This window comes from Lampris incognitus, chromosome 4, assembly GCF_029633865.1.
Source record: "Lampris incognitus isolate fLamInc1 chromosome 4, fLamInc1.hap2, whole genome shotgun sequence".
NCBI lineage: Eukaryota > Metazoa > Chordata > Actinopteri > Lampriformes > Lampridae > Lampris > Lampris incognitus.
In genome coordinates, this window is record NC_079214.1 from 67,119,017 (window position 1) to 67,235,969 (window position 116,953).

The 116,953-nt window shown below is 46.7% G+C and overlaps 3 protein-coding genes across 6 annotated transcripts; 2 read left to right on the plus strand and 1 right to left on the minus strand.

Annotated features, from left to right (window-relative positions):
- Positions 1 to 4,434: 4,434 nt before the first annotated feature.
- On the plus strand, positions 4,435 to 19,831 carry arfgap2 (ADP-ribosylation factor GTPase activating protein 2). 2 transcript variants are annotated; one of them, XM_056278272.1, is made up of 17 exons: positions 4,435 to 4,520; positions 5,211 to 5,329; positions 6,564 to 6,636; positions 6,901 to 7,032; positions 8,183 to 8,266; positions 8,478 to 8,589; positions 8,885 to 8,941; positions 9,417 to 9,461; positions 11,337 to 11,389; positions 11,748 to 11,884; positions 12,105 to 12,236; positions 13,105 to 13,230; positions 15,228 to 15,368; positions 15,537 to 15,663; positions 15,993 to 16,083; positions 16,366 to 16,487; positions 17,194 to 19,831. In XM_056278272.1, the coding sequence occupies exons 1-17, from the start codon at positions 4,449 to 4,451 to the stop codon at positions 17,212 to 17,214; spliced, it is 1,644 nt and encodes a 547-aa protein (XP_056134247.1). In that variant the 5' UTR covers positions 4,435 to 4,448; the 3' UTR covers positions 17,215 to 19,831. The 2 variants fall into 2 exon arrangements, with proteins under 2 accessions (XP_056134247.1, XP_056134249.1); XM_056278274.1 differs by lacking the exon at positions 9,417 to 9,461.
- A 1,031-nt stretch (positions 19,832 to 20,862) lies between these two features.
- On the minus strand, positions 20,863 to 37,964 carry pex16 (peroxisomal biogenesis factor 16). Its single transcript, XM_056279042.1, has 11 exons — positions 37,677 to 37,964; positions 34,784 to 34,819; positions 31,903 to 31,979; positions 31,472 to 31,605; positions 31,039 to 31,139; positions 25,776 to 25,853; positions 25,185 to 25,328; positions 24,873 to 24,945; positions 22,941 to 23,060; positions 22,607 to 22,671; positions 20,863 to 21,410 (listed from the first exon to the last, which is right to left on the minus strand). Exons 1-11 carry the CDS (start codon positions 37,801 to 37,803, stop codon positions 21,352 to 21,354), a joined length of 1,014 nt encoding a protein of 337 aa, XP_056135017.1. The 5' UTR covers positions 37,804 to 37,964; the 3' UTR covers positions 20,863 to 21,351.
- A 9,289-nt stretch (positions 37,965 to 47,253) lies between these two features.
- Positions 47,254 to 86,237, plus strand: cars1 (cysteinyl-tRNA synthetase 1). Of its 3 annotated transcripts, XM_056278123.1 has the most exons (23): positions 47,256 to 47,306; positions 49,887 to 50,114; positions 58,030 to 58,121; positions 58,603 to 58,691; positions 59,291 to 59,387; positions 59,897 to 59,995; positions 61,228 to 61,377; positions 62,806 to 62,946; positions 64,441 to 64,529; positions 64,647 to 64,768; positions 65,469 to 65,581; positions 66,644 to 66,772; positions 68,892 to 69,021; positions 70,735 to 70,838; positions 70,953 to 71,050; positions 72,278 to 72,467; positions 74,128 to 74,196; positions 74,599 to 74,680; positions 75,982 to 76,062; positions 78,984 to 79,051; positions 82,203 to 82,262; positions 82,375 to 82,458; positions 83,412 to 86,237. In XM_056278123.1, exons 1-23 carry the CDS (start codon positions 47,285 to 47,287, stop codon positions 83,526 to 83,528), a joined length of 2,454 nt encoding a protein of 817 aa, XP_056134098.1. In that variant the 5' UTR covers positions 47,256 to 47,284; the 3' UTR covers positions 83,529 to 86,237. The 3 variants fall into 3 exon arrangements, with proteins under 3 accessions (XP_056134100.1, XP_056134098.1, XP_056134099.1); XM_056278125.1 differs by lacking the exon at positions 49,887 to 50,114 and having other exon boundaries at positions 47,254 to 47,306; XM_056278124.1 differs by lacking the exons at positions 82,203 to 82,262; positions 82,375 to 82,458.
- The last annotated feature ends 30,716 nt before the right edge of the window (positions 86,238 to 116,953 follow it).

Genomic DNA, 116,953 nt, shown 5'->3' on the forward strand with positions numbered 1-116,953 from the left:
GCCTGTAAATACTGCAGCGCCTCGGTGGTACTCATGGTGCGTCTGTACCCACACATGTTGGACAGCATCACACATCAGGGTTAGACTATTTCTATGCACTGGAGGGCGCTATTGTGTTTCTAGGACAGAGCAACGAACTTCACGGCGGAAATGACGTGACCAACACGTAGCTGAGTTTTAGTTTGTGTTTTAGGCTCCGTATGTGAGCCTGGACCTCTGCGTCACAGTTGTTAGTGTCCAGCTTTGGAAGTCTAGTGCGCAACTTCTGTCCCATAAGGATCTCAGCCGGAGAATAGCCACTTTTGAGAGGTGATGATCTATAAGCTAAGAGGGCCAGGTATGGATCTGTATCACTCTGTGCACACTTCGTCATGAGTCTTTTTATGATCTGGACCCCCTTTTCAGCCTTCCCATCTGCTTGTGGGTACAGCGGACTGGAAGTTGTGTGGCTAAAACCGTAATGTTTTGCAAACTGCTTAAATTCGCGACAAGAAAACTGTGGGCCGTTGTCTGTAACCACCTCTTGAGGAATGTCGCGTCTAGCAAAAATGAACTTTAGATGAACTATGGCACTTTGTGCTGAAGTCGTTGACAGTAGAACTATTTCTGGGTAATTCGAGAGGTAGTCAATGGCTAACAAATATTCCTTTCCAATGCAGGAGAAGAGGTCATGCCCCAACCTTCTCCCATGGTTTTGATGGGATCTCAGACAGAATCATTGGCTCTTTGGTTTGCTTGTAATGAAACTGAAGGCATGTGACACAGTTGCCAACCACTGCGTCTATGTCGTCATTCATGTTTGGCCAATAGATAGCCTCTCGTGCCCTGCGTTTACACTTCTCTGCCCCTAAATGCCCCTCGTGCACCCTGGTCAGCATCTCTTTACGCATTGAGGTAGGAATCACAATCCTATTGCCTTTGAGTATCACACCATCCACCAGTGAGAGCTCAGACCTGAGTGGGTGATACTGCTTGCACGAGCCCCTTTGCCAGCCATGCTCTGTGTTTTCTATTACTTTGGAGAGAATCGGGTCTTTGGAAGTCTCCTCTGCTGGTTCCTGAGCTGTTGATCAGAAGTAGGGAGTGTGTCCTTCACCATGTGAACATGCAGAGCAACATCCACCTCAGTGCTGCTACAGCACACCTGAGACACAACTGGTGTGGCACAAGAAAGCGCATCAGCAATCACCAAACAAGGCCCTGGCACATAGGTAAGGACCGCATCATACCTTTGTAGCTTCATAATCAATCAGTGAATGCAGTTTACTGCTGGTACCGTGTACTGGTTGGCTAAAATAGCCATAAATGATTGAACGCAGAAGAGCCGTTTGACGCGCTTTATCCATCTCCACTAGGCGCTGCCGTAAATCAGTTTATGGTGACCCCTCTGGGGGTCACTGTCGTAATAATGTAAACTAACCTACGACACATCGGTACAACGTCTGTCCTCATAGCCCACTGAACAGCTGCAGAGTAGGGCTGGTGGTCCACCAGCCGTTATCAACCGGTCATGCTGAGCAAAGGGTGCCCGGACCACCAGGCGTTAAAGCTCGACGTCCAGGTGTAGAAGAATCACAACTTTATCTACATTATGTGTTTTTGTAAACGAGGAACTGATGAAAGCGTATCCAAAGGAGGTGAATCAAGTGCATCTGGACTTGGTATATATCCGCGAAGACGTTTCGCCTCTCATCCAAGAGGCTTCCTCAGTTCGTGCCTTTCTGACTAGACCAAGCAAGAAGGAAGAATGCAAGAAAGGCACGAACTGAGGGAGCCTCTTGGATGAGAGGCGAAACGTCCTCACGGATATATAACCAAGTCCAGTTGCACTTAATTCACCTCCTTTGGATAACCATGACGACCTGGATGAATGAGAACTTTCACAGACATGATGAAAGCTTACTGTTGTATAATGGGCTGGTCTGATATTGTAGCGAATTCGGGGGGACAACGCAACCATAGGAACTGCCGCGGCCGGGACGCGAACCCGTATCGCCCGCACCGCAGGAGGCATCGCTAACCGCTAGACTAAAGGGTCAGACCCGCCAGCCAGCGGCCAGCGTGTCTACTTATCCATGCACGTTACACTACCTTCCCTGCCTATTCTTAGGATTATGTCGTGATTTTTGTTGACGCTTGTAGTTGCTGTCATACAAATCAGCACAGTCTCAGATATTTTCGCCTACCGACACATCCCATCCTCGTCTCCAAATTGTTAAGTTGGCGAGTGAATCGCAGGAGACGAACGAACGGTTATTCCGCTTGATTCCGCAACCCCCTAACCTCAATCGCATACGTAGGGCCACCTACTGGTGATGGAATGTAGTGTCTATAAACACAACACTCGGCATTCTCCTCATCACAGTCTTCATATTGTAACGTGCACGGATAAGAAGACACGCTGGCCGCTGGCTCGCGGGCCTGACCCTTTAGTCTAGCGGTTAGCGATGCCTCCTGCGGTGCGGCCGATACGGGTTCGCGTCCCGACCGCGGCAGTTCCTGTGGTTGGGTTGTCCCCCGAATTCGCTACAGTATATAACTTTATCATCCTGTTTCAATGTTGTATTGTGTAAATTGTGTAAGCACAACATCCATTGCACGTTGTCCGTCTTGGGAGAGATCCCTCCTCTGTTGCTCTCCCTGAGGTTTCTTCCTACTTTTTCTCCCTGTTAAAGGTTTTTGTTTTTTTAGGGAGTTGTTCCTTATCCGATGTGAGGGTCTAAGGACGTGATGTTGTGTTGCTGTAAAGCCCCCTGAGGTACATTTGCAATTTGTGATAATGGGCTGTACAAATAAAATGAACTTGTCTTACTACAATTCATTGAAATGTCTGAGGTATAAAAGATGAGTGCCTGCAGCCAGTTTGAGCTGTGCTTACGTCAATCAATAATTTAAGTTTTCAGTCATGTACCTTCAGTCTTAAATCATATGGCCATTTGGATATTGTTGACACGTAACGGTTAAGTGCTTGATTTATGGATTTTAATGTTGTCTTAAATGTAAAAACTGCAGATGGCGTTGTTACTTAACGTAATGGAAAACTCTATATCCTCTCTCTCTCTTTCGCTGTCATTTTTACCACTACTTGTTTAGCAAAATTCTGGTGGACACACACCGAATCACTTTTTAATGTCGCGGGCTTTTCTAAATAAATTGTTTAAACATATATCTGCAGGGTTGTTCATCAGGTGATCTAGCCCAGTGGTTCTCAACCTTTTTGGGGTCCTGGACCCCCTGCGTATTTTTGATCTACCCTGAGGACCCCTCCACCTGATCTTGGGGGAGGGGGGTTGCAATTTGATAGAAACAGTAGAAACTGCATTTTAAATTGCATTATAGCATTTATTCACTCTTTGGGGCAAAAATAAGAGCTTTCAGTTGTAAATTAGATATAGTTAACAAAACAGAGTTCTTATGCAGTAACTTTCAGATATATGTAACAAAACAGAATATGTATTCAGTAACTTTCAGATATATGTAACAAAACAGAATATGTATTCAATAACTTTCAGATAGATGTAACAACAGAATTTTTATGCATTAACTTTTAACAATGCAAACGGGAGCGAGATCTCTTATTAAAATACAATAAATTACACTTGTGAAACAGATGTAATTAGAGAAAAAAGTCCTGTTACCCTTTATAGTTTAGGTAGATAAAGGTCTGTCACATTTGAGTAAAATAATCCTATTTCTGTAAATGTCATAGGATCTTTTTTTTAAAGATATTTTATTTTCACGGACCCCTTGCAATTACACCACAGACCACTAGGGGTCCGCGGACCCCCGGTTGAGAAACACTGATCTAGCCTAATGTAGAACTTGTATCATCTTTCGGTTCAGTTCTTATGGTTTATTTTTTTTACAAACGTGTATGTCAAATCTTTTATTTTGTTATTTTACTAATAGCCCACACGTATTACCCACTTTATAGTTTGTTTTTTTCAATATACTGTAAGATGTCTACAGCTCGGCTTTACGTGTATACCGTCGACCTATAGGTGTCGCTGTGGTTCGTGAGCTATAGTACACCTGGGTAGTCGGGGGAGAAGAAGAGGGAAGCGGGGATGACAGGAAATAAAGAGCTAGCGAGTTACAAACGGAACGAAGTGTCATTATACAACAATACGAACATTACGTGTACCTTATAGTGTAACACTTTCTTTTATAGATCTTCCCGACGGTTTGTTTACAGCCCCTTTTGTGTTAGCATTGAGGTTGTTTTTAATCACACACAAAAAAAATCCTGGCCAATTTTAGAACAACATTTAATGGTACTACGTTGTGCTAACTATTGTGCGTACAGTTATAAATATTTACAAAACAATGTTTAAGATAAAAAAAATGTTTTGCAGTATGGTCAGCGGAAGCATATTTTAGCGTCGTGACGTGAGGGCTTATCGCGACCCGTAGTGACGTCAGCGTATGGCAATCGTCAAAGTGGCAAGATGGCTACCGAACTAAACAAAACTCAAATCCTGGCCATTTTCAAAAGATTAAGATCCATTCCTACGAACAAGGTAACGCTCATGAACACACAACCAGGTGATGCTGCTGTTGCGTTAATGGTGTTTGTCGTCATTAGTGTGTTTTTTCCTCTCCGCGGCGCAGTATAAATAACGCGTTAGCTTAGCGCGTTAGCTTAGCGCAGAAGCCAGCTCGGCCCGTGCAGGGTAAGCTAACAGTAGCTGTCACCAACGGTAGCTAGCCGAAGCTAACAGAAGCTAGCAGTAGCTCCAACATTAAGGCCACGTATGCGGTCCGTGTCCAGCTGAATCTTCCTGGGTGGTTAAGCGTCACTTTAAACGGCGAGGTTGTTGGCCGACACAAGGACGTCGCTTCGGCTACGTTGACCTGATTTGTGAGATATAACTGGTGTAACTGCAACAAGCGTAATTCAGTTCCGCTTTTGGATTTGATGGCACTAATGTCAGCATTAACAGCCACCCGCGGTGTCCTCTCTTGTCAAACTCATTTTGTGATTAAAGCAAACGTTACATTTGTCGTGCGCACACGGTGTAATATTGGGCTGAATCTTCTTTAATTCCATGTTATTGGAGCTCGCTACTATCTGCTCTGTTTTACTTAAACGCCAAGTGGAAGGTGGATCAGTTGTAAACCAGATGCTTAGTGCTCTCACATTTTATGACTTCACTCACCAGCCTCTAATCAGCCCCCGTATGAATGAACTATGTACTCTCTCTGCATAGGCCTGCTTCGACTGTGCAGCCAAAAACCCCAGCTGGGCAAGTATTTCACATGGCGTGTTCCTGTGCATCGATTGTTCAGGAATTCACCGTTCCCTGGGAGTCCACCTGAGCTTCATCCGGTAGGCGAGGGCAAAAATGCCACCTAGCACAAAAATGTTAATAGTTTTGTAGTCACTAAAGGTGAGTTTTAGCAAAAATAATCCTTTAAAAAACCCTTAAAGTTCAGTTAGATGTTTAAGACACTAAAGGTCTCTTTTACTTTGGTGTTAAAAACATACTGACAGGGCGTCCAGGTAGCGTGGCGGTCTATTCCGTTGCCTACCAACACGGGGGTCGCCGGTTCGAGTCTCCGTGTTACCTCCGGTTTGGTCGGGCGACCCTACAGACACAATTGGCCGTGTGTGCGGGTGGGAAGCCGGATGCGGGTATGTGTCCTGGTCGCTGCCCTAGCGCCTCCTTTGGTCGGTCGGGGAGGAGGAGGAACTGGGGGGAATAGCGTGATCCTCCCACGTTCTACGTCCCCCTGGTGAAACTCCTGACTACCAGGTGAAAAGAAGTGGCTGGCGACTCCACATGTATCGGAGGAAGATGTGGTAGTCTGCAGCCCTCTCCAGATCGGCAGAGGGGATAGAGCAGTGACCGGAAAGGCTCGAAAGAGTGGGGTAATTGGCCGAATCCAATTGGGGAGAAAAAAAAGGGGGGGGGGGGACAAAAACATACTGACAGCTGGTAGGGTTTTACATCCTGACATATGGATTACATGGACCTCACATACTGCACAGAGGATCGTTGAGCACCATATGTGCTATTGTTTCTGCAGAGGCAGGCAGTCACCAAGGGATGAAAGCTAGAATCCCGACCATTGTAATTTTCATTTAATTTACTGATACCTATGGAGATGCCATTAACTACAATGGTGTTTGACTAGTCTAAATCCCAGAGAGCCATTCAAAATGAAACATTTGGCAGTGCTGTTGTGTCAGCACCCACCGCTGCTGGTAAAGGTCTTGTACCAGCTTGTTCTGTCACATCTGTTTATTAGACACAACAACTTCACTTCAAACTCAGCGCTACCTGCCATCTTCCTCTTCATTTTTCTGCTATGACGAAGGTGTAAAACACTTTGAACTGTATACTTATTTTCTGGGGCATCCTACCAGACATTAACCATTCAAATGAAGAACTACAAAAGGTTATGATTTGGATGGTTGCTTGTTGTTGACATAAAATATGCCAGAAATAGATTGTCTGGATGTAAATCTTGAATATTGTAGCTTGACTGTATACCTAATTAAATAATTGGTTACAGTTAGACTGGAGAGTACTGACTTTTCCTCTTTCTGCTCCGCTCAGATCTACAGAGTTAGACTCCAACTGGAACTGGTTCCAGCTCAGATGTATGCAAGTTGGAGGCAATGCCAACGCTGTAAGTAATAACAGTAATCAATTTATAAAGCTATTCTACAACTTTTGACATATTGGTAAGGAATCCTCTTAAAAGTTTGCTAAAAAAAAAAAATCCACTATTGTGTTGTTGGACTTCAAGAAGCATCTCTCTGTCTTTCTATCACTCACTCTCTGTCTGTATGTTTCTCTCTGTTTGTCCTCTTTTCTCTGTCTCTCTTCCCTGTGTTTCTATCTTCTCCTCTCTTCTCTGATGCTCTTTCTCTGTTCTCTCCTGTCTGTGAAGACTGCCTTCTTTCGTCAACATGGCTGCTCAACAAATGACACGAATGCCAAGTATAACAGTCGCGCGGCCCAGATGTACCGGGACAAGATTCGACAGCTTGCCAACACTGCCTTGTCCAAATATGGCAATGATGTGAGTAGAATTAGCTTGTTAAAGATAAGCTAACGATTGTAGTATTTTCTTTGTCTGCCATGGTGATAAGGTCCATATAACAGCATCAACTAACTTCATTTCTCGTCATCCCTGTATTTTACCAAATAAACCACAAAGCTAATGAGGATGCAGCTGGTTTCAGATCAGGCTGCTGGTACTATAAACAACTCCTCAGCAAAACTGTCTCTTTTGCTGTCTCTTTTAGGGTGGGCAGGCGATGAGTTATGCTATCGTGCATTTGTTGTGCACTTTTATGTATTTAAATATGTGGGTTGCTGAAGCGTCTTGTGTTGTAGGCTGAAAGGTACAGGCTACCGATTCCTGTATGCGTGACAAACCCCAGATAGGCCCCTCCCCGCGGTTTTGACCGGACTTCACTTGTGGAGTTGGTGTAACCTGGGCAGCACTAAGCTGGCTAAAGCCTAATGGGACCGTGGACTGGCGGTTATAAAAATCCCACACATCTCTGGTTCGTAAGTGCCTAACAAGTGGGCAGTCCGGACTCCCAATCCGACCATCACTTGGGTGCAACCTGTGGCGGATCCCATCGTCTTCACTTTTGTGTTGCCATGGAACTAGATCCTCCCAGGCCAAGCAGTGTGGACGAGTGTCGTGACCTGATCACCACTTGAATCAAGGCTTTAGCGAATGGCTCTGAGAGTTTGTCAAGGACCGTGCAACGATTTAAATATGTATTCGTGTTTTTATTTTATTTTTGTTCATATTTGTTGTGTGAAGCACACTGAGCTTAAATTGTATGAAATGTACAACGTAAATAAAATTTGACTTGACTTTTATGTCCATTTATAGCTCTTAAATTACATATGATGCTCACGAATGCCTGTCTACCATCATACCTCATGAGTGCCAAAAATAGAAGCGACCCGAATTTGATTATTGCTTTAGACTACTCTTTTATATATATATATATATATATATAGATATATATATATCTATATATATATATATAGATATATATAGATAGATAGATAGATAGACTATAGATGTATAGTCACTCTTCTCTATAGATCTCCATGTCTAGCACCACTTAAGTATTGTAGGCCCATTTAAAGGAAGCAATGTTGATGTCTGAAAATGCCACTAGCATCTCCTGCTGTTTTTATTCTAGCTGTGGATTGACTGTTCTAGTGGAGGAACTCCAGCTGCAGCCTCCGAGGAGAAAGAGGCAGACTTCTTTGCAGAACACACACAGGTTTATCACCAGTGCACTTCTATTTAAACAATAGTTGGATATGTAGACTGGGAGAAGTATTTACTCTCTCAGTTCAAGGAATAGCTGGACTTGTGTTAGTTGCATCACCTTTGTCTGTGATATGGACACAAATCCAACGAGAAGCCTTAAATTACTGCAGTAAACGAGCTACAGTTCACCGTTAGGTTTGTTCCTATCTTAATGTTGACAGGCTGACAATGACTGGAGCATGACAGCCTCCACCCAGTCACAACAGAACGGAGCTTCTGTCAACCCACAGCTGATAGAGGTGACTACCAAAGCCCAGGATGCTGCCAACAGCCGTAAGTTGCCGACAGAAAGGCCCCCACAACACGGTACAACATGTTCTCCATATGCTTGTGAGCATGTCACTGATGGGATTGATTTGTGCTGTCCGCCAAGTGAATTTGCCAGGGTCGGCTATAATGACACATGGCAGTTGCTGCACTGTTTATTTCTTGAATACATACGTGTTCAGGTCTGAGAAAGGAATTGGAAAACCGGCAGCAATGCTCAACTGATGTTGGATTTATCCGATTAAACAGTTATGTGGTTTATCGTTTGATTCTCTCTTGTGGTCTGCCGTGTTTTTTCCAGAACCTGAAGAAGGACCAAGTATTGAAGGACTGAGTACGTCCCCTAAAGCCACCCTGGGTGAGTGTCATGAGTCTGCTTTCAGACACATGTACAGTTTTAATCAGTACATTCACACTCGATCTAGTGTATTATTATGAAGTATACACTTTTTACCAGAGTACCGTTCTAATAGACATGATGGTTCTCCTTTGTGCATAAACATGGCTGCTCCTAGCTGTTAAGCTTCACCCAGCTGATCATTAATAGACAGACATGTTCCTGTGTCTACAACCACAAACACCTCGAGACAAAAAACAAATGATTGTTTAACAGAGTATAGCTCTCTCTTTCCCTCCAAACTGCTGGAGACTGTTTACCTCTCTTTCTTGGCACTGTTCTTATTGAATTTTCCATGTTATTCATATCCTTTTAGTTTTTAGTCAGAACAATATAGATTACAAGGTTAAAACATATTGTTAGAATTCTAAACCCACCAAGAACCTTGATGGAAGGAGTCATTCTTCTGAGTGATGGGATTTCTCCTGGCTTGCAGAGGACTCCATGTGTTTGTCTTCGCACAAGTCCTGGATACCCAGCGGTGATTATCAGCTGCTCAGATGTGGTTTGATTGCTGGCTGGTTGTGTCTCTCAGGCATGGGCTGGTGCTTTAACGAGCATTTTCTGACAAAATATCTCTAAACTAACACTTGTGGACGATGCCGTTGCATTTTCAGGCTAGGAAAAGGAAAAGCAACGTCACCACATTGTATCAAAGTATCAGACCAAGAAAAGTCCTATAAGGTAATCCTTGTACTGATCTGTAAAATGGCTGAGCAGGTTCTCAAGCTCTAAAATTCTTTTAGAGCTAAAATTCGAAATTTCTAAATTTAATAACATTAGTTAAATTAATAATATAAAATTAATAATGTTAATAACAATAATATAATTATAATACAATTATAATATAAAATGAAATATTAAATGTTATATATAATATATAAAAATATGTATAAATATAAAATAAATATAAAATATAATTATATTATAAAATATAATAATCGATTAATATTAATTAAAATTATAAATTTAATAATAAAATTATTTAAGAGCTTGTACATATAAAGCATTTAAGACTAAGCAGCAGCTTTGCTTTCGCTCGCTAAGTATGACAGAAAGCAGTGTTGCTGCATGTGCCGGTGTCCTGAAAGTTAACCTTCTTAAAGCAGTTCAATAGTTTATTCAAAGCATCTTAAAGCAGTTCAATAGTTTATTCAAAGCATCTTTTACTTAAATTTTCAGTTTATCTTTATAAATGATGAAGACAGAAGAGACGCTTTATTATTTGTCATGTATATAAACTTAGCACAAAAAGTAAGGAAATGTGTGTTTGGTAGATTATTTCTTTGTTGTAACAATGCTTCTTGGCAGTAAATCTTATATCAGGCAGCTGATTGTCAGCACCTGGGGTACCAGAAGCTCAAAAGAAGTCAATAGCAACAGCAAAATAAGCTGTTTGGCTTTGGCAGAGAAGATTTGGCAAATTTTTCATGGGCGCAACCCACATGCTCATCCCAAAATGCATGATCCTTACAAATGTGGCACCATTTAAAAGGGATATAAACAGGCTTTCCAATGGTATAAGATTTATTGCCAAGAAGCATTGTTACAACAAAGACATAATCTACCAAACACAAATTTCTTTACTTTTTGTGCTTAGTATACATACACCGAAATTTGTTTTCTGCATTTAACCCATCCTATGCTAGCAGCAGTGGGCAGCTGCAGTACCCAGGGACCAACTCTAGTTCTTCTTTCCATTGCCTTGCTCAGGGGCACAGACAGGAGTATTAACCCCAACGTGCATGTCTTTGATGGTGAGAGGAAACCGGAGCACCTGGAGGAAACCCACGCAGACACGGGGAGAACATGCAAACTCCGCACAGAAAGGGCCTGGGATGGCCTGGGGTTCGAACCCAGGACCTTCTTGCTGTGAGGCAACAGTGCTAACCACTGGGCCACCGTGCCGTTGTATCGCATAGCTACAAATTCTTCTGTCTTGATGATGAGGGTAGTTTTCCTGATGAAACAGCCTGAACGGTACTGGTTTCAGAGCCTGATAGTTCTGGTCCGACAGTCACGTTAGAGTTGCCACGCGCTAATCGGCTCTACTGCAAGGGAATGCTGTGATGCATCTGCTTCCGTGTCCTCACCCAGCTGTCCCTTCTGTTTTCTCCTCTAACCCCTGTTTCTACATCAGGACCCTCATCAGTCGCACCTGTTTCCTTTGTCCTCAAGGCTGCGTGTCACAAATTGAATTTGGCTTTTAAATGACTCGCCTGTTTAAACAATGGCTAAACTGAAAAACCTGTGCTGCAGTTTACTTGGTACAAGTGCGTATTGGATGTGACGTTTCCTGTGACCGCAAATGCTCAAGTGTAAGTTACTGGATAATTATTAGTGTTTGTTCTCACAGATGTGAAGCCATCTATCATTGGGAAGAAGAAGCCCATGGCTGCTAAAAAAGGGGTAAATACTCTTTTTTTCATTTCATACTTGCAGGCATGGCTGCTGTAGACTGTTGTAGGCCTGCAGCAGGTTTCTGTCTGAAAGAGAGGGAAAATCAACATGTTGCAGAGATGCTTGGTTTAACTCTGTCACACGAGGATATTGGGAAAATGGTGTGTAGGTCTAGAAATTTGGTGCAAATGAGGAAAAATTCAAAATGGAAATGCACTTGAACCAGTTTTGCAGACAGACCCTCTATCAGAAGATGTCTTCCAGAACTAGTTTCTGTTGGCTTTTGTTTAGGTCAGTAAGATGTTGTTTGTTTTTTATTATCTTTTTTTTTTTTCACTCACCCCTCGCCTGTCCACCTGTCCCTCAGCTTGGCACTAAAAAAGGTCTGGGTGCCCAGAAGGTGAGCAGTAAGAACTTCTCCGAGGTGGAGAAACAGGCCCAGGTGGCTGAGAAGCTGAGGGAAGAACAAGCTGCTGAAGTCAAGAAACAAGCCGAGGAGTCCATGTAAGTCACACCGCCGTCCTGACTAAGTCCATGTCTTCTTCCAGAGAAAGTAGATCCACTGTAAATGGAGATTTTTTAGTGTAGCTGTATGTAAAGTTAAATAGTATTGTGATTAACTAGTCCATATTTTGATGTTCTATAAAGTTAAGCGCTTTAGAAGAAATGTGAAAGTAATACCAGTCAGTTATAAAGATGTGACTGTAATGTTGGGATCTCACAGTGTGGCTTCCATGCGACTGGCCTACAAAGAGCTGGAGATTGACAGGAAGCTGGAGGAGAGGAAGATCCAGAGCATGGAGGGCAAGAAGCGGGAGCAGGCCGAGAGACTGGGCATGGGCTTTGGGAACAGGAGGTGACAGCACAACTACGACATCAATGTGAAAGCCTTGTTCAGGGACTGCAAGGCTGTCTGAGTGAAATAAAAATTTAAATATATAAGTGTAACATTTATGGAACAAAAAGATCCCGTAAAATCAGTTGATTTTTTTTTAGGGTTTTTTCTGTCGAGGTAAACTTTTCTATACCATGTTTTCCAAATGGAAGAGTTCAAACATGCATTTATAAAAAAAAAAAAAACAACAACAAAGACGGCGGCCGGGTAGCATAGCGGTCTATTCCGTTACCTACCAACACGGGGATCGCCGGTTCGAATCCCCGTGTTGCCTCCGGCTTGGTAGGGCGTCCATACAGACACAACTGACTGTCTGCGGGTGGGAAGCCGGATGTGGGTATATGTCCTGGTTGCTGCACTAGCGCCTCCTCTGGTCAGTCGGGGCGCCTGTTTGGGGGGGAGGGGGAACAGCGTGATCCTCCCACGCGCTACATCCCCCCTGGTGAAACTCCTCAGCTCCAGGTGAAAAGAAGGGGCTGATGACTCCACATTCATCAGAGGAGGCATGTGGTAGTCTGCAGCCCTCCCCGGATAAGCAGAGGGGATGGACCAGCGACCGGAATGGCTCGAAAGGGTGGGGTAATTGGCCAAGTACAATTATGGAATAAAAAGGGGGAAATACGGACACAAAGGCAGCATCTACCACAGTGGTACAGTATGCAGGAGAACACAGCTGGATCTCAAGTCATGCGTTTTGCCACAGAGACGGTGAGACTGATAGCTTGAAATGTCATGTTGCACAACATCAGATCAGTGGTCACTTACCTGATCACACCTGTAAGGACAGGTTCAAATTGAATCGTGTGTGTGTGTGTGTTTCCTATCCCAGTGCCGTGTCTCACTCTGTGATGTCAGAGATGCAGTTGATCGAGCAGGAGACTCCAGTAGGGGCTAAATGTTGTCGCTCCAAACTGGACATGTTCGACGAGCCTGGCTTCACGTCTGGACCCCCCAAGTATGAAGCACACTTTATCCCTTCTCTTTTTTGCCACTTCCCAACACTCTCTGGTGTTTGATTTATAATACATTAGTGCACTTAGTGTAAGTACACAGCAGGTAGATCAAAATACATTACAGTCGTTTAGCCAATGCTTTTATCCAAAGCGACTTACAAGAAGTGCATTTAACATAGGAAATCAGGAGAACTACTAGTCATCAGAGGTCATAAGTGCATCTCCTCTCTAAGCAAGCATCTAAGAGCAAAACCAGTGCTAAAGTAAAAGCGCAAGAAAGAGAGTGCAGGTCACACCCTGGCCACTTAACACCCAATTTGCCAAAGAGCTAAAATGAAAGTAGGCCTATTGCCCAGAAACTGGTCACATATGTCTATCAAACCTCTCACAAAACTTAAAACTGCAAACAGCAAGTTACCAAGGAATATATTTATAAGCTAAAAGGATAACTAAGTCAAAACAGCAAGGCAACAAGAAATATTTAAGGACACACTAGGTGAAAAAAAAAAGCTACAGCTAGAAAAAGATCCCACTAGTTCCCACTAGGAACCAGCAGCAGATCTATAGAGAAAAGGACTAATAGTCAAGGAGCTGGAATAAGACTAATAGCAACTCGTTAAGCAAGAAATAGCGACATAAGTAATAATAGTAGAGGAGTCAAGTGACAAATTTGTTGAACAGTGCCATAAATCTATGAGTCATCGGCACTACAGTTTTAGATTGAAATGAAAACCTGCAAACATATTCACCCTTTGCACATGACGTCACGTCCCACTCGCGGGGAATATGAACGCCATGACGGACAGCAGAAGACTTGGACGTATATCTTTATATTTTAACCAAAAATTATGCATTTTTAATTTAATTAACACATTTCATATGAAGAGGGAAGTATTTTTGCTCATAAGAACAATAAAAGTCTGAGATTTATGTGATATTTTTTAAGTGTTACCTTACGTGAATATGAGAAATGGTCAGAGTGGACATGAGAAAATGATTGTAATTTAACAAAAGCAGCTAAAAATATACAAATTGTATATTTAATATTTAATTGTATTTTGCTTCATGCTAACCAGTACACTTGAATCAGTGGCTTCAGACACTGAAAACATTACTGACAATTTTATTATGCCCCCTTGTCCCCTTTGAATGTTGTGGACTCAAACTTAACACTTTCTATGGAATGACCCAAATGCTAGCTAGCTGGCAAGACTGTGTAACCTACTATGAAATGACAAGGAAAGTATGAGCTGCTTTTGGTTACAGTCGATTTGCGTTTTGATGGCATCCTAGGGGAAACAGGTTAAAAACATACACAGCTGGCTAGCTATGTCTTACCTTTGCCATTATGAGGTACATCCTCCTGCTGTGAGCGTAGCACTGCGATTCTGTAACCAAGCTAGCTACAAAGAACTGGTAAGCATCTAGACTTTTGTATGCTTTTAGGTCAGCACCTGTGTATGGGGACACTCCGATGGTAACATAGTAGTACAGTGGTACTCGTGTGGAGTGAACTCAAGCAGACTGGACGATTTTGCTAGATCCGTGAACACATCGGTAGGAAGAAGGTACGGGTCGGTAGCTAACCCTGCTATCGCTAGCTTCTCCACATATCGCTTTGTGCCGTCCTACAAGGTGACTCACTTCACAGGACAACTCCACAACATTACTCTGACTATTGGTAGCCATCACTTAAATTTAAATTATAATAGCTATAGCGTCGCAATATTTTGTTTGTTTTTGTTGTTCGCTTTTGAATTTCCCGGTCTATCACTTCCTGCCATCCGTCATGGCGCAGTCTCCCTCGTCACGTGATAATTGTGACGTGTCTGCAAAGGGTGAATAACTGGAGGAAGCCAGTGTGGACACATCACTGTAGCTGTAAAATTTAACATTAATAAACTGCAAGGGTTCAACGTAACTGTAATTGTCCCTGCCAGACCTCCATCTTGGCCACCCGGAAAAAGTAAGCAGCACTGTGGTCCTGTTGGGTTTGCAGGTACAAAGACAACCCATTCTCTGTGGGAGATACTTTTGGCTCACGGTGGGACATGGATGGAGGAAGCGCCTCCTGGGCCCTGGAGAAGGAGGAGCCCAAAGAGGAAGTCACCATTTCTAGTATACAGCCAATAGGAGAGAGGTATGTCCACACACATGTAGATGCAGCCACACATAAAATCAGATGCACACAGAAAAAAAACACCACAGTGTTGGCCTCCGTGTGTTTGTATAATAGAGGCAGACATACTTTGTCCAGACTGACCAGTACTGACGAGTGGTGTTGATCACTTGTTGTGCTGTGATTCAGGCTTCCCAGCAGAAGGAAGGTGGAGGCTTCAGCGCCGGTGGCAGAATCCAGCGAGGCCAGGCAGAAGTTTGCCAATGCCAAAGCTATCTCCTCAGACATGTTCTTCGGGCGGGAGAGCAACGCTGAGGTGAACATCTACTTCAGTACCAAGCAAAGCTTCTGGTTCAAGCCTCAATTTAAGTGATGAGCACTGTCTACTGATCAAAAAGTCACTGTGATGTCATGCCCCATCATTTAATGTTAGTACTGGGATCAAGTTCCAACTTAACCTCAGTCATCAGTTATGAAACATGATGTCCAACATCTCCTTCTGGTGGCTGGAAATGGTATTACTGATTATAGTAGTAGACGTAAATTGCAGCAGCACAGGTGTGAAGTAGTGAGAGAATTCTAGCTCTAACAGACAAGGCCCATTACTGAGTATTGTTGTGACCAAGTTGCTGCTTCGTCTCTTAGTACGAAGCTAAGACCCGCCTGGAGAGCATGTCGTCCAGCACCTCCATCAGCTCAGCGGACCTCTTTGGGGACGGCAATGATCGCTCAGCTGGTAAGACTGTGTGTGTATGTAAATAGATTCATCTCAAGTTCAGTAGCAGGAACTTATGTGCTTTGTGTCTGTCGGCAGACACAGGAATTCTGTTTTGTACAGAAAAACTTAATTTCCTGCTTTTATTTTACCTTTACTGTCTGACACACGGCAGTGACATTTGTTTGCCTGTAAATATTTGTTCTTTTTGATTCACGTCCTTACGCGTCTTTACCCACGTTCAGCTCCTGTCTGATTTGAAATACTTTTGTTTGACTGACTAACTGATCTCTTCCTCTCCAGGAGCGTCGGGCTTTGAAAGTGTGTTGCCCTCTGGCCCGGACATTGCCCAGTTCAAACAGGGAGTAAAGACTGTAGCGGGCAAGATGGCCGTCCTGGCCAATGGTGTGATGAACACCATCCAGGTAAGAGTGGGGCGGAGCTATGCTCTCATTTTCTGAACCCTCAAAGCTGTTCAGATTTAGATTGAGAAGTAAATCAAGTGACTCGTGTCATGTTATACTTAAGCAATCTCTGATCAAAAATGTGTCTGGGTAGCGTAGCGGTCTATTCCGTTGACTACCAACACGGGGATCGCCGGTTCAAATCCCTGTGTTACCTCCGGCTTGGTCGGGCGTCCCTACAGACACAATTGTCCGTGTCTGCGGGAGGGAAGCCAGATGTGGGTAAGTGTCCTGGTCACTGCACTAGCGCCTCCTCTGGTCGGTCAGGGCACCTGTTCAGGGTGGAGGGGGAACTGGGGGGGAATAGCGAGATCCTCCCATGCGCTACGTCCCCCTGGTGAAACTCCTCACTGTCAGGTGAAAAGAAGCGGCTGGTGACTCCACATGTATCGGAGGAGACATGTGGTAGTCTGCAGCCCTCCCCGGATCAGCAGAGGGGGTGGAGCAGCGACCGGGACAGCTCAGAAGAGTGGGATACTTGGCCAAGTACAACTGGGGAGAAAAAGGGGGGGGGATTGTCTAGCCACAACTTTCAGTTGTAAGAAATGAAAAATAAATGCCCTCAAAGTGAATTAGAAAATTCAAATGGAAGCCAGTTTTAGGTTTTCCACACTGTCAGAAGAACGCAAAGACATCTACTACCAACGCTGTCGTCTGTTTTGTCCAGGATCGCTACGGTTCCTACTGACCACAGCTCTGGGTTGCTTCTGCCTGTGGGAAGACATGCTGACGGATTGTGCAGATCACACCGGTCTCCTGATTGACAGCTGTGTTGGACAGGAAGAGGCAAGACTTGAGACAGGAAGAGGAGAAGACGGCGTGGGGCAGGCTGTCCACCACCACCCCTCTGCCTTTCCACCTTTAGAAACATTTTTACAGGAGGGACAGGATTTTGTTTTTCTCGTTTTGGTTAGCCGATTCTTTTTTTTTTCTTTTTTAATTTTCATAAAGGAAAACGATCAGAGGGTTTAGTCTTTCCTAAACCGAGAACTTTTTGGTCTTAGATTTCAAAATTATTACTGTCAGAGTTAATTTTACACTATTTTATTCCTTACACATGAATCAAAGTATTGTTTTGGTTCATATCATCAAATATTAATGTTTTACTATGTATGGTTTGGAGAAGCAGTATATATTTTTTAATTTGAGTTGTGTTTCCTTGACATGAACCTCGAGCGCCAGGAGACTGACGTGGTTTCTCTGTGTTAAGACTGAAGCACTTCTGGATACAGTATTGTCTCCTGACCTTTGGAGAAGAACGGGGGGAGAACCTCTCGTTCCTCTTGTTCTTCTAGAAGCATGAACCAGTCGACCGGTTTTAACTCCTCGGTTCCGGAAAGGTTGTTAAATCTTTCTTTTGCCTTCCCCTTCGTCCACTCTCATAGATCCATTCGTTGGGTGGAAAAAAAAATGCTGAGGCAGCATCTCAGGTTTTGCATCCGCTTGAGGTGATGAACCCGAGTCCTCGTCGTCACACGGTTTGTCTTTGCAACACTGGCTATGGAACCCTTTTAAGTCTCGCCGTTTGGCAGAAAAAGGCAATAGACAGCCCGTATATTACGGTCCTAACCGGCCTGTTTCCCTGCAGTAGAACACAAAACACGACGCCCCATCTTATCCTGTGACTTACCGAGATAACGTGATATAAAGACAAAAGTATTTTTCCATTTGGCAGATGTGGTTGTGTGGTTTCAGCAGGCGCAGCTCGCACCCTCAACTTTCAGACAAACAGGAACCCGTCGCGTTGCACTGCACCCGAGCTGAACGTTTCTCGTGGTGTCTTCCAGACCGATGTGACATTCAGACCCACCCGTTTGTTCAGAGAAGCGTTAAGTTCACCCGAGTCATCTTCTGGAGGGCAGTGGAGTTAGGATAGACTGCCATCTTCTCCTTTCTGCCGCCATGCCCGTCTGTGCATTCCCCACCCAGGATCACCGGTCCAAAGTAACCCCATAGATTAAAACACAGAAAAGGACGAAACCTTCTGAAATGAACTATTTATTTGTAGGTTATGAAAAGAAACTTAATAGAAATGTTAATAAAGATTGAAATCCTTTGCCGTCATCTCCTCATTGACTTTGAGGCTCCCGTTGTATCTGACAACTGAAATGTGTCCCAAGTTTCATTCAAAACCCGTAATGAGTTCAAACAACACTTGAGAGTCATCTGGTAGAAAAATGTTTTAAAATATAAAAGTCGAGGAGTTGACATGCAGTTCCACAACTTTGACAATACAATTCAATTCTGTGGCGTCAACGTCATACTTAACAACGTGCAATCTTGTCCAGTAGTTTCTGGACGGGGACGGAAACATTTTGGGGAAAGTACTGAAACGGATAAAACCATTTGAGAACTCGCTTGAATGTAAGATCTGTATATTTTACCATCAAGGAGTCTAACGATCATCTTTTCAAATGCTTAACTTTTCAAAAGACTGGAAAAACACAAACGGAAGACTCGGGTTGCATCCATCCATCCGTTATCCAAGCCGCTTGTCCTGCTCTTGTCCTGGGTAAGACGCTAAACTGCACCTGCAGGCTGTAGAGGGGTGGCACCTTACCTCAGCAAGGGCCCTTTGGCGAAGGACGACGTCCCTACTGATAGATCTGGTCCTCCTGCGTGCCTGTATGGTACTTCCCATGGTGCCCAGTCCAGCCAACACGTTGGGATAGGAGAAGGGAACTCTGATTTCAAATCCACCTGCTGCCTTGTGGGTTGATGCCTCTTTAGGCGAAGGCTAGGAGAAGGTAACTCTGAATTCAAATCCCCGGGCACAGTCTACCCAGCTGTCAGTACCCGGTAAGGGTAAACCATGGCGGCTCCGCTCGCTCAACTCGGCAGCGGTTCCAGCAACCGGCAGCTCTTGTTTTGTCAACTCGGCGGCAGCTCTGGCAAGAAGCAACAGGATTCTTCTGCGGCCGTCTCAGCTATGCTGTGCCACCAAACAACCGATCGTCTTGCCAAGGGGCACTACAGAGCACCAAACAGTGTCGTCATCTAGGGTGCAGCCTCACATTTGAATATGGAGATAGTGAATCATTACTGTCTTTGTATTAAATTGTGTTTTACTCGTTTCAGGCGAAGGTGTGTGTATCCTGCTCTCAGGGTCACGGGGATGCTGGAGCCTATCCCAGTAGTCATTGGGCGGCAGGCGGGGAGACACCCTGGACAGGCCGCCAGGCCATCACACACACATTCACCCCTAGGGACAATTTAGTACGGCTGAGTCACCTGACCTACATGTCTTTGGACTGGGAGGAAACCCACACAGACACGGGGACAACATGCAAACTCCACACAGGGGACGACCCCCAAGGTTGGACTACCCAGGGGCTCGAACCCAGGACCTTCTTGCTGTGAGGCGACAAGCACTAACCACTGAGCCGCCATGCTGCCCACCTGTAATAATCAACTTGCCTAAATGTAGGGAATAAAGGTTATATCTCTGCAGACTTCTTAAATGTTTAGCGAACGGGTTGATTTGAAATATTGGATTCAATCAGGGTGGACTCGGGTTACAATTAAAGATAAAGCCAATTCAGAATTGTTTGATGAAAAAGTGCTTTTGTTTCTTGTGTCAAGTTACACCGTACACATGGACAGAGGAAGGAAATCCTACCTTTTATTTCCGTAAAACTCCTCACTGTCAGGTGAAAAGAAGCGGCTGGTGACTCGGAGGAGGCATGTGGTAGTCTGCAGCCCTCCCCGGATCGGCAGAGGGGGCGGAGCAGCGACGGGCGGCTCGAAAGGGTGGGTTAATTGGCCAGGTAAAGTTGAGGAGAAAAGGGGGGAAAAATAAAAATAAAGTAAAATAATGACAAGATAAAAAGTGCAGCCTGTCCAGGGTGTCTCCCTGCCGCCCAGCGACTTCTGGGATAGGCTCCAGCATCCCTGCGACCCTGAGAGCAGGATAAGTGGTTTGGTTAATGGAAGGATGGAGGAATCGATAGTTAGGTTCAGTCAGCGTAATAGTTTTGTTTGTGGCTGTTTTCAAACTTTCCAGCTGCTTTAAGACCCCCCACATTAGAAGCGCGTCAGGATGAGAATGCATACGAGTTCCAGTCTCAACTCAAGGATGAGCGGTCGTTAGTGAGGCTGTGTAGCAGCAGGTTTGATGAACTTTCTCTGCAGTCCTTTTACCACGTCTTGAAACCGGTGAAGTTTTAAAGTTGTTTTTTTGGGGGGGGGGGGCGGGGGGGTTCTTCTAGTTTTCAGTAAAATGGCTTCTCTGATGAAGACGTAAGCCTCCTGTTGGGCTTCCAGTAGCTCTGCTTCCACAGACAAGAGGAGCAGATCGACATCGCCTGCGTTCTCGGGGCACAAGGAAACGCAAGATCAACGCCACAGAGGTTTAAGAAAAATTGTCAAACAGTTTTAATATTACAATTTGTTGACTGAAAAGAAGAATGGACAATAACACAAAGAAGAGATAAATTCTTAAATCACATTCGCCAGAGGGTTAAAAAGGGATTCTCCTCACGTGAGGCTGACGGAGCGTTTTAAGGACCAGACACTCCATGAAGCCCCCTTGACCGGAGTCCAAAGAGGGACAACTTCATTTCAACAGTCAGTCAAGCTAGAGTCATTCTAATGTACCCCTGCAGTTCAGGGAGCGCCCATTAACTGACAGATTAATTACCGACATAGGTCATCAGAGGTCAAAGATGCAAGCTCCATCCACCCATCAGTCAGTCAGTCAGTCAGTCGTAGGGTTGATATTTGCCCAGGATGGATGATGGGGTAGTAGTTTCAATCTGTCACTGCGGTGTGCTATATGGCTGAAATGAAGATCTCTCAGTTCATCTCCAGTGGATCCAGCAGGACTTCAGCCCCAGTTGTAGAAGTAGATCTTCTGCCAGACGGGCAGGTAATCCATCAGAGGCCCTGAGCAGAACAATCACAGGGCTCACTCTGGTCAACCTCAACTGTGCAGCAGGTTTTTACAACTCTAATACTGTCATTTCTATTTTAGTCTACAGACAAAAACACATTTTCTGAACCAAAACACACATTTCCTCTGTACATGCTTCAGCTTTTCAGATTAGAGATCGAACTTACTAAATCACTCAGTGCAAAGATTTTACATAACCTTGATGTTGAAATGAAGTCAGGATACTCTTAAAATCCACAAATTGTAATGACAAATTCAAACGATCATTCAACTGAGGAACAACACTACAGGAAGAGCTGAGGTGCAATGCTACACTGATGCCACACAGTCTGCAAAGTTCTCAGTCACATACACTACTTATGTATAGCACAAGCACAGCATCTTCCATCTGAAATCAACTATTAATAAAGTTTATTGGATAAATCAACTGACAGTTGATATTACATAACAGTCACTGTGCCCTAAAAGCTTTTATCGTATCATAACTCTTATGATTCAGTGATGAGAGTCTTGTTTATGAGCCGCACATTCATTTCATGAGTTTAAATACTTGGGGTCAACTGTCCAAAGTAACAGGGAGTGCAGAAGAGAGGTGAAGAAAAGAGTGCAGGCAGGGTGGAGTGGGTGGAGAAGAGTGTCAGGAGTGATTTGTGACAGAAGGGTACCAGCAAGAGTTAAAGGGAAGGTTTACAAGATGGTTGTGAGACCAGCTATGTTATATGGTTTGGAGACAGTGGCACTGATGAAAAGACAGGAGGTGGAGCTGGAGGTGGCAGAGTTGAAGATGATAAGATTTCCACTGGGAGTGATGAAGAAGGACAGGATTAGGAAGGAGTATATTAGAGGGACAGCTCAAGTTGGGCGGTTTGAAGACAAAGCAAGAGAGGCAAGATTGAGATGGTTTGGACATGTGTGGAGGAGAGATGCTGGGTATATTTGGAGAAGGATGCTGAATATGGAGCTGCCAGGGAAGAGGAAAAGAGGAAAGCCAAAGAGGAGGTTTATGGATGTGGTGAGGGAGGACATGCAGGTGGCTGGTGTGACAGGAAGATGCAGAGGACAGGAAGAGATGGAAACGGATGATCCACTGTGGCGCCCCCTAACGGGAGTAGCCGAAAGTAGTAGTAGTAGTATTCAGTGAGAGTCGAGCCAGTACAAATGGGTTTTGCGGAGGAGGTTCTCTACTCACGTGCCAGCAGCCCGAGGCCAGGGACGTTGTCCGCCAGAAGACGCAGCAGAAGAAGAATCTTCGCTCTGAGAGAGAAACAAAATGAGTTTTAACCGAGAAACAAAGAGATGGATCAGAGTCAAACTCATCAGGTGCTTGATGCACTTTAAGATTTTTCTTTTAATACAAGAGAGTGCTGAGTATCATCATTAATATCATCATTTGACGCTTGTCCTTGGTCTGGACCAGATGACAGGATGCCTACTTTCTGAATATGACAACCATCAACTTTCCTATTTAAGACATTGATTTTTTTTCCCTACTGGTTGATGTTCAGACAGACAGGGGGTCTTACTGGGAGTATCTGTCGTAGAAAGGAGAGCGCAGGAGGTAGTAAAGCAGCAGACAGCCTCTCCTCCTCATCTCTGCTCGCTCCCAGCCGTTGTGGAACTTGGTCTCACTGAGCAAAGCAAAACTAAGGACGACACAAAACGAGAAGGATTCAACACCGCCCAGACCCTGGCACAACGAATTTCCACCAGCCTGATCCAGACTGAGAGGAAAACCCGTCTTTGGACTTTGCACTTTAAATCCTCCATTCTTGTAAACACAGATCGACAATGAGAACTTCAGTGTAAACAGTGGTTGCTAAGGTCTTGCTGTCCTCCAACATGGCGGAGCTGTGAAAACTTCAGGGTCAACAGTGGTTGCTAAGGTCTAGCTGTCCTCCAACATGGTGGAGCTGTGAGAACTTCAGTGTAAACAGTGGTTGCTAAGGTCTAGCTGTCCTCCAACATGGTGGAGCTGTGAAAACTTCAGGGTCAACAGTGGTTGCTAAGGTCTAGCTGTCCTCCAAGATGGCGGAGCTGTGAGAACTTCAGGGTCAACTGTGGTTGCTAAGGTCTTGCTGTCCTTCAACATGGCGGAGCTGTGAGAACTTCAGGGTCAACAGTGGTTGCTAAGGTCTAGCTGTCCTCCAACATGGCGGAGCTGTGAAAACTTCAGTGTCAACAGTGGTTGCTAAGGTCTTGCTGTCCTCCAACATGGCGGAGCTGTGAGAACTTCAGTGTAAACAGTGGTTGCTAAGGTCTTGCTGTCCTCCAACATGGCGGAGCTGTGAGAACTTCAGTGTAAACAGTGGTTGCTAAGGTCTAGCTGTCCTCCAACATGGCGGAGCTGTGAGAACTTCAGTGTCAACAGTGGTTGCTAAGGTCTAGCTGTCCTCCAACATGGCGGAGCTGTGAGAACTTCAGTGTCAACAGTGGTTGCTAAGGTCTAGCTGTCCTCCAACATGGCGGAGCTGTGAAAACTTCAGTGTCAACAGTGGTTGCTAAGGTCTTGCTGTCCTCCAACATGGGCGGAGTTGTGAGAACTTCAGTGTAAACAGTGGTTGCTAAGGTCTTGCTGTCCTCCAACATGGCGGAGTTGTGAGAACTTCAGTGTAAACAGTGGTTGCTAAGGTCTTGCTGTCCTCCAACATGGCGGAGCTGTGAGAACTTCAGTGTAAACAGTGGTTGCTAAGGTCTAGCTGTCCTCCAACATGGCGGAGCTGTGAAAACTTCAGTGTAAACAGTGGTTGCTAAGGTCTAGCTGACCTCCAACATGGCGGAGCTGTGAGAACTTCAGTGTCAACAGTGGTTACTAAGGTCTAGCTGTCCTCCAACATGGCAGGGCTGTGAGAACTTCAGGGTCAACAGTGGTTGCTAAGGTCTAGCTGTCCTCCAACATGGCGGAGCTGTTCGTTGTCAGTGAAAAAGTCACGTGATTGAGAATAACCCATAGCCAACCCAAAACCAATTGACTTTTTTTTTAATCTTTTTAGCTCATTTACACAGTCATACTATGCACCTATTCAACAACAAATGCCAAAACACTAATTTCTTTTACTTATTTTACATCAAAATCTTATCACCTTAACTTCCTCTAACACCAAGTCCGAGCGGGCAGATGGGCAACATTCCAACCAATAATATCGTCAAATATTTTACACCGTCCAATCAAATCACATCCCTCCCTTCGCTTTGTCCCGCCCTGATATCCTGTTTAACTTTGAAATACATCGCATGATGGAAGCAGGAAACGCAGTGAATGCCGTTTCAAGATGTCTTTAAACAACTGTTCAGTCTAGGAGAAAATGCTGCAGTTTGTGTCATTCAGATGTATATGATGTCCTAGAGGGAAATCTGTGGACGGAACGGGTCACCACATGGGATTACAACGCAGTGATGATGCTAGACTGACATGTTGCTGATCTTGATTAGTTAAGTGAGAACAGTCTTTTATTTACCTGGAAACTTCCAGAACTCCAGAGACAATCCACGGCTTCCATGACTGTTTTCCACAGAGCGCAAGGCAGAGAACTGTGTTCATGACAAATTGCTTAAAGAAAAACCAAGGTGAGCAGAAGGCGACAACACAAATCAGAACAGCGTTATGAGCTTTCAGCTCTGCTGCTCGACTTTTAACAGGAGCTTCTCGTAGAAGTCCTGGCCGGGCGGACAAAACAATGCCCGAGAGAGAAAAAGACGAATGAACCTTTAGGAATCGTGGGCGAAGTAACCCGGACAAGTTTGGTGTGATGTGTGCTAACGTAGGATACGGTGTGCCAGCGGTCGTCCAATGTAAATGAACTCTGCTAAGGTCTCTTGGAGGCCCAGCTGTGTGGGTTGCCTGCGGAGCGCCTCCTTCAGGCTGGTCTTCTTCTGCTGGACCGGAGCTCCCCACAGTCTACTCAGGGAGGAGGCTGACAGAGAAGGATGGATGAATGAGATGAGGATGGACAGACAGACAGAGAGAAAGACATCTGTTGAATCCCAGAGTGACAGATAGAAGCCAGAGAGACAATCGACACGCCTGCCCTCGGTTTACAATCCTGAATCTATTCTGCTGATTCTGCAGTTTGTTTATTGATGCAGAGCATTTCTACAAAGGTGGATGGTCCTGATCTAAGCGGCTTTGAGACAACGCAGCAGAATTATGAACAGCACCAAGTTAGATATCCCACAATGCAAAGCGACAGTGCGCCTGTGTCATGTGGCTCGTTCTGATATATTTAACTTATTTAACTGAGCCTTTGGCTTCCGTTTGTGCGGCATGTCCCTTCTCAAATCACTCAACATGGAAACGAGACCAGACTGCTTCTCAGGAGACATCTGTCAGTCTCCATGAGGCCCACGGAGCTTTTTCTTACCGCTTCCCAAAGACCTCAGGACTCGTCCCGACCGCTGGCCCACGAAGCAGGCATCATCCTGGTGATCATGGCAGTCCTCTGCGAGGGAGAGAACAGAGACAATGTTCTCATTAGTTCTGTTTCAAGTACTTTCAACCTTTCATATCTTCTTTTCCAACTGTGAATGTAAGTTTTAAAACCTTACAAATGGTGACTACGACTTTACCCCATACATTTGCTAGGTTGCTTCCACCGGGTCCCAGTAACAAAACAAGTTAGTTGCACTACATGCAAACCAGTGGCAGCTTGCAAACACTTCCCTGACATCTTACTAGTTATGAAAGAGATCTGCCATCTTCTGAACCAGACAGCTGTGGGAAGAACTCCTGCTCTGGTCTTTTGGGAGGACAGTTACATCAGTTTCAGGCTGGATGCTGTTTCAAGGCAGACAGGTCATCACGATGACTGTCAGGTGTCAGGGCACGTACTCACCCAGTCATGGAGAAAGAGGGTGGGACTTAAATTTGCTTAGTGCGGCTTTAAAGGCCTGAAAAACGGCGTCGCTGTGTTGTCACCAGCTGACCGTACTGTATGAATCTATGAGTTCTTTGCCATTCAATCGGACCGATCAGGAACACTGTCATTTCTTTTTATGCACTTGTGCGCATGAACTTAAATGACACATCGTTTCCCCCAGCCCACAGCAGTGCGACACAAAGACAAAAGCACATCCAAAAAACTACAGTCCGTCAATATGGTTGCATTTTCCATAGCGCTTTTCTAGCTGCAACAGCCACCACACAAACACACACACACACACACACACATACACGCAGGTTTGGCCCTGTGGGGCCGGGAGTGCCGTTGAATATGAAATTATCACACCCCGTGTGCCAACAAAAGATGTGACCGGCAGCCATGTTGTTACAAGCTGCACTCTCACATGATGGAACACAACTGCTACACAGGAAACGACACAAACAGCTTCCACCTACATACGTCCGTTCTCACTGTATCACCGATACAACTGAACTCCCACAAAATTAACTTTCGTATTCAGACAGAGGGGAGTTATCCAACAGCCAACAGACTGCATGGGAAAAACCTCAACACCTGCAGCGACTCCTGCAGCGACTCCTGCAGCAACTCCTGCAGCGACTCCTTCAGCAACTCCTGCAGCGACGCCTGCAGCAACTCCTTCAGCAACTCCTTCAGCAACTCCTGCAGCGACTCCTGCAGCAACTCCTGCAGCGACTCCTGCAGTGACTCCTTCAGCAACTCCTGCAGCAACTCCTGCAGCAACTCCTGCAGCGACTCCTTCAGCGACTCCTGCAGCGACTCCTTCAGCGACTCCTGCAGCAACTCCTGCAGCGACTCCTGCAGCAACTCCTGCAGCGACTCCTTCAGCAACTCCTGCAGCGACTCCTGCAGCAACTCCTGCAGCAACTCCTGCAGCAACTCCTGCAGCAACTCCTGCAGCGACTCCTGCAGTGACGCCTGCAGCAACTCCTGCAGCAACACCTGCAGCAACTCCTGCAGCAACTCCTGCAGTGACGCCTGCAGCAACTCCTGCTTCAACGCCTGCAGCAACTCCTGCAGTGACGCCTGCAGCAACTCCTGCAGCAACTCCTGCAGTGACGCCTGCAGCAACTCCTGCAGCAACACCTGCAGCAACTCCTGCAGCAACTCCTGCAGCAACTCCTGCAGTGACGCCTGCAGCAACTCCTGCTTCAACGCCTGCAGCAACTCCTGCAGCAACTCCTGCAGTGACGCCTGCAGCAACTCCTGCAGCAACGCCTGCAGCGACTCCTGCAGCGACGCCTGCAGCAACTCCTGCAGCGACTCCTGCAGCGACGCCTGCAGCAACTCCTGCAGCAACTCCTGCAGCAACTCCTTCAGCAACTCCTGCAGCAACACCTGCAGCAACTCCTGCAGCGACGCCTGCAGCAACTCCTGCAGCAACTGCTGCAGTGACGCCTGCAGCAACTCCTGCAGCGACTCCTGCAGCAACTCCTGCAGCAACTCCTGCAGCAACTCCTGCAGCAACTCCTTCAGCAACTCCTGCAGCAACACCTGCAGCAACTCCTGCAGCGACGCCTGCAGCAACTCCTGCAGCAACTCCTGCAGCAACGCCTGCAGCAACTCCTGAAGCAACTCCTGCAGCAACTCCTGCAAAATCCAAAGCGTGACTGAGTCCTCCGCTCACCGGCTGCTACCCAGACTCCACACCATGAGAATCCTACAGTTCAGCCTTTGCCGTTTGTAAAAGCTGACACGTTAGCGCTACAGTCCTTCTCCACAGCGCCACCAGCTGGTCTGTACATCAGCCATGTTGACGCCACACAAGGACACCGTTACACACATTTACACAAAGGACTTACTAATTCTCAATCAGCGACAGCAATATCGTCCAACTTCGACAAACCATCTATGGCTGTGGGGGAAGAAAACCCATGTATTCTTCAGTTCCAGTTCCCTCAGCAGCTCAGCCCCCCCCCGGCTCCTCCCCCCCTCGGCTCCCCTCCCCCTCGGCTCCCCCCCCGGCTCCCCTCCCCCCGCTCAAAAAGAGGTAAAACAAAGTCCGATTAAATGTACCTTTGTCTTAAAAGTTCAGGCCTCTTAGAGGAGAAATAAAACAAAGTAAAACTCGCAAAAGCAACAACACAACAGAGAGCAGAGACCCAGTCCTGACACATGCACACACACACACACACACACACACCTATCAGTTCATTCCAGGCCACCAAGCCCCATCATCTAAACACAATGATGTGCATCTTCAGAGTTAACAGCAGAGGAGAACAAGAACTACAAGCACACACATACCCATACTAACACACATACCCAAACTAACACACATACCCACGCTAACACACATACCCAAACTAACACACATACCCACACTAACCCACATACCCAAACTAACACACATACCCACGCTAACACACATACCCAAACTAACACACATACCCACACTAACACACATACCCAAACTAACACACATACCCACACTAAACACACATGCCCACACTAACACACATACCCACACTAACACACATACCCACACTAACACACATACCCACACTAACACACATGCCCACACTAACACACATACCCACACTAACACACATACCCACACTAACACACATACCCACACTAACACACATACCCACACAAACACACATACCCACACTAACACACATACCCACACTAACACACATACCCACACTAACACACATATCCACACTAACACACATACCCACACTAACACACATACCCACACTAACACACATAACGACACTAACACACATACCCACACTAACACACATACCCACACTAACACACATACCCACACTAACACACATAACGACACTAACACACATACCCACACTAACACACATACCCACACTAACACACATACCCACACTAACACACATACCCACACTAACACACATACCCACACTAACACACATACCCACACTAACACACATATCCACACTAACACACATAACGACACTAGAACACATACCCACACAAACACACATAACGACACTAACACACATACCCACACTAACACACATAACGACACTAACACACATACCCACACTAACACACCTACCCACACTAACACACATACCCACACTAACACACATACCCACACTAACACACATACCCACACTAACACACATACCCACACTAACACACATACCCACACTAACACACATACCCACACTAACACACATAACGACACTAACACACATACCCACACTAACACACATACCCACACTAAACAAACAAATCCCTGTCCAGGAGAACGAACGCAGGATGACTGTCAGATCTGCCGGTCCACATGGGCTAGCAGTTAGCTTAGCCTGCCCCGCTTCCTCGTCCTGTCAGACCGCCCTCGGTGTTTCCTCCTTGGGCGCAGCTCCAGACAGGGCCGCGGTCCCTGGGCCCACAAGACGCAGCAGACCAGGCTCTCCCAGCCAATCCAGCGCCGGCTCTTCCAGCCACCAAACAAAGACACACTTAAGACACAGACATGGCCAAAGACACTGTACGGCCTGTACTGAGTGAGGCCGCTGCAAATGTGACGTCGCACCGCCATCTTCCCACACCGGAGTTATCTATCAACTTATCACACAATGCAGTCAGCTACTTCTAAGTTCAAGATTCAAGACTTTTATTTGTCACATACACACAAGTACAAGTCCCGAGTCCCGAGTGCAGTGAAATTTAAAAAAAAAAAAAAGAAAAAGGTACGAGCCCCGAAATGAAATGTGCAAACAACAAAGTACAACAGGTACACACGCATTCCAATTTGCAATATACGTACAATTGCAAATTTGCAATACACAATAAGTGAAGCTGGACAGGTGTTTGTGGCAGAACGGGTCGTGGACCAGTGGTCCTCAGTTGGTCTAATTGACTCAGCACAGATAAACTGGTTCAACACCCCAAATGATGAGGCCAGGGGCTAGTCTCTCTATTGAAGAGACTTTCAATGAACGTTTGTTTTTAGTCTTTTTACATGGCAAACAGGCTGTTGTGCCCTCACTTACAATCAGCATCTCGGGGCGCGGGGGGGGGGGGGGGGCAGGTAGTGGCAGCCTATTGCCACAGGGTTGTTGTTCAGTGTAAGTGTATTTTCAGTTCTACATCTGAAGAATGTTTTGTCTAGAATATCAGATTGGACCGGTCCTTTTCGTCCAGCCACACAATAAAATGTTCCTTGCTGAAGTACCTCCATCCCCGAACCACAGTTAAAGTTCAGAGACTGCAGGCGTCCGGGTGGCATGGCGGGCTATTACATTGCCTACCAACAGGGGGCTCGCCGGTTTGAATCCCTGTGTTACCTCCGACTTGGTCGGGCATCTCTACAGACACAATTTGCTGTGTCTGCAGGTAGGAAGCCGGATGTGGGTATGTGTATTGGTTGCTGCACTAGCGCCTCCTCAGGTCGGTCGGGGCGCCTGTTCGGGGAGGGGGAGGAGGAACTGGGGAGAATAGCATGATCCTCCCACGTGCTACATCCCCCTGATGAAACTCCTCCCACTGAGGTGAAAAGAAGTGGCTGGTGACTCCACATGTATGGGAGGAGGCATGTGGTAGTCTGCAGCCCTCCCCGGATCGGCAGAGGGGGTGGAGCAGAGACCGGGAGGGCTTGGAAGAGTGGGGTAATCAGCCAAGTACACTTGGAGAGAAAAGGGGGGGGGGGTCCGCAAAAAAAAAGGTTCAGAGACTGGAATGGTAGGTGTCAAGGCAAAACCAGGTGATAACTGACCTCCATTACCAACCTCTGCATCTCGGTCCAGGGGGATGATGGGAGGTGAAGTCTGGATGCCGGAGTTGTGCCACAGGAGAAGCAGGATACGCAAAACTGCCCTGAGTATGGATGAGAGAATAAACTCATCAAAGGAAAATCAAAACAGAAGGAGAGTCTAAACCTGCTGGTTCTGTGTGAATTCTGTCTGTTCTCATGTTCACATCCACTAAAACGCTTTAATACACAAACAGCTCACCCCTCACCTCTCAAGCTGTGTTCATGGTCATGTGCACATGTGTGTGACAGACAGGGATTTATTCATGTATTGTCTGGGATCGTCTGGTTTTATTAATGATTCAGATCATTAAGTGGCCTTGACTTGCTTCTCTCAAATCATCTCAAATCTCTCAAATCATCAGTAATGACATCATCATTACTGACGGACACGTACTTAGTGATCTGGATGAGTCCGATGACCAGCCAGCGTCCCACCTCGCCCCCCAGTTTATTGGCTCCCATCTCAAGGAACACCTCCACGTACTCCAACACCGACAGCCATGTCAGGAGCCTCTGGTGAGAGAGAGACTGAACCAACCAAACGCACTGTTACTATATCACTATCACTTTACAAGGTAATCAAACACACCTCCACTATCACTGTCTCTGCATGAGGAAATCATATACAACCAGCCGACTGCTGTCAAATTATTCAGTTGAATCTATACTAGGTCGAATCTAAATTCGAGTCCTCTGTTTGTGTGTTTGATCGGCCTCATTCAACATAACTCTCAAGCACCCTCTCTGCTGCAGCGCTCTGAAACTCACTGCTCCTGGCGTCTCTGTGTGTTCTGTACAAACAAGAAAGGGAATACGTTTTCTCACCACAAAGAGGCTGCAGCCGAGGTGTTTGCGCAGAATACCGTCATTGAACAGCACCAGGAGATTGGAGGCAGAGTAAACTGAAGAGAACAAAGCAGCGAAGAGAAAAACTTCCAAAATCAACCAATGAATCAAACAGTAGTGGTTTCATTGAGGACTTGTCCTGTGTACTGGCAATACTTAATTTACAAATACTGTGTGGACAGTATGATAATGAGAATGATCATAATGTGAGACTTAAAGTGCTCTTTTCACTTGCCCCCGGAAACAGCAAAGTCAAGAGTTCAGAGGTTGGAGTGTGACCAACACCCTGACACTGGGAAGGATCTAGTGCAGGGGTGGGCAATTTTATCCAGAAAGGGCCAGTGCGGGTGAAGGTTTTTGTTCCAACCAAGAAGTTACACACCTGATCCCACTAATCAACCAGTAGACTCTTTGCTGAGGAACTGGATTAGGAGACACGGATGTATATTTGCTTGGTTGGAACAAAATACTTCACCCACGCTGGCCCTTTCTGGATCTTAAGTGACACAAGGTGGATCGGTAGAATTTAAGAAATAGAACTTAAGAAAAATAAATTTAAGAACTTAAGAAATTAAGAAATTTAAAAAATGACATGATTACATTACATTACAGTCATTTAGCCGACGCTTTTATCCAAAGCAACTTACAATAAGTGCATCATTTAACGTGGGAAATCAGGAGAACTACTAGTCATCAGAGGTCACAAGTGCATCTAAACAAGCATCTAAGAGCAAAACCAGTGCTAAAGTAAAGGCGCAAGAAAGAGGTTTTTTTTATGAGTGAATACAATAAGTGCTGAGAACAAGTAACAGGGTAGTAGTTCTTGAAGAGGTGAGTTTTCAACCTGCGCCGAAAGATGGGCAGCGACTTCGCTGTCCTGACATCAGTGGGGAGTTCATTCCACCACTGTGGGGCCAGGACAGAACCGAGCCGTGACCGGGTCGATCGGCAGCAAGGGCCTCTGAGCGACAGGGCAACCAGGCGTCCCGAGGCGGCAGAGCGAAGTGGTCGGGCGGGGGTGTAGGGCTTGACCATGGCCTGGAGATAGGAAGGAGGGGCTCCTTTCACTGCCCTGTAAGCTCGCACCAGAGTCTTAAACTGGATGCGAGCAGCTCCTGGGAGCCAGTGTAGGGACATGAGAAGGGGAGTTGTGTGGGAGAACTTAGGGCGGTTGAACACCAGACGAGCTGCAGCTTTCTGAACAAGCTCCAGAGGTCTGATGGCTGACGCTGGGGCGCCAGCAAGGAGGGAGTTGCCGCAGTCCAGCCGGGAGATGACCAGAGCCTAGATGAGCACCTGTGCCATCTCGTCGATGAGGAATGGGCGAATCCTCCTGATGTTATAGAGGAGAAATCTGCAGGAGCGAGCAACCGATGCAACGTTTGCAGCAAACGACAGTTGGTCGTCCAGGATCACACCCAGATTCCTCACAGTTCGAGTTGGCGTCACCACGGTGTTGTCAATGGTGATGGCCAGGTCTCGGTGCAGGCAACCTTTCCCCGAGAGGAACATCAGCTCTGTCTTGTCCAGATTGAGCTTCAGGTGATGTGTTGCTATCCACTCCGAGATGTCAGTCAAGCACGCAGCAATGCGTGTCTCTACTTGTGTATCAGAGGGAGGAAAGGACAAGATCAGCTGGGTGTCATCGGCATAGCAATGGTAAGAGAAGTTATGCAAGCGAGTAAAAGAATCCAGGGATGTCTTGTACAGGCAGAAAAGAAGAGGACCAAGAACCGAACCATGTAGAATGCCTGTAGTCAGTCTGCGAGGCTCCAACACATATCCCCTCCATGTCACCTGGTAGGAGCGACCGGTTAGGTAGGATGCAAACATTGAGAGTGCAGAGCCTGTGACACCCAGCCCCCTGAGGGTAGAGAGGAGGATCTGGTGGTTCACGGTGTCAAACGCAGCTGACAGGACAGAAGAGAGAGCGTTTGCTCTCGCAGAGTGCAGTGATTCTGTCACTGCAAGGAGGGCCGTCTCTGTCGAGTGACCCACCCTGAACCCAGACTGGTTGGGGTCCAGGAGGTTGTTCTGGTGGAGGTACAAAGAAAGATGATGTTACATACTCTTGTACAATAGGTGGCGGTATGCACCTTAAAGTTGTTTGGGATCTGCCAGTAAACGGAGAGAAAAAGAAGAAGAAGAAGAAGAAGAAGAAGAAGAAGGAGGAAGAGGAGGAGGAGGTCCTTTCTGTATAAGATTGCCCACTCCTGATCCAGTGTCTTGCTCAGCGACACTCGAGAAGTGCAGATTCTTACTGATAGCAAGGATTACTCTATCTCACCCTTATACAAGATATGATAAACATATCTCTATCTATCCATCTATGTAGCCAGAGAGAGAGATGGTCATGGGAGAAATGCACATTTATCCTTCTTCCAAACATAAAATAGCTCATAATCTTGGTTAACCTGGCAGTTTCATGAGGTTTAACAGAGATACACAGCAGTACCTTCTGCATAGCACCTATAGTAAAAACAGCTCCAACTAGAAATTAGATGAGCTGGTGAGAACAAGCACAAAGAGAACTAAACTGTAAAGAGAACCAACCCCTGAAGAACCACATACAATCACAGAAAGAAACTGAGAATTCCCTACTTGCAAACCAACCCAGAATAATCCAATCTTTAATCCTCAAACCAGTTCATCAAATGTCACCACCAATAATGTCAAAGGTGGGACTGAGGTTGAGAAACAGAATGGAGCCCTCAGTAACACACACGAGAATACCAACAGGAACACCAAGAAGTCATTTTCATGAACGGATTTTGCTAAAAGGTAGATTAAAGAATATATTACAGCCAGTAAAAATAAAAATAAAGAAAACAGCTCTCGAATCCTGAAATGCCCAACTTACCTAATTCAGATATTTCATGGGAATCTGCAAATCTCCCTGCAAAAGAAGATGAACTACTTTATTGGTAACTATGCTTTAGTTTACACTAACAGAAACAAATATTACAAAATAGAAGGATAAAATTACTGTCAGACGAGTTAAGTTATCTTTATGTTGGGCATTCGCAATATTCGGATTCAAATCTATATAGCTTTTGAACTGTATGAGGTAATGATGTCAAACCAAATCCATATGAGTCAGTCTGACCCAAAAAATCAGATCACAGAGTGTATGCTCAATAATCCAGGTAGGAAAATCAAAGAAGGTTGAATCAATTCATCTGTACGCAACTTTTATTGACAGATATGTTTCATCACTCAGCTAAGTGACATCTGCCAGTTTAAACTGGCTGCAGGTATCCCCACCCTTATAAATAATACAGAACACTACAGTGACATAACGACCGAAACCAATGACCAGTTTCATATGCAAATATAGATGTGACCATTAACTAGCGCTTCAAAGGTCATGTGTACTATTCACAGAGGATTTGGGGATGTTTGCAATCACAGCATTGTAAGATGGCGACAGTTGTTCTCTTAGCCCCCCCCCCCCCCCAGTGTTTTGGGGTTTGAAAGCAACCGAGACGCAGTGTTCAAAAAATACATGTCTCAGCTTTTCCGACACTCCCGCCACATACAGAATCACCACTAGCTTATGCTTAGACAGCTGTTCTCCTCTCTTTGATCGGCTGGTGCACTGTTTGGGCGTCTTCCTGGCTTTGACAAACACCCAGTTAGGATAGCCACACTTAACCAGGGCCTGTTTAATGTGGGATTTCTCCCCTTCCCCGGCTGCTGTGTCGATGGGGACGTTCTCAGCTTGGTGGTACAGCATCCTGATGACTCCTAGTTTGTGCTGCAGTGGATGATGAGAGTCAAACCTTAAGTACTGATCAGTAGGTGTTGGTTTATGGTAAACATCAACAATCAAATGTCCCCCATCACCAATTGCAATTTCACAGTCAAAGAAGGCTAACCTTTCATTTTTCACATCCTCGTAGCCTACTTAGACTGAAATTCCAACTGGTGATGGGGGACATTTGATTGTTGATGTTTACTGTAAACCAACACATACTGATCAGTACTTAAGGTTTGACTCTCATCATCCACTGCAGCACAAACTAGGAGTCATCAGGATGCTGTCCCACCGAGCTGACAACGTCCCCACGACACAGCGGCCGGGGAAGGGGGGAAATCCCACATTAAACACGCCCTGGTTAAGTGTGGTTATCCTAACTGGGCATTTGTCAAAGCCAGGAAGATGCCCAAACAGTGCACCAGCCAATCAAAGAGAGAAGGACAACAGCTGCCTAAGTGTAAACCAGTGGTGATTCTGTATGTGGTGGGAGTGTCAGAAAAGCTTAGCCGTGGATTTTCAAAACACCGTGTCTCGGTTGCTTTCAAAATCCAAAACACACTTCGCCAGAAGTTGGTCCACCTCGAGGATCAGGTCCCCTGGCACAAACAGAGCAATATAGTGTACGCTGTTTAGTACCAGGAGGATTGCCGTGACTTGTACATTGGGGAAACTAAACAGACACCTGTCAAAAGAATAGCACAACACACGAGAGCTAACACATCAGGCCAGTACTCCACAGTCTACACCATCTACAGGCCAGTGGCCACTCTCTCAAGGAGGAGGTTGTGCACATCCTTGATAGGGAGGAACGATGGTTTGAACAGGGAGTCAAAGACGCCATCTGTGTTAAGAGGTAACGACCATCCCTGAACCGAGGGGAGGTGGGGTGGGGGGAGGGGGGTCCTAAGAGTACATCTGTTGTCATCTTTCAATGCTGTGATTGCAAACATCCCCAAATCCTCAGTGAATAGTACACATGGCCTTTGAAGCTCTAGTTGATGCTCACACCCATATATGCATATGAAACTGATCGTTGGTTTCAGTCCTTATGCAAATGTATGGTTTATAAGGGTGGGACACCTGCAGTCAGGTTAGACTGAAGAGGTCACTTAGTTGAGTGATGAAACGTATGTGTCAATAAACGTTGCGTCCAGATGAACTGATTCAACCCTCTTTGATCAGACCACAGGGGATTTTGTTTGTTTGTTGCAGAATTGTTACATCATTTGGTCACGTGTCAATTGCTTAGTTTCATAATCCATTCATACGCGTTCCAATCTAAATCAATCAATACCACATACAGCTCAAAAGTTTAAAAAAAACCTACATAATTCAGTAAGACCCCGGCATCCTATCACAGCTTTATTCTGCGGGATTGTTGCATCAATAGCCTATGACACTGAACTTTATGTGTCAGTCCCACAATAAAACCCCCCGTGACGTGAATGTGGGGTCCAACTGGATCATATGGATTTAGTTTGATGCCATTACCTCATATGTTAAAGTTATACAGATCTGAAAATGGGTGGTTTATAATAGGTTTATGGTAACACGTCTGTTCCACAAAATGAGCCGTGCCCTGTGTTACACCAAAATCTGTGACCTGTCAAAATATGTGACCCTAAATGCGCCATTTCGATTGCCTCCCAGATGCTAATCCTCATTTTAACCAGACCAAACCCACGTGTATACTTAAACCTGTCCAACGAGATGCCTAACTTTAACCATATTACACTTTTTACCTAAAGCTAATTGTATCCGTCATACCCTTCCTGAACGCTGGGTCACATAATCAGAGGGTCGCCGATTTTGGTATAACACCGGATCAGATGGAATCACATGGCTTTTGGTTTAACGTCATTGCCTCGTTAAGGCTTCAAGTTATACAGACTTTAATCAACGAATGTCCCGTATAAAAACGAGCTTGCTGGTCGGCTGCTATCAGAGTTCTTCCGCCACGCCATTCGTTGTGAAACCTGGTGTTTTGGCTGACCGGCGGTAAGGTAAGAGAGGGTCCGGACCGTCCTCTCCAGCTGTGCGGTTGCCGCGGGGTTCTTCACGACGTACTCCCGGTACCGCTCATAAAGACCAGTTGCTTTGCTCAGGATCGACCCCGACATCTCAGCTCTCTTGAGGCAGGAAAGAAGAAAAATCCTCGCCGGGGCACAGGCGCCAAAACAAGCGTCGGTTAAAAGTTGTATTGTGTTCCGATTCACCTGCTGCAAAACCAAAACTTCCGCCCGAAAAGTGCTACATTCAAATGTGTCCCCGGTGCGGCCAAAGTCACGCAGCGCTTTCGTTCCTACTTCCGTTTTGACTGGCTGTTGGCTACCAGCTTGGCGGCGCACTGCCGCCGTTTACCGGAATGGAGTGTGGAGCAGCGTCTTGGCAGGGGGGGGGGGGGCACAAAATTAACCCTGTTTCCTTCAGATGCTTAATGAGGCGACTGTATATCCCCCATGTGGCATCTCCAAATAGGTTCCCTACTGTGATACGTAGTGTAACCGGTTATTTTCTTGCCCGGTGCGGGATTCGATACGGGGTGTATTGCACCACAACGCGACATCACTAACCGCTCGACTAACGGGTCTGACCCGTTAGCCGAGCGGTTAGTGGTGCAGGCGACATCACTAACCGCTCGACTAACGGGTCTGACCCGTTAGCCGAGCGGTTAGTGGTGCAGGCGACATCACTAACCGCTCGGCTAACGGCGTTGTGGTGCAATACACCCCGTATCGAATCCCGCACCGGGCAAGAAAATAACCGGTCACATTGGTGGCAGCGGTGGGAGCCGGAAGTGTGCAGATCCTCAGAAGTCTCTTCGGAGCGCGGGAATAACAAAGCGCGAGGGCGCGCTTCCGGGGGGGGTGACGACTGTAAACTACTAATAAGACACGTTAGCCCCTAGTTTACAGCAGCGTAAACTACTAATAAGACACGTTAGCCCCTAGTTTACAGTAGTGTAAACTACTAATAAGACACGTTAGCCCCTAGTTTACAGTAGTGTAAACTATTTATAAGACACTCTAGTCCCTAGTTTACAGTAGTGTAAACTACTAATAAGACACGTTAGCCCCTAGTTTACATTAGTGTAAACACTACTAATAAGACACGTTAGTCCCTAGTGTACAGTAGTGTAAACTACTAATAAGACACGTTAGTCCCTAGTTTACAGTAGTGTAAACTACTAATAAGACACTCTAGCCCCTAGTTTACAGTAGTGTAAACTACTAATAAGACACGTTAGCCCCTAGTTTACAGTAGTGTAAACTACTAATAAGACACATTAGCCCCTAGCTAACGGGTCTGACCCTTTAGCCGAGCGGTCAGTGATGTCACCTTGTGGTGCAGTACATCCCGTATCGAGTCCCGCACCGGGCAAGAAAATAACCGGTTACATTCATGTACAGATTCTTAAAAAAAAAAGTTCATTACAAAACAAACATGGCAAATATACATTCCATCCAAAAATACATAGAGATATCCAAAGTGCCAAAGGGAACAGTATGTAAACATTTCTATACAGTATATCAGGAAGTGCATAGAGGTTGAATGTTACATGACAAATATACGGTGATGTATTATGAAAATAAGGGTACGAACAATAATAAATTAAATACATGACATACACTAATTGAAAATAATAAAGTCCATCATACAAGGGGGAATTAATAAGGATGTCAGTCTTCTGATTCAGTGGGAAAATGTCTTAACACCTCATAAATCTTCAGAGCTTTTGTATCGGTCATTAGTTTTAAAGATTTCAAGTATAATCTAAATTCATTTAAAAAAAAAACACAACAAATTTGGGGGATGACTTAAAGTATCTATTTTTATGAATAAAGAATTTGGCTAAGCAGAGGATTGCATTACAACAGAGTTCATCGTTTTTGTTTTGCAAAATCCTACCAAATGTTATATTGTCTCTAGAAATCCAAGTTGGAAAGGACAAAATCCTTTGCTTTATCCATTTGTGAAGGTCAAGCCAGAACACAAGTACCACACCACATGAGAAAATACATGGTCCGTAGTTTCTATGTCATTTTCACAAAATGAACATATATTATCGTCAGAACCAAACCGTGATCTAAGTAGTTCTTTGGAGGGATATATGTTATTCATCATTTTGGAGTGGCCTTTAAGAAACAAGTGACACCACTCCTCTTTGAAAATATCTTTGTGCAGCTTAATAGATTGGTTACTTTTTTTAGTGTCGCTGAAATGTTGTAACGTTAGTTTGGCCGTAGCACGGCAAGTATTAATGGGCGGTACAAAAAGACGTTTGCTCTTCTTTTTTTATTGCATTTTCATTCATGTACAGACCAGTCTCCCCAAAAACAAACAGAACATACAAAAATAACAAGACAACAACACGGGGTATCATACAACAATCAGCAAGGCACTAAACAAATACATTTAAGGCTTTACAAATGTCCACAGTTTAATTGCTTCACTATTCTTCAAACCACGTAGTGTGTCAATATTGTAGCGAATTCGGGGGACAACGCAACCACAGGATCTGCCGCGGCCGGGAAGCGAACCTGCATCGCCCGCACCGCAGGAGACATCGCTAACCGCTCGACTAAAGGGTCAGGCCCGCGAGCCAGCGGCCAGATTCGCTACAATATAATAACTCAATTCTATTTTAAATTGTTGTATGTGTGGATTTCTTTTGGACCACTAGCACTTGTGAATATAATATCTTCCATACAACAAAACGAGATTCAAGATAAACAAGGTTTTTATAATCAATGCCATTTTTTTCATCATAAAAAAGAATATCTCGTTTTTCCAATCGAGTAGTTGAACCGGTCAGTCTCTTAAAGAAGTACTCTATGTCTAACCAAAATAACTTCATACACATGCATTTGTCACGTTTGTAGTGTTTACCTTCCCCGATCACGTGTTTCGCAGATCGACGTTCAACCAATGATCTGCCTTCTCCCCATGAACTCTGCGCGCCATGAACTCTGCATGCCTTCTCCCGATTATCTTGATTGTGCCCAGGTGTAGTAAATTGAAAGACTCCTCTAAATGAGAAGACCAAGCAGGACCTCGAGACAGAACGAGAGCGGCCACAGTTGGCTGTTGCAGCCGCCTACCCGGAATCCCGCAGCCACCCGGCGAGGGACGACTAATCCGACGAACGAGAAGGCGCTGCCCGAAGAGGAGACCAGATGCCTCGGACTGACGACATTGGGATGAGTAGCCTACATGGAGTATAGGAATCCTTGCAGTATTGGATTATAGGAACCTTTTGGACTACGGATCTAGAAACACCGTTTGGAATGTTTTGTAGCCTATAGGAAAACCACAAAAGACACTTTTTATGGACGTATTTCAAGGGACAATTCTTTTAAATTGTTTTCTACTTTTTCCTTAAATAAATGGCTATCTCAAGAAATACCTGTTGTTGGTCGTCTGTCCTGAAATTGCACTGGGGCGCAAAAGAACTTGAGCACATCGATTGTGACATTGGGCGTTGCGTCGGCAGGACGCCCAGTGCTTTTCAGGAAGATGAGTAGTCAGGAAGGACAAAACATTGCAGCTCCCCAAACAAATGCAGTGTTAATGCCATGGGTGATGGGAGCACCATGGGTGCCTAAATTTAAAGGGGTAGACAATGCCGCTTCTTGTGCTGAATGGCAAGACCAAATTCAGTTTCTGATTCGCTCACAAATGCTAAATCCAGAACAACAGCTGGATTGTGTGTTGCATGCCTTTAGAAGGTGAAGCGAAAAGGGAGATCCTGATTCTACCTGCTGTTGACAGAGCTAATGTCACTTAAAAAAATTTCTCCAAGAACTGTATGGGCCAAGTACACCAGTAGCTCGGCTGAGGACCCTTTTTTTTTTTTTTTTGGATGCAAACAAGGGGTGACAGGCGAAACATTAACAGACACTGTTCTACTTGAGACTTGGCTACAGGGGTTGGTGGCAGGCCCGGTCAGTCAAGAACTTTACAAACAACTTCGCCATGCCCCTAACATGTCATTTGCTGAGGCCACTTGGGAGGGCCAGGCCTTGGAAGGAAGTGGCCGGACATCTAGGGGAGTGCTGCGGCTGGCTACCAAGCACCTCCCAGGCCTATCAACTTGGAGAAGCGGGAAGTACGAGCGGAACTACTGACCAAAATGCGAGATGAAAACCTTAACCGACACCTTGTCCGTAGAGATTTGTACCCAGTTACAGGCTGTCCAAGTACCCGATAGACTACTAGGAGAGTGTGGTGCTCCAAGGCGGGGTGACACAGCTGCCCTAAACTACCAGAGGGGCTGCCCCATCTGTTACCTTTGTGGGGGAAGTGGTCACATTGCAGCACGTTGTCGTCAAAGTGAGCATGCACCGGCTTTAAAACTATCCTCCCCAGCCACTGTAGGGCAAGTGGCTGGGCTGTGTCCATCGCCCCAACCCCCATCATTATCCTCAACTCTAGATGGAAACTGCCTATCAGTATCAGTCGAAATAGGAGGTGTCAGTATCCCATGTCTATTAGACACAGGATCTCAAGTAACTTTGTTTAGTGAATCTTTCTTTCAGAAGTGGATTCAAAGCCAGACATGATACAACCCAAAAGACATTGACTGGCTGACTTTGAAAGCTGCTAATGGGCTGTCCATCCCATATGTAGGATACACTCTTAGATTTTGAGGTAAGAGGAGTAAAGATCCCACCAAGGGGAGTGGTCCTAGTAAGAGATGATTGTTTGGGGAGTGTTAGGAATGAATGTGATCACTGCCTGTTGGCAAAAACTCTTTGGAGCTACTCCCCTTCAACATGTTAAGTTTCAGACCACCATGAGATCTGAGGCCCGGAAGGAGTGGGAGAAGGCATTTACTCTCTGCAACAAAGTTCAGGAAGCTGCAAGAGGGGAAGAAGTACGCTGTACCATCTGCCTCCGGCCACAATCGCCAGTCCTTATCCCCCTGGAGAGCGAGATGATGGTATGGACTAAGGTACGTGGCCCTGCTGTAAAACAACCATTTTGTGGCTTAGTGGAAGGGATGCAGAATGGCAGGTTGCTCGTGCCTTGGTCCATATTGAAGGGAAGCATTGTCTGGTTAGAGTACAAAATGTTAACCTGTGGAGCTCCCTCAGGGCTGGCCCCTGGCTACCATCTACTCCATCGATCCAAAAGACATTACAAAAGAAAAGGACGTTACCCTCAACCTAAAAAAACCCCACACCATAGAGGTGGGAGCGACCAGTTCGACCCCCGAAGCAGCCAGATCAGCAGACACTGTACCAGCGGAAGTCTTGAAAGGGGAGGATCTGACCCCAGCTCAGGCTGAACAACTCTCGGACCTGCTAGAGATGGGCCAAGGTGTTTGCATGCCATGAGGAAGACTGGCCGTACAGACGCAGTACTCCACAACATTCCCACAGGCACTGCCCCACCTAATGCAGAGGTTTTGCCCGATTCCTCCAGCCCTCTACCAGGAACTGCGCAGCCTTCTGAAACAGATGCTGGACGGAGTGGTGCGTGAGAGCGCCAGTCCGTGGGCTGCGCCTATTGTCCTAGTAAAAGAAGAATGGTACGTGGCGTTTCTGCGTCGACGATCGAAGGCTAAATGCAGTGACCCACGAAGATGCCTATCCCCTCCCCTGGATTGAGGAGTCCTTAACCACTCTAAAAGGGGCTGCCTGGTACTCCACCTTGGACCTTGCTAGTGGCTACTGGCAAGTGGAAGTCGACCGTGAGAAAACGGCTTTCACCACTCCACTTGGGCTGTTTGAGCGGATGCCATTTGGACTCTGTAACGCCACATTCCAGAGACTAATGCAAAGGTGTTGGGGGAACCAGGTAGGAGAATCGCTGCTCATTTACCTTGATGATGTGATTGTCTATTCCCCCGATTTTGAAACTCATCCCTGTGGAGTAAATTTCACTTGAACATTGGGGGGACACATTTAGCGGGGGGTCAGGGGGTCCTCCCCATGGAAATTTTAAGCATCACACATTTAATTTCTTGCATTCTGGTGAATTTGTATGCACCAATTTGCTCTTTTTCTACATCAATTTATTGTGGAAATGTAGATGCATTTGAACTAATACAATACCCTTGGCACAAATTGGTTTGTAGATGTACCTATCATGTTATCTCATGTGCCCGAAATTATCAGTTCAAGTTCATTTAAGCTAGCATAAACGTCTAGGGGCTACTGTTAGCAAGCGCTAGCTAGTTCGTGAGGGGGGTCTGAACTGATAACCCCAAACACAAGTTATAAACTAGATAAGGCTATAATTCATCCGGAAATACGTAAGAAAATCTAACTCAGAAACCCCAAAGGTAAGAAAGGGTGGTGTACTGGGCTAGACAAGCAAGCTGGCTAACTACGTTACTTAGACTTGCTTACACCATCATTCATGCTCCGGTCTCCTGGTTGTCAGCGGCAACTGCAAGACAGCAACGAGGTCGGCAATCCCAGTGGCAAGGTTAAAATGGTATGGTCCAAGCATAGGGGTGTATGAAATCGTTGGGAAAAAAAGTATGAATGACATTTTAAATAGTTCGACTGTCTGTGTTGTTGTTTTACCTTTTTTGGCGAGGGAGTTAACATTATCATTCATGATATATTTTTGGGGGGGGGGGCAAATTCACCTCTAAATATTGAGGGGGACATGTCTCCCCCCCCCATAAATTACGCCCATGCATCTAACCCATTTGGAAGAGGTGTTTGAGCGTCTCTGGAGCCACGGGTTGAAACTACAACCCTTGAAGTGTCACCTGTTCAAAAAACCGGTGTCTTACCTTGGGCAGGTGGTGGGCAGTCAAGGGATCACACCAGACCCTGGTAAGGTCAATGCAGTAACGGTGCGGCTGCCCGTTACCGCAGAACTAGCCGGCATCCTATATTCCGGATCAGAATAAACTAGACGGACAACAATACTGACAAGTGTTTATTAGCGCACACTCACTCCGACAGTCAACATCACTCCACAATGTACGGACAGCATCGCAACGCGATCGTTCCCCCGTCTGCAAGACATAAACGCAAAGGTAATATTACTTGGCGTTGAGAAGTTATGGACTGTTTAGCCACATCACGTGACCTCATCGGTTACTCGCTGTTGACAGTCTTCCGGTTCTGGATGGGGAGAAAACCCGACAAAGTCGGAGCGGACATTTGAACTGTGGAGGGCGTGACGTCATAGTTGAGATGGGGTTAAATGTCTGTCATGAGAGGGGTGTTCGGGGCTATGATAAATATTTATGGTGTTGTGTAATGAATTGAGTAATTGTCTTTTGATAGAGTTGTTTATTGTTAGATGTATTTAATGATATTTAAACAGAGAAAGTATGTTGTTGTAGTTGATTGATTTGAGTAAAGTGCAATGGACTGGACCAGGGAATGAAAGGCCGGGCCAGGTTTGGGGTAGGAGATATTGGTCTGAGGTGAGCAGGGGTCAACTGCGTAAACTCCCGGGGCTGCTGCACTCCAGAGGTGGATACCTGCGCAAAGAGATTACTTACAGTGCCGCTGGGGGTGCGCATGTCCCAGCAGCACTTCTTCACTGTGAGAGGGTGGGTTCCGGTGGCAAGGGGGGCCCAAGACGACCAGCACTCTTCCACAGCTGCAGGAGGCGGCCGGAGCTCCAGTCTGTCAGAGGACCGCCTATCGTGCGCCGCCATGCACGTTGCTTTTCTCTCGGGGTGTGCTCCCCTAGCCTTTGTCGTCCTAGACTTACCCACAAGGCAGTGGGACAGTGGTTGGTCAATGCCAGGGCGTATCCACTTCACATGGGCCTGCACATTAGACCTCTGAGGACCACTGTAGCTGCGAGATCCCCTACAGTTTAGCCAGGGACCGCAAGGTACCCAGTTACCGTGTGTGGCCACGAGGAGGCACTGCAGGAGTCTTGGCGGTAGAGAGGCTATGTACCAGCAGGGGAGACTTACGCACTCGGCTCCTCTTTTCACCCCCGCAAAGAGGGCTAGCCAGCGGCAGGAGCTGAAAGCAGGAGCAGCATGCAGCATGCACTAACTACAAGCACTACTACCCCAGTACTACTGCACTGATGCATCACACACGCCCTGTGCAACACACACACACACACACACACACACACACTCATACATCGATGGCATGTCAACTATTTAAGATATGCAAGATAACGCCTGCTCATTGGGAGCATTGAGGAGTTCAGGGTCTTCCGTCATGTTTGCCAGGAGGAGCCGGGGATCAAACGAATCCTCCATGGGCTCGCTGCTCACGACAGAGCACACGTGTGAGCTCACATCACATGACATTTTATGTTGGTCGTGCAATGCCGTGCCATAGGCACCGCCAGCGAGAACTGCTCTGTCCAACGATTCTTTTCTATTGATGCTTCAGCCATCTATTTACCTGTGTCTGTTTTATTTCCATTCCTCCAGTTGTACTTGCACTAACCTCCATATTATAATTTCATTATAATCTCCATATTGTTACACAGGACAAAATCAAAGATTATTGCCCAAAGACTCCAAAGGGCTTTTACTCCTAATCTTGTCCGTTCTTTATTTTTATTTCCTCCTCTCCTCTTGTCATTTCTTTTCTACTAGTTTGTTATCTATGAGGGGCCTGACTCACAGGTCCCACAGTCGTTTAGAGAGAAGCTTTTTTTCTTTTTCTTTTTTTAATGGAAGGGTTATAATATAATGGTATGATTATTAGATCCAAATCGGTTTTTTTTCACGTGTTAAGGTTTTGCCTCTTTTTTGGTGTGTGTGAATGATATAATTGGTTTTAAGAAAGGGTTGAAATGCATGAAAACTAAACAAGCCTCGACTACCCCCTGCCCCCCCCCCCCAAAGAAACCATATTTTTTATTCCTAATGGACCAGTTTTTGGACTTATTTTGTGGTTGGTCTTATTGTAGCATGCATTTATTTTTCGTGTCTCTTTGTTCTTTTGAAAGCGCTGCTATTAGGAGAAAAAGACAAAAAAAGAAAGAGAAAGAGAAAGTGCTGCTATTGTGTCCTGACATGAACCCAGGATGTTACAGCCTAGTCTAACACGTGTGCTGAGGTTAATTCGGGTTTTTGTTTTAATTATTATTATCATCATCAGTAGTAGTAGTAAATTTGCTAATGCTTTTTGGGAAGATTTGCGTGATTGGTTATGGCCCAAATCTTGTTAATTTCTCTAATCTAACAAAAGCACCTGTTTTTTTTGTTGAATACACCTGTAGGTTATCCAACACGTGACCTGCCAAGCAACACCATCGCCATCCCGGGGAAAGGTCTATACAGGACAGTATAGGTGGATGGAGACCAAAGCGAACGTCCGCATGTTCCCTCGGGAGCGGCGTCATTACTGCGCGTGTGGAGGAGGATGCTGCTCACTTACTTATTCATTTATTTCTAATCGAGTTAAATTCGGGTTTATAAGGCACAATATTCGGTGTACGTTCAAATAAAATTGTTTGACCCCCCCCCCAAAAAAAATTACCCAGCGACTTCCGCCAGTCATAAAGGAGACGCGTGATTGGTTGAAATTTCTGCGAGGGGGCGGCGTTAGTTTCCGGTCCGGTTAGATAGAGCGGCGACTTCCGGGAAGTCGCCAATTCTCAACACGTTGCCGTTGCATCAGTATCCCGTTGAGCGAACCCGCAGCGATGTCCGAGTCCGGAGATCTGGGTGAGTATGTCTCGCTTCTCCGCTAGTCCCCAGTTGTCCGTGACGCTGTCCGCACCCGCTCTCCGCGAGCCGGTAGTCCAGGTGGACCAGCACCGGTGTTTCCGACCCGGTTCGCCAGCCTGACAGAATTGCAGCTCTGAGAGTTAACTGCAAGTGTGAATTCTGCACGTCCCTCTGTGGAAAGTGACATGACACAGAGCAGGTCGGCACGTTATAAGCCCACCGCTATGTATCGCGCGTTATTCCGTGTAAATGGTGCGTAACGTTAAAGCGTTGGGATTTCTGCCTTACGTGGTGTTTTGCTTTTCCGCTCACGTTTTTATTTCGCTATCGGCTCCGATAGCTTTCATTTTTAAAATCCAAGGGTGTCTGTTTTACAGTTTCAGTTTCTGTATGAGTTCCAGTTACCTTTTCATTTTTGGACCGTTTTAGTTTCGAGATGAGCCCAGTGCCCAAGTGGTTTCGATTTGGATCTGTTTCAGTTTCCATATGACTGGGCCGGTTAAGTTTCTATATGACTGGGCCGGTTAGGTTTCCATATGACTGGGCTGGTTAGGTTTCTATATGACTGTCTCTCCCTGCTCTATTGCACCTCTACCCATTGGACTTGAGGTGTTACTTTCAGGTGTGTTTTGAGAAGATGCCGCTGCAGGTTCTCAGGACTCCTCAGTGGACAGCACCGCAGCAGAAACAACAACAACAACTTAGTTTTGTAAAGCGCCCTTCAAGGAAGCCAAGGATGCTTTACGCTAGATGAGACGAGGGATCAGAGACGTTTTCACTAATGGTCACTCTAAACCAGGTTTCCCCAGAAGCATCATTTCCAGCCCAGTTCATCGCCACGATTGATTGCGCCTCAGAGTTAATACAAATGATAAATTTGTAATTTCCACCCTAATTGGCCCTGTGATGGCCTGGCGGCCTGTCCAGGGTGTCTCCCCCCCGCCTGCCGCCCAGTGACTGCTGGGATAGGCTCCAGCATCCCCGCCGCCCTGAGAGCAGGATAAGCGGTTTGGATAATGGATGAATGTTCATATGACCTCTGCTCCATGTTCCTCTGTGAAAGTTAACGACATTGGTAGGACTGCTGGAGACAGCACCTCAGCAGAAACAACAACAACTTAGTTTTGTATAGCGCCCTTCAAGGAAGCCAAGGATGCTTCACACTAGATAAGACGAGGGATCAGAGACGTTTTCACTAATGGTCACTCTAAACCAGGTTTTCCCAGAAGCATCATTTCCAGCCCAGTTCATCGCCACGATTGATTGCGCCTCTGAGAGTTAATACAAATGATAAATTTGTAATTTCCACCCTAATTAGCCCTGTGATGGCCTGGCGGCCTGTCCAGGGTGTCTCCCCCCCGCCTGCCACCCAGTGACTGCTGGGATAGGCTCCAGCATCCCCGCCGCCCTGAGAGCAGGATAAGCGGTCTGGATAAGGGATCATATGGTTCATATGACCTCTGCTACATGTTCCTCTGTGAAAGTTAACGACATTGGTAGGACTGCTGGACATCAGCGATGACAGATCAACATGTCAAGTTATTAGCCCAGTGTTTTTTATTCATTATTCCATGTAAATTGCATGTAACTTTAAGTGTCATTTCAGTTTCTGTAGGACTCTTTTCTGTGTCCGCTGTACTTGATGTGTTGGTTTCATTTTTGGTATTTGTGGTCATGTCTGTTTTGAAAGATGTTGCCACTGCCGTTTCTGCGACTTCCTGCATGGACAGTATCAACATTTGAACTGCTGCCAGAAAATTGAAATGTTGCATTTCTTGTATTCACACACAGGCTTTGATCAGACAACTGAAAATGAGTTATCGGCAGTGACTGATTTGATTGGTTGATCAGTCTGTTTGATTTGATAGGTTGGTTTGTTTTCAAGACAAGGATTTTCATTTATCTTTAATATTTCTTCATTTCCACTTTTGACTCAGCGCCTTATTGCTATACGTTCCCAGATATTAAGCTAGTCCTGTTATGACCATGGCGCTTCATCCAAATTTGGTGTGTATTAACTTCCCCATCTCTGACCACACGGGTAATGAACCTTCACCAACTGGATCTGGTCACCCAGACGTGGTCTTCATCAGGCCCGGTTGATAATACTGACAGAACGAGAACCCTTTGACTCATTGGTATTCACTGGACTGGAGCTGGTACAGTACAGTATAGTAAATGACATATTGGCTGATATTGCGGTTGTTAGTCAACTGTTGCAGTATCTTAACTGCACTAAAAAATAGCAAATATTCTCTCCTTTTTCCACTTCTGGGAGGCACAGTAATTGTAATTAAACCTAGAGTGCACATTAACATTATTAACATTAATAGCACTTCCATGGTGACTCGGCTCACCTTTATGATCCCAGCCACAGCCAGCTGACCATATTCGCTGTACCGCTGTACAGCAGCTGTCTCGCTTCATGACTGACAGGGGGAATGAACGTGTCACACCACTGTTACTATTCAGGCCATGGCTATGAACCACATTGTTTGGTGATTCTTGTGTCCAGGTGAAAGTGTCTGCCATTGTCAGTCGGTAATTCTCTGAATGTCTGACCTCTTGTCTCTGCAGCCTTTGAGTTTGGCTACTTGCTACAGATAGATGAGGAAGCTGCTTTTGCGGAGGCCCTGAACGAATACCTGGCCTCCCGCAGTTACTTGGCGGGGTTTGGCCCCTCCCAGGCGGACCACAAAGCGTTCAGGCTCTTCCGCAGGCCCCCGGCTCCGCGACACGTGCACGCTCTGCGCTGGTACACACACATAGCGGCCCTGCAGCAGAACCACAGCCCTGACAGCAGCAGTGAGTAGACAGTTTTCGGCATGTCGGTGTGAACAAGCAAAGGACAGATTGCGATCCCATTTTCACAAAGGTGTTAATAATATACCCTTATATTTGACAAGGTAACAAACAATCCAGTGGACATTCAAAATCTCATGTACAATGGAGACCTGTTGCTACCCTTTAATTCCATTGATAACTATAATTGCCGCCTTTTGCAGCTGGAGAGGGTCGTAGAGATGTTCCCATACCTTTTTTCTGTCCCGATACCGATTCCGATACCTGGACTTGCGTATCTGCTGATACCGAGTACTGGTCCGATATCAGTGCATTTCAAATATATATATATATATTATATGTATGTATGTATATAATCCAGTTAGTCAAGTAAATTTTCTATGAGACAGTACAAGCCTGTTTCATGCTATAAGCAATCATCAGCTGTCCACTGCTACTATATCGTCCACTGGGATATATATAATATATATCTATTAAGATAGATGTAGGAACACATTTTCAATACATCTTCCTACATCTATGTTAATATTCCACTCATTTGTTGAGAACTTTTATAAAAAAAAAATATATATGTATATATATATATATATATATATATATATTTTTTTTATTATTATTATTTTTGTTTTAACAGCTGTATACTACTAACCCTGTATGAATGTGATGCTTGCTATCATTGTTGTGTGGCCTGGCTCAGGTTAAACCCTTTGTAAAACATGAACAAATACATATACGGAGCATTAATGCCATGGAACCTTCTTTTATTATCTAGTTTGACAGTCATAACTGAAAAATAACTAACTCTAGGAACAAATAACAATTCCTTGAAGTGCAGCCACAGTTTAGTAAAATTAAAAAAAATTACATTTTAAATAGTGCAGTAACAGTAAACCGTAGTGCAATATCAAGCTAAAAAATAAACAAAAAATAAATAAGAACTGCAATTGAAGTGTAAAAAAGAAGAGCAACAGCTACACAGTAAACAAAAAATAAGTTGAAACATGTAGGCTGCACATTGCATTAGCAACTTAGTACTGCTCACAAGTTCAAGAGCAACGGCAGGTTCTTCTTCAAGAAGATGAGCATTTCTGCCCCCGCTCCTTTGTTCCTCCTTGCATCAACAGTGTTGGAGGCTGTGCTGGACACTGTCCACAATGGTACAAGGAGCACAGAGAACTTTTGCAGCAGTGGCAGCCAGAGTGGGAAACTGAACTGGGTTGCTTCCCCAGTACTGGAATGGGCTGTCTGAGCGTGGGATAGTTTTCTCTGTCAAATATGTCTGTATTTGGATCTGCGTGTGTGTGCTACTCACCCCACATTCCTCATCATGCTCCTGCAGCATTTCCTCAAACAGGCCCTTCAAGCTGCTCTCTCCGCTGCTGCTGCTGCTGCTTGGCTGTGCTTCCATACATTACATGACGTTACAGTCATTTAGCCGACGCTTTTATCCAAAGCGACTTACAATAAGTGCATTTAACGTAGGAAATCAGGAGAACTACTAGTCGTCAGAGGTCATAAGTGCATCTAAGCGCAAAACCAGTGCTAAAGTAAAAGTGCAAGAAATAGTTTTTTTTTCTTTTAAATGAGTGAATAAAATAAGTGCTAAGAACAAGTAACAGGGTAGTAGTTATTAAAGAGGTGAGTTTTCAACCTACGTCGAAAGATGGGCAGCGACTCCGCTGTCCTGACATCAGTGGGGAGTTCATTCCACCACTGTGGGACCAGGACAGAAAAGAGCCGTGACCGGGTCGATCAGCAGCAGGGTCCTCTGAGCGACGGGGCAACCAGGCGTCCCGAGGCAGCAGAGCGAAGTGGTCAGGCGGGGGTGTAGGGCTTGACCATGGCCTGGAGATAGGAAGGAGCTGTTCCTTTCACTGCCCTGTAGGCTAGCATACATGGGACCTTATCCGGCACTGGCTCTGCTGCCTCAGTTGTGGTCTTCCTCAATGACGCCTCCATTTTCTCAAACTCTTGCGTCAGTGCATCCTTTGCGTGGTTGATAATGTCTGCACTTGTGAAGTATCGGAATTAACGGTAAAACATAATAAATGTCTAAAAAATAAACAACATCCTCCATAGTTGCTCTTGATGGTGACAGACATAATAAATAAATGCAACAGTAATGCATACGATGCATGTGCATGAAATAGCAATGCAATGTCTAGTTATCTAATACACCATTTCTAAGTTTTGATTATAATATGGACTATTACATTCAATAAGCATACTATTAGACATACCTGTCTTTGAAACGTGGGTCCAAGAGAGTGGCAACTGCATACAATGGCTCATCCTCTGGTTCTGAATCTTTTCTTGACAGCCTCTAGAAGGGTAGTTCTCATCGTTTTTATACCCGTGTCCTCCTGGTTATCCCAAGCAAGCAGCCGTTTTAGCACCATGACCGAGGGGATAACTTCAGCTGCAGAGGAGGTGGAGGAGATAATCTGTCTGGTCAGTTTTTCAAATGGTGCCAGAACAGCGATGGTTTTCTCGAGCAAAGCGCACTGGTTGGCTGTCAGGGTCACTGGCAGGTCGTGGTCAGCTCCATATGATGAAATCGATCGCTTCTTCTCCAGTAGACTCTCGACTATGTAAAACGTGCTGTTCCACCTCATCGCCACGTCTTTGTGCAGATGTTTGCTGGGCATTTGGAAATCTTTCTGGCTATCCTCCAGGTGTGTAGTAGCCAGTGACGAGTGTTTAAAGTGCCCAATTGTCTTTCTAGCATTTGTCAGCTCATCGCTGACACTTCACTGTGATAGTAGTCCTTCATGCATCACCAGCTGGATCGAGTGGGCGAAGCATCCCAAACTTGACACGTCCATCTCAGTCATCACTTTCTTCATGTTACTTGCGTTGTCACGCAAAACAAGGTGAACGTTGGACTTGGGGATGTTCCATTTTACCAGCATTCCTTCAGCTGTTTAGGCAATTGACGTGCCAGCATGTGCCCCACTGAATTCGTTTGCTTGTAGCACCGCACAAATGTTGAAGCCGTGTCCACCCAATGTGCAGTTAAACTGAGCAAAGACATTGGGCATACGTCGGCGCTCCAAATGTCAGTTGTGAAGCTGATCACCTGCACGTCTTTTAGCCTATATGAAATGTGTTCCCTCACTGTCTCTTATAGTTTGGGGAGGGCAGTTTCGGAGATGTATTTGCGACTTAGTAAACTGTACCTTGGCTCCAAATGATCCATTAAACGGCGAAATCCCACATTTTCGACGACTGACAGGGGTTGCTAGTGTTGAAATTGGCAACACTAGTGTCACCCCTCGAAACTTAAAGCCTTGCTGTACACGTTGCCGTTTTACTGGTGGGATTTTGCAGTGTAAAATATTCCCAAATTGCGGACATTTTGCTAGCGTTACACTAAATTACACAAAACCAATTCTTCTTCACTGCTGTAAAACAGTAGCTGCCAGTGGTAACACAGTGCAACTTACTATGTAGGCTACTGTGTTAGAGCAGCAAAGAAGAATTGATTTCTGGGAAAACGGCTGTTTTATCCAGGCGAAACTACTTTAAAGCTAATAAGTTGCATGATATTGGATCAGTGCGTAGACTCGCGTACTCGCTGATACCAGATCCAGCATTTTAGGCAGTATCGGAGGCATTTCCAATACTGGTATCGGAACAACTCTAGTTTTTATCATGACATCATATGGTTAAGTCTTTCACTTCCCATAAAGGCCCTCTCATCACTGTCACTTATTTGTCCAGTCACTGTGGTGTCATCTGCGAATTTAATGATGCTGTTGTCATATTTGTTTACATAGTCATATGTAAACAGACTACAATAGGGGACTGAGACAGGAGCCCTGAGGCACGCCAGTCCTAAAAACTAATGTAGATGAGTATGTTTTACCAATTCTCACAGTCTGGGGCCTGCCTGTCAGGAAATTTAATAGCCAGTTACAGGTAGAGTTGCCCAATTCAAAACCTCTGAGTTTCAACACCAGTTTGGATGGTGTTGGTTTATTAGAAGCAGAGCTGTAGGGGCGTCCGGGTAGTGTAGCGGTCTAATCCGTTACCTACCAACACGGGGATCACCAGTTCGAGTCCCTACAGACACAATTGGCCATGTCTGCAGGTGGGAAGTGGGTATGTGTCCTGGTCGCTGCACTAGCACCTCCTCTGATTGGTTGGGGTGCCTGTTCGGTGGGGAGGGTGAACTGGGGGGAGCGGCGGGATCCTTCCATGCGCCACGTCCCCCTGGTGAAACGCCTCACTGTCAGGTGAAAAGAAGTGGCTGGCGACTCCGCATGTATCGGAGGAGGAATGTGGTAGTCTGCAGCCCTCCCCGGATCGGCAGAGAGGGTGGAGCAGCGACCAGGATGGCTTGGAAGAGTGGGGTAATTGGCCAAGTACAACTGGGGAGAAAAAGGGGGGGGGGAGCCAAAAACTCTTTATGTATACTACGGTTCTGTTGATACCGTGCGTATGATTCTGATAATGCTGTTAAGTATACTGTCCACATCGTCTCTGGGACCATGTCAGCCAAGCTTTGGTTAAAATTGTGATATGGGGGCACCCACCCGGTGGCTCACCTGGTAGAGTGGTACCACATAAGGCCAAGTCCTTACCGTAGTTGCCTGGGTTCGAATCCGGCCCGGGCCCTTTGCTGCATGTCATCCCTTCTCTGTCCCCTGCCTTTCCTCTCTCGCTCAACTATCACTATCAAATTAAGGTGGAAATGCCACACAAAAAAAATAATCTTAAAAAAAAATGCTGATATTTTTCACACCTGTGGCCAAACATACATATAGGCTTTGTTTTTTGTTTTCTTCTGTTTTTGGTTCATTATTTCAACAAAATGTCCGACAGCTCCCGGTCATGCTCTTTAATCTGAGACTTTTTGTCTCGGGACACCAGCACAGGTTATTTAGCTGAGTAGAATCACCAGGAAACAGGCATCACATAGCAACATATCCCCGTGGCGGTTTCAGCACATGTGTGAAGGTGCGGTGACTGGCCTCCAGCTTGTTCATTTGGGCTCTCTGGCTGATTTGCAGTGAGCCGTCAGGTGATTGTTCTGTGGCTTATCTGCAGCAGCCATAGTTCCCATTCAGGACACAGGAAAGCAGCGCTGGTGCAGGGAGGATGGGTGTGTGTCGGAAGCGTGCTGTGTTGACTTCGAAGTCACACTTTCCAATGACTTTCCTTGACTTGAATTCTAACGTGGCGGGGTCAGGAGCGTTTTCTGTAGCCACAAGGGGCGCCGGATCATTGTTGAAAATCTTTCACTGCAAGGCTTTGTCTGTAGCCACAAGGGGCGCCGGATCATTGTTGAAAATCTTTCACTGCAAGGCTTTGTCTGCAGCCAGGCTGAAAATATGAGTCATTAGTGCTGCCACCGCCAGCGTCTGCCTCGTCTTAAGACCTTCTTCTAGTCTTCAACAGGAACCCCACCAGCAGAAAGCGGCGCTGTTGTCCAGTTTAAGCTGCTTCACAGACTCCACTACAGTGAGGCTAAGCTTTCCAAAAAAAAAAAAAGGTCCCGCCTTTTTCGCCCCAATTGCGTCCAGCCAATTACCCCACTCTTCCGAGCCGTCCCGGTCGCTGCTCCACCCCCCTCTGCCGATCCGGGGAGGGCTTTAGACTACCACATGCCTCCTCCCATACATGTGGAGTCGCCAGCTGCTTCTTTTCACCTGACAATGAGGAGTTTCACCCGGGGGCGTAGTGCATGGGAGGATCACGCTATTCCCCCCAGTTCCCCCTCCCCCCTGAACAGGCGCCCCGACCGACCAGAGGAGGCGCTAGTGCCGCGACTGGGCCACATACCCACATCCAGCTTCCCATCCGCAGACACGGCCAATTGTGTCTGCAGGGACGCCCGACCAAGCCGGAGGTAACGTGGGGATTCCATCCCTGTGTTGCTAGGCAACGGAATAGACCGCCATGCTACCCGGACGCCCGAGCTTTCCAAAATTTACCCAGATACTATCGAAGATAAACACAGTAGATGCTCAAGTTCTCCATGTGATCTAACTGGTCACGCCCCAAATTCTTTAGGTTTTGGGAATCTTTTTTCAGTGTCTTCTTCTTCTTCTTCTTCTTCTTTGGGCTTGTTCCCTGTTTCCCAGGGGTCGCCACAGCAGATTCGACAGTTTGCATCGGTACCCTGTGAGGGCACAGCACCGATGGCGGTCTTTTCAATCCGCATAATGATCTGGCAAAATTTGACGTCGGCTGCCCTTCCTGACACAACCGCTAACCCTGTGCAAGGGGGCACAGTTTTTCTTCAGTGTAGTCTCTGAAGTAACACAGACTCAGATCTCCCCGTCTCCTCTCGTAGCCCTTTTTGCAAGACCAACCAGAAGATAACGTCGCAACTAATATTCACGCTAACGTCATTGCCGTTACCTCCCTAATGGCACGCAGAGGCGTTCTCTTGCTATGGAAATCCTCTCTAGCCCCGTCATTTAAATCCTGGATACGCCACGTCATGTCCTTCTTGAAACTGGGGAAAAAAAATTAAGTTCTCCATGAGGGGGCTCCACTCACAGATCCTTTTCCCATTGGCAACCATTAATCCGTTATTTTGATCAACTGCCTGCCAGTGTGATGTCATCGTGGAGGTTGTGGTGGTCCTGTCTGTGATATGTGGGTGCCTTGCTGCCTGTTTGCTGCCCAGCCCCTCTTTAAGGGTACTTAACGGGGTTATATGTGTGCTCTCGGCTGTACGTACCCTAAACTGCAGGTCCCAGACTGTGTGTCCGGGACTCTCAGCAGTGCTGCAACAGTCTTGGTGCAGTTGACGACTGCTTTTATTCATTTTTTTTTCAAATTTAATTTGATTTATTTATTCCCTGCCTTCATGAGTACAACTTATACTAACACTTGTACACATCTCTATTTTAATACTGAATTGTAGTGTTCTATTGTATGTACTTTTATTTACTGTGATTTCTATCTTTATTTATACTGTTACGTTAATTCATTTCCTGTGGAAGAGGCCTGCGGGATGGGGTGTAAGGTGGGGAGGGGTTGAGGGTGTTTTGGGTCGGGAGGAAAACATAAAAGCTGAAAATGCCCTGTGTATGACCTTTCCACCCCCCCCCCTCTAGTTTTGTATAACATACTGCTGCATTTTCTTCAATTAAGTATTGCTAAAAAAAAAGAAGAAAGAAGCAGGGCTAGCAGGAGTCCAAAGCAAATGATCTGCAGGTTACCAAACACTCAGAGCACCGTCGGCTGATATCTCATATAGATAAGATGCACTTTAATGAGAACGGCAGGCGGGTGACATTACCGGTAAACCCGAATCCCTCCCCTGGTTTGTGGAGCATGTGCTTACTTTTGACTGATGCAGCAGGACGCACAATGTACCGTTAGAAAATGACTGACCTGGCCGTCAGGGTAGCATGGCGGTCTATTCCGTTGCCTACCGACACGGGGCTCGCCGGTTCGAATCCCCGTGTTACCTCCGGCTTGGTCAGGCGTCCCTACAGACACAATTGGCCGTGTCTGCGGGTGGGAAGCCGGATGTGGGTATGTGTCCCGGTCTCTGCAGTAGCGCCTCCTCTGGTTGGTCGGGGCGCCTGTTCAGGGGGAAGGGGGAACTGGGGGGAATAGCGTGATCCTCCCACGCGCTACGTCCCCCTGGTGAAACTCCTCACTGTCAGGTGAAAAGAAGCGGCTGGTGACTCCACATGTATGGGAGGAGGCATGTGGTAGTCTGCAGCCCTCCCCGGATCGGCAGAGAGGGTGGAGCAGCGACCGGGACGGCTCGGGAGAGTGGGGTGATTGGCCAGATACAACTGGGGAGAAAAAAAAAGGGGGGGGGTCCCCCCAACTGCTCGGTTACTGTGACTGGAACACTGCAGACAGAACGAAGGCGAACGCCTTCATAACTAAAGACACATACGGTGCTCACACATCCGTCTGAGTTGAACTTTTTGTCTTTTTGCAGTTAAGGGAAAGCGGCTCCAGCCACTGTGGACGGCACCGACCGGGACCAATGTCCCACAGCTGCGTTTGTACAACAGCCTGACCAGGAACAAGGTAGAGGACTTGATGAAGGGGGTGGATATTTTCTGACCCCCTCTGTGTTTCAGTCACTTCACCTCGACGTCCGAATAAATGTATTCTTGTTCTTATACGAAACTTGACAGATGGAGTACATTATGAAAAAACAACAACAGAAACGCACGAAATGGTAAAATGACCAATTAAATAAGGAAAGGACAAAGAACACGGATATGAACATTATACTAGCAGACAAAATGGTCCCTTATCACACCAATAGATACGAACTGTTCTTATCTATCGGCGACCTTTAATACTTGTTCTGCTTGTTGATGTTGGACAGGGAGGCAAGATACATTTTCTTTGGATTAAGTGTCTGCTCATAGAGTTACAGATAACACCAAATTCTTACTGCAAAACCACTGTTGATGGATTCCAGAGACTGACCACTTTCTGGTCAGTGTTGACGGTTTCTGAAGGCTCTGATTAGTTACTGGTCGTTGTTGTCATGTTGCAGGAGCTGTTTGTTCCTCAGAATGGAAATAAGGTCTCGTGGTACTGCTGCGGACCCACCGTGTATGATGCCTCTCACATGGGGCATGCCAGGTAAGAAGCCATATGTATAAAATATATTAAAATCCGGCTTGGTCGGGCGTCTCGACGGACAAAATTGGCCGTGTCTGCGGGTGGGAAGCCGGATGTGGGTGTGTGTCCTGGTCGCTGCACTGGCGCCTCCTCCTCTGGTCGGTCAGGGCACCTGTTCGGGGGAAGGGGGAACTGGGGGGAATAGCGTGATCCTCCTACGCGCTACGTCCCCCTGGCGAAACTCCTCACTGTCAGGTGAAAAGAAGTGGCTGGTGACTCCACATGTATCGGAGGAGGCCTGTGGTAGTTTGCAGCCCTCCCCAGACCGACAGAGGGGGTGGAGCAGAGACCGGGACGGCTCAGAAGAGTGGGGGTAATTGGCCAAGTACAACTGGGGGTAAAATCAAGTTTAAAAAAAGAAGTATATACTAGTTAGTGGTAATTGGATATTAAATATGACAAATCAGCTGGAGAAGAATTTCTAATAAAGACCTAAAGAGTGAACGATACCTCCTAAGATGCTGGGTTGCACGTTTTCAGACCATTGTGGTTTGAACCAGTGATAGCTGATGTGTTTCTGGCTCCTCAAACATCACATGTTGTCCTGTCTTTTTCCCCAGGTCGTACATATCTTTTGACATTCTGCGGAGGATCTTGAAGGACTACTTCAAATACGACATCCACTACTGCATGAATATCACAGACATAGACGACAAAGTGAGTCCCAGTGGTCCAGCGTGTTTCTCACTCAGTTTACCCGAATTACTTTTCCAAGATAAATACAACCTCACATTTTGTTCATTAAGTTTGCACACCAACTCCAAAAAAGTGGTGCGTCATAACTGATTTCAGAACAGTTTTGATTTTCTGCACGTTTTGCACATCTGTCAGTATAAGCTCTGCAGTTACTGGGAGTTGTCGGATCACTGTGATAGATTAAAAAAAAAAAATACAAAAATTTCTGACTCATTGCACAAAGTTCTTAAATCTCACAGATCCGTTGAATTTGAATGAGTAGTGGTGCTGTTGGGTCAGCACCTTCTCCACCGCCAAACCAAAATACATGGTTGAGCCTTAGTTTTACTTGTTGATGTTGTACTATCTGTTGGTAAAACTCTTCTACCAGCTTGACAGCAGCTGACTAGAGGATCAGAAATCTGTGTTGTGTTTATTGTTTTGTGTTATGTTTATTTGTGTATGTTTGTAATGGCACTTCCCTCTGTCAGATCATAAAACGGGCGAGGCAGAACTATCTCCTGGACCAGTACAAGGAGAAGAAGCCGGACGCTCGTCAAATCCTCCAGGATGTCCTGAGTGCCACAGGGGTGAGATACACAAATTCAGAAGGCTTAAACATACACTACCACGCGGCATTAAACTCATCATCACGTGACATGAAATATTTAGTCATTTCATCATTGATCCTGCAAGGGACCGATGAAGAACGCCACGTTTAAAGGTTAGGGGTGTAAGAAAATATCAATATACACGAGTATTGCGATATTATCTTGTTTGATACTGTATCGGTTCTCAAAACCAATATATTGATGTTTAATTGTTTACACGTAAAGGTTCGTGACAAACATTTTGTGTTGTGTGTAACCCCACGACTGCTAGATGGCAGTGTTGTAATCTATCTTCAGCCATTTGACTCTTCCACTTCAATGCAACAGCGTAAACTGAGACAGGAAGTAGCATAAGCACACAGAACACAGGCCTATGAAATCACAATATATCACCTTTCTCACAGTATCGCAATATATCACCATATATTGAGTCATAACCCCTGTATCATGATACGTATCGCACCGCAATATATTGCGACATATCGAATAGTTAGCCCTGTATCGTGATACATATCACATCACGATACATTGAATCGTAACCCCGTATTGTGATACACATCGTGTCACAAATATCGCGATATATCGAAGCGTTACCCCGTATTGTGATGCGTATCATATCGTCGGATTCTCTCCGATACACAGCCCTATTAAAGAGCCAGTGAAATTAAGTGTATTTTCATTCTTCTTATCTCTTTATACATTTAATTTACATGTATTAAACACTTTGTTCTAGAAATTCACAAAAAATATTTCTTTTTTTTGTGAATTTATGAACATCAGTAATGTTCATAATTTTTTCTCTTCTCACGAATGCAATAATTTTGAGTGATGTCGCACTGGAACATGCGGGCGTACGCTAACAAAAATGTCCAATGAATGATTGAATGGGCGTGAGATCGAGAGAAGACCCATGATCTTCTCCCAAATTAATGAAAGCCAATAGCATGTTGATGTCCACCGTCCTCTGTAAGTACCCGGCCTTGATTGGCTGTCAGTCACATCCTACTCCCTCCCCTCACAAAACCCCACCCGACTGTTCTGTTTCATTCGAAGGTACTATGATTTCAAGTTGTGGAGGTTTGCGACGCTCTAAACATCCTTTCATTTTTAAAACGGATCAACCGTGTTGCTCTCATGTTTTCCGGCGTCATAACAACCTGTTTTTCTTTTTGCAAAGAGGGGATTAACAGTCTGCGTGCTTCTGTTTGCAGCCCTTCCGGGTCAAGCTGGCAGAGACCACAGACATGGATAAGAAGCAGATGCTGGAGAGGTTGGACTTGGCAGTTTCTGCAGCTCTGAAGCCCCTGCAGGCCTCTCTGAAGAGCCAGGCAGCAGCAGAGATCGTCCAGGCCCAGGCTCAGGTGAGAACAATGAGGGTTTTCTGGGAAGGTTCATGAAGACTTCAATCATTTCTGTAGGAATGAACAGGGGTGCACGATATATCGGTCAGCTTATCAGATCGATATCGGCCAATAATTGCTTAAAAATGTCTTATGGGTATCGAGGCCGATATCAAAATTATAGCTGATGTGTCGCAGGGATGATGCATTATTTATATGTCGATGGCGATGACAGACATTGATGAAAAGACGGGTCACGCTAATAGCCTACAAGGAAATGTCTGGCGTGTTGACTACTTGCGTTGTGACAACTACCAGTCTGTTTCTGACGGATAAAGTTAACGCTGAACTTGGCATGCATCTTTGAAAACATTCTGGTGATGCTTTGAAGGGGGCAGGTTTCCCCTTTTTGTGTTCAAAAAAAAAGAATCTCAGCTTGATGTGACGATGTGGTAGTCACAGTTTACAGAGTTAAGAGTCGACCTGTTGTAGGAGCAAAGATGTTGGAAAATGTTACGGCAGAGTGAATGTGGTGTGTTGTCTTCATTCAGGTTGAAGTGATTTGTGTTCCTTTCCAGACATTTGGGGACAGTGCAGTGTGTAGTAATAAACGGGACAGGAAGAAGTGAAGCAGTGATTTTCACACGTCTGCATCACAGTTATGGTATAATGACAGTAGATAAACCACACGGGTGGAAACTCAGACACATGGTGGGACTGCAGTGAAACCAAAAATATCGCTGTCGGCCAAAATGGCTGTGGAAACTGTGGAATATCAGCAAAAAAAAATCAATATCCGGGTGGCGTAGCAGTCTGTTCTGTTACCTACCAACACGGGGATTCGAATCCCCGTGTTACCTCCAGCTTGGTCGGGCGTTCCCTACAGACACAATTGGGCGTGTCTGCTGGTGGGAAGCCGGATGTGGGTATGTGTCCTGGTTGCTGCACTAGCGCCTCCTCTGGTCGGTTGGGTCGCCTGTTCAGGAGGGAGGGGGAACAGGGGGGGTAGCGTGATTGTCCCACGCGCTGTGTCCCCCTGGCTGTGGTAGACTGCAGCCCCCCCCCCCCCGATCAGCAGAAGGAGTAGAGCAGCGACCGGGATGGCTCGGAAGAGTGGGGTAATTGGCCAGGTACAATCAGGGAGAGAAAAAAAAGGGGGGGGGGGATGAACCTCCTGTTGAACGTCTTGTATTTGATCTAAAAATCCCAAAAGAGATCGGCAAGCTTTCCTCACTGTTTTTTCCATCCATCCATCCATGATCCAAACTGCTTATCCTGCTGTCAGGGTGGCGGGGAGGCTGGAGCCGATCCCCATACCTTCATACATGATCCTTACTGAGATGTGTTTGAGAATTTCACCTTCACTTTTCCAACCACTTTTGAGTCCAGTGAACAACTGCGTGCTAGTTTGTTGGTTTGGTTTTTGTCATTTGTTTTTCTTCTTCATAGGTTCTGCTGGAGAATGCCAGAGACCTGCTGTCTGACTGGCTGGACAACCAGTTCGGCAGTTCAGTCACAGAAAACTCCATCTTCTACATTTTGCCCAAATACTGGGAGGGCGAATACCACAAAGACATGGAGGCCCTGAACGTAGGTGGCAGCAGAAACAGTCTTTTATTCTTCTTATCCCCTATTCACGTGCCTGTCTCTGGTTTAGTTTACTGTTTCTGTCTAAGATCATATGAATCCTAAAGTCCTAAACCACTCACTAGAGGGTAGGCAGCCTTCCCAGGTCTGTTCACTGTCAATGCATTCAGATCAGAAACACTTTATTTGTCGTTTCATTTCCTGCAGTTGCGCACATGAAATGGAACAAAACGTCATTTCCCTCAGCCCACAGCGGTGCAACGCAAAGACAAACACACATATCCAAACTACAACAACTACAAGAACACATATATCCAAACTAACACATATATCTAAGCTAAAAAACAAAATAAAATTAAAAAATCACTGTCCAGGAGAATGAATGCCACCCAGGATGACTGTCGGAACTGCCGGTCTGCATGGGCTAGCGGTTAGCTAACTGCTTACCGCTAGCTAACCGCTAATAATTCCCATTGTTAACTGAATATTAACAGAAAGGGGTTGCATCAAAACTGTCAGGAGTGACACTAGTCAATAAACCCTTTATTATTCAGCAGTAAACAATAGATAGTAGATGAAATGCTTTTAAGATTTACTGATGACGTCTGTTCACACGTGACATGGCAGGGTCATTCTGTCTCCTTGCATCCCATTAGTACAGCATGTCCTTTATCTTCTGCAGAGACCAAGAGATGCTCTCTTAATTCTAGGTGGCTCCATTTTCCAGCCATGTTTAAATATGCTCTTACCTTTACCGGTGTTCAAATAGATCTCTCGCCTCAGAGAGATATCTGCTGTGGTCACGTCAGAGATGCGTTTCTTGTGATGGGTTCACTCGCTCCTGGAAAATCGTCTTAAGACGGCAATCTGACGGCTTTTGTTCAAAGTATTCATCGTTTGGTAACGTTTCCATGAATGTTACTCTGTGTAGAGCTGGCAAATTGCCGACACAAGTTTTATGGATTATCCGTTCCAGCTCCCGTTCACCCATGGATGGGGATGGCCGGTTCGAATCCCCGTGTTACCGCCGGCTTGGTCAGGCGTCCCTACAGACACAATTGGCCATGTCTGTGGGTGGGAAGCTGGATGTGGGTGTGTGTCCTGGTTGCTGCACTAGCGCCTCCTCTGGTCGGTTCTGGGTGCCTGTTTGGGGGGGAGGGTGAACTGGGGGGGGTAGCGTGATCCTCCCACGCGCTACATCCCCGTGGTGAAACTCCTCACTGTCAGGTGAGAAGAAGTGGCTTGCAGCTCCACATGTATGGGAGGAGGCATGTGGTAGTCTGCAGCCCTCCCCGGATCGGCAGAGGGGGTGGAGCAGAGACCGGGGCGGCTTGGAAGAGCCGGGCAATTAATTGGCTAAGGAAAATTGGGGAGAAAAAGGGGGAAAAATCAAAAAAAGTGTTCAGATATGATTTTTTTTAAGAATTTAAAAACAGTTTAAAAACTAAATCTGTTCCACCCCTGTTTCTGTAAATGACACATCTTTGTAAATGTCAGGTCCTCCCTCCAGATGTTCTGACCCGGGTCAGTGAGTATGTCCCAGAGATCGTAATTTTTGTGGAGAAGATCTGCGCCAATGGATATGCGTAAGGACAAAACCACTCATTTCTTCTGACTTATCTACATCCGTCAGCATTCTTACACCTGTTTTTTGTTTTGTTTTGTGTGTGTGTGTGTGTGTGTGTGTGTGTGTGTGTGTGTAGCTATGAATCAAATGGCTCCGTGTACTTTGACACGGTGAAATTTGGCGCCTGCCCTCACCATTCCTACGCCAAACTGGTTCCTGAAGCCGTTGGCGACCACAAAGCCTTACAGGAAGGAGAGGGTGAATATTCAGCTTTTACATTTTTACAACCGAACTTGAAATGAATGCAAGTGACGAAGACCCTTGGTTTGAATGGACTGTATATAAACTGTTCTGTTAATGCATATCTGCTAAGTTATAATACATGATTTTATTTTTCCGTTTCTCATAGTTTGTTTTATGTGAACAGCAGCTTGGTACAAATTAACTTTCTTTTATTTCATTGTTCCATTGAAATGGATTTGTTCTGTTTCTATTTTATTTCCTCTGGACAGGGCAACAAAATTGATTTTTTTTTTTTTTTTTTTTGCTGTAAAATTTATTGCTATATCTTTGCAGATGGCATCTGAATGATACTATGACCATATTATCAATATTCACTCTATAAAAATATTGATTTTTCTAAACTTAGTTTTTAATTTCAATTTCATAAAATGTTAAATTTTTACAAATTTTAACTTAAAATTTTTTAGAATATTGATTTTTGAAAGCAAGAAAAATTAAATGCACAGTTGTACTCAAAAATGAAAACAGCTTTTACTTCTTAAGAACATCATTGTTAATTCTAACAATAAAGAGGATAATGTTAGTGAAAGTATGTTTAAAGCTATCAAGAAATCTTCCTGATCATACGAAGTATTTTTTTGAGAATGATTCAGTTGTTACTGTCACACATCTCAGACTTCTGTTAATTAGGTTTGAATCTTTTGTCCGGCTGTAGGAGACCTGAGTATCTCTGCTGATAGACTAAGTGAGAAAAGATCCCAGAATGACTTTGCCTTGTGGAAGGCCTCCAAGCCTGGAGAGCCGTCCTGGGACTCTCCTTGGGGCAAGGTGAGCCAGAACTCCTCCGAGTTGTCTCTTCATTTGATGACATTACATCCTGCCAGGCTACCCTTTTATAATGTCCATTTTAGACATAGCCTTAAAAAATGATTTGATGATTCACATTTGCATACATTCTCCTAAGAGGTGATGTGATATAAAGAGAAAAAAACAAACCAGGAGAAATTATGTTCCAAATAAATACTTTCCATGCGCCCAAATCTTAAATAAAACAAGTCTGATTCCAAAAATTCCAATTTGGCGTATAAAGTATTTATTCTATGTAAGAAATGGAAATTTGGCCAATTCTTTCATAACTTTAGTTTCCTTGTTTATCTCTGTATTGTTAATGTGTTGTTGTTGTTGTTTTTGGTTTAATTTAGTGGTGTAATCACAAATTTCATCATGACACAATATTATATTGATTCTTTAGACAACAATACGATATCTGCTGATATCACACAGTCTGCCACGATACGATTCTGATTCGACTCAATTCAGGGGCCTGCGATCGATATGAGACGATGTCATACGCCCGTTTAACGCTATCAGTACATTATAACAACTCAAAAAGCAACTAAAATATGATTTGACAATTTCATTACTGAGCTCTTCCAGACATCTAAATGAAAAACAATCTATTCTTTTTAATGAAAATAATAAAAAATAGACCTCCTATTGTTCACTATAAAGTACCACATTTCTCATGTACAAATGTTTTTTATGAATTAGCTTAAGGAGCCCTTGATGACCTTTCAATAATGAACATAGACCATGCACACCCCTGCTTCATCCCCCTGGATTTACAAGGTTCTGTGTGCTCAGTGGTTTACAGATATTGAGCTTTAAGATTTTCACATCCTAGGCATATCTTAAAGATGATGTTATGGACTGATGTTTTCACTTTGCGTCAATAGTATTGGATCATTGATCATTAAATAAATACATCAATTCAGATCGATTGATCTTTTACACCCCTAGTTTAAGTTGTGCTACCATTGTTTTCATTATTCATCGTATGAATGTGGATTGTTTTTTTTTCTTTCTTTCTTGTGATTAATATTTGAACAGGGGAGACCAGGTTGGCACATTGAATGTTCTGCCATGGCTGGCTCCATCTTGGGAGAGTCCATGGACATACACGGAGGAGGGTTTGATCTCCGATTCCCACACCACGACAATGAGCTGGCACAGTCAGAGGTAACACAGTGATTTATTTTTAATGTGAAGAAGAGAATTTCTCTCATCCATCTTTTGAAGTAGTCAGTCCATTAAATAGAATGTAGTAGTAGTAGTAGTAGTAGTAGTAGTAGTATCGCCATACACAAATTTGTTGTCTAAATTAATAATAAGAATTTATTAATTAAAATGCCTCACAAAATGAGGTCTGAAATATTTGAGGGAGTTTTATTTGAAAACGACTTTTGATATACTTGACATTACCAAACAGTTTAATGTCATGAACTTTAAGTGGATTCTCAAACATAGTATTTTTGCATACGTAAGCGGATAGCCATTTATTAATTTAAAACGAACCTCTCCTCACATGTGGATGGTATTTGTGCCGTCCTCATTCTCAGGTCCTCTAGCAGTGTCCTGAGAGGTTGAGGGTTCTATGCAGTATCTTAACTGTTTCTAGAACTACACTCCTCTGGACAGTGATCTCAGATGTTGCTCCTGGAATCTGTTGGAACCACTGTCGCAACTTAGGGGTTACAGCCTCTAGTGCTCCGATCACTACTGGGACCACTTTTGCCTTCACTTTCACCACTCTCTCTAGTTCCTCTTTCAGCCCTTGGTGCTGCTCATATTCCTTCTTCTTGAGGTTGCTACCGGCTGGGATTGCTACATTTACCACCACCGCAGTCTTCCGTTCTTTGTCACCACAATGTCAAATTGGTTGGCCAGTTCTTGTTTATCTGTCTGGCTATGGAAGTCCCACAGGATCTTAACTCTGTCATTCTAGACCACCCCTTGTGGCACATCCCATCAGAATTTTGGCACATATGGGCGTATATCAACTTATTGGTTTCAGTAACCACGGTAGGGGGATTGCGAGTAGTGCTTCATTAGCAGCTGCTAGCATAAACTTGCCCAAGTGTCCTTGTTAATCCTGGTGATGTCCGAGTAGGCGTGACTGTCTTTGTTCTGATCACTCTAATATCCAAGATAGGCAGCTATCGCGTTAAGTGTCTTGCCCAAAGACATTTATTGGAAAGGTGAATCAAACCTGGGTCTTCCAGTTCCCAAGTGGCAATCTTTACCACTACGCTACCCAGCCATTCAGCTATTTTAGCCACACCCATTGTTAACAGATGCATAAAATCAAGCATACAGCCATGCAGTCTCCAATGTAGACAAACATTGGCAATTAAATGGGTCATACTGAAGAGCTCAGTGACTTTGAATATGACACTGTCATAGGATGCCACCTTTCCAACAAGTATGTCTGTTAAATTTCTGACCTGCTAGAGCTACCCTAGTCAACTGTAAGTGCTGTGATTGTGAAGTGGAAACGTCTCGGAGCAACAACAGCTCAGCTGCAAAGCAGTAGGCCACACAAGACCACAGAACGGGACCGCCGAGTGATGAAGTGCATAACACGTTAAAATGTTTACAGAGAATGTAGAAACACATTCTCTAGAGTGATGAATCATGATTCACTTTCTGGTAGTCTGACTAATGAATCTGGGTTTGGCGGATGCTAGGAGAACGCTACCTGCCCGAATGCATAGTTCCAACTATGAAGATTGATGGAGAAGGAATAATGGTCTGGGGCTGCCTTTCATGGTTTGGGCTCGGCCCCTTAATTCCATTGAAGAGAATTCTTAATGATACAGCAGACTATGACCTTATAGAGAATTGTGTGCTTCCAACTTTGTGGCAACAGTTTGGGGAAGGCCCTTTCATGTTTCCACATTACAATGCCTCCGTGTAAAAAGCAAAGTCCATAAAGAGAAGAACTTGACTGGCCTGCACAGAGCCCTGACCTCAACCCGATCCAACACCTTTTGGATGAGTTGGAACGGTAACTGTGAGTCAGGCCTTCTCGCCATCAACCATGCCCAATCTCATTGATGCTCTTATGGCTGAATGGGAAGCCCTCCAGCCATGTTCCAAAATCTAATGGAAAGCCTTTTCCCACAAGAGTGGAGGCTGTTATAGCAGCAAAGGAGGACCAACTTCATATTAATGTCCTTGGTTTTGAAATGAGATGTTCAACAAGCACATACAGGTCGCTATCATTATGATGATTTTAATAATATTTTCTATCTCACCCAGCAGTAATTCCAATTACCATGTGTCATTTCCTCTCAAGGCTTACTTTGAAAATGACCACTGGGTCCGCTACTTCCTGCACACTGGCCACCTGACAATCGCAGGCTGCAAGATGTCAAAATCTCTGAAGAACTTCATCACAATAAAGGATGCCCTGGCCAAGAACACAGGTGACCCAGCTTCTGAGAGAACTGAATTCTATGTAATTATGTTCAAATGCAAAAGGAATTCTCCTTTGTATTTTGGTACCTGGGAACAGTAGGCAGCAGGTCGGTCAGCTGATCCAAACTGGAATGTCATTGGGAACTGTCCTTTGATGGTTAGATAGTCCTTTAATAGGGGCATCCGGGTAGCGTAGCGGTCTATTCCATTGCCTACCAACATGGGGACCGTCGGTTCGAATCCCCATGTTGCCTCCGGCTTGATTGGGCGTACCTACAGACACAGCTGGCTGTGTCTGCGGGTTGGGAAGCCAGATGTGGGTATGTGTCCTGGTTGCTGCAGTAGCGCCTCCTCTGGTCAGTCGGGGCATCTGTTCGGGGGGAGGGGGAACTGGGAGGGAATAGCGTGAGCCTCCCACGTGCTATGTCCTCCTGGTGAAACTCCTCACTGTCAGGTGAAAAGAAGCGGCTGGTGATTCCACATGTATGGGAGGAGGCATGTGGTAGTCTGCAGCCCTCCCCGGATCGGTAGAGGGGGTGGAGCAGAGACTGGCACGGCTCGGAAGGGTGGGGTAATTGGCCAAGTACAATTGGGGAGAAAAAGGGGGGAAACTTAAAAAAAAGAAAGAAGAGATAGTCCTTTAATGTAGTGATGATTCAGACAACTTTAGAGTGTTTTTGTTTTTATTTAATTTATTTTGATAGAATGAAAGAGTGATTTCAAACACAGTTGAATGGGTGGTACTCAGAGATTCTTATGCCCCTTTTCCACTACATGGTACCGACTCGACTCACTTCTGTGTCGTTTTCCATTACTGTATCAGTACCCCCTCAGTGTCGCTGGTCGTCATAGCGACGGCTGGTTTTCAGTCTCAAAATGTACTTTTAAGATAGCGCCGCTTCGACCACTTCGGTATTTAAAAATGCCGGGCGACATCCCATGCTGACGCAGTGATGCAAAATGATGCAATGACGCATTTCTCTGACCAATCAGAGGTCTGTGTTGATTTTGGTACCCGCTCCAGTTTTTTTGCACGCTCGACAAAGGTGGTACCAGAAAAGTGGTAACGGTTACCAAAATGCCGGTACTTTCCAGTAATGGAAAAGGAAAAAAGGGCGAGTCGAGCTGAGCCGGTACCATCCATTATCCGAACCACTTATCCTGCTCTCAGGGTCGCAGGGATGCTGGAGCCTATCCCAGCAGTCATTGAGCGGCAGGCGGGGAGACACCCTGGACAGGCCGCCAGACCATCACACAGGGCCCACACACACACACACACACACATTCGTACCTAGGGGCAATTTAGTACGGCCGATTCACCTGACCTACATGTCTTTGGACTGTGGGAGGAAACGAGAGCCCCCGGAGGAAACCCACGCAGACATGGGGAGAACATGCAGACTCCACACAGAGGACGACCCGGGACGACCTCCAGGGTTGGACTACCCCGGGGCTCGAACCCAGGACCTTCTTGCTGTGAGGCGACCATGCTAACCACTGTGCCGGCTGAGCCGGTACCACGTAGGGGAAAAGGGCCATTAGAAAATATTCTTGTTTTGTCTGATTTTGTTGCAGCTGAGATCCTTTGTCGTTTGAGATTACTGTGATGTGGTGAGACGAGTGATGAAAGACATACCAGCTTGACATGCTGCAGAAAAGGTGATTGAGAAATCACGTTAACACTGCGTGTGTGCGCGTGTGTGTGTGTGTGTGTCTCCCAGGTCGTCAGCTCCGTCTTGCATTCTTAATGCACTCCTGGAAGGACACATTGGACTACTCCATCAACACCATGGAGTCAGCCGTCCAGTATGAGAAGTTCATGACTGTAAGGTTGAGCAAAAACTAGTCAAAAAGACATGTCAGTCTGGTCATAATGTTAACCCTGAGCTCGTGGTGTGTGTGTGTTTCACTGATAGACTACTTTTGATTCTGCCAACAGGAGTTCTTCCTTAACGTCAAAGACATTATGCGTGCGCCCACTGACATCACGGGTCAGTTTGAGAAGTGGGAGGAGGCGGAGATGGATCTCAACAGCAGGTAAGCGGTTTGCAGTCATGTGTCACGAGCGGGCTCCGATTGGCCGGGGAGGTGTGACGTCATTCAAACGGAGCAGAATCACTGCCAGTAGAAGTGATGTCAAGAGGAATTCATTTATTGGGTGTCCGGGTAGCGTGGCGGTCTATTCCGTTGCCTACCAACACGGGGATCGCCGGTTCGAATCCTCCAGCTTGGTCGGGCATCCCTACAGACACAATTGGCCGTGTCTGTGGGTGGGAAGCCGGATGTGGGTATGTGTCCTGGTCGCTGCACTAGCGCCTCCTCTGGTCGGTCAGGGTGCCTGTTCAGGGGGGAGGGGGAACTGGGGGGAATAGCGTGATCCTACCACGTGCTACGTCTCCCTGGTGAAACTCGTCACCGTCAGGTGAAAAGAAGCGGCTGGCGACTCCACATGTATCAGAGGCATGTGGTAGTCTGTAGCCCTTTCCGGATCGGCAGAGGGGGTGGAGCAGCGACCGGGACAGCTTGGAAGAGTGGGGTAGTTGGCTGGGTACAATTGGGGAGAAAAGGGGGAGGGATCCCTGCAGTCAGTTGAGACTGAAGAGGTCACTTAGATGAGTGATGAAACGTTTCTGTCTCAGTAAACGTTGTATCCAGATGGATTGACTCAACTTTCTGGTTATGTTTCAATACTTTGTATCACTACTGTGTCCGACACAATGCTATCCAAATCATCAAGACCGTTGTTGCCGTAGTTTATTTGATTGGTTAGTGTCTAGTAGGACTTTCCCAGGAGAAAGACGGGGTGCACGGTGTTTCACATTTCTATCATTTACGTAGAAGGCAGAGTTGAACCCGCTGATTAGCTTAACGTTAAGCTTCCTAAGTTCATAAAAAAGAAAAGCTATGCTTAACTGTGCCAGAGCTTTTCAGTTTTTCTTATAATCTTATATACGTTTCACTTGGCTAACTGACAAAGCATTACAATCGCTGTGGAAAAAGGTCTCATACAAAACCCAGGGCATAGTTCAATTAATCAATTAATTAATTTGATCAATTCTAAAATTTTAATTTTAATTGTATTTAGCAATTTAATTAATTGTATTTATTAATGTTTCCTTTTATTTAGATTAAAATTTTAATTTATTTTATATTTTTACTTTTATTAATTTTATTTTAATTTTATTAGGGCATCTTTTAATTTTATTAAAATTAAAAAAGATTGTAATTGTTAGATGTCTGATGATTTCAATGTATTTGTTGTAGTTTCTATGAGAGGAAGTTCGCCATCCACGAGGCGCTCTGTGACAACGTGGACACTCGCTCCGCCATGGAGGAAATGAGAGCGCTGGTCAACCAGAGCAACACCTACATCGCCGGCAGGAAGAGCGCCAAGCTGAAGCCCAACCGCATGCTGCTGGAAAGCATTGCTTTGTATCTGACGGCAATGCTGAAGGTGAGAAGCGTGTTATATATAACATGTTATACTGTGTTTTACTGTGTTATATTGTTATATATATTCAATTCAATTCAATTTATTGTCATTAAAAACAATGTGCAGGCACATGTTAAAAATTAAATGAGGGCTGTGGCTTCACCAAACACTGAAAGACAGACACAGACAAACACAGCAAACACAGTATAAGATATACACACATGAAGACCAAAAGCTAAAAACAAGTTAAAAAAGAGCTGGAGTACAAAATATTTAAAAATATCTACAGACATTCAGTGGGTGGCCAGGTTCAGGTGGGCAACAGCTTGTGGAAAGAAGCTGTTTTTGAGCCTGGTAGTGCGGGCTCTGAGGCTCCTGTAGCGCCTCCCAGAGCGCAGGGGGGAGAACAGTCCATGGTTGGGGTGGGTGGGATCTCTGCTGATGCTCAGACCCCTTCGAAGGCAACGTTTGTGATAAATGTCTTTTATGGTTGGGAGCTGGGTACTGGTGATATGCTGGGCTGCCTTGACGACCCGCTGCAGAGCTTTCTGGTCTACTGAGGTGCAGTTGCCGTACCACACTGAGATGCAGATGGTCAGGATGCTCTCTATGGTGCAGTGGTAGAAGTTGGTGAGAATTTTGGGGGGTAGACGGGTGCTCCTCAGCCTCCTCAGGAAATACAGGTTTTGTTGGGCCTTTTTCCCAAGGGCCTGGGTGTTTAATGTCCACGAAAGGTCCTCGCTGATGTGGACTCCAAGGAATTTAAAGCTGGAAACACGCTCCACTTCCACCCCATTGATGTGTATGGGGGAGTGGCTGCAGCTTCTAGACCTCCTGAACTCCACAATCAGCTCCTTCGTCTTCTGCACATTGATGTAACATGTTATACTGTGTTTTACTGTTATATATAACATGTTATACCATGTCATCCCATGTTATACCATGTTATATATAATATGTTATACCATGTTATATATAATGTTATACCGTGTTATATATAACAAGTTATACTTTGTTTTACCATGTTATACTGTTATGTATAACATGTTATACTGCGTTATACCATGTTATATATAACAAGGGTAACACTTTAGTATGGGGAACGTAGTCACCATTAATTAGGTGCTTATTAGCATGCAAATTAGCAACATATTCGCTCTTAATTGGTCATTATTACGTACTCATTAATGCCTTATTCTGCATGGCCTTATTATACAACCAGTAAGCTATTAACTATGAGTTGTCCCTCAATACCTCAGAAGTATTGCTTATTAGTAGTACCATCTCAATATGCTTTGCTTAGTATGGACTTTATAAGGTGGTAGTACCACAAGAAGAGTTATTCTCCCTTACTAACACTTAATGAATATGGTCTGTTCTTACATAACAACATACAAAACTACAAGTGTTCATAGTGTTAAATTACTGTAAATTAAGTTTTTGTTACTTAGAATATGTTCCCCATACTAAAGTGACATCTTGATCATTACTAATTCACTAGTAATTAAGTTTTTTTATGTTCCCCATACTAAAGTGTTACCATAACAAGTTATACTTTGTTTTACCGTGTTATACTGTGTTATATATAACATGTTATACCGTGTTATATATAACATGGTATAACACAGTATAACATGTTATATATAACACGGTGTAACATATAACTCTGCCTGTGTTTCAGACTTTTGGAGCCATTGAAGGATCGGAGCCCATCGGCTTCCCTGTGGGAGGAACAGGACAAGACATGGATGTAAGTACAGAGAAAAGTACAGGTTTTTAAGTCTTCCTATCTTTTCTGGTAATCTGTGGTTCAGCAGTGTTCCACGTACAGCTGTGTGGATTTCATTAGAAACTTGCTTCATGTTGACTTAAAAGATTATTTTAATAATGATTCAATGGTAAGCTGACCTGACGTGGTCATCGACATCGTCGCTGCGGCATGTTACCAGAGGAAGCGTTCACCCACACATACTGATATAATGCTCTCATTGTGGCCCAGTTCGCAAGTTCTCAACCTTTTATGTGTAACCAGAACACATTTACCCCTCCAGCAGCAGATGTTGTCAGGTGCAAAAGGAATCTCACGTTTCTCGGTGGTTTTAGTGTAACACTGTTTGCTAACCCTCATTAAACTGGTTGTTGTGCTTGCCAGCTGGAGAGCACCGTGATGCCTTACCTGAAGGTGCTGTCAGACTTCAGAGAGGATGTCCGCAAAATTGCCAGAGAACAGAAAGGTAAAGACGTGCGTTCACTTGTGAAAAATAAAGCGTGTATGTAGTATGAGAGGAGGAGGAGGAGCGGGATCCAGGGGGATTAGCAGTTACTACATGGGGTGAGGAGAAGCAGTCGGTGTGCATCAGAGCATGTGTGCGGAAGCTGAGAAGTTGTAGATGTTAACGGGAGGTGGGGGAACGTTTATCAATTTATGTGTAAATCTTTGCCAGGTCTGATAACAACTAGTTAACGTTAGACTACTGATTCACTCTTACAGGCTGCACCAATCGAGCGTAAGGAATGTGGTCGGCAGTAAAACCTTTACCCCCGATATAATGTAGAGAAGCTGGTAAACGCTTCCATTGGAACGGAAGAGTTTGTTCTGGTTAACAGTTGGTGCATGTCATGTTAAACATTTTTTTTATAATAATGTTAAACATAAAATAATGTTAAAATAATGTTAAACATTAAAATAATATTAAAATAATATTAAATATAAATATTCCATACTACTACTACTAATAATATTAATCCTAATAATAATAATAGTAATAATAATCATAACAATGATAATAATAATAATCCTAATAATGATACTAATAATAATAATAATCAAAATAATAATAATAATCCTGTGATGGCCTGGCGGACTGTCCAGGGTGTCTCCCCGCCTGCCGCCCAATGACTGCTGGGATAGGCTCCAGCATCCCTGCGACCCTGAGAGCAGGATAAGCGGTTCAGATAATGAATGGAATATATGTATATAATATTTAAAATAATGTTTGACTATTAAATGTATAATGTATAATTATATATGATGTAAAAATATATAATATAAATATATAATGTATATAATATATAATTATATATTCAATAGTCAATATGATAATAATAAAATAATGTTAAGATTTTAGTGATATTTTGGAATACATTTAAATCAATGCTTGTTTTTATTGACTCAAAAGTTAAGGATATTTTTCTTTTTATCTAATGATAAAAGATGTTTTATCACAAAGATCAAATGAATATGCCCCTTTTTGCCCCGTCTCCAAACAAAATATGTTTTTCTGTGGACACCCCGTGGCCCGCCCAGCCCATGCTGGGATCTGTTGTGGGTCCCGGCCCCTACTTTGAAGCCCACCGGTGTAATGTCTGCTGTGTCTTGACATGTCTCATGACCTGAACAGCAGTCATGTGGTGAATCTTAAACGTGTTTGGGTTTGTTTTTTTTTTCCAAAGCTGATCTGATGAACACCAGATTTATTAATAATGAATGTACAAATGTTTTTGTGGTTGATGATGTATACGTTTATCTTGGTAGTGACGGTGCTGCTTCAGATGTGCGATGTGGTCCGTGATGACATCTTACCCGAACTCGGAGTCCGACTTGAGGACCATGAAGGTACAGAAACAGAATTCAAATTCAACGCTTTGTCTTAGTAATCTTTGTTTATATTCTGTCGACACGGTGTTGTAAATGTTTTAATACTGTGGTTTTAATCTAAGTTTATTTTATTATTATCCCTTCTTATATCTGGCGTAATAACAAGAGTGTTGTTTGTGAAAAATGTCATGTCCCTCTTACAGATACGAGTAATTCAAATGGTCTGAGAAAGAAAACAAAACAAACCTGTGTGTAACCCTGTGTCTTTATTCAGGAGCTCAAAATCTCACCTGACCCTCCCTGATTGGTTAAGGCTTTATTGCTCCCAGTAGCCCTAAGCCAATCGGGAGCCCTCTGTGATGGGGTGGTCCTGCTGCCTGTCAATCATTCACAGGCCCCGCCTTTCAGTCGGTTCTCTTCTCATGTATCTTGTAGACTAAATAGCGCTGATCTTAATAAATGCTTCACCTTTAAGTACAGAAGTACTTCACAATATTAGGGTGTAAGAAAATATCGATACACTCGACTATCGCAATATGATCTTTTGTGATACTGTATCGATTCTCAAAGCCACTATATTGATTTTTAATTGTTTACATGTAAAGGTTCGTGACAAACCTGTTGTGTGTAACCCCGCGGCCACTAGATGGCAGTGTCGCAATCTATCTTCGGCCATTTGACTCTTCCACTCCAACCCAGCAGCGTCAACTGAGACAGGAAGTAGCATAAGCACAAAGAACACAGGCCTATGAAATCACAATATATCGTCTTTCTTACAGTATCGGATATATCACGATATATTGAATGGTAACCCTGTATCGTGATACGTATCACGATATATTGATCGGTAACCCTGTATCGTGATACGTATCATGATATATTGAATGGTAACCCTGTATCGTGATACGTATCATGATATATTGAATGGTAACCCTGTATGGTGATACGTATCACCATATACTGAATGTTAACCCTGTATCGTGATACATATCATGATATATTGAATGGTAACCCTGTATCGTGATACATATCATGATATATTGAATGGTAACCCTGTACCGTGATATGTATCATGATATATTGAATGGTAACCTTGTATCGTGATACGTATCACCATATATTGAATGGTAACCCTGTATCGTGATACATATCACCATATATTGAATGGTAACCCTGTATCGTGATATGTATCATGATATATTGAATGGCAACCCTGTATCGTGATACGTTCCGTGATATATTGAATGGTAACCCCTGTATCGTGATACGTATCATGATATATTGAATGGTAACCCTGTATCGTGATACGTATCACCATGTATTGAATGGTAACCCTGTATCGTGATATGTATCATGATATATTAAATGGTAACCCTTTATCGTGATACGTATCATGATATATTGAATGGTAACCCTGTATCGTGATACGTATCATGATATATTGAATGGTAACCCTGTATCGTGATACGTATCACCATGTATTGAATGGTAACCCTGTATCGTGATACGTATCATGATATATTGAATGGTAACCCTGTATCGTGATACGTATCATGATATATTGAATGGTAACCCTGTATCGTGATACGTATCATGATATATTGAATGGTAACCCTGTATCGTGATACGTATCACCATATACTGAATGTTAACCCTGTATCGTGATACATATCATGATATATTGAATGGTAACCCTGTATCGTGATACATATCATGATATATTGAATGGTAACCCTGTATCGTGATACGTATCATGATACATTGAATGGTAACCCTGTATCGTGATACGTATCACGATATATTGAATGGTAACCATGTATCGTTATGTGTATCATGATATATTGAATGGTAACCCTGTATCGCGATACGTATCACGATATATTGAATGGTACCCCTGTATCGTGATGTGTATCATGATATATTGAATGGTAACCCTGTATCGTGATACGTATCATGATATATTGAATGGTAACCCTGTATCGTGATATGTATCATGATATATTGAATGGTAACCCTGTATCGTGATATGTATCATGATATATTGAATGGTAACCCTGTATCGTGATACGTACCACCGTGTATTGAATGGTAACCCTGTATCGTGATATGTACCGTGATATATTGAATGGTAACCCCTGTATCGTGATACATATCGTATCGCCAGATTCTCGCCAATACACAACCCTACACAATATCAAGATTGGTGTAACTAAGAGATACGCTGAAAAAAAAACAGAATGTTTATGCGCATAGATTATGGAAAATGTGAGTTTTGCCGGCAACAGCAGCCAAACTCAGACATGCAGATGCAGGTGAAGCTGGTTTCGGGGGAGGAAGAAGAGGGGGGACTGGATGTGGGTATGTGTCCTGGTTGCTGCACTAGCGCCTCCTCTGGTCGGTCAGGGCACCAGTTTGGGAGGGAGGGGGAACTGGGGGGAATAACATGATCCTCCCACGCGCTACGTCCCCCTGGTGAAACTTCTCACTGTCAGGTGAAAAGAAGCGGCTGGTGACTCCACATGTATCGGAGGAGGTATGTGGTAGTCTGCAGCCCTCCCCGGAACGGCAGAGGGGGTGGAGCAGAGACCAGGATGGCTCGGAAGAGTGGGGTAATTGGCTCAGTACAATTAGGGAGAAAGGGGGGGGGGATAAAAAAAACCCACAATATCAAGATCTGAATTTGATCCACGACCAAATTCAACGACATTTCAAAACAGTTGCTGGAATGACCTCAGACTTCATGAGTCGGGTTTCAGGGTGCCCTGCAGTTCATTCGCGGTGTGAAGAACAGAAGGAATATGCAGGCCTCTCTAACCTGTTGTCAATATCGGGGCTGTAGAGGCTTCATGGCGACCATTTCCCGAGTGTTGATGTGGAAAACACAAATAAAGAGGGTTTTTTTTATTAAAAGAAACCTGTTTCTGCTCAAACTGTTTCAGGCCTCCCCACCGTGATGAAGCTGGTGGACAAGGAGACGCTGCTGAAGGAGAGAGAGGAGAAGAAGGAGGTAAGGGAGGAAGTCATGAGAGTTTCTCAGATTGATTCAAATGTTTAATGTCCGTAGTACATTCCCCAGAGGAGAGGCTTTGTGGGAAAGCAGTGTGTTGTTTTAAAACAATAATAGATAATAATAGAACAGCAGATAGAAGAGGAATGAAAGTCAGTAGGAGCAAGACGGAATACCTATACGTGAATGAGAGGGAGGACAGTGGAATGGTGAGGATGCAAGGAGTAGAGGTGATGAAGGTGGATGAGTTTAAATACATGGGGTCAACTGTTCAAAGTGACGGGGAGTGCAGGAGAGAGGTGAAGAAGACAGTGCAGGCAGGGTGGAGTGGGTGGAGCAGAGTGTCAGGAGTGATTTGTGACAGAAGGGTATCAGCAAGAGTTGAAGGGAAGGTTTACAAGATGGTAGTGAGACCAGCTATGTTGTATGGTCTGGAGACAGTGGCACTGATGAAAAGACAGGAGGTGGAGTTGGAGGTGGCAGAGTTGAAGATGAGAAGATTTTCACTGGGAGTGATGAAGAAGGACAGGATTAGGAACGAGTATATTAGAGGGACAGCTCAGGTTGGACGGTTTGGAGACAAGCAAGAGAGGCAAGATTGAGATGGTTTGGACATGTGTGGAGGAGAGATGCTGAGTATATTGGGAGAAGGATGCTGAATATGGAGCTGCCAGGGAAGAGGAGAAGAGGAAGGCCAAAGAGGAGGTTTATGGATGTGGTGAGGGAGGACATGCAGGTGGCTGGTGTGACGGAGGAAGATGCAGAGGACAGGAAGAGATGGAAACGGATGATCCGCTGTGGCGCCCCCTAATGAGAGCAGCCGAAAGTAGTAGTAGTAGTAGTAGTAGCAGTAGGAGTAGCAGCAGTAGTAGTAATAGTAGTAGCAGTAGTAGTAGTAGTAGTAGCAGTAGTAGTAGGAGTAGTAGTAATAGTAGTAGGAGTAGCGGCAGTAGCAGCAGTAGTAGTAGTAGTAGTAGTGGATAGGTAGGCAGGGTGACCAGAGAATGGGACGCAGCAAAGATTCCCTGAGGCGAGATTCGAACCCGGGACGTTGTGATCAGGCCCGGATCCCCCAACACACAGACCCTGTGCAGATCTTCACCTGCACAGAGAAGGCGAGGCAGCAGAAGTTAACTTGTACAGCACACATCATAAGCAGAGGCAGTCAGGAGTGCTGTACATCAGGCTTACGGTCACACTAAGAAACGCAGAATAAGATAAAACCAATTAAAAAAATACAAGATGGAAATATAAGATAGAAAGAAAAACAGATGAAAATGTAGAGGAGTAAAAAAGCAGGAACTGGTTAAAGGCACAATCTAATGCCCCTTTTCCACCGCATGGTGCCGGCTCAACTCCACTCTACTCGCTTTACTGGGTGGGATGTGGTTTTCCGCTGCAGACGGCGTCCCCTCATGGCGAAGCCCCGCCGGTCATTCGTGGGCGTGTTGACTGGTTTTTCCTCCCTTGTCTACCAGCGCCCCCACACGAGTGTTTTATTTTCAAACAAATCAGCAAGACCAACTGCGAGTGTGTGCTTCACATGAACAATACTGGTGTAACCAAGAGACTCCCTGACAACACAGAACCTTTCACATGGCTAGATTATCACCTGTAATACAAGTTTCATAAGACTGGCCTCGGCATTATAAACACAGCTGTTCAGGTTCTCTCTGACCAGTCAGTGGTCAGATTTGATAAATATTTAAATAAATATAAATAAATGTTATTTAGATTTTTCTTTATGTTTTATTTTTCTTTATTTTCTTTATATTTACATTTAAATATTTTTATTTATTATATTATATTTAAATGTAAATATTTTTATTTATTCATTTTATAAGATTTTCTTTATATTTAAATAAATATACATACATTTTCTTTATATTTAAATCTAAATATTTTTATGTATTTATTTTTATAAGATTTTATATTTGAATAAATATACATATATTTATTTATATTTTATTTATTTATTTATGGTGCCATTTTCGTGTCACCTTTTAGTATGGGCTCAGCTCACTTGGAACCTCGCCGGAGGTGGTACCAAACAAACTACCTGGTACCAGGTAGTATCCCTAACTTCTGCCCGATGGAAAACCAAAAAAAGCGGGTGGAGCAGAGTTGAGTCGAGCCAGTGCCATGCAGTGGAGAAGGGGCTCATGTCTACCGTCACCCTCGAGTGCTCGGTACATATCCCAGCATAGAGTCAAGCTTTGACCTGAAACCACATTATCACGTGTTCAGGAGGGTGGACCGGACTGAGTCCCATAACGACATTTAACCGTACAGACCAGACTCAAACAGGAATCATCTGTCATCCTGTGGACTGATTTCAGGTGTCCCTGTTCTCGTGTCTCATTTGTGTTGAATCAGAACTTGATTTTCACTCCTCTGCCAGGGAGGTGAAGGATGCTGTGTCAGGATGTGTCCCGTCTGCAGGAAATCGGTCTGACGTTTGATCCACAAACACACTCGCCACCTGCCAAGTGTACTCTGCTAGGGTTTTTGCATTTGGCCGATTACCCCACTCTTCCGAGCCGTCCCGGTCTCTGCTCCACCCGCTCTGCTGACCCGCGGAGGGCTGCAGACTACCACATGTCTCCTCCGATACATGTGGAGTCGCCAGCCGCTTCTTTTCACCTGACAGTGAGGAGTTTCACCAGGGGGACGTAGCATGTGAGAGGATCACGCTATCCCTCCCCCCAGTTCTGACCGACCAGGGGAGGCGCTAGAGCAGCGACCACGACACATACCCACCATCCGGCTTCCCACCCACAGACACGGCCAATCGTGTCTGTAGGGACGCCCGACCGAGCCGGAGGCAACAGGGGGATTCGATCCAGCGATTCCCGTGTTGGTGGGCAACGGAATAGACCGCTACACTACCTGAAAAGAAGCGGCTGGCGACTCCACATGTATCGGAGGAGGCGTGTGGTAGTCTGCAGCCCTCCCCAGATCGACAGACGGGGTGGAGCTGTGACCGGGATGGCTCGGAAAAGTGGGGTAATTGGACAGGTACAAATGGGGAGCAAAGGGCAGAGACACGGGCACAGTATGGAGTTTAACATCTGCAGCTGCGGTGAACAGTTTGTCATTAAAAACTATTAAAGGAAAAAAAACAAAACCAAAGTGTTGTACTTATTTTCAGATGGAAGAGGAGAAGAAGAAGAAGAAGGAAGAAATTGCCAGGAAGAAGCAGGAGCTGGAGGTTGGCAAAAGGCTCTTATTCATTCATTCATTCATTCATTCTTCTGTTGCCGCCCCCTGTGTTTCTCTGGTGAACTTGTTGCTTACAGATGACCTTTCTCCTTATTTTCCAGATGGCTAAATGTGAAAAGATGAAGATCCCTCCGAGGGAAATGTTCCGCGGGGAAACTGACAAATATTCCCAGTTTGATGACATGGTAACATGGTTTCCTTCTTCCGTGTCTGGGTCTGTTGGTCCAGTTGATGTCAGATCTGACCTGGGTGTTTCTCTGGGCGGTGGAAACACGCTGCTCTGCTCTGGGGCATCCAGGTGGCGTGGCGGTCTGTTCCGTTGCCTATCAACACAGGGATCACCGGTTCGAACCCCCGTGTTACCTCCAGCTTGGTTGGGCGTCCCTACAGACACAATTGGCCGTGTCTGTGGGCGGGAAGCTGGATGTGGGTATGTGTCCTGGTCGCTGCACTAGCGCCTCCTCTGGTCAATCGGGGTGCCTGTTCGGGGGGGGGGGGGCTGGGGGGAATAGCCTGATCCTCCCACGTGCTACATCCCCCTGGTGAAACTCCTCACTGTCAGGTGAAAAGAAGCGACTGGTGACTCCACATGTATGGGAGGAGGCATGTGGTAGTCTGCAGCCATCCCCGGATCAGCAGAGGGGGTGGAGCAGCGACCGGGACAGCTCGGAAGGGCGGGGTAATTGGATGGGTACAATTGGGGAGAAAAAAAGCGGGGGGAAATCCAAAAGCTCTACACCTGACCTTGTGAACACCACAGTAAGTCAGGGTTCCCAAGCCTCTTGGAAAACCGGGAAGTTTATTAGCTGGTTTTCCAGTCATGGAATAACCTGGAAAAATATTAAAATTGATCAAATTTCCGGGAAATATCATTGGGGTCGTGGAAAATTGGAAAATTTAGGTCATGAAATTGCGTTCTTACCCAACGGAGACGACATATTCTGAGCCCAGCATGCGTTGTGAGAGTCCGTATGGTCATCGGCGCGTCTCACGTTTCACCCGCCATTCATGCACCCAGTCTCAGACTTCCTGTTTACAGGATGTGGTTTCAGTGAAAACCTTCGTATCAGTAACTGGACGCTCTTGAGAATTTTTCAAAGGAGTTAAAAAGATCTTCTTTTTTGTTTTTCATAAATAGGGTTTCCCCACTCATGATGCCGAAGGGAAGGAGCTCAGCAAGGGACAAACCAAGAAGCTACGAAAGCTGTACGAGGCCCAAGAGAACCTACACAAGGAGTACCTGCAGAAAGTCTAACCCGGCTGTCCTGCCCGCCCACCTTGCAACACCTACTCGTGAAAATTCAGGCCCGAGATGGTGGGTGTATTCTCGGCCTGTTCGCCGCTTTCGTCACCGGACGTGACGTGACGTGACCATTTCCTCAAAATTGGAGGACATCCATATGAAGAACACCGTAGACACCGAGAGAGAGAGCGCGCTGTACGCAGCAAACGTCCTCGCATCACTGCAAAATGTAAGCAGAAAATGGGAACCGTGCGTCAGCGCTGCAGGAATTCTCCCAGAGTTGTTTTTGCAATCTTGTAATTGGGTAAAAGGCTGTACCGCTTACATTTTGCCGTGAACGGTGACAAACGGTTAATTTTTTTAAAATGTATCAGAAATGCCATTGCATTTAAATGTAGCTTATTGTTATTGCATCATCCCGAGATCTACAGTGCATCTCATCTGCTGAATCCGAAGCAGAATCACATGAAGCGCATCGTCGGTGTGGCGCGGCGTTGCTGCAAGGCCAGGTCCCGTCGTGCCGCGCAGGCTCGATGACACGAAGCTCGGCGTGCGAGGAAACTGCCAACGCATCTTCTCTTCCATTCCTTCGTGATATCCATCTGCCCGGAGAGGTCCTGTGTCTTCTGACCATGACAGCCGATACCCCTGTCTCTAAATTTCACTCGCGCTCTCATATTTTTTACCTTAACCACGCGTCGCTTAGTTTCTGCTTCATCTTTGGAACGTTTAATATGAATAACTCCAGCTCTTTCTTGACAATATTTAGGAAATGTCTTTTTATTATAAGAAAAACGACAAAAAAAAAGCTTTTGTTTAGCGCTCGCTCCGCCGTTAGTGAGTTTGAGTGACGTCACATGAAGAGGTGCTGTTGTTGCGGTGTTTTATTCAGCCGTCCATTATGTCGTGTTCACACCAAACGCCAAGGCACTTCTTTCGCGCGATGACATGTCATATGAAGTCCCTGCAAAGATGCCGGTGGCGCGAATACACGCGAATTTCACGTCATTCGCACGAGTTGAAAATATTTTTCTTAATTTTTCTTATATATTTTTTTCCCCCCCAATTGTACTTGGCCAATTGCCCCACTGTTTCCCACATCCGGCTTCGCACCCACAGACACGGCCAATTGAGTCTATAGCAGGGGTGTCAAACTCCAGGCCTCGAGGGCCGCAGTGTCTGCAGGTATTTTTTGCAACCATGCACTGCACCACCTGATTTCACTAATTAGCTCACCTCCTGGATCAAGGAGGGAAAGGAACTAGTTTAATCAGGTGGTGTAGTGCATGGTTGCAACAAATACCTGCAGACACTGCGGCCCCTCGAGGCCTGGAGTTTGACACCCCTGGATAGGGACGCCCGACCAAGCCCGAGGTAACAACGAGTTAAAATATATATATATGGTTAAAAATATTCAACTTGAGCGGGAAATTTGGGCAGCGTCCGAGTGATGTCGCAGCATCGCCGTCGCTATGGACGCGTCACAGGAAGTCAGACATGCGGAGCACGTTAGACAGCACAGCATGGCTGTTTACAACGCCAACTCGCGTATATGCCGCCATATATCTGACGATATGACAACGACGCGGTCTAGTGCATCCGATGTCTGACTTCCGTTTGCTGTGAAGCTTCCGCTTCCGGTCGGGAAAATAGCTCATGGACGTTTGTAACGTGAAGCGGGTGTGGGTGGAGAAAGGCCGGCAGCGTTAGCAGGGGCTCCGGGATAGCTGGTTAGCTCAAGAGAGTCGACAGACAACGAAGTGGGATTTCCACACGGCAACTTTATTCTACCGTACTTAACATCGGCCATACCATGCCGGGTCCCCACGGCACTACGTCCACCCGTCATACATGAGCAGTGGAACATGGACAGCGTTACCCTGCACCAACTCCTTACTGAGGTGAGCCCTCTTGGGGGATGTCGGTCGGAGCATGTAACATGGCGGCTCCGTGCGGACAACTCTCAGCTCTTAGTACGACCCGCCAAAACAAAAGGAGGCACCGCCTTGTGGCGCTATTCAGTACTGCAGTAATACCACGTTTACCAGACTCCGGCCCTCACACGTTAACCCCATTCGCGTGACGGCTGTGTCGCGAAAGCCTGCTTCGCGTACTCGACCCTGCGGCCGAACTCGCGCGCTTAACGCGAGGCGAAAGGCCGCTTCGCATTTGGCGGGAAGGCGACGCTTAAGAGTTGCAGCATCGTTTAGTTTCCCGCGTAACGTTTTGTACTTGCTCGGTTGCGTAAAGGCGTGGCCGGACCCATTCTTCCAGACCGGGAAGTGACCCGAGGCTCGTGGGGAAGTTTAGCGGCGGGTGCGCCCGAGTCCCTCGCGCCTGTACCTGCTCTGATGACTCGTAGAACTCGGAAGTCCACCAGCGCATCCGGACCCCGTACCGGCCGAATGGTTTCGTCCCAGCTGTGTGTCGGAAGTCCCCCCCGGGAGCTTCCGCATCTCATCGTGGAGGTTCTCACGCGGAGGGGGGGGGGGGTACATTCGGGTTGTTAGCACGTGCGTAACTGTGGGACTGGTTTCGCAGTCGTGTTTAGAAGAGAGCGACCGTGTCAGGTGCCGGTTTGATGTGACAGATGTCATGGCGGGGAGGAAGAATCATCTTTTTATCAATTGGAGTCACGGTTACACATTAGAAATGTGTGTAAAATCTAAGGTGGGAAAACATGCCGACTTCGCAAAAGTCTAAATAAAAATCTTTTTTTGTGCTGAGTGTGTAGTTTCTGATGCCTCTGAAAAGAACACAAGTGCATATCACCATGTTTATACACTGGACTGCCTACCGTTAATGAAAGCGCCTCAACAGTGTCACGTTGTATATTGCCGCTAGTGAGAACCCAGAGTGAATGCGGCTAACGCCCCGAATCTTCACGATGCCCGTTAACCTGTGTCGTGTATCTGCAGGATAGCTGAATTATACAACCATCAAGGTGCATCTTGGTCTTCCTCTTTTATCTGCTAGCACAGTGGTTCTCAACCTTTTTGGGGTCCTGGACCCCCCTGCGTATTTTTGATCTACCCTGAGGACCCCTCCACCTGATCTTGGGGGAGGGGGTTGCAATTTGATAGAAACAGTAGAAACTGCATTTTAAATTGCATTATAGCATTTATTCACTCTTTGGGGCAAAAATAAGAGCTTTCAGTTGTAACTTAGATATAGTTAACAAAACAGAATTCTTATGCAGTAACTTTCAGATATAGTTAACAAAACAGAATATGTATTCAGTAACTTTCAGATATATGTAACAACAATTTTTATGCAGTAACTTTTAACAATGCAAACGGGAGCGAGGTCTCTTATTAAAATACAATAGATTACACTTGCGAAACAGATGTAATTAGAGAAAAAAGTCCTGTTACCCTTTATAGTTTAGGTAGATAAAGGTCTCAGTCACATCTGAGTAAAATAATCCTATTTCTATAAATGTCATAGGATCTTTTTTTTAAAAGATATTTTATTTTCACGGACCACTAGGGGTCCGCGGACCCCCGGTTGAGAAACACTAGCTGCTAGACCGTAGTAACAATGCAAAACCACTGCGTTAAGCAGGCATGAAAACACACGAGTGACCCTCTGCTCTGTCTTCTGCCGAGGGGGGGGGGCGCACCAGAGTGGCGCGCGTACGTTTATACAACATGCACAACCAATAGACATCGAGGGTCAGAGGTCAAAAATAAAATACATATTACTGCAAATAGAAACATTTGCTTGTCTCTCCATACACTACACTCCTCCCCTCAAATCTGAACCCAGTACGTTTACAGAACAGCCACATTTCTTTTTTACATCTTGTCAACGTGACATTGTTGTAACAACAACTGGGTTCTCACAGATTTAATCTATCAGGCGGCTTCACAAGCCCCTGCGGCCTCTGGACACCCTCTGCAACTGAGGAGGGAGCGGCATCACTGGATCCTTGCTGCACAACCCTCTCAGTGGATTCTGGAGCATCTACAGGCGATGCTACACATGCATGTGATCCATCTGGAACAACCCTCAGATCATCATCAGATTCATCTGACACACTACAGTTCTCAATCTGTGTTGATCATTTGATTGACATGTCTCTTGTACACCTTTCCATACACTTTCACAAGATATGTGACAGGACCAAGTGCCCTTACAAGGCACCCATTTAACACCTTCCCCTCCCCTGTGGTTTCGAACCAACACCTTCTGTTTTGGTAGGAAGTGTCTGACTTGTGCCAACTTATCTGCTTGCTTGGACTGTTGACTGTCCTGTCTCTGCTGCATGGACTCTGCGAAATTAGGTTTGGTGAGAGACAACCTGGTTTTGAATTGACGTCTGAGAAACAATTCTGCAGGTGTTTTCCCTGTAGTAGACTGTGGTGTACTCCTATAACAGAATAGGAGATTGTGTATGCAGTGGTGCAACGTCATATTACTACTCTTTCCCTTTTCAAGAGCTGTTTTCAGGTTCTGCACCAAACGCTCTGCAGCCCCATTAGAAGCTGGGTGGTAAGGAGAACGCTTAATGTGTTTCACCCCATTGTTTTTCAGGAATGTTTCAAACTCAGCAGATACAAATTGTGGTCCATTATCAGACACAAGTTCTGGAAGACCCCGAGTGGCAAAGTATCCCCTCAAAACTTCTATGGTCTTTTCAGATGTAGTGCTACTCAAAAAAGCTACTTCTGGCTAACGTGAATAGCTATCGGTGACAACTAGGAAGTTGAACTTTCCCTTCTGAGCATAATCTATGTGTATCCTCTGCCAAGGACGGTTAGGCCAGCTCCAATTGTGAACAGGAGCTGTGGCAGGTTGGTTTCTGTTTAACTGGCATGCCTCGCAACTGTTTACCAGTGACTATGTCAGAATCAAGGTTTGGCCACCAAAAGTGACTATGGGCTAATGCCTTCATCTTTACCATTGCCTGGTGATTTTCATGCAATTCACGTAACATCTGTGGTCTTAACACCTCTGGTATGATTACCCAGAAACCTCACATCACACAGTCAGATTCAACTGTCAGTTCAGTGTTTCTTATGAAGTATGGCCTTAACTCATCATTCAAATGCTTTGGCCAACCATTCAATGTGAAGGGCTTCAGTCTCTGTAGTACTGCATCGGTCTTTGTCTGTTTTGCAATCTCTTGTGAGGACACTGGCACTTTATCCAAAAATGAGACCCTGAACACATAACTATAATCTGAGTCTGCCTCTTGAGTCTGTAGTGGTAACCGCGATAATGCATCCGCATTTACATGTAAGGATGGCCTGTAACGTATGTAATACTGGTATGCTGCTAAAATTGACCACCTCTGCAGCCTAGCTTCTGCCAATGTAGGCACTCCAGTTTTGGGCCCTAGTATCTTTAGGAGTGGTCTGTGGTCTGTAAGCAGAGTAAACTTTCGTCCATACAGATAGTCATTAAACTTGGTCACCCCAAAGATGACACTAAGTGCTTCTTTCTCTATCTGAGAATAGGTGACTTCTGTTTTAGTAAGTGTCCTAGACACGTAGGCTATAGGTTTCTCACTGTTGTCTGGAAACTGATGTGAAATCACAGCACCTATGCCGTAAGGCGAAGCCTCACATGCCAAAATTACAGGCAGTTTAGGATCCTAATGTGTAAGCACTGGCGCGGCTACAAGCTGTGCTTTAGTACGCTCAAACGCCTCTTGACATTTTCTTGTCCAACCCCACTCTTTGTCTTTAAGTAGGAGCCCAGTCATAGGCTTAATCTCGCTGGACAGGTTTGGTATAACTTTGCCATAGTAATTGAGCATGGCTAAGTACGACCTCAATTCTGTCACATTTTTTGGCACAGGAGCTTTGTCAATAGCCTCAGTTTTCTCTTTAATTGGACGCACATTCTCGGCATCAATTGCATGCCCTAGGTAGGCCACACTGTTCTGAAAGAAGGCGCATTTCTCTTTGTTAAGCCTCAGCCCACGTTCCTCCAGTCTCTGTAACACTTGTTTAAGATTGCGCAGATGTGCGGCGGTGTCTGTTCCTGTTATCAAAATATCGTCTAAGTTGCATACCACGCCACCAAGCCCTTGTAATACTGCATCCATAGTGCGCTGGAAAATAGCGGGCGCGCTAGCGACCCCATATGGCAAGCGGTTGCATACACAGAGACCTCTGTGTGTATTGATGGTGAGAAAGGGCTTACTTGTCTCATCCATGTCGAGCTGAGTGTGGACCTGCGTCAAGTCAAGTTTAGTGAAACGCTTTCCACCTGCTGAAGTAGAGAATAAATCCTGCGGTTTTGGAAGCGGGTACTGATCTACATCAAGCCACTGATTTACCGTCACCTTATAATCTCCGCAAATGCGCACTGATCCATCTTTTTTCGGCATGCACACTAGCGGCGCAGCCCATTCACTATGCTGCACAGCAGATAATTCCTGTTGTTCGAGTCGGTTAACTTGTTATCCACGGCTGCACGCAGTGCATAAGGCACTGGCCTCGCTTTGCTAAATGTTGGTACAGCATCCGGTGATACACGCAAGGATGCAGTGAGGCCTTCTGCACGGCCCAGCTCTGCGCTGAAAACTGCTCTGTGCCCTGAGCACACTTGCTCCACTGGGCCAGATGCGGCAACGCGATTCACTTTTGACCAATCTAAGCTGAGCACTCGAATCCAATCACGCCCGATCAGCGCCGGGGCTTTACCAAGTGCCACTAGCAAGAGCAGCTGTAAATGCTGCTTCCCACATTGCACATTCACTAGGATTTTACCCCACAAAGCTAACGGTTGGTCTGTGTATGTTCTCAATGTCACGTCACATGGATGCAGTTTCGACCCTTCCAGTTTGGATTTGTATAGGCTCTCTGAGATAACTGACATGGCTGCCCCGGTATCTACCTCCATGTCCATCCTAACACCACTGCATGTTACCATCACCTTGTAAGGCTTCACAAACTCACACTCAGTCTCTGCTGAATACAGCCTCATATCAGTTCGCTGTTCAGAATCAGTCTCTGAGTCCGGTTCGCGAGTTGCGTCTGCCCGGTCCACAAAGTTCACCTCCGGCCCGGTTTTGGTCCGAGGCGGGCGGGCAGACCAACGTCCAGCAGACCGCCTCCCTTGGTCCCTACCGGCGTGGGTGCGCTGGTTCCGACAGGCTCGCTCCAGATGTCCGTTCTTTCCACATCCGCGACACCGGAAGTCTTTGAAGCGGCAGCTCTCCGGTCCGTGTCCTTCCCCGAGGCCCCTGTAGCGGTCCTGCTGGCTGTCGCTGACCTCCCTCTGGTTCCGCGCAGTCCTGGGCTCTCGGTGCCTCCGCACCCCGACATGATCCGCTCGCATATGCACAGATGGCCGTCCCTTCTGCATGCTTTATAATCCAGAATTCCTGCATGAGAAATTGTTCGTTACTTCCACCACCTTTTGCCACGTTAATCCCTCGCCAATGGCGGCATTCAGTAACTTCCGGCGCAGCTCTTTGTTAGACGTCCCACGCACGAGCTGATCTAGGAGCTGCTCCTCCAGGCTCGCGTCAAAATGGCATGTAGAAGCTAATCCTTTCAAGCGAGCAATGTAGTCAGCAAAAGTCTCTCCAGACTGTTGTCGACGGCTTCTAAAAGCAAATCTTCCCGCCAATACCTTCTTCTTTGGCGCGTAAAAATCCCGCCACGTCTGTAGCAAGGTTGCAGAAGCAACTTCACGGATATCAAGTCCTTTAGCAAGGCAACATTCTTCCGTCCAACCGCAGACAAGAATACGGCTCTTCTCCTATCTTGCTCGGTTTGGTTAGCAGACAAGAGCTGCAGAAGCCTTCCTTCATAATGGTCGAAGGTTTCTGCCGTTTGGTGGAACTGCAGTCCTGTATCTGGACTATACAGTGCCATCGCCTACGTTAGCTGCTGAGCTGCTAGCATCGTTCAAACATTACCGGTCAAGACTGGAGCAACCCGTTGCACATAAAAATAAAGAGGAAAATCCCATCCTCGTCGCCAAAACCTGTCGTGTATCTACAGGATAACTGAATTATACAAAGATCAAGGTGCATCTTGGTCTTCCTCTTTTATCTGATAGACCGTAGTAACATTACAACACGACTGCGTTAAGCAGGCACGGAAACACATGAGTGACCCTCTTGCTCTGTCTTCTTCCAAGGGCGCGCACCAGAGTGGCGCGCGTACATTTATACAACATACACAACCAATAGACATTGAAGGTCAGAGGTCAAACATAAAATACACATTACTGCAAATAAAAACATTTGCTTTCGTGTGTATCTCCATACACTACAATCTTTTTGTGCTTAGGTCCAGACTTAGTCCTAATCAGTCAATCCATCCATTATCCAAACCGCTTATCCTGCTGTCAAGGTCGCGGGGCTGCTGGAGCCTATCCCAGCAGTCATTGGGCGGCAGGCGGGGAGACACCCTGGACAGGCCGCCAGTCCATCATACAGGGCCCACACACACACACACACACACACACACACACACACACACACACACACACACACACACACACACACACACACACACACACACACACACACACACACACACATACCTAGGGGCAATTTAGTATGGCCGATTCCCCTGACCTACATGTCTTTGGACTGTGGGAGGAAACCGGAGCACCCAGAGGAAGCCCACGCAGACAACATCCAAAATCCACACAGAGGACGACCCCCTAGGGGGGGACTACCCCGGGGCTCGAACCCAGGAACCTTTTTGCTGTGAGGCAACCGCGCTAACCACTGCGCCACCGTGCCGCCCCCTAATCGATCAATCACAGTATATATAAACCACACTTCATACGATGCAATGCACTTTACAGTAAGAAAAGACTGTAACGGTAAAAGAAGAAAACAGGCAAAATGAATGAATAGAACTAAGTTTAAACAAAGATAGTGTGGAGAAGATAACGGATGATCCGTTGTGGCGACCCCTAACGGGAGCAGCCCCAAGTAGTAGTAGTGTGGAGAAGATAGATAATAATAAATCGGAATGACAAATCAAAACTGGATCTAATTAGAGCAGACCGAAAACATAGCTGATCAACAGCAGATTAATAGCTAATAATAGCCAATAAATAAACGCACCATAAGATAATATGTAAGGAGCGAGTCCATTAAAAGCTTTATAATTAAAAGCTTGATATCCCAGATATCCTCCGCTCCCGGCTCATTGTACCAGCCCCCATCTGCCAGTGGATTAAAAACTTCCTGACAAACAGGAGGCAGCTGGTGAGGCTGGGAAAAATCACATCCAGCACCCAGACAATCAGCACTGGCGCCCCCCAGGGATGTGTGCTCTCCCCTCTACTCTTCTCCCTCTACACAAATGACTGCACCTCATGTGACCCGTCTGTTAAACTCCTGAAATTTGTGGACGACACAACCATCATTGGCCATATCCGGGATGGTGACGAGTTTGCATATATGTAGATGGGAGATTGATCAGCTGGCCCTCTGGTGCAGCCATAACAACTTGGAGCTGAACACACTCAAAACACTGGAGATGACAGTGGACTTCAGGAGGAGCCCCCCAACACTGCCCCCCCACCATGCTCAACAGCACAGTGTCTGCAGTGAAAACCCACAGATTTCTGGGTTCCACAGTCTGCCAGGACCTAAGGTGAGCATCCAACATAGACACAATCATCAACAAGGCCCAGCAGAGGATATACTTTCCCCACCAGCTCAAGAAGTTCTACCTGCCTCAGGAACTGCTGATTCAGTTCTACACTGCAGTAATCCAGTCTGTCCTCTGCACATCCATCACTGTCTGGTTTGGACTGGCCACCAAACAGGACAGGGACAGACTACAACGGACAGTTAAGTCTGCAGAGAAAATCAGTGGTGCCTACCTGCTCTCCATTCAAGACTTCTACACCTCCAGAGTCAGGAAACGGGCAGACAACATCACCGCAGACCCATCACACCCTGGTCACAACCTGTTCCAACTCCTCCCCTCTGGCAGGCGCTACAGAGCACTGTACCCCAAAACATCCAGATATAAAAACAGTTTCTTTCCACGGGCTGTCATTCAAATGAACACTTAACACTATCAAATAAATCCAACCATTTTGTATATACTGTACTGTACACTGTACTTATACTGTGCGCTCTGTCATGTCCATATACCCCAAGTATGTAAACTGGCTGGAATTTCTGATCGTATTACCTGAACTAAATTGATGTGTGTGGCTGTGACTGACCAGCGCATGGCATTAATTTATGATCTAATAATTTGAAAGGGTGGTTTATAGCTAGCTGTTGAGAGATTTACATAAATGTGGAATAAATGTTAAATATATTGTGTGTGAGAGGGAGAAAGCGGGAGCTAGCGGATTAAATCCTCGTATCAATCCTGTTGAATTTAACTAATTAAAGCGCACAGTTCGTAATGACTCTCCAACGACTGTCCCTTTAAGACGGTGGGTTCAGGGGTTAGCACCAGGGGATTGTGGGTAGACGCGGGGTTGAGTTGTGTTTGATGATATTGAGCTGTTTACTTGACGTTTGTTGGAGGAAATAAACGACTCCACGGCTGTGTGGTCAAAAGGAGAAGTGGTTTCGCCTCCTTTCTGTCATCGTCCACATTGGCGACCCCGACGTGAGCCATGGGGGAACGAGGCTACCAGTGCGGCGGCAGCGGCTAACGCCGTCTCGCTCAAACTCGAGAGGATACTGGTGAATTGCCGGCGGCTCCGAGTCGAGGCAGAGAGGTCCAGGCCTCTTCCTCGAAGACATGGTGGTCATACGTTTCATCACTCATCTAACTGACCTCTTCAGTCAAAACTGAGTGCAGGTATCCCCATCATCATAAACAACACAGTTGGGTTGCCAGGAGGATGGCCGTGACTACTACATCGGGAAAACCAAACAGACGCTGGCCAAGAGGATGGCACGACACAGGACAGCTAACACGTCAGGCCAGGACTCCACAGTCTACACCCATCTACAGGCCAGTGGCCACTCTTTTAAGGATGAGGATGTCCATCCATTATCGGGGGGATGCTGGAGCGTATCCCAGCAGTCATGGACGGCAGGCGAGGAGACACCCTGGAGAGGCTGCCAGGATCATCACAGGGCATTGAAGTCACCTCCCCAAATAACTGTAGCAAAAGGGAATTTTGATATTAGCTGGTTGATCTTCATTTCAAGAGTCAGAAATAGGGATTTAAAAGTAAGATTTAAAAAATAATTAAAAATGTATATATATATGTATTTGTGTGTGTGTGTGTGTGTGTGTGTGTGTGTGTGTGTGTGTGTGTGTGTGTATGTGTGTGAGAGAGAGAGAACACACAGGGCGTGTGTGACACGTCAGTGCAGTAGTACTGAGGTAGTAGTGCTTGTAGTTAGTACATGCTGCATGCTGCTTCTGCTTGCTAATTTCTGCTTTCAGCTACTGCCGCCGACTAGCCCACTTGAAAAGAGGAGCCGAGTGCGTAATTCTCCTCCTGCCAGTACATAGCCTCTCCATCGCCAAGACTCCTGCAGTGCCTCCTCGTGGCCACACACGGTAACTGGGTACTTTGCGGTCCCAGGCCAAACTGTAGGGGATCTCGGAGCAGCAGTGGGCCCCAGAGAGAAGGTGTGCAGGCCCACTGGTGTGTGGACACACCCTGGCGTCTCTCAACCACTGCCTCAGCTGTGGGCTAATAGCAACAAAGTCCTCAATGGCGGAGCGGGCGGAAGATGGTGGCTGTGAGGAGCACCACAATGGCCGCAAAGGCGTAAGAACGCAGCAGCAAAGAAGGGCCCCCAGTTGTCTTGATCTCCATGCCACTGGATCCCGGCCTTTCTATGCCAAGGACTGAGTGGAGGCTGCCTGTGCACCAGCCTCCCCACATTAAAAGATTCCATGCACAGGCGTCCTTCCGAAAGGGAATCGGACACCGTTTAACATCCTGGACAAAGTCCTGTGGCGATCAGGAAGTGGTGACGGGGGCAGAAATGTGAAGTCTGGCAGCTCCTAGGCACAACCTGACGCACAGGCGGTGGGTGTCTGATTCAGTCGTTAAGCTCTTGGGCTTGAGGTAGAAAGAGCTTTTCGGCAGCTGCACCCACGACTGAGCAGCCCTATTTAGGATCCACTCTGCTCACCCCAGTACGGGAAGGGGCTGGAAAAGGTGCCCTAAACATAGCCTGCCTCGAAAACTCCTGTCTGGGCTACCACACCCAGAGGGATCACCACTAAGCGGTCAGATACATAAACGGAAGCAAACTTGCATTGGAACCTGGAGCGTGCGGACCCTCATGTACAATAAACACAGTGAACGACTCGAAAGGTGAACTGCCATCATCACCAGGGAGCTAAGGAGATTCCGGATCGATATTGCAGCACTCTGTGAAACCCGACTGGCTGATGAAGGGCAGCTGAAGGAGGAAAAAGGCGGATACACTTTCTTTTGGAAAGGAAAACCTGCTGATGAGCCAAGGATCCACGGTGTGGGTTTTGCTATTAAGAACAGCCTCATCAACCACCTCTCCGAACCCCCTGTGGGCATCAATGAACGCCTAATGTCCATACGTCTGACGCTTGCAGGCGGCCAAAAGGCCACTGTTGTTAGTGCCTATGCTCCAACACTTGATGCACAGGATGAGCAGGTCAGCATAGAAGGAGGCCTTCTATGCTGACCTGGACAACATCTTAACCAAAGTCCCCAAGGAGGACAAGCTAATCCTGCTTGGAGATTTCAATGCCAGGTTGGGACGAAACCACAATCTATGGAGAGGCACAATAAGGAAGGAAGGAGTTGGCAACACGAACTCCAATGGCATATTACTGCTTTCAAAGTGCTCAGAACACAGCCTGGTCATCATCAACACACTTTTCCACCAAAAGAATAAACTCAAAACATCCTGGATGCATCCTCGCTCTAAGCTCTGGCACTTCATCGATTACATAGTCATCCGCGCCAAAGACCACCATGATGTACTCAACACCAGAGCAATGACCAGTGCGGATGACTGCATGGACTACATCATGTCCATCAGTCTCGCGCGGAAAAGAAGGGTGCAAAAAAGGCAGTGCCGGCCAAAGCTCAACATCGAACGGCTGGGTGACCCCACCTTTCGAGAACAGCTCCAGGCTACTCTCAGCGCTGCTCTGCCCAAGCAATATCCAGAAGATATTGATATACACTGGGACCTGCTTAAGTCTATCACCAAGGACTCCTGCAAAAGCACCCTTGGCTACAAAACCCGGAAACATCAAGACTGGTATGATGAGAATGACAACGAAATCCAACAGCTCATTGACATCAAGCGGTGAACCTTCATTGCCTGACAAAATGACATCAACTGCAAGGCTAAAAGAGTAGCCCGTGCCAAAGCAAAGGCAGCTGTTCAATCTCGGGTTAGGCAACTGAAGAACCAGTGGTGGATAAGGAAGGCTCTGGAGATCCAGGAGCTTGCTGTCTGTGGGGATACCAGAGGTTTCTTCGATGCCACAAGAGCGGTATATGGCCCCAGCTACCGTTGCCTAGCCCGCCTTCACTCCAAATATGGGCTAATGCTGCTTAAAGATAATAAGTCAATGGCCAACAGATAGAAAGAGCATTATGAGGAGCTACTGAACAGGGACATAACTCCTGAGATGGAGGCCCTTGACCAACTCCCTCAACAACCCATCACAAGAGTATGGGAGCACCGCCCAGTCGGAGCGAGGTGCAGGATGCCATAAGAAAGATGAAGAACAACAAGGCCACTGGACCTGATTGCATCCCAGCAGAAATCCAGGCCAGTTCTCCTTAGTCACATCCATAACCTGCTCCTCAAAATATGGGAAAAGGAGGAAATCCCTGCACAACTTGCCCTCATTGTCTCCATCTTTAAGAAGAGAGACAAGGCAGACTGCGGAAATTACCGTGGCATTTCCCTCCTATCCACGACTGGGAAAACTCTCGCCCGGATTTTGGCTAATAGACTCCTCCCCCTGCCAGAAAAAATTCTCCCTGAGTCTCAGAGTGGATTTCGCCCAAATAGAGGTACCATGGACATGATTTTCATTGCTCGCCAACTACAAGAAAAATGTCGGGAACAAAATTCAACCACTATACATGGCCTTCGTAGACCTCACCAAAGCCTTTGACTCTGTGAACCGTCAGGCCCTCTGGCTGGCTCTGGCAAAAATTGGCTGCCCGGAAAAATACATCTGGATACTGAGACTACTGCATGACAGTATGTCAGCCACAGTACTCAGTGGCAGTGGAGATGAAACGGAGCCCTTCAGGGTTCACACTGGAGTCAAGCAGGGCTGTGTCATTGCTCCTACCCTGTTCTCCATTTTCATTTCTGCTATCCTCCGTCTTACAGGTAAGCACCTGCCACAAGGAGTCAGAATCATGTACAGAACCGATGGACAACTCCTGAACATCAACAGATTCAGGGCTAAAAGCAGATCCATCATGGAGCTGCAGTATGCTGACGACAATGCCCTCGTGGCCCATTCAGAAGAGGACCTACAGTGCATTCTGGATGCTTTTGCCAAGGCATACAAGCAGCTTAGTCTGGCCCTTAACATAAAAAAAGACCCAGATCCTCTACCAGCCACCACCCAACACAAATAACCCTGCTCCACCCCCAACTATCTCTGTTGACAAAACCGGACTGGAAAATGTGGACCACTTTACGTATATTCTGAAGCCTTCTATCCTCCAAAGCTAACATTGATGAGAAAATACACCACCGTCTCAGTTGTGCCAGTGGGGTTTTCTCAAGACTGAGATAAGGGTCTTTGAAAACCGCGACTTCCAGGCCAGAACGAAAATTCTGTTCTACAGAGCGGCAGTGTTGCCCACCCTACTGTATGGATCAGAATCCTGGACCACATACAGCAGGCACCTGAAGGCACTAGAGGCACATAGTCAGAGGTGCCTCCGAAAAATCCTCAAGATCACCTGGGAAGATAGACGCAACAACACCAGCGTCCTGGAGGAGGTTAACATTCCCGCTATCACTGCCACCATCACCCAACACCAGCTCAGATGGACTGGCCATGTCATCCGTATGCCTGACTCTCGCCTTCCAAAACAAGTCCAATACTCCCAGCTTCTCACAGGGCAACGTGCCCCGGGAGGTCAAAAGAAAAGGTATAAAGATAACAGCCAAGCGAACATCAAAAAATGCCGCATAGACCCTAAGACCTGGGAGGACACAGCGACCAACAGGGCGACCTGGAGGAAACTTGTCCGGGAAGGAGCTGCACTATATAATAATGATCTCCGCCGTGCTGCAGAAGACAAGCACAGACTCAGAAAGGAGGGAGTTTACACCAAAAAGGCCCAAACCAATCTCACGACTACCACCACTCACCCCTGCCCACACTGCACCAAAATATGCGGCTCCAGGATCGGCCTCTTCGCCCTTGAAGACCCACAAGCACCAAGAAGGAGGACAGTCATACTCGACCCCGAGTGACCGCCGAGGATGATGGTGTGTGTGTGTGTGTGTGTGTGTGTGTGTGTGTGTGTGTGTGTAATAGTGGTATTGGGACGTCACGGCCTCTTAAGTTCCTGTCCTCAAGTGTTTCCCACCTAGGGCGTCCGGGTAACTAGTGGTCTATTCTGTTGCCTACCAACATGGGGATTGCCAGTTCGAATCCTCACGTTACCTCCGGCTAGGTCGGGCGTCTCTACATACTCAATTGGCCGTGTCTGCGGGTGGGAAGCTGGATGTGGGTGTGTCCTGTTCGCTGCACTAGCGTCTCCTCTGGTCGGTCGGGGCGCCTGTTTGAGGAGGAACTGGGGGGAATAGCGTGATCTTCCCACGCGCTACGTCCCCCTGGCGAAACTCCTCACTGTCAGGTGAAAAGAAGCGGCTGGCGACTCCACGTGAGGATACGTGGTAGTCTGCAGCCCTCCCCGGTCGGCAGAGGGGGTGGAGCAGATACCGGGACGGCTCGGAAGAGTGGGGTGATTGGCCGAATACGATGGGGGGGGAAGGGGGGGTGTTCCTGCCTCCTTAATTACCCTCACCTGTGTCTATTACTCACCTGCCCCTGGTTTTGTCATTAGTCTACCCTGTATATATACCTCTTCATTTTCCCTGTTACTTTACTAGTTCGTCTTTGTACTTCCGTGTCAAAGCGTTCTAGCACTCGACCTCTCGTGTGTTCCTGAGTATTAATGCGACTAGCCTCTGGTTTTAGATTCCGCCTTTGCCTAAAGCTTATTGGATACCTCTGCCTGTCTGCTGGACTGATTTATTGTGTACCGAACCCATCTTCAGTAAAAACGTTTATTTTACATGCCTTGTGTGAGTCGTGCATTTGAGTCCGCTGTCTGTTGGCACCACCGTTACTCCTGTGTGACGTCTCCACAGGACAGCCCAGGCCCATCGTCCCGGACAGCTGGAGACGCCCCGTGTTTGAAGCTGTGCACGGCCTCTCTCATCCAGGCGGTAAGCCATCCGTGCGCCTGACCTCTGCTAAGTTTGTGTGGGAGGGACTTAAGAGAGACGTGAAAGCGTGGGCCGACTCGTGTGTTGCCTGTCAGCGGGCTAAGATACACCACCACATTAAGGCGCCCCTGGAACGCTTCGCAGTGCCGGAGAGACGATTTGACCATGTCCACGTCGACCTGGTTGGTCCCCTGCCCCCCTCCCATGGGTTCACCTACCTCTTCACTGTGGTGGACAGGACTACGCGCTGGCCTGAAGCTGTTCCCCTGGCATCCACGACATCTGCTGATGTGGCCCGGGCTTTTATTGGGTCGTGGGTCTCACGTTTCGGTACGCCTTCCGACCTTTCATCTGACCGCGGGCCACAGTTTACCTCAGAGCTATGGAATGCTGTGGGTGAGGCTCTGGGCGTCAAGCTTCATCGCACTACCGCCTACCACCCTCAGGCGAACGGCCTATGTGAGCGCTTCCACCGGTCCATGAAGGCTGCGCTTCGGGCTACTCTCAAGGACTGCAACTGGGTCGACAAGCTCCCATGGGTCATGCTGGGCCTGCGGACCGCCCCGAAGGAAGACCTACAAGCCTCCTCTGCGGAGCTGGTGTACGGCACGCCGCTGCGAGTCCCAGGCGATTTCATGCCCAACGCAACCCGTCCCTGGTCAGCTGTGGACCAACGAGCCTCCTTCCTGGACAGGGTCAGAGCTTTCACACCCTTCCCTACCGCCCAACACGGCGCTCCGGTGTCCCAGGTGCCCCCAGGTCTGCAGTCAGCGGACTACGTGTTCATCCGTCACGACGCACACCGCCCCCCTCTGCAACCCCCTTATGACGGCCCCTTCCACGTCCTGGAACGGGGAACTAAGCACCTGGTGGTGGATTTTGGGGGCATGGCCGAGCATGTTTCAGTGGACCGTGTTAAACCCGCACACCTGGACTTGACGCAGCCATTGGAGTTAGCCCAACCTCCTCGTTGCGGTCGTCCCCCGGCTCCGCCTCCTCCCCCCGTGGAGGCCCGAGCTGCCTCTTCTGCTCCTCAGGCCGACCTCCACAGGCCTCCCAGAGACACTCCGGCCCCTGTTACCCGGAGCCGCTACGGACGGCCTGTCGTCCCCCCGTGCCTGCTTGACTTCGATTACTAGGGCGAATTCTGGGGGGGCTCATGTGGTGGACACGTATTGGGGATAGAATTCACCCCAGGAACTAAGGGTTAAGTCAGGGTTGCCCTGGCAGGTTAACGCAGGGTTAGGTTATGGTTGTTCAGCCAGTTTTCTGATTCCTTGCCGCCTCCGCTCAGTCGAGCTGTGGTTTTGTTGTCTCTCTGATTTACCACTGATTAAAGAAAGTTGCCTACACGGCTAAAGTGTGAACCTACGGTCTTCTCCGTTCCTTCGGCTCTACAAGTACATATACGTATATATATATATGTGTGTGTGTGTGTGTGTGTGTGTGTGTGTGTGTGTGTGTGTGTGACAAAAAGATATATAACAACCCAGATATCCACTCGGTGTCATATAAAGGAAAATGTAATCAGGAATGTTTGTAGATAAGTAAACATTCCGCTTAATCGTCCCTGTATCTCTTGATAATCAGACCTTTGTACTTGAAATGCGTAATGTTTGTACTTTGAGTTCAATGCTCAGACTGTTCCACAGTTTTACCCCACAGATCTAAATGACCATGCTCTTCAAAGTTGTTCGAACACTCGGAACACAATTTCTTGAATTTTAATTTCCCTCTCAAATTATATTCCCCTTCTCTATCTGAGAATCTGCTTGTATGTTACTCGGTAGTAGGTTGTTTCTTGCTGTGAACATTATTTGTGCTGTGTTAAATTCTACTACATCCCTGAACTTCAAGGCACTTGACTTTAAAAAAAAAGCTTGTTGGTGTGTTCACCATAATATCCTACATTAACTATCCATATGCCTCTTTTGTAGAATGGTTGTAGGTTGGTTTTGAAGGTGTTACCCCATGCCTCCACCCAGTAGATCAGATACAGTAAAATGAGCATTAGTGTGTACAGTGATTTATGATCCAGAGCGTGACTTGCTTTTCTCATGACTGCAATGCTCCTTGCCAGCTTTGCTCACACTTGTGTGAGGTTTCCAGCAGATTTTGTGGTCTAGTATCACACCTATGACTTTATTGTTATATGCTATTTCTGGTTGGATATTGTTTATCAATACCTTTACTTGGGTATTTATTAAGTGATTTCCAAACAACAGACTTTGTTTTGTCCTGATTTAAAGACGATTTGTTTTTGTCACACCACCGATTTAATTCTTCCATTTCTATTGTGGTCACCTCCAACAGCTGCTGTAAACTCTCACCAGAACAAATATATATTCGTGTCATCAGCAAATGGAACACATTTCAGTATTTTTGATATCTTGCATGTATCATTTAAGTACAGAATGAACAGTTTTGGACCCAAAATCGACCCCTGGGGTACACCACAAGTAATATCCGTGCATGATGAGTTATGTTCCCCTGTCGTTACAAACTGCTGCCTGTTACTTAAGTAGCTTCTTAGCCAGTTCTGCACCACCCCTCTGATACCACTCCTTTCCAATTTATCTATCTCGTCGTCAAGTGTCAAAGGATTTTTTTAGGTCTCTAAATATTCCCACAGCAAACTATGCAATTAATTATTTCCTCAATTCAGCGAGCACCAGAGATGTCGATCTGTTTGGTCGAAACCCGTACTGGCTATCGGTCAGCAGATTGTGCTTCTCGCTGAATTTGTCTAGTCTAACAGCAACTAGGCTTTCTAGCATTTAGGAGAGGTGTGACAGTAATGAAATCGGTCTGTAGCTTGTAAATTGGTGTCTATCTCTGGTTTTGTGTAGGGGTATGACTTCAGCGGTTTTCATTTTGCTTGGAACTTTACCAGAGTGAAGGGACATGTTATAGAAGTGGGTTAGTGGTTTTGCAGTACATTCAATTACATTCATAACTATTGTCATATCAATACCATTCCAGTCAGCAGATTTGTTATTTGTTATTTTTTGTTCTTGCATTTGTTTACAGTGTCCACGATGTCCTTCTCTGAGACAAGTGGAACTTGGGTTTCTGTCCCCATAATCACCATCATTCCCCTCTGTGATTGTTTGTGTGTCATTGATTTTTTTTCCTGCCAGTTTTGGGTCCACATTTACAAAGAATGTGTTGAAGCCACTGACCAGGTCTTCCATGGTATTTATAGTCTCATCATCATCTGTAAAGTACTGAGGGCAGCTTGGGCTTCTAGATCCGTTTCTAACACTACAGTTCACCACATTCCACATACCTCTGGTGTTGTCTTTATTGGTCTCTGACTCTGTATTATAGTGTTCCTTCTTGCGTAGCCTCATAATGTTAGTTAGCTTGTTTTTATATTTTTGTGTTATTTCTGCTTCTATAGTTCTGTGCTTTATGGATTCTTTATACAGCTTATTTTTTATGACAAGCGTTACGCAGTCCCTTTTGATCCACGGACTAGTTTCATATTCCTGTTTACTGTTGAATTGTTCTATTTGTCCTAAGGATTGAAATATGTTTAGGGATGAATCTTAAGCTTTGTCAGTGTCTTTTTCTCTGTATACTATATTCCAGTTGTGTGTTAGTAATTCAGTTGTGAAAGCATTCATGGATGCCTCTGTTCTTACTCTTATATACTTAATGTTGTTGGGAATTTTGTTCTTTCTAAAATTGCAGTCACAGCCAGTGAAAACTGGTCGATGGTCACTGATGTCATGTATTGGAAGCCCGCTCTCTGTGTTGCCCTCCCTCTGTGTTTGTGAACATGTTGTCTATCGAGGAGGCACAGTGTGGTGTGGTGTTAGGATATAAACCCAAACTAAACATTGTATTAATGAACTCTTCTGTCTTTTTGTGCTTATTTGGATTTAACAGGTCTGTATTGAAATCCTCACATATGAACACATCTTTCTTTGTTGCTTTTGAATAGGTTTCTTCTATCCAGGCCTTAAATATTTCGGTATTTGATCCCAGTGATCTGTAGATATTCTCACAATTACATTTTCTTTTTTTCCCCATGCAGATTTATATTGTGATGCATTCCAGCACATCAGCAGCAGCTGCTGACATCCCTTCTACCACCTTGTAATCGAGGCTGTTGCTGAAATACAAAGCAACCCCCCCCCACCCCCCGTTTATATACGTCTATTCATATCCATTCAGCTCAAAGTCCACCCCGTCCTCAGGGCTGAGCCAGGTCTCTGATGCGGCTGTTATGCTGAATGGGTTCTTGAATTGACTTACATATTCTTTGTTTTGGAACTTGGCATAGAGGCTTCTGCTGTAAAGTGAATAATTGATATTTTATGATCAGACTTATAAGCTTTAGTGTTAAACTGGTCCTCTGTGTAGTAACAGCCATAATTACTGAAGTTATTCCCCGGATCAATATCGTTTTCCATATCTGGTGGTTTATGCTCGGTATATTCAAAAGCTTTCGATCCCAGTTTATCGGTCAGCTTTTGACGCTTTGCTCTCTGGACTGCCTGACCCCTGAAAGGACCAGCTAGACCCCCCCCCCCCAAGAACTGCCCGCAGACCTGGATTCCCATCCATCCATCTATTATCCAAACCCCTTATCCTGCTCAGGGTCACAGGGATGCTGGAGCCTATCCCAGCAGTCATTGGGCGGCAGGCGGGGAGACACCCTGGACAGGCCGCCAGGCTGTCACAGCACCCACACACACACACACACACACACACACACACACACACACACACACACACACACACACACACACACACACACACACACACACACACACCTAGGGACAATCTAGTACGGCCGATTCACCTGACCTACATGTCTTTGGACCTGGATTCCCTCATTTCTTTAAGACCGACAGACGTCTTCTAGAGCAGTGTTTCTCAACCGGGGGTCCGCGGACCCCTAGTGGTCCGTGGTGTAATTGCAAGGGGTCCGTGAAAATAAAATATCTTTAAAAAAAAGATCCTATGACGTTTATAGAAATAGGATTATTTTACTCAAACGTGACTGAGACCTTTATCTACCTAAACTATAAAGGGTAACAGGACTTTTTTCTCTAATTACATCTGTTTCACAAGTGTAATTTAGTGTATTTTAATTAAGAGATCTCGCTCCCGTTTGCATTGTTAAAAGTTACTGCATAAAAATTCTGTTTTGTTACATATATCTGAAAGTTACTGAATACATATTCTGTTTTGTTACATATATCTGAAAGTTACTGAATACATATTCTGTTTTGTTGCATATATCTGAAAGTTACTGCATAAGAATTCTGTTTTGTTAACTATATCTAAGTTACAACTGAAAGCTCTTATTTTTGCCCAAAAGAGTGAATAAATGCTATAATGCAATTTAAAATGCAGTTTCTACTGTTTCTATCAAATTGCAACCCTCCTCCCCTGCTGACTCGCTGTGGGGCTCTGGTCGATGTGTCGAGTAATGCCATTCACCTCGACACAGAGACCCTGGCCCTCCGGCGCCGTCCAGAGAGGAAGGTGGGACGTATCCACATCCAGCCAACTCCACCTGTCACCATGCCGCCGCCGCCGCCCCCACCTCCACTGCCAACCGAGGGGATGACGACACTGCCCGGCCCACCAACAATGACGACGACCCTCATTGAGGCTACCATTCCTCAGACACCCTCGCCGGACACTGTTGCCGCCATCCAGGATCTGTATCAGCGGAGCGGTGAAGGGTTGGACCCTCAGCAGAGCCAACAGCTTAGATACCTGCTCCAACAGTTCGCTGAGATTTTCGCTGCACGCGAAGAGGAGTGCACCCAGACCAACCTGGTGCAGCACACAATCGACACTGGTACAACCCCGCCCATTAGACTGCGACCCTACCGGTTAGCGCTTGCCAAGCGTGAAGCTGCAGAGCGGATGATTCTAGAGATGGCTGCGGCTGGGGTGATAGAGCCATCCAACAGCCCTTGGGCTGCCATCCTGGTCAAAAAGAAAGATGACACCTGGAGGTTCTGTGTGGACTTTCGTCGGCTGAACAATGCAACTCGCAATGACCCCTACCCCTTGCCCCGCATTGACGATGGTCTGGACCACATTGCAGGGTCACAGTGGTTCAGCTCACTTGACCTACAGAGCGGTTACTGGTAGGTGGAACTGGCACCAGAAGCCAGACTCAAGACGGCCTTCACCATCGGTCAGGGACTCTGGCAGTTTCGTGTGATGCCCTTTGGTCTCTGCAATGCCCCCGCCACGTTCGAGAGACTAATGGGGGGGGGTGCGGGCTCACATTCCCCGCAACCAGTGCGTGGTTTACCTTGATGACCTTCTGGTTCATGCCGCTGACTTCGAGCTGGCCCTAGAGAACCTCCGTCAGGTCTTCCAAGCCATTCGGGGGGCGGGCCTGCGCCTGCACCCCAAGAAATGCAACCTCCTTCGACGTGAGACCGAGTTTTTGGGCCATGTGGTGGGGGCAGAGGGCGTGGCCCCTGATCCTACTAAGGTCGAGGCGGTCGAGAAATGGCCAGTTCCGCGAAACGTCAGCGAGGTGCGCAACTTCACGGGGCTCGTCTCCTACTACCGACGTTTTGTCCGCAACTTTGCCTCCATTGCCAGTGCCCTACACCGTCTCACCGAGAAGGGATGGGAGTTCCACTGGGACGACAACTGTGCAGCCGCCTTTGCCCGGCTCCGCACCTCCTTGATCACTGCACCCATCCTGGCCCTTCCTGATCCTAAGTGCCGCTTCATCGTGGACACAGATGCCAGCAATGTGGGGCTGGGGGCCGTCCTGTCTCAGGAGGTTGCTGGGGGAGAGAGAGTGGTGGCTTACTACAGTCGTGTCTTGAGCCGCCCTGAATGCAATTACTGCGTTACACGACGCGAGCTCCTGGCGGTGGTCGCGGCGTTCAATCATTTTCACCCCTATCTCTATGGCCAGACCTTTCTCCTGCGGACGGATCATGCGGCCCTGATCTGGCTGCTCAGCTTTAAGGAGCCCGAAGGCCAGGTGGCTAGGTGGATTGAGGAGCTGCAGAGCTACGACTTCGAGACCCAGCTGCACATCAATGCAGATGCCCTCTCCCGTCGTCCTTGCAAGGATTGCAGACATTGTGAGCGCCAAGAGGAGCGAGACAGAGCAGTCCTCCAAGTGTCCACCACGCGGCAGGTTGAGCCAGAGGAGGCGTGGCTGATGGCAATGGACAAGCAGGAGTGGCAAACGGCGCAGGATAGTGATCCCACCCTGGCCAGGGTGGGACAGTGGGTCGACGCCAAGGCACGCCCCCACTGGCAAGCTGTCTCTGCCATGTCGGTGGAGACCAAGGCCTACTTTTCCCGGTGAGCCACCTTGGCCCGGCGTGATGGACTGTTGTACCGGGTCTGGCAAGCGCCGGGCTGGGGAAGAAGTGTGTGGCAGTTACTGGTGCCCAAGGACTGGCGCCAACGAGTGCTACGGGCGGCCCACGGCTCGGTGGGGGCAGGTCACTATGGGGTGGCAACGACGCTGAACAAACTGCGCCAATGGTTCTACTGGGCCGGATGCAGGCATGACACTGAACTTTTTTTGCACTGTTGTGATGCCTGCACCGCCAAGAAAGGACCAGCATGTTGTGGTTACACCGCCCCGAGCTGCCTCCCCGGCACGTTCAAGCCACTCCCCCAGTTCGGACGTGCCGGAAACATCCGAGCGCTCAACTCGCGCTCTGAAACGAGCGCAGCACTGCACCAGGTGTTTGCCATCATCCATCAGGCACACCTGTGGCAATCAGGCAGCCCTCTGCAAGAAGCCTCCCAGAACACCACTCCGGGCTTCGACGTACTGAACCCTGCGGTAAAGTTCTGACAAGCCCTCCAGCGTTCCTTGCATCCTGTTTATTCCCCAGTGTCTTATCTTCGTGTCTCTGCTTCCTCCCAAGACTCTCCCTCCGCGACTTCCACGGCTCCCCGCGTCTCCCTCGTCCCCAGGGACCTTCACGTTTTTCCCCGGACCTCTCCTGCGATCTGCCCCCTTGTCCCTCTACCTGGACCCCTCCTTTCGGACTCGACTTCCCGGATCTCGGACCCGGACATACCGCACCACACATAGGCTAAGAACACTCACACATAGTTCTACACGCAAACCACGGGACACCACACATAGTTTATTCACACACCCCACTAACAGAACGTTTTTCGCACCATACATTCCCCTCCCACAATAAAACCACCTTTTTGGATTTTGAAGTCATCCTGTGTCTGTCTGCCTTGGGTTTCGCCACACGGGTCGGGTTCTGGTGCGCGAGCATAACAAACCAGACGCTCCCATGCCCCTTTACAACAATATCAGGTGGGGGCCCCCATGGAACGGGTCGGTGTGGACTTTCTTGGCCCATTTCCCACCACAGACAACGGAAACCGGTACGTCCTTGTGGCCATGGACTACTTTACCAAATGGCCTGAGGCGTATGTGGTCCCAGACCAGAGCGCTGCCACTACAGCCGAGCGGCCGGTGTGTGAGATGTTCTGTCGGTCCGGTGCGCCCGAAGAAATACACAGCGATCAGGGGCGGAACTTTGAGGCACAGGTGTTCGCTGAGGTGTGTCAACACATGGGGGTGAAGAAGACCAGGACAACGCCCCTCCACCCCCAGAGCGACGGACTGGTGGAGAGGTTCAATCGAACGCTGACAACACAACTCGCTATTGTCACCTCACGGCACCAGCGAGACTGGGACTGTCATCTACTCCTGGTCCTGTGGGCGTACCGGTCGGCAGTACAAGAAAGTACTGGGTGTACACCGGCCGCGCTCATGTTCGGGAGGGAACTGCAGACCCCTGTGGACTTAGCCTTTGGCACACCCCCGGGCACTGACCTTCCCAAGATACCCGGTTTCAAGTACCTGCGGGACCTCCAACGACGTCTGGCCAAGGCACATGAGTTTGCTCGGCAGCATCAGGAACAGGCAGGTGCGAAACAAAAGCGGGCGTATGACGCTCGTTGTCAGGGCCGCTCCTTCACCCCAGGAGCAAAGGTGTGGGTCTTCAACCCAACCCGGAAGAGAGGAGTCTCCCCCAAGCTCGCCAGCCAGTGGGTGGGGCCCTGTGAGGTGTTGGAGCAGCTTTCGGATGTTGTGTACCGGGTGAAACTGTGTGTCCGGGAGCGGGTGGTAGTTCTGCACCGGGACCGTTTGGCACCCTACCACCTCTTGGCTGAAGAACCTGTAGATCAGTTTAGCCCACCCGGGATGGTCCCTCCTACATCCACAGGCCCTACCAACCGGACGGACAGTGGGGAACAGGGACTCGTGCCCCCGTGGCGGCGGAGACGGGTTCCCCTTCGCTATAGGGACTTTGTTGTCGGCTGAGGACAGGCAACACGCTGGAGGGGGTAATGCAGTGAAGTCGCTACCCCGTCAGAATTGTGCCATCCTGTTTTACTCATCAGGCACTGCGTGCAGATTGTCAGTTGTTATTAAATGTTTTGTAAGTGTTTTATGTGTTTATGTGATTATTATTTGTTGTGGTGTAATTGTAGTTGTCATTCTGTTGTGTTGTGTAACCTTAGTACTGAAACCCTGATCAACTTTGTTGTTCGAGTAGATGACCGCCATGTATTGTGTTACATTTCTCGTAAGTTCTTGTCTCTGTGTGAGTTCAATAAAGGAGACTGAAAAGTTACCTTTGTGGTGACCCACATCTATATAACTAGAGACATTCACCTAAGAGAGAATGCACTTCCGCTTCCGGTCCAGGGAGTTCAGTGTCGTTGTCGAATATATGACATGTAAAGTTGGAGCTAGTAAACTACCTCGACTACGTCTACTCTCACGTCTCCTGTCTCGTTGTTTTCTAACTCCACATTGGTGACCCCGACGTGATCGAACAACTAATACGAGTATGTTTGACAACGACGACGCCGGTGCTAACAACATGGCTATTGCTAACGCTAGCATTTACACCGCTACTGTGAAGCTACCCGACTTTTGGCAGCATAATCCACGGCCGTGGTTTCAACATGTGGAAGCCCAGTTCCAGCTGAGAGGGATGACGCAGGATGCAACGCAGTACTTCCACGTAGTGGCGGCGTTAGACGCATCGACAACGGCGCGAGCAATGACGCTGTTGGAAGCTCCGCCAGCTGCTGGCAAGTACGATGCTATAAAGACATTCCTCCTGAAACTATTTGAACTGTCGGAGCTGGAGAAGGCAGACCGTTTACTGTCCCCGAATGGCCTCGGCGACGGCAAACCGTCTGAGTTAATGGAACAAATGCTGTCTGTGCTGGGATCGGCTGATCCGGCCTTTCTTTTCACACACATTTTTCTGAGGCAGCTCCCCGCACCTGTACGCACAGCACTGTCCAGTTCTCCTCTCGCCGCCTCCAAGGACTACCGTTCTCTGGCTGCTGAAGCAGACAGGGTTTTCCTGGCCAACCGGCAACAGTTTGTGCATGCCCTGCTACCCCACCAGACCGCCCCACCACCACCTGTGTACGACTATATGGACACCGCGGCTGCGGTGACAGCCCGCCGCCAACCTGACGACGGGCTCTGTTATTACCATGCCAGGTTTGGGGCAAAAGCAAAACGGTGTCGCAAACCCTGCAGTTACAGGGTTCAGGGAAACGCCAAGGCCGGCGCTCGTTAACGGCTATGGGCGCCGGCCGTGACTGCAAGCTGTTGTTCATCAGAGACTCCTTGTCGGGCCGGCGGCTGCTGGTTGACTCTGGCGCTCAACGCAGCATACTACCAGCACAAGCTGTGGACACGATGACCGACAGTCACGGCCCCCAGATGGACGCCGCCAACGGCACGTCCATTCGGACGTACGGTATCAGACATGTGGACGTGTGTTTTGGCGGCCGACGTTTCGGCTGGGACTTTGTGATGGCTGCTGTATCCACCCCGCTCCTAGGTGCGGATTTCCTCTGTGCTTTCAACCTGCTGGTGGATGTTAAAAACTGTCGCGTGATTGATGCCGTCTCTTTTGCGTCATACCCCTGCACGCTTGGGGGCGCTGGAGCGCTGTGCCTCGCTAACACACTCTCCACCGGGGATCCATACCAACGCCTGCTCGCAAATTTCCCCGAGCTGACCACACCCACCTTCTCCTCGGCGGTGGCCAAGCACGGCGTGGAACATCATATCACCACAGTGGGGCCCCCAGTTTACGCCCGGGCCCGACGCCTCGACTCGGCCAAGCTCGCAATAGCCAGGGAGGAGTTTTCGACTATGGAGCGCCTCGGCATTGTCCGCCGTTCTGACAGCCCGTGGGCTTCCCCTCTTCACATGGTTACTAAGGCCAACGGGGGTTGGCGCCCGTGCGGGGACTACCGTCGCCTAAACAATGCCACGACCCCCGACCGGTACCCCATACCGCACATACAAGATTTCTCTACCCACCTGGCGGGCGCTGCCATCTATTCCAAAATCGACTTAGTGCGGGGGTATCACCAAGTGCCGGTCCACCCACTGGATGTCCCAAAAACGGCTGTCATCACACCCTTTGGGCTCTTTGAGTTTTTACGTATGCCTTTCGGCCTTAAAGGGGCGGCGCAGACGTTTCAGCGCCTTATGGATTCTGTGCTCCGCGACATGCCATTTTTGTTTGTGTACTTAGACGACATCCTCGTGGCCAGCGCGTCGGCGGAGGAACACATGACGCACCTCAGACAGCTGTTTGACAGGCTCAGCGAACACGGCCTCATCATCAACCCAGCTAAGTGTCAGTTCGGGGAGTCGTCCATTACCTTCCTCGGGCACCACATCACTCCACAGGGGGCCGTTCCCCTCCCTGCCAGGGTTGAGGCTGTCACCATGTTCCCCCGCCCCCGCACTGTACAGTCGCTGCAGGAATTCCTGGGCATGGTGAACTTTTATAACCGTTTCCTGCCCCGTGCCGCCCACATCATGCGTCCCCTGTATGAGGCCCTGCGGGGTAAGAAGTCTAAGGACGAGCTGGACTGGTCTTCGGGGATGGACGAGGCTTTTGTGGCCGCCAAGACCGCGCTGGCCAACGCTGCGCTGCTAGCTCACCCGTCGCCTGCCGCCCCCATAGCCCTTACAACGGATGCCTCCGACTACGCCGTGGGGGCCGTGTGTGAGCAGTGGGTGGGGGGGGGCTGGCAGCCGTTGGCGTTCTTCAGTAAACAACTCCGTGAGAGCGAGCGCAAATACAGCACCTTTGATAGGGAACTACTGGGTCTCTTCCTCGCAACCAGACACTTTAGGTTCCTATTGGAGGGCCGACAGTTCACCGCTTTCGTGGACCACAAACCGCTGACGTTCTGTATGGCCAAAACCTCAGAACCGTGGTCTGGGCGTCAGCAGCGTCATCTCGCGGCGGTTTCCGAGTTTACCACGGACATACAACACGTGTCGGGCAAGGATAACTCCGTCGCCGACTGCCTTTCACGGGCGGTTGTTAACGCCGTTCACTTGGGACTCGACTACGCCGCTATGGCAGCGGACCAAGCCAAGGACGCGACCGTTCAAGACTACCGGTCGACCCCTACGGCGCTACGGCTGGAGGACGTGACGTTCGACGCGGCCAACACCACCCTCCTCTGTGACATCTCCACCGGTCAACCGCGCCCCCTGGTGCCTACTTCCTGGCGGCGCCGAGTTTTCGACACCGTCCACGGCCTTTCCCACCCGGGAGTGAAGGCCTCGACCAAATTGGTGAGCGTCAAGTTTGTTTGGCCTGGGCTCCGTAAGGATGTTAGAGCCTGGGCCGGCTCTTGTGTGGCGTGCCAACGCGCCAAGGTGCACCGCCATACCAAGGCCCCTTTGGCGCCGTTTGTGGTTCCAGAGAGGCGGTTTGACCACGTCAATGTTGACCTGGTGGGTCCCCTGCCCCCCTCCCGTGGTTATACGTTCCTCCTCACTATTGTGGACAGGGCCACCAGGTGGCCAGAGGCTATTCCCTTGTCCTCCACGACGGCAGCAGAGGTAGCACGGGCGTTCATCGGCTGCTGGGTGGCCCGTTTCGGCACACCGGGTGACATCACGAGCGACCGGGGCTCCCAGTTTACCTCGGAGCTCTGGACGGCGGTCGCTGAGCACCTGGGGATGAAGATCCACCGCACTACGGCGTACAACCCGCAGAGCAACGGACTTTGTGAGCGGTTCCATCGGGACATGAAAGCCGCTCTGCGGGCAAGCCTCACTGGCTGCGACTGGATGGACCGGCTCCCGTGGGTCATGCTCGGCCTGCGTTCGGCCCCGAAGGAAGACCTCCAGACCTCCTCCGCTGAGCTGGTGTATGGCCAGCCCCTGCGAGTTCCGGGGGAGTTTCTTCCGGATGCTACGACTCCCTGGTCGGCCGCCTCTCACCTCAGTGCGTCCCGGAGCGCTGCCGGTGCCTTCGCTCCCGTTCCGATGTCTCAACACTGCCTCCCCCGGTCCTACGTCCCCAAGGATCTGCCATCGGCGAGGTACGTCTTCATTAGGCACGACAGCCATCGGTCCCCGCTGCAGCCCCCATACGACGGGCCCTTCCGCGTCCTGGAGGCGGGGGATAAGAACTTTGTGGTGGACATGGGGGGCAGGCCGGAGCGGGTCGCTATAGACCGTCTCAAGCCTGCTCACTTGGACATTGGGGAGCCAATGCAATTGGCCCTACCCCCGCGGCGGGGACGCCCTCCTAGGTCGGCCCCGGCACCTGCCTCTGTTCCTGCTTCGGCCCCGCCTATGGCCCGGGTTTCGGCCCCATCTGTTTCCCCTCCTGTGAAGCGCAGCCGTTATGGCCGCAGGGTCCACCCCCCGACTCGTCACTTGTTTTCCCCGTGACTTTGCACTGTGTCATTGACTGTTCTGTTGTAGAGTCTATTTTTATGTTCATGAGTTGCGCTTTTGCTGTTTTGCATTGTTTTGTGTAGGTGAATTCTGGGGGGGCCTGTGTGGTGACCCACATCTATATAACTAGAGACATTCACCTAAGAGAGAATGCACTTCCGCTTCCGGAGCAGAGAGTTCAGTGTCGTTGTCGAATATATGACATGTAAAGTTGGAGCTAGTAAACTACCTCGACTACGTCTACTCTCACGTCTCCTGTCTCGTTGTTTTCTAACTCCACAACATAAAATAAAATGTAGTAAACACAAATAACAGCACACAGACAGGATTTGGTGATATTTCATACTCAAACAAAATAAAATAAAAACATTAATTTTAACCTGGTTACACTACTTAAACTTGAACATGTCTTCAGCAGAGACAAATGCAGCCAAATCAGGATGGATGTAAGTGCATTTGTGGGTTAAAACATTGTTATCATATGGCGAATTAAGCTAATTTTTGGGACCCACGGGCAGGTGGTGAAGGAAATTGGGCTCGAGGTGCAGGTGACTGCCATGCATCCAAAAAGTGGGATAATTTAAAAACCAGCTACAACGTAAAGCAAATCATAGAGCTGGAAGAACATGCAGACTCCACACAGAGGAAGACCCCCAACGTTGGACTACCCCAGGGTTCGAACCCAGGACCTTCTTGCTGTGAGGCCACCGCACTAACCAATGCGCCATCGTGCCGCTCCCAATTTGCTTATTAATTTAGTAGTTAATCAACTTTTAAAAGTGTGAGATGGCAGCAATTATGAGTTGCCAAAAAGTTGAATAGCTAGTAACAGACTTCCATTACTGGTCACTGCATTCTGGCCCAACTGCCCTATCAGTTATTCTCTTATCCATGGGGGCGACCCCTAACTCGAGCAGCCGAAAGTCGCAGTAGTAGATGGTGCTAAGATAGCATCCATATGTGAGCCACTTCAGGCAAAGATGCGGCACTGGTGGCCTTCTGGCCCTGACAAAATGGATGTGAGCCTGAAGTGGCCCACATGTATAATAGCAAATATGCCAAATCACATGTGGGCCTTTTTTGGCAAAGATGCGGTGCTCTCGGCAACATGTAATCTGGATGTGACCCTGAAGTGGCCTGTGTTGTAAACGGTGAATATGACCCAAATATCACAAAACAAATATGGGCCACCTTTGGCAAATATGTGGCATATGCGGCATTGCTATGGCTCGGTTCTGGTCCAGATCTGGCAAACAGGGGTGGACCACCCACGTGCCATCATTCCACGCGGTATGTGGGCCGGATGAAGTGTCGGGTGTGGGTTGGGTCTGGGCCACAGCAATTTTGCTAAGTGGGATAGGAGTTGAAGAATGCCCCCCCCCCGGCACAGGCACAGACAGTAGTGAGGTGAAGGCAGCTCCATATCTCCCATTTTGCTCTATAACTGATGCCCTCCAGCTGCCCTTTCATAGGCCACTAATAGAAGATGTGCTCATCAGACTAGATACGACTCATGGGTTACTGGCCATTCACTGGGTGCAGTAGTGTTTAGCTCTTGGTTACCTGATGGTAATATCTTTGGGGATCCTCTTGTTTTGTCACGTAACACATCCACAGCCTGCTGTATCAGCCAGTGACTTCAGAGCATCAAGTCAACATTTCAAGGTGTTTACTGAGTCGTGTGGTGGTTCCTCAGCTGTTATATGAAAAGGCTTTATAATCAGCATAACCATCACACAGAACTCTTGTCTTTCAAGAAGGGGGTGTTGATTGATATTACATATAATCCGAGTGTATTTGTATCACTATGTATGTAACCAAGGTATTATTTGTATTACTCTGTATGTAACCAATGTGTGCAACCAGAACAGAGGGTGAAGAAAGACACATTCATGTCGATAAAATATATTGCATGCCTCGCACGGAATGTGGGGGGTTCCCCTCCTCTGAGGCCTTGGGAGAGATACCGTGTCTGGTGCAAGGAGGGCCCCGCTTAAGAGTTGCAGGTCCATACAGGATGAGCACTCCCTAAAGCTCAACCATGAAAGGGAGCATTGACCAAACATAGTGGACAGGAAAATCAAGGTCATGTGTGATGAATGAACAAGGGAGGTTTAGCATATAAAGAAGCTGACGCACAAAGAAAGTCAGACACACACGACGGATTGGCAGAGTGTGTCTCCAGATCTGTACTCAATAAAATCATTTTAATCTCCTAAGACGTGGTGGCTGTTTTCTTCACATCAACGGACTCGGGGACGAGGACCACGAAGGTGATTTCTCGACAGGGGGAATAAGATTTTCAACCAGGTGTTTTAATTCAACATGTTAGAAACCCGAGAATGATATTTCCATGAGATGTGTAGGCCTATGCACATGTATATGCATATCTTGCATACATGTGACAGTTATCTTCATTCTGTCATACTTACTGGGATGCATGTCGATAAATATGAGGGGGGGCAACGATCTCGTTTCACTTTTGGTAACCGATACCCCCCCCACACACACACACCCACACACACATTCAAACTTGGGTCATTTTTTCACTGGGTTGTCCACGTTTAGTTGTTTGGGTTTTTTATGTTGCGCTTTTATTTATTTGCTTTTTATTAATCAAAATGAGTACAATTCAAACAACACAATGTACAACGAACAGAAGTACAAAAATGCCACGAAGAGCAGGACACAAAGAAAACCCGAGCGCGCTGCGAAAGGGAAAAAAAACAAAACAAAACAAAAAGCATCTTCGGAGCGACGTGGTTTCGTCACGGCGGGGTGACGTCATCAACCTGCGCCGTCGTGCGATCACGTGGGCCGAGCGTAACAGCCGCGGGGTTCTGCTCCGAACCCTCCTTGGCGTCCACCCGTAATGCCGCGACGCTGTCCCGTCGAGGTTAGGGAGAAGTGGTTCCGAAAGGACATTTTTAACTGTTCGACCGCAGCCAGTGACTACATGCCCCACCCCAACCCCCCTCTTCTCTTTTATTCATACTTATCATGCCCATTTGTTTTTGCATTGCAGCATTACATGTGGGAGTTTCAGGACAGGGGCGGAGTCCAAACACAAAGCCATAATTGTACTCTAGCTATACAACGCAAAAAAAGAGGAAATAAAAGCAACAAAACAAATACAAGGAGAGGTTAACACAAAAATAAACTTAGGAGGTCGATGATCAGACGATCATACCAGCCCCGATGTCGGGAGTCGTATCTAATGTGTTTAATATTTCCCAGGATGACCTGTTTCATTGCCTCTTTGTTAGAGGCTGCTTTGATACGGGACCTGAAAAAAAGAACACCGGATGTAACGTAAGAGAACCCTGGGCTCGGGGG

What these genes read in the sequence shown, in the direction of transcription:
- pex16 (XM_056279042.1), bottom strand. Translation starts at nt 37,803, where the DNA reads ATGTCGGGGTCGATCCTGAGCAAAGCAACTGGTCTTTATGAGCGGTAC. An exon ending in TGCAGAGGTTGGTAATGGAG is followed by an intron (nt 25,854 to 31,038) that starts GTCAGTTATCAC and finishes TCTCCCTCGCAG; the next exon opens with AGGACTGCCATGATCACCAG. An exon ending in TTCTACGACAGATACTCCCA is followed by an intron (nt 22,672 to 22,940) that starts GTAAGACCCCCT and finishes TTTCTCTCTCAG; the next exon opens with AGCGAAGATTCTTCTTCTGC.
- cars1 (XM_056278123.1), top strand. Translation starts at nt 47,285, where the DNA reads ATGTCCGAGTCCGGAGATCTGG. An exon ending in TCTCACATGGGGCATGCCAG is followed by an intron (nt 58,692 to 59,290) that starts GTAAGAAGCCAT and finishes CTTTTTCCCCAG; the next exon opens with GTCGTACATATCTTTTGACA. An exon ending in TCGTCCAGGCCCAGGCTCAG is followed by an intron (nt 61,378 to 62,805) that starts GTGAGAACAATG and finishes TCTTCTTCATAG; the next exon opens with GTTCTGCTGGAGAATGCCAG.
- arfgap2 (XM_056278272.1), top strand. Translation starts at nt 4,449, where the DNA reads ATGGCTACCGAACTAAACAAAACTCAAATCCTGGCCATTTTCAAAAGA. An exon ending in CCAGGATGCTGCCAACAGCC is followed by an intron (nt 8,590 to 8,884) that starts GTAAGTTGCCGA and finishes TGTTTTTTCCAG; the next exon opens with AACCTGAAGAAGGACCAAGT. An exon ending in AAACAAGCCGAGGAGTCCAT is followed by an intron (nt 11,885 to 12,104) that starts GTAAGTCACACC and finishes GGGATCTCACAG; the next exon opens with TGTGGCTTCCATGCGACTGG.